The sequence below is a fragment of the Lissotriton helveticus genome, chromosome 1_2 (genome assembly GCF_964261635.1).
Source record: "Lissotriton helveticus chromosome 1_2, aLisHel1.1, whole genome shotgun sequence".
Taxonomy (NCBI): domain Eukaryota; kingdom Metazoa; phylum Chordata; class Amphibia; order Caudata; family Salamandridae; genus Lissotriton; species Lissotriton helveticus.
The window spans coordinates 4,727,011-4,871,189 of NC_136058.1; the positions used below are offsets into that span (position 1 = coordinate 4,727,011).

Sequence of the window (144,179 nt, forward strand, 5' to 3'; positions counted from 1 at the left end):
CATAAGTGATGGCAGCAACAATGTAAATAGGGAGAGAGAGGAAACTTTTGATCCGAAAATCCCAAAAGAGATTGTTCCAAATATGTTGAGGGTGAATACGTTACCAAGTGGTTTACAGCCTTTGGGAAGGCTTGTAAAATTAGAAGGTTACACAAGAGACACTTGGTGCTCTCTATTGTGGGAGTTATTCTCAGGCAAGTACAGAGATAGACTCCTGACATTTACGAGGAAGATGCTGACTCCTATGACCTCATGAAGTATACCCTGATTGAGAGCATTGGACTCACCACTGAGGAGTACAGGATTAAGTTCAGGGATACTCACAAAACCTAGTGTCAGTCCTGGGTAGAATTTGTAGACTTTTCAGTCAAAACACTAGGCAGCTGGGTAAAAGGAAGCAAAGCACAAGGCTATGATGGGCTCTAAATTTTTTTAATGAAAGAGCATCAGTTAAATAACTGTACTTTTGGAAACAATGCATCAGTACTTAGTGGACATAGGGTAAGTCTCTCATTAGGAGTTGGGGAAGAGGGCAGACCACTGGGTCAAAACAAGGGTGTCTAGAAAGACCCAAGGAAGGGGTGACCAAAATAAAGGGGTTACTGCCCCCCCCATGCAAAGATTTGAGGCAAACGGGAAAACCCAAAAGGGCTTCTAGAGGCCCCAAAAACCTGTTCAGGAGGGTGAGCCCACAGAGACTTCCCGATCAAAAGGTGGGTACCAGGGTAAAAACGCGATCCCAATAAGGCTTGGTGTCATCGCTGTAAACAGAATGGTCACCGAACTGGGGGTTCTTCATGCCCCTAAAAGGCATTCACTAGTGCAGCACCCTCAAGGATTGAGAGTCTCCAGATGGGGTTCTTGGTGTGCCCTGACCAGGTCAGAGAGCACCCTGAACCTACCTTAGTCCCAGAGGGCTATAGATACCATGGCTGTCTGGCCCAGTAACCTGGAGAAATACAGACAAAAGCTACATATAAATGAGGTTGAAGTAGAAGCACTGAGGGATACAGGTGCAAGTGTCACAATGGTGACTGAAAAACTGATATCCCCAGAAAAGTACTTACTCATCTGGACACACATATCCAGTTATCAATGCTGAAAACATTCTTAAGGTTCATCCAATGGCTATGGTGAACTTAGGGTGGGGAGGAGTTACTGGCCAAAAGAAGGTGGTCATGTCCTTTGTAATACAAGTAGAATTTGTAACTGTGATATGTAATATAACTCTCTGTCTTTGATGTGTAAAAAATATGAAACACATTTATAGTTAGAAGTGTCAAATATGCAATGTATGTATAATAAGATGTCACACCCTATCTGCACCACGGAATATTGCTGTACTGTACCAATTAATGTCAATTACAAAAATGCTAATAAAAATGTTATAAAAAAAGTAGAATTTCTGCTAGGTAATTGTTAGATTTGGGGGTCTCTAGTTGGCACAGGTAGGTACTTGTGACAAATAGGGACCCTTGCCTCTAGTCAGGATAAGGGGATTACACTCCTAAAAACACCCCTGCTTACCCCCTTGGTAGCTTGGCATGAGCAGACAGGCTAACACTACAGATGGACACCACACAAGGTTGTATATAAAAAAATAAGTATTCTTTACATAGATTTACCACAAGACCATAAACGACAAAAATACACAATACTGTTAATTTAAGATGGTCGATTTAGCTTAGTTCAGTTCTTAAGATGCAACACTTTACGTCAATGTACCTTAGGGTGTGTTGCGCTTCCACGACAAGCAATGTCGCAGCGAGGGAAATGCGGCAAAGTTCAGGTGCAAAGAAATAAAGACGTGAAGATCTTCCAGATGTGGCACGCTTCTCCGGGGATGCGAGAAGTTCTCGGTTCGATGCGTGGACTGCAGCGGCGACACCCGTGTTCCGCGATGCGACGGCAGCAGCTCCACTTGCGACACTTCTCCCACGATGCGGGAAGCTTCCGCACGATGCGACAACTATAGCGGCGACATCCACGATGCGACGGCAGCAGCTCCGACGGCGGCGCACTTCTCGGGGATGCAAGGCGCTTCTCTTCGATGTGGTGCAGTGCGACCATTCCAGCGGCATTGTGATGTATTCCTATAGGTTCTGTATAGATCCCCCTATTCCTGACCCTATTCTGGTTAACAAATTAACTAGCAGCCATCCCATGATGCAGAAACCGTTATCTGATTAAGCCAGACCACGGCACAGGAGCGCGTTATCTGATTAGGTCATAACGCTTGCCATCTAATTAGGCAAGCAATATTCCTCCAGCCCCTGATAAGGCATACGGAGTTCTCAAAACAAATCAAACCTATGACAACCTGGGAAAATCCCTGCGGCCATTGTTTTGATTTCTCAAAGAACTTCAGTAAAAGAATGTGCTAACGACCAGCTCGTATGACATCCTTATTGACGTATCTATGTCCATCCTTACGTCAATCTCGGCACCTTACAGGTATAAATATTACCGACATTGCCTTAAGCAAACACACGCGGTGGTGACGAGATCGGAGCAGCGAGACTTGCCGAAGCCCAGCAGAGAGCGAAGCCCACTGGCGCTGCCCCGCCTTCCTGACACGCTGAGAACGAGACGCTGCCTTTCTCCTGCCGAGAAATCCAGCTCCGGCGCTTCCGAGCAGCCCTTGCAGGCAGCTTGGAATATCGAGACCACAGACGAGAGATACCATCCCTCAACCATCCTAGATCTCAGGTACAGAACTGAATAACCCCTTGCAGAGAATTCTTGAGTCAGTCACTTGGCAAAACAAACTTAACTCAAACTGCTACTTTCTACTCCAGCCCACGTATTAGGCTTAGGTCAGGTACACCGGGGTAGGCGTGGTTAGACGCACCAGTTGAGTACGATTAGTTAAATGTATATGTGTATGTATATATTCTATCCATTTTAAATAGCATATGGCTTAGAAACCATATCAATGCTTTTACAGTATTATTTCATAATTCTGCTTTTATTGTATGCACTTTACTTAACCATAAGTATTGCAATAATATCGATTCATTTCTCTTGTACGAGAAAAGAGACTGATCAATAAATAACATCTTTTATTGAACACGCCCGTCTCTTCCTTTTCTCTACAATCTGGTGAAACTAAGAATGCACGTTCTGACTGAGTAAAATAAGTTGTCTTTTGTTTTCACACGACTCTAGAGATACACTCTTGATTAGGGGAGAGCAAAGTTGTCATGTTCTATGGTTGTCAGAAACTAAATCCCTTCTTGTCTATCCAGGGAGGTTCAACTCCTCCTTGCCTATTCGAGAAAGTTTCTAGTGAACTCTGAGCTAGCTGGCAAACCCAAAACTTTAAGTCTAATATCGACAGTAGAAGACCTAGTTAACGTCTGGTCTAGGTCTATACTATTGGAGGTATTATTCCAATGCGCAGAGCCTATTGGGATAATAGGAACTACACTACATGGCGCCCAACGTTTGGAAAGGCGATAAAACTAACGCAAGACTTTAGAGTAACTCAGTCGTGCTCTTTCACTCAGACCCTTTTTTCCCATAATACTCCAAAGACGTCTGGAGTGGGTGAGAGGTAAAATCCGCCAAACCTCGCAGGAGGGAACTCCTATGTATGGTTCTTGGTTCAATCAACGTTGAAGGATACACTGTTCCAAAATATTGTGCATCTAATCTTTGTTTCCATAAGGAACCTGATCTGCAAACAAACAGAATAACCTTCCTGACAGTAAAATGTCAGAAAGTGATGATGAAAGAGAGAGAGTTAGATTAGCAGCTGAACTAATAGAAGCTGATAATACTATGCAAGAAGCAGACCCGGATATAAAACTCATCCCGGTCAACATAAGAAGATCTATAACGTTAAAACGTATAGAAAATGGACTGACACCAAGAGGTGGTACAGTCATATTCGTAATTGAGGCACACGAATATCGGCAGACAGAGGTATTCTATTCATGGATAAACTTTCCAGCAGCAAATGCTGTAACAAAGGACTTCCACTATTATAAAATAGAGGAACCTCCTAATGAGTACACTCCTTTCGAGGAAGTGGAAGTACCACTCAAATTCCAAGAGCACCTGCTCTTGTTTAATGGCGCCCTAAAACATAATAATCACATCACCAGGCTCGGTCCACTAGGTAGACCAGGAGCAACGTGGCCGGTCCTAGCCGGATACACACCACATCCAGACATCGAAAGAATGTCTGCAGCAGATCTTTTAGTACAACTAAAACAATTAATAAAAATATATAGACAATTAGTCCAATATGTAATGCGGACTTCAACTGTCCAACCAGTAATTAAAATTCCACAGCTGACCCCTCATCAGGGGAACACAAATAAAATTACACCACAGAACATACAGTCCTGCCTAGGTAAAGTACCAGCTAAACGGGAACAAATACCATTCTGGTTAGCACAAAAAATCACCCAAATAGAGGCGGTATTTCCAGATACCACCCCGGTAGAAAAACACAGTATTCTGACTATCTGTCTTCCAATGGGAATCGCACCACACGTGGAGGACTGTGACACTTGGGGTACAGTCTTTGCTTCCATTTACACAAAAACACATGGAGTTCCATCCATGTCAGTAATACCAGATGTGCTAAAACAAATTCAAGACGAATACGGTCCAGAACCCGCTTTAACTCTCGGTATGAAATTACTAAAAGACTTCAAGCAGGTCTCGGCAATATTACTAGCCAACATAAAAGGAGAAGCAGCGAATGTGGCGATCCGCCAGAGGTTGAAAGAGACGGATATAGCAGACCAACCAGCTGAAATTGCCAGAATTATAGAAAAATCCTATGAAGAACTAGGTAGAGATAGTTTGGGTGGAATACCAGTGAAGCCCCAACTAATTGAAAGTCCTGAAAAAATATTTATTAAAAATAATCTAAACAGTCAAAAGAAGAACTGGGATGGAAACAAACAATCCAATCCAAAGGAAAAGAGATTCCAGTCCAGAGGAAGGTCTCCTCGGCGGAGAGAAAAACTCCGGACCAAGGACCCAAGTCTCCCCAAAGGGAGCCCTCTGTGAAAAGATACAACCTTAGAAATAGGGATAACATAAAGAAACCTGATAGATATCAAGATTTTGATACACGTCCCTCTCAATCTTTTCAGACTTCCTCGCAGAAATCGGAAAGAAGAGGACGATCGGAACCCAGGGAAGGGCACGTCAAGTCCAAAGACAAGGAACCTGCTCATCCAAATAAAAAATTACAGTTTCCAAAGAAGAAGGTAGCCAGTATTAAAGTATTCAACAATGCCGAGAATACTGAGGACACAGCTGAAAAACGGAGAGTGGGCTCAGACAATGCTAGACAGCGCAGCAGAAGTGAGCATAGCACGCAAAGTCCTTATGAATCATCTGGAGACAGTGGACACGAATGAATACATTCAAGTGGAAACTGCAGACACCAGAGTTAGCAAACCTCACAAAATATATGAAATAACTTTACGTATAGAAGGGGATAAGACTAGAAGAATAAGGGGCCTTTTTTGGGATAATCTCTCCAAGGGCTATGACATCCTTCTAGCTGAAAAAGATTGGCCACCAGAGTTTGTCAGGGAGTGCCCACATGGCGAAGAAATAATTATGCCTGCCTTCTCAAATCATATTCCAATTCATAAAAAATATACACTTGCAAGAAAGTGGGCAGTAGCTCAAGCTCCTGCTTTATATAAAAATCATGTGGGATGGGATGAGGAATCTCCTCCACACAAAATCCAGTTAAAATCACAACCTACTGCACAAAGGCAGTATCCAATCAAGCAAGAAGCTAAAAAGCAGGTAAAAGAAATTCTAGATCAACTAGAATACCAGGGGGTGATTGAAACTTGCACCTCACAAATGAACAACCCTTTGTTTCCTGTCTCCAAACCAGACAATTCATATCGTCTAGTTTTGGATTACAGACACCTTAACTCATGTTGCAAAACTTTTGCAGTACAAAACTCGCATAGTGCTGCACTAATGAATAACATAGTGCGCAAAAAATATAAAACAACATTAGACATCTCTAATGGATTCTTTTGTCAAAATATAGCACCAGAGAGCAGATACTTGTCAGCGTTCTCAATAAATGGCGCTCAAAAAGAATTCTGTCGGTTACCCCAGGGGTACAAGAACAGCCCAGGATTATTCTCAGCGAGAGTAACAGAGTTACTACAAACATATGATGACGAAGCATTATCTTATGTCGATGACATATACCTAACAGATGATGACTTGGATACTCACTTGAAGAGAGTGAACACCATAATACTTGGGTTCGCAGCAGAGGGTTACAAATTCAACTTTAAAAAATCTAGAATTGCCCATCTAACAGTCCTGTTCTTAGGATATGAATTATCAAGTGAAGGCAAAAGCCTGGCTGACAATTTCCTAGAGAAATGTGCCGTACTCCAAGCACCTAGAACACTAAAAAACCTACAGTCAATTCTAGGTTTCCTAAATTTCGGAAGAACATACATTGCAAATTACGCAGAAAGGGTCAAACCCCTTTATGATCTAATAAAACCAGTTTTTTTAAAAACCAATTGGACTCAAATACACACAGAAATTCTGAGATCCTTACAAACAGATATGTTAATTAAAACAAAATTAGAAACACGTGATAACACACGCAACCTTGTGATTCGAGTCATCCCAGGAAGATGCGGATTCACATACCTGACCTCTAACGAGGGAGAAAAGGTACCAATTGCATTCAAATCACACTTGTACACTAAAAAGCTGAAATGAAATTTAGCCCAACGGAAAAAATTCTTACTGCAGCACAGACAGCTATAGCAAAAGAACGAGCCCTTTCACAAGGTAAACGAATAATAATCGTTACACCGATACCAGCCCTAGAGGCTGTAACAAAAGCAAGCATACCGAATGCTAAAGCGCTCCATCCGAGATGGATACAATGGGCTAATTCTCTTGCTGCAACAGACGTGGCATACGAATTTGATCCTAACTTAAAAACACAAGAGTTTCTCCAATACGAATTCGAATGTCCGCCGCCGACCGAAATTCTGCCTCTAGAACATTACGGCTGTATAATATATACAGATGGATCAGCACAACCCGCAGTAGGAGGTAAACAAGCTTACAGTGCTGCGTGTGCGATTGTAAAAGGTCGCTGGCACGATGGGAAATTCAAACCAGCGGTCACTAAAACACAATCTCTAGGAGATTGTACAGCTCAGCGAGCAGAACTACTGGCATTCAAGATGGCGCTTGAAAATACCGATCGGGAATTCCCTACACTCATAGTATGTGATTCGTATTATTGCGTTCAGTCTTACAATGAATACTTACAGATCTGGCTTCAGAATGGTTTTAAGGATGCAAAAGGAGGCACAATCAAGCATAAAATGCTTTGGGAACAAGTAGTTCTTTTACAAAAGGAACTACCAAAGACTCACGTGATACATACACTGAGTCATCAACGTGATGGCGTTCACGTTGCAGGGAATTCATTGGCTGATGAGGCCGCAAAGGCAGCTGTGCAAACGGCTTCCGTAGCTGCCATCACCCGGTCAAAAACAAAAATAGACAGCGATATATTACAAGTTGTCAGCGCTACAGTAAAAGATGCGATAGAAACACTCCCGAAAGGCTTTCCAGTAAAGTACTCATACATAACTGATGCGAATAATGTTCCATTTGCTCGAATCCCTGGAGTGGGGGATAGAGTAATTCCAAACATGGAACATAGGTTAGGACTCATCATAGCGGCACACGAAGGACTTGCTTCTGTACATGCTGGCGTCTCAGCCACAGTATCGTTATTAAAACAGAGATACTGGTGGCCACAAATGAGAAGACAAACCAGAAACTATGTTCTAGAATGTGAAATATGTCAAAAAATGAAAGTATCAACAGTGAGACGACCAGCACAGACGCCCCTTCTAATCTCGGATAAACCTTTAGCCTGTGTTTACCTGGACCACTGTGGTCCCTTACAAAGGGATGGTAACTATAAATATATCTTGGTTGCAGTGGATTCATGCACGAGATTCATATGGATGTGGTCCCAGCGATCGGCTGACGCCAGAACTGTTATAAAAGATTTGCGAGTCTTTATCGGCACATACGCAATTGGCATGCTGCATTCTGACCAGGGTCCTGCTTTTAGCTCTAGAGCTTATAAGGAGGCCATGACCAGCATGGGCATTGCATTGCGGTATTCTTGTCCATTTCATCCCGAGGGAAACGGAATTGTTGAAAGAAAAAACCGTGACATAAAGCAATCTATAACAGCAAAGGTATTAGGTTCGGGAGCTGGGTGGGTCAAACATCTAATAAGTGTCCAACGTAGTCTAAACAACCTGCCAAGAAATTCTCTGAAGGGATTCAGTCCGTACGAATTATTGTTTGGGACTAGGATGTTAGTCTTAGATCTTGACAGTCAGACTTCAGTGGTGAAAGAAAGAAGCTTTGATATCAAAGATCGTTTGGCTATTTTGCAGGACTTAAACGAAACAAGAAAAGACCTGAGCAACATAAAGTTGAAACAACAGCCAACAACCACTGAAGAAACACCGCCTGTCCCAGCAAGACCTGTCTGGATTCCAAAAATCGGGGATCTAGTCAGAGAAAAGATCGCGGTAAAGAAGAAATTTGGGCCTTCTTACAGAAAAGCAGTTCCTGTCTTGTCCATCAACGGGACAAGATCAGTTGTACTACCACCGCTTGCTGGTAAAAAGGAGAACCGAGTTGTATCCATGGACCTGGTAAAACCACAATCATGTGGCCGATAACAAACAGTAGGCCAAGTGGACTCCCGATAAGTAGTGGAACACCGAGGTTTGCTACAAGTACAGAGGTGCAAACTAAAAGGCTAATCACATTCGAAACGCCTACAGAACAACAACAAGGACTATGCAACAATGCAATGGAACTCACACCTCTGAAAACCCAAATAAAAACATTTAGTAGAGACACACCAACCTACAATGAAGTAACAAATGAATATGCAAGAAACAGTAATCCTGAAACAATTGGAACAATTGATAGAACAGCATCCGGCTACTTCATAAACTTCAATGATTCCTCTGAAGACCTCAGTGAATCAAAGACACAGCCATCAACAAAAACCCTTAAAGACAAAGCTAAGGAGCTTTTGAAACAACTGAAAGAAACCTATCTGATTTCTCCATGGATTGAATTTTGGGTGTCCTTTGGTGTATTTATCCTCATACTTTGGCTCATCATGGTACTATGCTTGGGACGCTTCATTGAGGGAAAATATGCAAAAATGGACACAGCAAGCCAGAAAATCAACTTTATCCTCAAGCCACACACGTCTTCACACGTCGAGAAAAGAGAACTTTCTTCAGTCAACTTCACAGCCAATCCTATACCGGGTGGGGTAGCATGGGACAATACTGACTATGAAATTTATGGTCCGGTTGAAATCCTCAAATATCCACACCAAATCAAGATCTCGTTGAGTGACTTTGTAAAACCAAACTCATTTGCTGATGATTGGGACTTTGAAAGTATTAATGACATGATGTCTGACCTAGTGATGTCTGCTAAATTTACCAAACATGATTATTTGCAGGGTTCGTCTAATTATGATAGTATGTACTGCTACAACCACTATGGTAACCATTTTCTACATAAATCTGCACAACCTAGAAATGTTTTAAATTATAATCAATGGGAACATTGTGCAACCCCTCCAAAAGGAAGCTCAAGAACCGTTTATGACAAATATTCATATTTTTCAGGGTTCAATACAAGTAAAGCTGAAACATTTTATTTTAAATTGTCAAATAAGACAGGAACAAAAACCATGCTTACAAACACAAAATTGATATATTCGGACTCATTTTTTGAACAAATGAATACATTTGGTTTTGATTATTGGGACAAAAATGTGGAAGTTAAAAGTGTTTGGGGTACAAGAGAATGGCAAGTTCAGGGTATAGAATCATTGTTTAGAGCCTGCATGATCCCAGAACAAATTATATTCTTGAATGACACTATTCAACAAACTACCTGTCTTGGATTAGCCAAAATCAAAGACTTAAATAAACTGTCTATTCCAAAACCAACAATGAACAGCAATAACTCTGCAGATGAAGAGATAGACGTAAACTATGTATTAAACCAAAACAGAACAAATCCTGATTGGAAACAATGGTTAATCTGGCCCACAGATACTAATAACTGTCAAGACAGATTCCTGAACAAAACACAGGGGTTCACATTGACCAGGCCAGACCCTAGATATTCCCAAAGACAACACCCAGGGATAATCACCACCTACAGTGTGGGCAAACTCTGCCTTCAATGGCTACAAACTTCCACACTGACAGAAATTAAGCAACACCTAACTTTACTTACTGATGGTGCTGACTTGCGTGATTTCATTATGGGACCGCGCAAACAGCGTCAAAAACGCTTCATAGCAGCCTCTATATATGCAGCTTACAACGAGGCCTGGAAGATAACTCAAATTGAGACAGCAGAAAGTATACGGGAAATTGACCGTATTAATTTGGAAAAATCGCTTTCTGTAGTGGACAATGGGTTAATGACTCTGTCCTCCAGAATTTTTTCATTGGACAGTATTGTGTCTTCAGCAATCGACATAATATCGCAAGACTTACTGTTGTTACAACACGGTCAGTCGCAATTGCGTTCTATTATACAGCTTGGATGGACGTTACAAAATCTGCGTTCAGGCTATGTGCCTTGGCGTTTAATCAACACAACGTCACTATTCAATATCTTTAACCTTACTGATAAACAAATCAGTATGGCACAAAAGGGTGCTGATTATACAATCCTGAGCATTGAGAAACTCGAGAGATTACCATTGACAATGTCAGAACGACCTGTCATTGAATGGATAATACATGGGATAATTAATATTCCGATATCTACTTTCAGGTTTCAATACTGCCAAAAATATATACAGGCTGGCATGTACGAAAAATTGGGAAAAGGGTACATTAAGTCAACATGGAACTTGCCCTATTCACATGCATGTGTCAGTAATAAAGGACAGAAAGTGTTCCTTAGTGGCAATAATTGTGCAATGTCACTAAGCGGTACACTTCTGTGTAATGGAATTAGTTTGCATGGAGCCTGTGAAGGGAACTCAAATAACCTTTCATGTCACCAGCTAGGCACACCTGCAACACAGATAGAACCATTCTTTAAAAGACTCTATAACGGGAGTTACATCCTAATTGTGGATCGCAGATGTTGTAGTCTACTGCCCGGGGTTCCTTATCTCATAAGTACGACTGCGAAGGTCATGTGCTGTGGACGCTTATTGTTCCCCAGCTCCTTTCCAGACAGGGAGGCAAGGACATGGCCTAACTTGAAAATTACTTCTATTCGAATTGATACTTTAAGCAGAATGAAAACAGTGCTTCTTCAGACGCCGACCAGGCTCACGTCATCAAAAGAAACGTATGATCTCCTAGTCGCAAGGACGACTGCAGAGATTCACTCATTGTTATCAACTAATTCCCCCATACATTTCGCAGAAATCCTGAATGAAATCTTAAATATTTCTGATACCAGTGGAGTCTCAAATGTATTTAAGACATTGTTTTCAGGAGCATTAACACCATTCAAAGCCATACTGGGTATTTTTCCAGACCTCGTCCATTCGATTTTTGGAGGAGTTCCCCTCATTTTGGGACTAATTGCAGGAATCCTATTCTTGGTCCTTATATTTCGTTATGGCAAACCATGTCACAGACAAAACACCTGCGACAAGGGAAGAAACAATCCGAGCCATTGGATACCGGGACCGGATATCAAAAATCCTGGGATTAACCCGGCTTAGAGACCTGAACATGACTTGGTTTCTTTCATTTCGGCCGATATGGCAAAGATGTGTTTTACCTGTATTAAGGTGCATGCTGTGCGGAGAAGAATGCGTGTTGGACACCTGTCTGACGCTACAATCGGATGCGCCAATGGATGCAGAAACATTGTTGGGTCCGGTAACGGCTCATGCATTGTGCTGCCCTCAACGGCTGCCAATCCTGATGACGGCATTCGTGGAAACTTCACCACTACGATTGAGGGGTAGTGAAGATCAAGATGAAAGCAGCATCAATCAGGTACGACCGTCTGTCAGCAATACTACTCAAAACGTCAATGGAGACAATCATGCACATGAATGCATGGTTACATCTTATTCCGAGTTAGTGGAACTCTCACAGGAAGCTGTTGACAGCTTTTTCAGCAGTCTCAATGATATGATGTTCTCACCAGAGCAGAAATAACGACTCTTGAGCAAGCTAGCACACGGCGTTCCCGACACCTTGAATTTGGCCTTCAACTTTAATAATAAAGTAGCAAGAACAATTTTTCCTCCAGTTCACGGACAGCAATTTTTTAGCAGCCCCAAAATAATGTTATAATTTTTTCGGGACACTTATCTTCTGCTTAAAGTAAGAACTATTCTTAGAGAACTAATTTCTGTTTTTAGAAACTTCATAGACATTAGCTGCCCGCTGGTATGTTCATAAATATTTTTGAACTGTGATGAAGTGGTCTCGAACTTTTCTTCTGTATTAAGAGCCATTTCATGTGTAATTCTCATATTCGATTACTAATAATGTATACATATGCGTGATTAATTTAGCATTATTCTACTGCTTGAGTGCATATAGTACATGTGACTATTTTTTTTCCCGTATATTACATAATTTCGAAATGCATTATGTGTATTTTGGGGTGGTAAGGTATACACGATACTCTACAGTATGTTTTACTATGCCTAGATTCGTAAATATGGCCATAGTTAGCGTGGAGTGGGTGTGATGTATTCCTATAGGTTCTGTATGGATCCCCCTATTCCTGACCCTATTCTGGTTAACAAATTAACTAGCAGCCATCCCATGATGCAGAAACCGTTATCTGATTAAGCCAGACCACGGCACAGGAGCGCGTTATCTGATTAGGTCATAACGCTTGCCATCTAATTAGGCAAGCAATATTCCTCCAGCCCCTGATAAGGCATATGGAGTTCTCAAAACAAATCAAACCTATGACAACCTGGGAAAATCCCTGCGGCCATTGTTTTGATTTCTCAAAGAACTTCAGTAAAAGAATGTGCTAACGACCAGCTCGTATGACATCCTTATTGACGTATCTATGTCCATCCTTACGTCAATCTCGGCACCTTACAGGTATAAATATTACCGACATTGCCTTAAGCAAACACACGCGGTGGTGACGAGATCGGAGCAGCGAGACTTGCCGAAGCCCAGCAGAGAGCGAAGCCCACTGGCGCTGCCCCGCCTTCCTGACGCGCTGAGAACGAGACGCTGCCTTTCTCCTGCCGAGAAATCCAGCTCCGGCGCTTCCGAGCAGCCCTTGCAGGCAGCTTGGAATATCGAGACCACAGACGAGAGATACCATCCCTCAACCATCCTAGATCTCAGGTACAGAACTGAATAACCCCTTGCAGAGAATTCTTGAGTCAGTCACTTGGCAAAACAAACTTAACTCAAACTGCTACTTTCTACTCCAGCCCACGTATTAGGCTTAGTTCAGGTACACCGGGGTAGGCGTGGTTAGAAGCACCAGTTGAGTACGATTAGTTAAATGTATATGTGTATGTATATATTCTATCCATTTTAAATAGCATATGGCTTAGAAACCATATCAATGCTTTTACAGTATTATTTCATAATTCTGCTTTTATTGTATGCACTTTACTTAACCATAAGTATTGCAATAATATCGATTCATTTCTCTTGTACGAGAAAAGAGACTGATCAATAAATAACATCTTTTATTGAACACGCCCGTCTCTTCCTTTTCTCTACAATCTGGTGAAACTAAGAATGCACGTACTGACTGAGTAAAATAAGTTGTCTTTTGTTTTCACACGACTCTAGAGATACACTCTTGATTAGGGGAGAGCAAAGTTGTCATGTTCTATGGTTGTCAGAAACTAAATCCCTTCTTGTCTATCCAGGGAGGTTCAACTCCTCCCTGCCTATTCGAGAAAGTTTCTAGTGAACTCTGAGCTAGCTGGCAAACCCAAAACTTTAAGTCTAATATCGACAGTAGAAGACCTAGTTAACGTCTGGTCTAGGTCTATACTATTGGAGGTATTATTCCAATGCGCAGAGCCTATTGGGATAATAGGAACTACACTACAGCATCACCCTCCTTCGGAGTTGCAATGGCAGGCACAGCGACCGTGACACGCTCCGACCTCATTGCGAGACTCTTCTCTCGATTCGGTGCAATGCGACAGCTACAGCGGCGACACCCTCCTTCGGAGTTGCGACGGTACATGCTTCCTCTTCGTTGCGGCACGCTTCTCTCGATGCGGTGCAGTGCGACAGCTCGAGCGGCGACACCCTCCTTCAGAGTTGCGACGGCAGGCACATCGACGACGAAACGCTTCTTCTTCAATAAGTCACACTTCCAGCTCTTTGCAACACGCAGTTCCTCAGAAGGCCCAAAACAGCAGCAGGCACTTCCACAAGAACTCTGGGGAGCTGGGGTTGAAGTCTGTTGTCCCTGAGACTTCAGCAGGAGGCAAGCTCTTTTCCAAGCCCTTGAAGATCCTTCACAAGTTGAAAGCAAAGTACACAAAGTTCCTTTCTCCTTCCTTTGGCAGTAAGGCAACCACTGCAGGCCAACCCCCAAACAGCACTTCAGCTTGGGAATAGTCTCTCCTCAGTTTCGTCAGGTTCCTCTCCTCAGTAAAGGTTCTTCTTGTAGTCCAAAGTGATCTAATTTCATGGGATCAGGGTCCCGATATTTATCCCCCAAAATCCTTTGTTCTCTGAGGGGAGAGGGGCCTTTGCCCAGTCCAAACCAGTTCTGAAGCACTCTGTTTACTTTCACAGTGCAGGGCAGAAACATCAGACGCCCCACAGGAGGTGGAGCCAGCATTGTGGAAGGTAAGTACAGTCCTGGAGCACTTTGTTGACAGGACTCCTTCTCTTCTTTCAGTGTGCAGGGCAGAGACATCAGCCGCTCCCCAGGAGGTGGAGCCAGCATTGTGGAAGACAGGCACAGCCCTATTCAAGGTTCAGGTGCAACTCCTCCCTCCCATCTAGATGCAGATCTCTCTATTCACCACTGGGCTGGCTCATCCTGTCTCTTGGAATCCCCCAGCCCTGTCCCTCACAAAACCAGACAACGGTATACACAACCTAGCAGAGGCAGGCTTGAAAGGTTAGACAAGCAAATACCTACTTTTTAAAAGTGGTATTTGCAAACACAGAATGTTAAAACTAACTTCACTAAAATATGCATTTTATCATTCTGAGTCCAGGCATACTAGACTTGAATTTCTACCATGTTCTCTGAGTCAGTTAGGATTATAAACGTAATAATTCTAACAGCCCATTGTGGCCTATGGAGAACAGGTAGCCTTGCAATAGTGAAAAACGAAAATGGCTGTAATTCACTATTAGGACATGCCACACACATCAGGGCTTGTCCTGCCTTATACTTACAATGCACCCTGCCCTTGGGCCTACCATAGGGGTGACTGATATGAAGAAAAGGGAAGGTTTAGGGACTGGCAAGTGGGTGCACTTGCCCAATCAGCATGACAGTACCAGACTGCATGCAGGCTCTGCAATGGCAGGCCTTAGACACATTTTACAAGGCTACTTCTGTGGGTGTCACAACCGGTGCTGCAAGCCCACCAGCAGCATTTGGATTTACAAGACCTGGGCACACTCAGTGCACTATACTAGGGTCTGACAAGTAAACCAAATCAGCCAATCATGGAGTCACTAATCCATACATCAATTTACAATAGGGAGAGCATATGCACTTTAGCACTGATCAGCAGTGGTAAAGTGCCTAGAGTCATAAAACCAACACAAAGAGGTCATGCAAAATACAGGAGGAAGGCAAAAAGTTCAGGGATGGCCCTGCAAAAAGGGCCAAGTCCAACAGTAATTATCTGGAGTTCTCAGCACAGGCTGAGGTAGAGATGAGAACCTGTGCAGCCATGTTGGAAATATCTTAATGGGTGTGTGTAAATCCAAGAGCACAAAGCAAAGCCCTGGGCAAAAAAGAGGGATTGGAGCCTGAAATTATGTCCCAATCCCCCAAGAAAAAAATCCAAGAAGGCTAGGAAGCCAACTTCTAGTCAGACACAAGCTCAGGTCCCATCTCCTCAGGGAGAAGACCTGTTAGTCCTTGAGGGAACTGATCCCCAGAATCTTGGGCCTTGTATGACAGTGCTCCTAGGACCAGGGGACCTCCCGGTAAGGTCTTTGCCTAGGACAATGGACCTGTCACACTCCCTAGAGCCTGAGACAGCAAGCTGCTGACCAGGTAAAAGGCGATGTCAGAGGCTCCCACCAAACCTATTCGGAGTACACATGTACACTGAGGCAAGAGACTCCAAACCTGGTGCCACTGGAAGAGTGGTTGTGCCTCAGCAGTACAAAGAGTTCTTACTCACCTTAGCACATGACATCCCCCTAGCTGAGCATCTTGAATAGACTAAAACTTGGAGTAGGTTAGTCACCCAAGTCTACTGGGAATGTTTGTACCAGAAAGTGAAGGCGTTTTGCAATTCCTGTGTTTCCTGTCAAGCCAGTGGCAAGACAGGTGGCAAATCAAATGCCCCCTTAATTCCACTACCAGTAGTTGGGGTTCCTTTTGAAATGGTAGGGATTTACAGTGTTGGTCTCCTTGTCCCTCAAACTTCATCAGGAAACAGATTTATACTGGTGGTAGTGGATCCTGTACCAGCTATCCTGAAGCAACTCCCCTCAGAACTGTTACTGCTACTGCAGTTGCCAGAGCCCTCTTGAGTATTTTTACTAAAGGGGGTTTCCCTAAGCAGGTGGTTTCAGACGGAGGTAGTATCGTCATGTCTGCTTATCTAAAACCAATGTGGAATAAATGTGGTGTACTTATAAGTTCACTGACCCACATCACCCACAAATCAATGGTCTGTTTGAGATATTCAACCATACCATGAAAGGTGTAATCATGGGACTCCCTTAAAAACTCAGAAGAAGATGGAAGGTTATTTTGTCATGCCTGCTTTGGCCTACGGAGATGTGCCACAAAAGGGAGCGGGATTCACAATCCCTTTGAACTTCTGTTTGCCCATTCTGTTAGAGGCCCACTAAGTCTGGTGAATGAATGCTGGGTAGAAGCCTCTCAAAGAACCCAAATTTGATATTGTAGATTATGTGCTTGGCCTTCGTTCCAAGTTGGCTGCATACATGGAGAAAGCAATTAAAAACCTTGAGGCAAGGCAAGAGCACCAGAAGCAATGATGTGACCAAAAGGATGCACTGGGTGGGTTTCAGCCAGGGAAGACAGTATGGGTTTTGGAACCTGTGGCACTAGGGCCCTTCAGGACAAATGGAATGGTGCCTACCCTATCCTGGAACGAAAAGGGGAGGTCACCTTCTTGGTGGACGTAGGCACTTGCGGAGCCCCACAGGGTTATCCATGTAAACCTCCTGAAACCTTTTCATGACAGGGCTGATGTGACCATACTGATGGTCACTGATGAGGATCAAGAAGAAGAGAATGAACCTCTCCTTGACCTCGTCTTAAGCAACCCTAAGAATGGATCAGTTGAGGGGGTTGTCTTTTTAGACAAGTTCACTGACAAAATATTGATGGTAAAAATATAGAATGCAAAAATATTGATGCAAAAACATAAAATGCAAAAATATAGAACCCCTGTACTTAAACAGGTAGGTACAAAAATCTAGAAAAAAAATTGATGTAAAAAATATAGTTGTACAAAATATCGAATTGTATATATATATATATATACTAGCAGCCCGCCCCAGCGTTGCCTGGGGCAGAAAGGGGCTGGGGGCAGATTTGAGGCTTGCGTGCACTCCCTCCCCGGCCCCCTCCCGCGCCCGGCCCCCTCCCGGCCCGGCCCCCTCCCGCCCGTGTCCCGGAGAGCCTGATCGTTACCTTAGCCGCCGGTCCCGCTCGAGGCGCCCCGCCCGCACAGGCCGCCACTCTCCAGGTGCCCCGCCCGCACAGGCCGCCACTCTCCAGGCGCCCCGCCCGCACAGGCCGCCACTTCGCCCAGCAGCAAGCAGGGCCGCGCCAGTCCTCCCAGCAGGTCGCGATCTTCGGCGCCATTTCCGGAAGTGTTGCCAGGGAGCGCAAACGCAAATGATGTCATCACGCAGACGTCGCGGCCGGCGCTACTTGCAGGGGACTACTTTATTTTTATTTCAAAAAATTTTAAACAACGTATATTTTTTATTTTTAATAGCCTATGTCCTTCTGCTTGCCCTGAGGTTTTCAAAGATGTCTTGGGTGTTTTGATTGGTGGTGTACTTTTCGAGTTTACCTGGCTCAAAGGTTTGTGTTCTCTCTTTATAATAGTAGTATAGATATATATATATATATAATAAAATAATACATATGAAATATGTTAAATGATAAAATTAATATACAAAATAAAGTAGATTTAATATACATTAAAAAAAATATGATAAATATATTTAATTTATAAAGTTAAACACGCATACATACTAATTCACGGAGTGCCGCCTTTGCAACTACAAAGTGATTCTTTGGCCCATATTTTACTCTGCTGCCCGTCTAGTCCGCAGAATCTACCTCAGACCAATCCTCCTCCAACTGGGCACTCGCACGGCAAAGGAGGCAGTCCTTCGCCTGTACACTTTGGACACAGTGAAGCACATGGCCAATTTTGGCAAATTTGTCCACTTCACTCGCATTAAATTGATGGGCACCTCCCCCTAGGCTGCCAGGTAGGCACTGCTGGGGCTGCCGTTCGGCCCCTTTTTCAAAACAGACTGATTTAATATAAAAAACTGATCATTACTTGATTGTTTTTACCTAACAAAGCAAAAGAGAATTTTAAAATTGTGTTGTACATACACTTGCTCTTTTAAATTTTTAGATTTTATACTGTCATTATATAAACTGTATTTTTGGAATGGTTTTAAGTAACCACACAATAAAAGAATTCATTCATACATCATAATTCATATATATTTACTTTAAAACAATTATTTATTAATATTAATTTGTATTTATTTTATCATTTTAAAATTATATAAACATTTACAAATATATATATATATATATATATATATATATCTGTATGTGTGTACCAATAACATACAATCTAATTAAAAAAACATTCTATTATAAATTAAAACATTAAACTATTTAAAATCTTCATACTTCAATTTCTCACTTCAGAGACTGCCACAGTAGGGAAAGTTTTGGATAGCAGAGGGATAAAATTTCTATTCCGAATCTCTAGTGAGTGCAATAGTAGGGAAAGTGTTGGATAACGGAGGGGTATAAATTACTATTCCCACTCCAGTGAGTGTAACAGTAGGGAAAGTGTTAGAGAGCGGAGGGGTAAAAATTACTATTTACACTCCAGTGAGTGCAACAGTAGGGATAGTGTTGGATAACGGAGGGGTAACAATTACTATTCCCACTCCAGTGAGTACAACAGTAGGGAAAGTGTTGGATAGTGGAGAGGTAAACCTTACTATTCCCACTCCAATGAGCGCAAAAGTAGGGAAAGCGTTGAATAGTGGAGGGGTAAAAATTACTATTCCCACTTCAGTGAGTGCAATAGTAGGGAAAGTGTTGGATAGCAGAGGGGTAAACATTAATATTCCCACTCCAGTGAGTGCAACATTAGGGAAATGTTGGATAGCGGAGGCGTACAAATTACTATTCCCACTCCAGTGGGTACATCAGTAGGGAAAGTGTTGGATAGCGCAGGGGTAAAAATTACTATTCCCACTCCAGTGAGTGCAACAGTAGGGAAAGTGTTGGAGAGCAGAGGGGTAAAACGTAATATTCCCACTCCAGTGAGTGCAGCAGTAGGGAAAGTGTTGGATAGTAGAGGGGTAAAACTTAATATTCCCACTCCAGTGGGTGCAACATTAGGGAAATGTTGGATAGCGAAGGGGTAAAAATTACTATTCCCACTCCAGTTGGTGCAACAGTAGAGAAAGCGTTGGATAGTGGAGAGGTAAAAATTACTATTCCCACTCGAGCGGGTGCAACAGTAGGGAAAGTGTTGGATAGCGGAGAGGTAAAAATTACTATTCCCACTCCAGTGAGTGCAACAGTAGGAAAAGTGTTGGATTGCAGAGGAGTAGCAATTAATATTCTCACTCCAGTCAGTTCAAAATTAAAAACAAACAACATTTTAACAACAATAAAATATTTAAAAAACAAAATTTATTAAAAAAATATATAAATATGTTACAAATTCAAATGCAAATATATTTAATATTTAATCTTCCAAAAAAACGTTATAATGTTAAATACATATAACACCTAGAAATATTATATTAAGTAAAATAAAAAATAATTTCCAAACACATAAATATTTTGAATTACAAATTATTTAGACACAAAAACGGTCATTATTACACAAATTTACTTTTTATATTTCCTCATCTATAATACCACACAATTCACAATCCAAATCTAAATAAAAATTAAAATGTACTTTCTCAACTAACATAATTAATTACCAATTAAAGAAATATTATTAATTAAACAAGAAATTAAAACCCATCAAAATAATTAACTTCCCACACTTTAACCCTATAATCCCCACAACCCACAACTAAAATTTAACTGTAAAAAATGTATTACACAATTAAAACTTATTTTCAATTTAAAAACTAATGGCATTTAACAACTAATTATAAAGCAAGTAAAATTAATTTACTCCCCATACTGAACCCCTATAACAATAAAACACACACACACACAAATATACACAAATACCCTAATTAAATATTCATTTATTAATATTAATTAACAACACATTATTAATTAAACATAAAATTACTTCCTACCCTTTACCCCTATAAACCCCACAACCCGCACCTCAAATAAAATACACCATTTCCATAACTAATTTTCTATCAATGTATTAATATAAATTAACAACTAATTATTAATTAAATAAAAATAAACTGCTTTTCACTATTTACCCCATAAACCCCACAGCCCACACCTAGAAACAAATCACAAAATTAATTATCGATTAATTAATTAATACAAATTAACAACTTATTATTAATTAATTAAACATCAATTACTTCCCACTCTTTACCCCTATAAACCCCACAACCCGTACCTAAAATGTATAAAACAAATTGCATAATTAATTGCCTATCAATTAATTAATATAAATTAACAACTATATACATAAATTACTTCCCACACTTTACTCTATACACCCGACAACCTGCACTCAAAAACATTACATAATTATCATAATTATTTACCAATTAATTAATTAATATTAATTAACAATGCATAAAAGAATTAATTACAAATAAATTACTTTCCACAATTCAAGCTATAAAATCCAAATTAAATAAATAAAAGGCACCAACCGGGAGGAGAAACGAGGCCCCGACTGCAGCGGCAATCAACCGTTTGCAGTTCCTGAATTCATGGAATGTGAAGAGGTTACAAATACGCGACTTCGACAAATTTTGCTTGTCGGGCCAGAATCGTCGATCTTTGAAAGATTCAATCGACTTCTTAAGAAGAGTTGGTTACCTTTTTGGTGCTGGCACAATTAAGGAGCATACTATGAAATAAGGAATATAGAATTTAGCAATGTGTTATGATAGCATGAATTCATTTCTGCTTCAACAAAAATTTGGTTACCTTTTTCGTGCTCTTTGCTCCTTATTTCCTACTTTGTCTATAAATTGCATATTGATTCACTTATTTGGAACAAAAATTCACGACATAATTGAATGTTTGTTTTTGTAAACTTTTTTGTATTTTGGATGTAGAAATGTCAAGTATGTTGTAGTCAATATGTTGAATGTAAATGTGATTTTGTAAATATCAGTACATGTCTTTATAATTTATTTCTATAGAATGTATTGGTGTTTCCTTTTGCATACACAAATGGTATAAAGAGATAAATAAGTAAGATTCAAAGTAAATGGTATAAATAAAAATACTGGTACAAACGTAAAGCTTTTTTGTTTGTCGAGTGAATCGTCAGTTTAAATAATACATGGTATAGGCAAATGCTGTTGTTTAATGAGCTCTTTTCTTTGACACCTGGTGTTAGACCTGGCATCTTTTGGCGTGTTTCCCTTGTCTTTTTACTTCTGGCCTCCGGGTTTTTGTGGTACTGTAGATCTTGAATATGCTGGTTTAGTGTTTCTGCGCATTTTAATACTGCTGATCAGTACTAAAGTACAGGTGCTCCTACTGTAAATTGTGTTGATCGATTGGTGTTTCCATGATTGGCTTATTTGATTTACTCCTAAGTTCCTAGTACAGTGCACTGTGTGTGCCCAGGGCACTAAAACCAAATGATGTTAGTGGGCCTGCAGCACTGAGTGTGCCACCCACACCACCAGCTTTTCAAAGGATTCTCAAACATGCCACTGCAGTGTCTGCGCCAGGAGCGACCCATGCAGGTAAGAGCAGTGGGACCGGGTTGGGGGGGGGGGGAGTCGATAGACGATGGCGAGGGAAAATCAATTATTTATTTATTTTTCCATCATCTGTCGACTCCCCCCACCAGGTGCCATCACTCTTACCTGCACAGACTGCTCCTGGTCTGTGCACAGTTTCTCCTACTGTGTTGACCTGGCAAGTGCAGCCACTTGCCAGGCCTTAGCATTTTCTTTTCTTACCCGTAAGACACCCCTCAGGTAGGTCCTAGGTACGTCCCCTGGGGAGGGTGCAGTGTATGTAAAAGGTAGGACATTTATTGGTGTGTTGTGACATGTCCTGATAGTGAAATACTGCCAATTTTGTTTTCACTATTGAAAGACTATCTGTCCCTTAGGCTAACATGGGAGTTGCTTTGTAACATCTTACAAGCATAACTTTCTATTGGGACAAGAAGAGAAATGGACTTTAGGCTTCTTGAACACAGAATACAAAAATACATATTTTAGTGTAGATTATTTTTATGTTGTGTGTTTAAAAATGCCACTTTTAGAAACTGGGCCTTTTCTTGCTTAACCATCATGTGTGGGTCTGCCATTTGTGTAGTCACCATCTGGGTTGAGAGTTACAGGAGCATGGATGTTCATTCAAACTAGACAGACACAAAGGGGGGTTGAGGTGTGCCCTGCCTTTCCTGGGTGACTCATAGCCAGGCTGAATAGACCTGGCTTCATTTAGAGTAGTGGGAGGAGTTGTCACTTGCACCTGAATTGACTGTGGCTGCCTTCCACAAAGCTGTCTCGCCCTCCTGGAGTGAACCTGGCCTGACCCAGGCGGAACTGGTTTATGTATGCGAGTGGAACTTTGTTTGTGCCAACTTTAAAAGCAAATGGGATGTAAATATTGGGGCCCAGTCCCCAGAACTTTAACAGAAGAAGAGCTGGAGAAGCTGTGAGGAGAGACTACCACTTTGCTGTGTGCATTGATGTGTTGGCCTGCAGTGGCTGCTTCGGTCTTGGGCATGTATGTGCGTCACATGGCACTTTGAAAAATGTAAAAATGTGCATTTTTCAAGGAATTCGCAACTTACCATCAACTAGAAGTTGGTGGTAATTTGCGATTCCTTAAGGGCATTTTGCTAATTTTTTTTTGCTACATACATTGCATTTAAGGTATCGCAAAATTTGCAATTCCTTAAATGCAATTGCAAAATAAGGAATCGCAAATTTAGCGATTCCTTATTTTGCACCAGTTTTGCTTCATACATTCCATTTAGCAAATTCGCATTCGCAAAGGCCGAAATTCTGCGAATTTCGGCCTTTGCGATTGCAAATCTGCATGATACATGTAGCCCTAAATGGCAAGATTTTACGCAATATTTTTAAAAGAAAGTAGCAGGATTATGTCACCTGTTAATCTGCCCTGAGAAGTTTAGCTGGACATCACAAAGAAAACCTAAATTCCTCATTTTGTCTATGGGGACCAAACAGGCTCCTGCCATTGCCGGCCACCATGCTTGATTCTAGATAGGAGGTCCATTTCCAAAATTCCAAAACCTCCGTCTTATCCGTATTTAGTTTAAGAAATTTCTTGTGCATCCATTTCATAATGTGCCCAAGACAGCTGTGAACTCTACCCACCACCGTATCGGCACCTGAAGAGATGGAAATGATAATGTTGAACGCAGCTGATAGGTCAAGTAGGATAAGGACGGCTCTGCCACCACCATCAATTCGCCAACGGATTTCCTCAGTGGCCATGATTAGTGCTGACTCAGTGGCGCGATCGAAATCCATATTGGGTGGAATCTAGATGGTTGTTGGTATCCAGATAGACTGTTAGATCTGAGCTGATGGCTTTTTCCAATATTTTGTCCACTAAGGGTAGACAGAAAATCGTCCGGTAGTTTTTTACTTCCAATGCGTCGAGGGAAGGTTTCATGAATGATGTCTGGGGGACAGGGGTCTGACGGGGACCCCGACTTAGTGGCCAGCAGCAGGTCATTGACTGTGTCCACTGTTATAGGTGAGAAGCTAGTCAAGTGGCTAGTAGTTGGTAGACAGAAAATCGACCGGTAGTTTTTTACTTCGAATGGGTCGCGGGAAGGTTTCTTAAGGATGGGTCTGATACAGGCTTTCTTCCAGGACACTGGGAAATCACCTGACTTGATAACATTATTCAGGAGGGGAGCCAGGAAAATACCAGCTTTACCCGAGAACCCTTGAATGATGTCTGGGGGACAGGGGTCTGACGGGGACCCCGACTTAGTGGCCAGCAGCAGGTCATTGACTGTGTCCACTGTTAGAGGTGAGAAGCTAGTCAAGTGGCTAGTAGTACACAAAACGTCTTCTGTTGATTGAGCATGCAAGATGGCAAGGCTGGAGCTCTGACCCTCTAGTTCCTCATATATTGTGTGGACCTTTGACTAAAAGAAACTAGCCATTTTATTGCAAAGAACTTGATCAGGGGAAAAAAAGGTTCCCCTGTTGTAGCTTAGATAAGGCTGTTACGGTGTTGAAGAGCTCTCTGGAGGAGTTTTTTGCCGCCTCTATTTTACTAGTATAGTAGATCTTTTTGGAACTCATAATTTCTTCTTTATATTTGGTTAATGCACAGTTATAGTTATTTTTACCCACCATGCTATATTCCGCCCTCCATGCACGTTGTAAGGGTCTACATCTGGTTTTTGAGGTTTTCAGCTCAGAGTTGTACCAAGTTGCTTTGGGTTGATTCCTAGGTTGTTTAACTATTCTTTCAGGAGCCAGTTGATTCATGGCAGACCTTATCCAGTTGTCATAACTATTGGCTGCCAAGTTGGCGTCAGGTGCTAAGGTCTGCAAGTGATTGTCAAGCGACTCTGTTAAACGGCGATCCATGAGAAAGGCCTATGTCATGGTACAAACACATGATCCATGTTTGCCTATGGCAACAATAATCAGCAATAGGGATCCAGACAACAGAACAGTTGGGCACTCATGGCATGGTACATGTCCATTGGCATGCAGAGGACTTGTCCGTCCCAACTGGTTCTTTGGAAAATTTTATGTCAGATGCCATGAATCTTATATGTGAATTATGAAAAGCAATGACAAAGGGAGTAAGCCTGACCAATTCTTTTGTGAAAAATGTTTTTTAAAAACCAATAGGCCTTCAAACATAGATTTTCATTACATTTTGTCAAAGGCTGTAGACAACCATTTTCTTACACGGAATCCCACAGGTTACTTCAGTAGGCAAAGGTTTTACTGTTAGGTGCTCCCGCTGACAAACAGTTGCAGTTAAAGATTTGCAATGTGATAATCCTTATTAGGTGCTTTTATGGGAAATTGTATATTATTTTGACAAATGTAATTTCACATATATGTGTACATGTATAGCTTTGCACCTGATGGTTTCCAGTTTATGCATTTGATACAATCGATATATTTGCGGTGCAGTGTTCAATGCACTAGGCCATACATCACTCCATTGGGTCCTCAGGTCTAGAACGGGAATAGGTGGAACTCTTCTGACCTCTTTTGAATCTTTTCTCGCTTCAATATCTCAATGTTGGACTTGGCCCTTCTGGCAGATTCACCCCTAAACTTTTTGCTTTTAATGGTGACCTGGTGATGGTGATTTTTGGTTTCTGCGCACTTTCACTGTGTCCCAGTGGAAAGTGCGTGCGCACTCTGAGTGCATGTGGTGAGATAGGCATGCCCTCCCATAGGAATGCATGGGGAATGTATGTGTCCCTGGAAGTTCCTGATGCGTGGGGTGTGCAGGCTCGTGTCTGGTATGTGCGGACTCGTGTGATTGAATGCTGCACAATGATGTATGTGGCGTGGATGTGTCTAGTATGGAAGTGCCACTTCTAGACATGGGTGTGCGTATGCAGTGAGTGTGCTGGCGTGTGATTGGCTGGAGCTGGCTGGTGAGCCTGGCTCCAGGAGTCTGGATGGGTCTGCCCCGGTGGTGAGTGGAGAGATTAGCATGTGTGATGTGAGGGAGTGGTACACCTGGGACCTGAATAGGGCTGGGCTTTCCCCACACAATGCTGGCTCCGCCCCTGTGGTGCGACTGATGACCCTAGCCTGCCTGGTGAAAGGAAAGGGTGGCTGGGGAAAACAAAGTACTCCAAAACCAGCTGTGACTGGTTTCTCCCCCACCCTGCACCCTGAGACAAAGGGATTTAATGTATAAAAAGGGGCTGTGTCCCCTTACAATTTGTCTCTTCCTGGATCCTTTTCCTGAGGGGGGCTGCTGCTGGGCGCCAGGAGGACCGCCACTGGGGATTGCCTCCCTGCCTAGGAGGACCCTGTGAGCTGGCTCTGGGCCCAGCCTTGCCCCCCCACCTCCTAAAGGAATCTTGCTGGACTTTGGGGGCCTGAACTTTCCCCTAGCGCTTGGGAGCGCTTTATATTGGCCGCTAGCGCTTGAGAGCGCTTTATTTTACCTTAGCGCCTGGGAGCGCTTGACTTTGCCCCTAAGCGCTTGGTAGCACTTTTATGACACTTTCGCGGCTGCCCAAGCCGCATATTTGCCCACGATTGCTGATTCTAACGGGTGCGGGGTTGTGCCCCACAAGCGAGTGCCCACCTCGCTTTTATTTGTGAATTCACAGGAGCCTACCCCGTATTGCTGCAAAAAGAATTTCCACTCTGTTCCTATGCCTATACCCCTAAATGTATGGTGATACTTAGGTGGTTGTTTTTTCTCCTAGTACAGGTGTTGCTAGTGAGGTCCTGGTTCCCTGCGTGACATTTTCCTAAGGTGGTTAGGGTTGCGTAGGTGGTACTTACCTGTGACCAGTGGTTACTGGTTGTGTGCTTTATGTTCTATTTTGTGCTACAGTGATTATTATTATATGCGCTATGCGCTAATTACTATTCCTACAAGTGCTAATTCTACCAAGTACTAAGTCTAAAAGTGCATATTCCTGACAGTGGTCCAGGTGGCCCTGTCTTGTACATACCCCCTGTAAATTCTGCCCGTGCCTGTTGGCACATTGTAAAGTATGTGTTTTTATCTAATGTGTTTTGATGTAATACAAAGGCTATTTTTATACATAACCTTGTGTGGAGTTTCCTTTGTGGTGGGCCTTGGGTGTTGTTGCTGGGGTGCGAGCGCAAACACTTAACTCACATTGCCTCCGAGTTTAGCCTTACTGCTCGTGTCACGTTACCAAGGGGGTGAGCCTGGGTTATCTTGGCGTGTAACTCCCTTGCCCTGACGTAGAGTGGTGGTTTCTGCCTGGCTTTGGTGCAAGCCTCAGCCAGCCGGAAATCCCATTTCTAACACTCAATTTGTGCAACTCAATGTTTTTGAATCACATTCATTTCTGGTGAATTATAGTGTGCCGCAATGATCTATCCTAATAACCTCATCATAAACGACCACATCAATAAACTAACAAAATCGTCATCCTATAAAATCTACCTACTCAGAAAACTGAAACTGTCCATCCCACTTTCTGACTTTAGAGCCGCAGGACAAGCCCTTGTACTCACTCATCTAGATGGTGGAAAAGCCATACTTTCAACCTTCGCAAATCTACTACACATCCCTTCAAGTTTTTCTGCCAGCGGCTGACCAATTAGTTGCTCTTGTGAAGAAATCTGACCACATCTCCCCCAACCTATGACACCTTCACAGGCCACTTCATGAAGTAAGAGATGACCTCGAGATTGCATGTATCACACATTGTGCATGTCACCAGAACCCTAAGATGGCAAAATAGGAATATGGTATGAAAGTTACTTGTTACACATTTTTATATTGCAGATTTATTTTTGTGCAGTTAGCATGAAAAGAGCAAACTTTCTAAACAGGAATTTTTTTTTAGATAGCAGTAAGTGGAATACTGTCCTATACTTTTAAAAAGAAGAAAAAGCATTTCATTAAAAGTATATGGTTTTAGAAAATCAGGTTGTATTTTGTTAAGAGCAAATTCTGACTGTATAAGTCAGATGTCTGAAGCTGTTGCAAGCAAGGTACAGTTAGAATGAGGGCCTGATTTCACTTACAGGGTTGAGGATTTGCTAAGCTTCTACGAAAGATGTTCGATTAAACAATGGCGAAAGGTGAAATTCTGTAGAGCGATTTGGGACTGTCAATATCCAAATGAACGGAATAATATCAGACTGAATAAAGGCCTCCGATTGAATGAAATCCCTATTTCACATTAATTATGACATAGGCTTAAAAAAACTTGTTTTTCTGTGAAAAACTGTTTTTGAACCACTGCTTCATGTGGCTTAAAAACATCTTGATCCCACTATCAGTGGTGCTGGAACAATTTTCAGAATGGGGTGCTGCATTAATGTTATATCACTGAAGTCATGGGGATTGTGAAAAATCTAAGCCTCATAAAAGAGGAAGTATAGCAAATGAGCCAAGAAGCCCATTCAGTCAGGAGAGAGGAAAGGGCAGTTGGTGCAGGTGCGGCCGACACCGATCGGAGCTGCGGGGTAGAGGGGAGGACGACGCGTGAAGTAGGGGGGAGGATCCGAGAGAGAGGAAAAAGAAACGGGGGAAGCAGCTAAGCAAAAAAATTAAATTAAAAACGTACCTTTTCGCTGCTTCCTCGCCCGGCCCTCCTCTGTAGTCATCCATCGCTCGGAGTCGGCCATAGGAAGTACACCCAGGCTCCCAGTCAGCCAATCACAACATTTCTGTGATTGGTCTGAGCACCGTTTTTTGGCACTCAGACGCTGACTGTTCTCCACATAGGCTGCGCTGCAGCCTACATGGAGAACATGCGAAGTGCACATGACTGTTATGGGCGGCCTGAGAGGGCCGCCCAAGCAGTCATAGCGCACTTTAGGAGGGTACAAACACTTCTCTATTCCCTTGCCCCCTCATGCAAAGCTGTGGGTGGAAGAAGGAGAAAACAAAATGATAACACAAGTTATTATCATGTTATTTTCTCTGTCTTCCATTCCAAAAAAGCAGTGGGGCGACGCTCTTCCGCCTTAGCGGAGGAGCCATCACTGAGGAGTTGGTGCATTTTGCAGCACTGGAGAGGCATGGCACTGTCATTTACTGCTAGTACATTTTCAGTTGAAATGGCACTAAATTTGAATAGACTAATTAGCGTATAAAGTATAATGTGTGGAAATCGGGTTTCAGCAAATATTTAGCATTTGTGCATTACCAAGTAAAGTGTCTTGATTTGTTTCGATCCTACTAAAATCTTTGTTTCTATCACACTTCAGAATTACAAAAAAAGTGCTTCATTTGTGCTTTACTAAATGCTTATACCATTTGAAATATGTGTATAGCTCATTGACTGATATTTAAATGTCGTGCATTTTTACGTTATGATTTTGTATCAAGACAGATGGACATTGATAACACTAACAGAACTAGTTTAATTGCTAACAAATTGTAAAGTAATATACGATAACGCCTAATGACTTAGATCAAGGCAACGCCCTCTCATAATTGACCCCGGATATAAATATCAGGGATCACTACCAGGTACCTAATAGAGGAAACCTGGGACTTTGGATGCATGCAGGGAGGCCGTATTTTTACTGAAAGGTAAGCTAAGTGGGCTGGTATTTTTGAGTATAAGATACAGGGTATTGCCACCAAACCCAAAGCGCCCTTCGATTTGGCTAAAAGACGAGAGTAAAACTGTGAGCATGAAATAATCATTCTGTTTGGCTCACGTAACGAGAACATTTATGTACTATGCAATCGCTAAGGGAGACTACAAGCCGCATATTTAAATTGAGCGCGACATGTAAATTTCTACCGAGCATGGCATGCTATCAAAAGATTACCAAAAAAATAATCGGGGATAAAAGGTGGGCAATTGGAACAATAGGTATAAAGCCTTGAACATAGCTATTACAGATATGGACATTAACCTAAATTAATCTCTCCACACATTGACAGGCCCACTCGAGATGACCTAAAAAAGAATGAAAAAGAAGATTTACATCTCTATATCGACTGGGGGATACGAATAAAAGATTAACAGGTATATCAATACAAATGATGATAGGTTATATGAAGACCGAGAACAAAGAGTATAGATTTAACAGAGTTAATACGATTTTATCCACTTGTTGATCAGGGTAATATCCATAAAGCCCGTTGAGGTGTCCCGATGATTGGAGGCATCTAATCGTGACTGTCGAGCAGACCACATCAGGCTACCTGAAATTACAGCGCATTTTTTGAGGCAAGTTGTATCTTAATTTGATGAAATAGGATCAATCAACTATCCACTTTGAGTTACAAAGTGAGATGATACCAACACCCCTAATTCTCGCCTTCGGTTGGTCCTTTCAGATTGTATCCAAAACAATTGTTTTTATTGATCACGGTGGCTACATTCAAAGTCCCCATCTAGAGAAAAGATTTTAATCGGTATGTATAAACGGACTATTCTAGGGGGCATATACCGATATACACATAAAAAATATATATTTAAGTACCCTTTGTATTACCTATAGATACCTAGTTGCGAGTGATTCCGTCATCAAAAAGGAGTTACGCACAGAAACGCTGTATTATCTCCATGAATATAGTGAGGTATGATATGATCGATTTATCATTACATGAGGACTGAGATTCATACGTAACAGCTCATAAAACAACCGGGGACCCTTTAACTATACCATGTAGTGTCCCTTTTGGCCATAATGCCCTTCGCAATAAAGTAATTGTGTAAAGGCCAATAAATTAATATTGTGAGATTCACATGGTGATATTGAATATGGTTGTTTTTGGCCAAAAGCTAATAAAAGGATGTTGTGATGTATAATAAAGTAGATGTGAGAGATGAGAGATGCAATATGAAAATTAGGTGTCAGCTACACGTTTATTGAGTAATAACACATGTATTCTTTACTGTCTAGAAAACTGTCCTGAAGAAGGTGAACTATCAATCGAATATCACCGAAACGCTGCGTCGACTTCTGTTTTCTGTAACCAATTGTATTTTAACTGCTTGTGATTTTTATGCTTTTTAACAATATATTGGTTTTTTATATGTGTATGTACAAATAAATGTCATGTAAAAAAAAAATTGATACACCAAATTTTGTTGAATACGTGGTTATTATTTCAGTGTTGGCTGACACAATGAAAGTAGAGTTCTTCTAAGCTGTTATTCTGTGGCTGTTTATACATGTCTGTTGTCTAACCATAGTAACATAACTATATGTAAAATCTTGGGACACTTTTTGTTGTTCAGTGCATTAGAAACCAAACAGCATCCCACGGCATTTCCATTCGCTTCCAGTACCCCAGCAGGACTGGCACCTGGATAATTTTTTTTACTAAATCCTCTCACTTTGCAGTCAGATAAATAAAAGTACACGAATAAGCAGCTGTTTTTCAGAAGACAAAGTCTGACATTTGATGTTTGTAATGCGCAGCAAATGTTACAAGATCAACAAAAAATTGTAAAACATCTTTATTACGCATTCACCCTCTAAACTCCAGCTGCTGCACCCCCAGGGTCCCTACTTTCTGCGTCTATGCCTTATACCCGAGGAGGTTGAAAGCCTTTCATACCAAAACTTACTGAAATGGCAAACGAGACCTAACCTAAATTAACACTTTTTCCTTTTAGTTTGGCCCCTTTCTGCACTCTTTGTCCTGAGTGAAAAGGGCAACACGCTCCTTCCTTCCTCTGCATCGCTCCCTTTTTGTAGGCCGCCCCCTCGGCTGTAGGGTGTGGCCAGCAGCAGGTATTTATTTTCACTATCAGACGGGAAGGGATGTGTTTTAGCAGCGCGGCAGTGTAGTAAGGGGATCCCAGCTTCAGAAATAATCCATTAGAGATACCAGCTTGTCTGCTGAGGGCACATGTTACTCGACGAATAATAGCAGCGCAGGTCAAGATGGAGATAGGAAGCGTCCGGTTATTCGTTCTGGTGGGGGTTTTCTTCACATGTGCTGAGAAGGTAAGTCCAAGCATGTTTTTAAATCAACCTCCCGGAGTTAGACTTTATATTTCCACAGCCCCACCCTCTGTTAAGATTGTTCATGCCTCCTGTCATCTCTTCGATTGTTCGACGCGGTTCTAGTCAGAAGGCAGCGCAGGGCTCTTTCTGCGTGACGGGTCTTCAGTGCCACAGAAACAAGGCACAGAGGTCATGACCTTCAGAGCCTGTCAGCAGCGGCGCGCGGCCCATGGTGTGTCAGCAGCCAGGCTCAGCGCGCGCCGGCCGAGAAACATGACCTGCATTCCGCCCTGCATCTCCCTGTACGGTCGCGAGCGCAGGTCAAGGGCAGGTCTGGGAAGGGCCAGTCCATGAGCGAGGCAGAGGCAATTCACAGAGGAATTTAGTCTTTTTTTTCAATTTAAATTGCCCGTTTATCTGCTTCTCTGGCATGGAAAGTTGTTACTCTTTGTGATCTTAATAATGTAAATTTTACTTTTTTCCAGGCTGCTTCCCAGAGCGCAGGTAAAATATTTTTTTATTTGTTTCATATGCAGTTGACACTCACATGACCACACGTTTTTCATTGATTAAAATGAACAAGTAGATATTTGGATCAATGTATTGTGCTTTCCAATACCGTTGTCATTGATTCCTCCGCACAAATATCTATAAATTAAATGATGAGATGAGGGTGGGATTATATATAAAAGTATGCCTGTATATTATCTATCTATCTATCTATCTATCTATCTATCTATCTATCTATCTATCTATCTATCTTTCTATCTATCTATCTATCTATCTATCTATCTATCTATCTATCTATCTATCTATCTATCTATCTATCTATCTATCTGTTTCTAAGATTGCAGTATTGAACTTGGAAAATAAATATTTTATAAATACTAGAATCTCGTTGCTGCTTGAAGAATCTAATGTACACACGTCTACCCTGGGTTACTTCTGCAGGAGGGGTACCTCGAGTCTTAAAAGTATGTAATTAATATTAACTTGCAGCCTTATGAAATGAGCTCTTCAGAGAAGATTGCGCTGAGCTCACAAGACAGGTTAAGACATCTCCATCTCGAGGCTTGCAGGGCGTTTTACCCTGAAGTCTAAACATGGGGACATCGCTTTTGAAAAATAGGTAGGCTCCAGTACCTTTCATTAATGTATTTATTTGTGGTATTTATAAAGTACGAGGTTACCAACAGGCTCTCTAACTTACCTCTCTTTTTGATTTTTTTTTAAGAGCTTGATGAGGAGTTACTAATGAATGCACATTTTCACTGCATTTCGCTTGATGATCTCAGTGCATGAAATGTATTTTTCGACATAGTTTGCTTTGAAATGCTGCGGCCGGATGCCACACTTTGCTGATAAATTCTGCCTTTTTTGTTTGTTGTAAACCTCAGCTATCGACGTGTCCATTTTTCAACTGACGGAGAGAAGCTTCTACGTCCAATGGACCAAGATTGCAGGCACTACTTCCTACAAGGTGACGGCCACCCCTGTGGGCTCTGTGATCACCCCGCCAGCCTTTGCCGTGTTCAACAGTGCTGTCAGCATTGGGACCCTCAACACCCTGGTGCCAGACACGTTATATGACGTCACAGTGGAAGCCTTTGACAGCCATGGAGTCACACTGGCTGAGGGAACCATAGTAGGGCACACAGGTACGAGCTGTCTAATTCATGCCTAACACATCAGCCATCTCACCCTTGAAAGGTGGCATATACCAATGATATGAATTGATGGATATAGTGGGCAGTGGGTTCAAGCTGGGACTACATCTTAGCGGTTGGCACTGTACCATTGCTGTGGGTGAGGATGGAGTGGGCCAGCCTGCCTGCGCTGAGGTCGAAAGCGATGATTACGTGAACATTATGGAAAAGTTTACGCTGTATTAGTAATGCCTGATTCATTAAGGTGTGAGTTCAGAAGTGAGAATAAGTGTGAGGAGTGTTTGTGAATGCACACAAAGATATCCCCTATATTTGCTCTTCTCTTTTGCATTACGTTTCCTTTACCTGACATTCCCCTACTTCCACCTACTAAACATTTTTTGGGGATCACCTTTGAGTGTGAAAAATCCTTCATATCATTCTAACTTTCCACACTCGTGACACCTCTGTATGTATTGTACATGGAGTCAGAAGCTTTTCCACGCATAAATCACATTTACCTGTGGAAAAATCTTTTGGAATTGTAGCCTTCATTGTGCCAAATGGCTGCAGTCTGACTTGGACGGCTGCTCCTCAAACGTTGTGTGGGAGGGCAGCACTGATGTGTCATTAACTGTTTGGACTTTGCACTTCCGGTCCAGGGAGCCTTAACCGAAGCTCCTGATCATATCAGCACCATTAATAACGGGACGGATGCTTCTCTCTAGTTGCCTCATAATGGTAAAGCATTTTGACCATAAATACCCACTAAGGCAGGCGAGTAACTTTTTGCAAATGCAATGCCTTAGCTAACCAGGGGCAGCAAGAGGTAGCAGGTGGTCCTGCTTGCATTTCATACAGACTGCTTTGCAACACCTGTGATTGTACCAATCCTCACTATTGCATGTTAGAGAGTGTGTATCTCTGCTGTTGCTGTACTAGTGCATGCACCTATTACAGTCACTGTGTGTTGAGCACGCTTGAGACTGGGTATTCAATAAATATTATCTGGTAAACAGTAGCTTGACGTGTCATGGGGGTCAAATATCATGTGACGTCACCTTTCTGTGACATCAGTGAGTCGTGAGTATTATCACGTGTCGCTCTCTCCACCCCTGTGAATTTAGTGAAACGATGCCATTGCGTTACAGTCTTCTTTTGAATTGGTTGGAGTGACTTTCTAAAGATGTCTCTCATGTTGCTAGGGTCCAATCAGATCATGCTGCATGTCACCCATTAGAGATTTACACATCACTGGCATCTACATCCACCCAGGCTTCATGTGAGGGGGGGGGGGCCTGGGGCCATGCCTGCCCAGCTCATCCTTTGAGAGTCAGTGTTTTAATTGTAGAGCTGCCTGAAGGGGCTCAGAGTAAGGGCTTCATTAGTGCAAGCATGGAACTTTGAGCACCCTTGAACCACCAGAAGTATATAACATGTAAACACTGTCAGTCTCTATACCATGCTGATGAAGTTCAAATGCCATGCATGACATCAAAGCTACATGAGGGTCTTAGCATTCATAATGAGATCTGATGACATGTGCCAATAGGGATAGAGCAGCCTTAGGGGAGTAATCAATACCATTCATCATTCCATATTACTGGTTCAATAAAACTACTCCGTGTACGTGATAAATGGAAGTTTCTACAGTAAAACTGTCTTACAATATGTGTTGTGTGATCCCATGTATGAACACAGGATAACTCGAGGAAGGAGGGTTCATTATGTTCTCTACGTCTTTCTTTCCACAGCTCCTGAGATACCTGTTATTGACCAGGCCTACTCTAAGCTGAGCCAAAGTATCACCGTGGAGTGGGCGGCCGTCCCTGGCGCCAGTAGCTACCTCGTCACAGCCCGTAATGGACCCTTGTTCTATGAGACCACCGTCCCTAACTCACCAGGGACCGTGACCGGGCTCGATCCCGCCGTCCTCTACAAAATGACCATTCGGTCTATAAACTCTGCAGGGATGAGCCAGCCATCCCGTCCTAAGTACACACAGACAGGTAACGTATTCTCTTCAGTCAACTGCAGTTATTTTACACTCTGTCTAATTAATCTAATAGTTTGAATTTGACTGACAACTCTTTCCCCAAAAAAGTTATTTTGTGAGAAATGCCTTTCTCACTGAGGCTCAGGGTCACCAAACACACCCACCTCATTGAATATTTGCTCACGCATTCACTCTGTAATGTACTCTTTGGTTCATTCATTAATTTCGTGACTCACTTACTTACACATTTACTGACTCACTCGCTTATTCAAGGGCACACTCACTCTTTCACCCATTAACTCACTCCTTTACTCACTCTTTGACTCATTACTCCCTCTCTTTCTGCACTCACCCACTCGCTTACTCACAAACTCACTTGATCAGTTATATACTGCTGGCTCATTCATTCAGTCCAGGACTCACTTCCTGACCCTCTCACACCTTTTTTCACCCATTGACTCACTCCTTGACTCACTCCACATTCATTTGCTGTTTCATTCATAGATCACCCCTTATCTCACTCAATCATCCTTTAACTCATGTATTCTTCCACCCAGTAACTTGCTCAGTAACTCATATGTTCACCCACTCACTTTTTGACTCGCTCCCATACTCACTATCTCTTTCACCCATTGACTCACTCCTTAACTCGCTACAGACCCACCCAACCACTTTGTCTTTCGCTCCTTGACTCGCTCATCGATTTACTACCAGACTCACTTACTCATCCACTCACAGACAGTTTCACTTATTGGCTCACTCCTTCATTCTCTTCCTGGCTCACACAATTACTCACTGATTCACAGTCTCGCGTATTCATTGGTATGTTGTGTAGATTTCTAAAGCGCCCACTCATCCGGGAGGGTATCCTGGCACTGAACAGGTGAATGCACACACGCCTAGGGCCTAAAGTGATTACTCTAAGAGCCAGGTCTTCAGCTTCTTGCGGAGGATGAGGCTTGAATGTGAAGCTGCAGGTAATTCACTCACTTTTTCATCCATAGACTCACTTATTGATTCACTTACTCACCCACAACACTTACTTTCTCGCTCACTTTCTCACTCAGGGTCATTCTAGGTCATACAGTCATATTGGATTATACCATGAGAAAAGAAGCTTTTCATTACCTCTGTAGGGCCCTAGCTTATGTTTTATATGAGTAGACCATTTGCCACTAAAACTCACACACCAATAGTGGCTTGAAATAGGTTATATTTCCATTGTAACTACAAAGACAGATTTCTGCTTCCTTCAAGGGCCCATCTGGTGAATGATGTCTTAAAAGGTCTCAAAACCCAAGCAGGTATCATCAAACTAAGAAACATCCCAGAATGTCTATTGATGTTTATTCTTTGTCATGCAGGACTGGGTAAAGAGAACTGTTTTCTCTACACTGGCTGGCCCCTTGACGAAGTGTAGGTTCTCAACAAGGCTGCATATGTGAATAGTCTTCGGCTGCAGTCATAATGGATGTATGTCTTGTATTACATGGATTTATGACCTGTTAGACATACCATGGATGATAAGCTTTTAGTAATCTGCAAACCGGAATTGACTGACACATGGGGTCTGCACGTAGCGTTACATTTAGAAATTAATCAAAAAGCGATAAAACTTAATATCTTCATTCATCCTTTTACTGTACAGAAGATAACCACATATTAATATCCGTAACACTCAGGCTAACTCTGAAATAGGTCAGGTAGAGGCCTCCGGCTCTGCAGCTACAGTGAGCACAGTTATTCATTCGAACAAATGGGCCCTCAAACGTCATTTCTTTACGCCTGGGGCAATCTTTGATGCAAAGCCATTCTAGAAGGGACAGTAATATAACACCTCTTGCAAAGAACACAGACTCGAAATCAAAACCAGGTAATGCTTTGCAAACCCTTTCAGAGCTGAAGGTTATTATTACTGTCTGGTAATTGATTCCTGCAGCTAACAGGCATGTTTCGATGCCACCTCTAACAACGAATTACTTAAAAAATCTCATTTTCAACTAGATACCTATTCTCAGCACTTCATTCTAGTTGCCAAAGCATCCCACGACAGCCTTAAGGCTCAATGACATCCTTGTTGTAAGAAGACCATTCCAAGGAATTGATGTCTAACCGTTTACGACTGAGGCTGTGAGATTCTATAAGGCACAAACAAGGGGTGGGGGAAATTCAGAAGTTGGGACATTGATCACAAATCCCCGCTCCCGTTTTTAGGATAAGCAAAATCTAGACCTAAAATTGGGTGAGCTAAATTTAGTATGTGGGTGAACATTTGGAAACATGGCAAGCTGAATGATCAACTCTGAGGGCATGAGAACAGACATGCATCAGGATTTTAGATTAATGCAAGCTGCGGTGCATAACCAGCATAAGGCATTGAGCTCAGAAGAAAAGGCACAAGTCATTTCTATGGTCAAGTTTTGTCTAAACCCAAGAACTGACCACAACTGTGTGATTAGAGGAAGAAAATAGCACGATATTTTTTTTTAGGTTAGAATATTTGCACAGTGTTTCTACAGTGCCCACATGTCACGGAGTAATTGTGACAACCGCAACACCCCCAGAAGATTACTTTTGCAAAGAACGACAGGGATAAAGGGCCTGATTCAGAGTGAAGAAATAATTTATATCCTTGAAGCATGCATGGTTCAAGGCTGAGTTTAATAAGATTTTGTTGACAGTCCAACAAAAGTCCTGGTTCTGTGATGGGTAGGACATTCACCTGAGCTTATTCTTCGAGGTATTGAATCAAGAAATTTGGTAGAGATATGTGGAAAGGCAGAGATATGTACGCGTGTGCATGTACAAACACATGCACACTCACAGACACCAGCCTTATGCATGTACCTAGATTCTGTTTATACAGCGTGTGATACATGGTAGAAAGGGGGTGAGTGGGTCCCACAGGATTATTAGGAAGATCTCTTTGATATTTGAGAGGAATACCCAGTCCTCACTTTCTGATTCATGATCCTAATAAAATTGTTTGCTAAATTTAGCATGCAATCTGATTGCTTAAAAAAAGATCTAGTTTAAAATAATCAGCTAAAATAATGCCACCACATGTGTTCACTTTTAGAATCTGTTCTCAGTCTCATTTAACATAAAAATGTTTGGTCAGACCTTAACTGATCCTGTGCATCGTATGCACTGTCCATAACAATGCCGGAATTGATGTAGCTTAAAAAGCAAAAATGTTTACAAACTAGACAAGCTCTCATTGTTTTAACAACAATTCTCTATCAGCACAAAAGTGCAAAGGGGTCGAATCAGATTTGAGCCCGTGTTAGTCTGTAATAAAATGATTGAAGAGGTAACATGGGTTTACATAATCACCCAGCTGTCCGAAAGCCCAAAACCCGAGTTTGCGTGGTGTGGGTGGGGAATATTGAAGCCATAATGTCGATAGGTTACAATATCGTGACCGGAATATAAAGGGACAAAATATTGAAAGGTAAGTTTGTATAGATTTTCTATAAGCAACTCAACATAAACATCCCTTGGTAATATAAATATCTCCAAGGTATGTACGTGTGGAGTTAAGGATAGTAAATTAATATCTCTCTCTGTGCACTTTTCTCTTTGATATGTTTTTCCCTTCATATTCTGGTCACAAGATTGTGACCCATTGATTTTCTGGCTTAGATATTCCCTACCACACTCAGTTTGAGCCTATAACTTACCCACCACAATTTACAATGCCATGTAGAGGTGTATGGAGTGCCCAAGTCGCTTTTATGCAAATTTATAAAATTGCCTGTTCTGACCAGATGGCAACCATGTCTTAAATCTATCTATCTGGAATAGGTCCTCGTGATAGGATCCCTGCTGTTTCATGGGATCTAGAAATAGAAAGCCTATTCCGTCTACCAAGTGTAGAAAGACAATGCTATTTCCCCCTTAGATGATGAATCAAAAGAAACAAAGTGCAAGAATCAGTCAGTCTCGCTAAATCAGTCGGACTCGCTAAATAATTTGACAGTATTGCACCCAGTCCAAAGAGTAGAATGCAAACTCCCTAAGGGAGGTTTTTATTCTGGAAAAAAATAATGACAAGATTGTATTTAACTCTGGGTGGAATACTTCATGGTCTTAGAGGGGAAAAAGGCTGAGCAACAGAGGAGTGGTTCTTTACACAAGAGTGCCTCTAAGCACCTTTGAAAAGAAAGCTAAAACTAGGCATTCCCAAAAAGTTCAAATGAAAGACCTGCAGGTCTCCTAAAACAAAGGAAGGTCCCTAATGTAATAAGACAGACTGGGTGACAGTGTTAAAAAGATCCTATGAGCCAAAGTGTACAAATATGACACCTTCGCCCAAGCTACTCTGCTGGCTCTTCTATCATCCTGTTGCTCTATTAACTAGGAAACTGATAATCCCAACATAAATCCGTACAACTTTTAGGAAGTTCAGAACATGAAAGTGGTCATGACCACTGGGATGCATGCCCACTAGTATGCACCAGACTGCAAAAGCTAGTGGTTGCCGGTAGGGCCCACAGGCACTGACTTTGAAGACCGGCACTTACATTTCCTCATCAGACATTTACAGAGAGCAACAAAGAGCAAAACACACCCCAAGTGGAAAGATGAAGGAAGAGAAAGACAAAAAATGTCACAAAGGGAGAAAGCAGGAACAGACAAGAGTAAGATAAAGGGTCAGGGATTACCTGGTAGTGGATTGAAGACGCATGCTGTAGATAGAGGACTAACCAGACTAGGTGTTTGGAGCTGCAACATTTAACAGAATCAGCCTTAAACTTCTGAGCAGAGCATTGGGCACCGAAATTCATTCTGTTACAAATTAAGCACTGTAAACTTCAATGGTAGTTGAAGAAGACTGCAGAATTTCACCCCAACCTCTCTAGAGTGATCCTACTTATAGAATGGTACCTTCTCAACCTCCTGTCCCCTAGCAAAGGCAACAAATAAAAACACATAGGGCAGTCAGAAGAAGAGATTAAAGAATCCAAAAAACATCCTGCCAAAGTCTACTAAAATAATAATTCTCATAATAGGCTATTTCAGCCTCCACATCACACTTCCGCGTTGAGCAATATTTCTAGACCAAGCATGCATCTGTAATCCTATCCTCTCAACTTCCAGATACCAGGCAAAGGCAGCAAAGAAAAAAAACACCTGCATGCAGTGAGGGGAAAAGATTAAAGAGGCCAGGATACATCCTTCCAAAGACTACTGTAATGGCAACTCTCATAGCACTGCATGTTGATCGGGGCATCACTGATCCTAACCGTGCAACGTCTCTAGAGCAACTCTCCATCTGTTATTTTACCCTCTCAAATTTCAGACACCAGGCAAAGGTAGCAAAGAAAAACAGCCTGGTGCAGTTTGAGAGAAGCATAAGAGAGGCCAAGATACATCCTCCCTCAATACGATTGAAACGCAAACTCTAATAGTAGCCTATAAAGGCCTGCACATGATGGATCCTCATCACACAACTTCTCTAGAGTAACCCTCCATCTACCCTCTCAACTTCCAAACACCAGACAAAAACAGCAAAGGAAAAAATACCTGGGTGCAGTGAGAGGAAAAGATTAGAGAGACCAAGATGCGTCCTATGCAATACTACTGAATTGCCAACTCTCATAGACACGTATATTGGCCTGTTAGTCATGGTACCTCGTCACACATTATATAACTTCTCTAGAGCGACCCTACCACTGTAAACCTACCTTCTCAACCTCATGCCAAGGCAGCAAAGAAAAAACACTTGGGCACAGTGAGAGAAAAAGATGAGCGAAGCTGAGATACATCCTTCCAAACACTACTGAAAATACCAAATGTCATATGAGCCTCTATTATCCTGCTTGCCACTGTCGACAAGTGGCCAAGAAAGGGGAGAGAAAATATTCTTTGCGTTTTGAGGTCATGATAAACAAACGCTACTGGCATATCAAGTGTAGTAATTGAGCGACCTAACGGTATATGTGTTCCATCCAAGATTGCTATATAAAACTATGGCTAAGATCCTCATCCATTCAATGTGGCATGTTTCTTCATTGGGAGGGAGCTCTTCTTATTTAAACTTTTGGTTATTACCCTATCCAGAGAAATATGGTGATAAAATAGATGTTTCTAACCCCTCGTCACGTTATTAGTGGTGTTATCCTTTGTTTGTGCTGGTGCCTCTAAACTGCACACATTTTCTAAACAGACACATATGCAAATTGACACATCTGTAGGATCATTACCAGGACAAAACAAAAGGTGACAAGGCGAATTATACTGAGGCCTCCAATCTACAAGATTAGATTCATGAGGATGTAGTTATGAGGCCTTCATCTGGATCACAGTAGGAGTTAAAAATGATATTCTCCCAAACGAAGCCTGTTGGCCACAAGATTACTTTCTAGAGAAATTCTGAATTGAGGTAGAAGATATGGTCTCCTTTTGCATCCCTGTGCCCCAGTTCACACATCTGCTGAAGTTTGAAGAGTGTGACAATAGACTGCATGCTCATAACAAGCAACCATAAATCCTTGAAGAACACAGAGATGAGTTTGTTGAGGAGAAATACTAGAACTGCCTCCCTACATCAAAGCATATTTCAGAGGCCCCTGTGTCTACTAAGTGATTGCCAGTAAAGAGGGGCGGCTCTGACTGTGGACTGTCCAACATTGACACAGGTTTGGACCCAGCCATGGCAGAATTTCAGGATGTTCTCAGAAGATACACTGCATACAATTAATCTAAATGGGAATCATTTACAAAGTTGCTATCTATCCTGCTGAACTTAGCACTTGTTTTCCAAAGTTGGATACTCCTGTTCCATATCATGGCGTGATAAGGATCACCGGAACAAGGGTGGTGCATGCCTGCAGTCTATTTCCTAGAGAGGCTTTTGCAACAAAAGTCTGGTGTGGGGAAGATATAGGAAGGAGCAGTAAAATTAAATGCAAGGATAAGCTCTAGACCTAGGGCCAAATCTGTGAAGTCGCCATGTTGCTCTTTGACTGACAAACTGCGTTTTCAAGTACTCCATTTAAAAGTTCCGCTCTGAGCAGAGAGGAGATGTGCAAGACGTCACAGCAATATTTCTGAACCTGACTTTGATTATATGACTAGCTGTGAGGTGTCTGCATTTTAAGGGATGGGATCTGCATAGGGTTTCAACCTGTCTCTTGAAACTGCGGCACAAACTACCTAGCAGCAATTTCTGGCATGGCTTGTTCAAGGTAGTAGCCCCAGCTGTTTGCTCTCTTCACCCTTGTGCTATGAACAGGCTGCCTGTGGAAAAAGATTAAATGGTTTGTCAAGGATATCTTCTTAGTTGCACAGAAGGAAATGGGCCCTGCAATCTGTGCAACTGCTGAAATGTTCATAACCACCCCAAAATGCCAGTTATCAAGGGTGCACTGAAATTCTGCTTAATGCGCGCTGTATGTTGCATGAACCTGTTTGCCATTTTTTGCTGACAGATAAAACCCTTAATGTGCTTGGTGCATTTCAAATAGGCTCCTAGCCTTTTGAAAACAGTAGGGTCCGCAGTCATTCAGCAGTCACAGGAAGTGGAAACTGATGGTTCAAATAGGCCAAAGTACCCCTATTTGCCACACTTCGAGGGAGACCCCACTCTCTTCATCATTACAGACACAGACTTCAGTCTTGAACTTTTGTCCTACAAAACTTTGTTTCTTTTCAGATAGGTTAATCGAATTAGTCCAATACAAACAAAACCACTTTACCCAGAATGCATTAGTTTGTGACATTATGAGTCCAGAACTGGAAACAGTGTCCATAATGATCTGGAGGGAGATGTTCAACCAACTTCTCACAGACCTGTGCAGCCTCTACTCATGGAACCCCATTGTTGGTCAACCAGACCCCGCAGTGGCTATTTTGTGCAGTGTGCATGCAGATGGGTAAAGATGTAGGCCTCCCATTGCTCCAAGAGGTAAAGGAAGCATGTCCTACTCCAGAACACTTAATATATCAAAACCCTTATCATTTAGAGCCTCCCTTACACCTACAGATGAAGGAGAAGACCTCTCTTAATGACACTAACCCGTTTGTACTCACCTTTTCTCGCCAATTTAAAATAACAGTGCTAGATGCTTTGGTGGAGCTTCAGTTGCATAGGGCACGTAATAAAAAATAAACAAATTATATAGAAACATTTGCTCATCTATGCATCATTCATAGAAATTATGATGTTGACGCAAAAACTGTTCTCCTAGACGTTTTAGTGATTATCATTATCGCCTTTAAGAGTTCCAGCTATTGGCTTTTCCAATGTTTTTATGCCAACCGTGGGAATGACCTACAATCTTGTGCTGGTTTTCCTATTGAAGAAAACCCATTTCATGACGGCCTCTGATACATGCATGGGTCTTGGTGGATGATGGCTATTTTTAATCTACCATTCTAACATGGCAGACTGCCATGCTAAAATGGTCAATTAAAATGTTACAAAAAGAAGTGAAAAACAAGTGGCCATGAAGCTCAAAAACGGAAGTGAGTGACACAGCAGCATTTTGCAGTTGACTGGTCCTTGTAAAATAAATAAATAAGTAAACAAAAAACCAATTAACACTGGGTTCAGTGCCTCGAGGAGAGAAAAGGGAGCATGTTGGGGGATGTGGGAGTTTTGAGTGCATAGAAAGATACAGTCGGAAAGATCAAGGAGACACATGCACTCCCAATGGAGTGCCGCATCCTGAATAAAAGAGCCCCCTGAGGTATGCCATTGAAGAATACAGCTCATCCCATTAGAACACAGTAAGACCAAAATGCTCCTGGCTGGTACAACTCAAGAATAGGGAGAAAAACCATCAAATCAAGAGAAGAGAATTGGGATAGGATGCAAAGCCATCCAATCATGGGCAGAGGGCTTACCCAAAAGCCCACTTTAATTATATGTTAGGTACTGGAAATAATAGGTGTGCCTAGATATAGCTAAGGCCAGAGTTGGACTAGCCCACAGAAACATCAGGCAGTGCCCGATGGGCTGATCTGATCTGTGTGTAGGGCGTTTTTTAGCAGTTTGTGGGACAGTTCTATAGCCAGATTGTACAGTTTTGACTGCTAATTGCCCTGATATTACCACAAACATTGCCTACAGCAGACACAAATGCATTCAGTCTCTAGTACCTTAAAAAATACTCATACTGCATGACTTTACAAGTTCAAAACTGACCTGATGTGCAAGTGGGGACCCTTTTTAGGTTTTGCCTGGCGAAAAGATGCGCTCTGCGCATCTTTTTCGCGCAGGCGAAATCCTGATGAGTTCTGTAGTGTGGCTTTGGGTCGGCCCTCGTCATTCATTGGCTGGCTCCATAAATGGAGCCTAGCCATTGGACGAGGGGCCTGTCCGTCAATGCCGGACCAGATTCGGGGGCGTTCCCGCGTTTCTTTGGCTTTTGCCGACGTCACGCGACGCCGGGAACGCCCCCGATTCTGTTCCGGCATTGCCGGCACCTCCCTTGCTCCCCCTCCCGCTTGTTTCCTGGTGCCCGTCTTCTGCTCCGGCCGGCCGTCGTCAGCTCTCTCCTCCCCCTTTCCCGCCCCCTCCCGCTTCTCTCTGATGCCCGCCTTCCGGTGAGACACTGTGATGAATGCCACTGAAAGCCCTGGATGGACTGGGCTGGGTCCGGGTCAGTCTGCTCGGTAGTGGGCTGACTAAAGCGTGAACGCTTGAAAACAGCTTGAAACATTGAAAGAACATATTTGAACCAGCCTTTGACAATAAATTATGACGTAATGCAGCTAACACAAATGTAACGTGTGAAACTGCAGACTATGTTCAGCCAGAGTGGAGCTTCAGAGTGGAGCTTCAGAGTGCAGAGTGGAGCTTCAGAGTGGAGCTTCAGAGTGCAGAGTGGAGCTTCAGAGTGCAGAGTGGAGCTTCAGAGTGGAGCTTCAGAGTGGAGCTTCAGAGTGGAGCTTCAGAGTGGAGCTTCAGAGTGCAGAGTGGAGCTTCAGAGTGGAGCTTCAGAGTGCAGAGTGGAGCTTCAGAGTGCAGAGTGGAGCTTCAGAGTGCAGAGTGGAGCTTCAGAGTGCAGAGTGGAGCTTCAGAGTGGAGCTTCAGAGTGCAGAGTGGAGCTTCAGAGTGGAGCTTCAGAGTGCAGAGTGGAGCTTCAGAGTGGAGCTTCAGAGTGCAGAGTGGAGCTTCAGAGTGCAGAGTGGAGCTTCAGAGTGCAGAGTGGAGCTTCAGAGTGCAGAGTGGAGCTTCAGAGTGCAGCTTCAGAGTGCAGAGTGGAGCTTCAGAGTGGAGCTTCAGAGTGCAGAGTGGAGCTTCAGAGTGGAGCTTCAGAGTGCAGAGTGGAGCTTCAGAGTGGAGCTTCAGAGTGCAGAGTGGAGCTTCAGAGTGGAGCTTCAGAGTGCAGAGTGGAGCTTCAGAGTGGAGCTTCAGAGTGCAGAGTGGAGCTTCAGAGTGCAGAGTGGAGCTTCAGAGTGCAGAGTGGAGCTTCAGAGTGGAGCTTCAGAGTGCAGAGTGGAGCTTCAGAGTGCAGAGTGGAGCTTCAGAGTGCAGAGTGGAGCTTCAGAGTGCAGAGTGGAGCTTCAGAGTGCAGAGTGGAGCTTCAGAGTGGAGCTTCAGAGTGGAGCTTCAGAGTGGAGCTTCAGAGTGGAGCTTCAGAGTGGAGCTTCAGAGTGCAGAGTGGAGCTGCAGATTCAGAGTGGAGCTGCAGATTCAGAGTGGAGCTGCAGATTCAGAGTGGAGCTGCAGAGTGGAGCTTCAGAGTGGAGCTGCAGAGTGGAGCTGCAGAGTGGAGCTTCAGAGTGGCGCTTCAGAGTGGAGCTTCAGAGTGGAGCTTCAGAGTGGAGCTTCAGAGTGCAGAGTGGAGCTTCAGAGTGCAGAGTGGAGCTTCAGAGTGGAGCTTCAGAGTGCAGAGTGGAGCTTCAGAGTGGAGCTTCAGAGTGCAGAGTGGAGCTTCAGAGTGGAGCTTCAGAGTGCAGAGTGGAGCTTCAGAGTGGAGCTTCAGAGTGCAGAGTGGAGCTTCAGAGTGCAGAGTGGAGCTTCAGAGTGCAGAGTGGAGCTTCAGAGTGCAGAGTGGAGCTTCAGAGTGCAGCTTCAGAGTGCAGAGTGGAGCTTCAGAGTGGAGCTTCAGAGTGGAGCTTCAGAGTGGAGCTTCAGAGTGGAGCTTCAGAGTGGAGCTTCAGAGTGGAGCTTCAGAGTGCAGAGTGGAGCTGCAGATTCAGAGTGGAGCTGCAGATTCAGAGTGGAGCTGCAGATTCAGAGTGGAGCTGCAGATTCAGAGTGGAGCTGCAGAGTGGAGCTGCAGAGTGGAGCTTCAGAGTGGAGCTTCAGAGTGGCGCTTCAGAGTGGCGCTTCAGAGTGGAGCTTCAGAGTGGAGCTTCAGAGTGGAGCTTCAGAGTGGAGCTTCAGAGTGGAGCTTCAGAGTGGAGCTTCAGAGTGCAGAGTGGAGCTTCAGAGTGGAGCTTCAGAGTGGAGCTTCAGAGTGGAGCTTCAGAGTGCAGAGTGGAGCTTCAGAGTGGAGCTTCAGAGTGCAGAGTGGAGCTTCAGAGTGGAGCTTCAGAGTGCAGAGTGGAGCTTCAGAGTGGAGCTTCAGAGTGCAGAGTGGAGCTTCAGAGTGGAGCTTCAGAGTGCAGAGTGGAGCTTCAGAGTGCAGAGTGGAGCTTCAGAGTGCAGAGTGGAGCTTCAGAGTGCAGCTTCAGAGTGCAGAGTGGAGCTTCAGAGTGCAGCTTCAGAGTGCAGAGTGGAGCTTCAGAGTGCAGCTTCAGAGTGCAGAGTGGAGCTTCAGAGTGGAGCTTCAGAGTGCAGAGTGGAGCTTCAGAGTGGAGCTTCAGAGTGCAGAGTGGAGCTTCAGAGTGGAGCTTCAGAGTGCAGAGTGGAGCTTCAGAGTGGAGCTTCAGAGTGGAGCTTCAGAGTGGAGCTTCAGAGTGGAGCTTCAGAGTGGAGCTTCAGAGTGCAGAGTGGAGCTGCAGATTCAGAGTGGAGCTGCAGATTCAGAGTGGAGCTGCAGATTCAGAGTGGAGCTGTAGAGTGGAGCTGCAGAGTGGAGCTGCAGAGTGGAGCTGCAGAGTGGAGCTGCAGAGTGGCGCTTCAGAGTGGCGCTTCAGAGTGGAGCTTCAGAGTGGAGCTTCAGAGTGGAGCTTCAGAGTGGAGCTTCAGAGTGCAGAGTGGAGCTTCAGAGTGGAGCTTCAGAGTGCAGAGTGGAGCTTCAGAGTGGAGCTTCAGAGTGCAGAGTGGAGCTTCAGAGTGGAGCTTCAGAGTGCAGAGTGGAGCTTCAGAGTGGAGCTTCAGAGTGCAGAGTGGAGCTTCAGAGTGGAGCTTCAGAGTGCAGAGTGGAGCTTCAGAGTGGAGCTTCAGAGTGCAGAGTGGAGCTTCAGAGTGCAGAGTGGAGCTTCAGAGTGCAGAGTGGAGCTTCAGAGTGGAGCTTCAGAGTGGAGCTTCAGAGTGGAGCTTCAGAGTGGAGCTTCAGAGTGGAGCTTCAGAGTGGAGCTTCAGAGTGCAGAGTGGAGCTTCAGAGTGCAGAGTGGAGCTTCAGAGTGCAGAGTGGAGCTGCAGATTCAGAGTGGAGCTGCAGATTCAGAGTGGAGCTGCAGATTCAGAGTGGAGCTGCAGAGTGGAGCTGCAGAGTGGAGCTGCAGAGTGGAGCTTCAGAGTGGCGCTTCAGAGTGGCGCTTCAGAGTGGCGCTTCAGAGTGGAGCTTCAGAGTGGAGCTTCAGAGTGGAGCTTCAGAGTGGAGCTTCAGAGTGCAGAGTGGAGCTTCAGAGTGGAGCTTCAGAGTGCAGAGTGGAGCTTCAGAGTGGAGCTTCAGAGTGCAGAGTGGAGCTTCAGAGTGGAGCTTCAGAGTGCAGAGTGGAGCTTCAGAGTGGAGCTTCAGAGTGCAGAGTGGAGCTTCAGAGTGGAGCTTCAGAGTGCAGAGTGGAGCTTCAGAGTGCAGAGTGGAGCTTCAGAGTGCAGAGTGGAGCTTCAGAGTGCAGAGTGGAGCTTCAGAGTGCAGAGTGGAGCTTCAGAGTGCAGAGTGGAGCTTCAGAGTGCAGATTCAGAGTGCAGAGTGGAGCTTCAGAGTGCAGAGTGGAGCTTCAGAGTGGAGCTTCAGAGTGGAGCTTCAGAGTGGAGCTTCAGAGTGGAGCTTCAGAGTGGAGCTTCAGAGTGGAGCTTCAGAGTGCAGAGTGGAGCTTCAGAGTGCAGCTTCAGAGTGCAGAGTGGAGCTTCAGAGTGGAGCTTCAGAGTGGAGCTTCAGAGTGGAGCTTCAGAGTGGAGCTTCAGAGTGTCAAGAGCAATGCCAATAGCTCTAACTTTAACAAAGGCAAAACCATTGCATTGTAAATGCTTGTTTAGCTATCTGGTTCGCTAACACGGGTCACTTATTTTGGTGTCCCAGTGTGACCGTGGTTAAGGCTGTCTGTAGCCAAGACCCTTAACCCCTTCACTGTGGGGCTGATTCCCCTGCTGTGCTGGGGGGAGGGAGGGTGCGCACAGCGCCCCCATGCTCATGACGAGCTCGGCGCGTCATGAGCCACGGTGCTCGTGTGCTCATGGCGAGCTGAGCTCGTCATGGCCACACCCGTTTGTGTAGAACGCTCACACAGCAGGGGAATTAGCCCCGCGTGGGAGCGTTCTGACGGTCATGATGAGCTCAGCTCTTCATATTCAATATGTATGTTGAATATGGTCCATATGGTCTCCTTTTATCCTGACAAGAGACATGACACATACATAAGAGATGATCTGTGATGTCATATCAGTGTACACCCAAAGCAACTGGACACCATTGTGATGTCACAGCAGTGCGCAACCAAAGCAGTTCTACACCGCCATAATGTCATATCAGTGTGCACCCAAGGAAGTGGACACCACTGTGCCGTTACAGCAGTATGTGGCCAACATCATTGTATACCACAATGATATCACAGGGCTGACTAGGACTACCATTATATAGTGCTCTAATCAGCAACAGATAGCCACACAGGTACACTTCTCATTCACTCACTCTTCTTGATCTTGTTCATAATGCGACACCCACAGTCGGCAGTGGCCTTGTCCCATCTCCACAGCTCACCACAGTCTTGAAGTACCAGAAGAAATGCCCTGCTCTGCCAGCATCGTCTCTGCCTATATTCAACACCCTCTATCGATTCTCTTGATCCAAGGGACATAGAGTGGCGGAAGTGATCATCCCACCTTCTTTTCCCCATTCCAGTCCTACACCTCTGTTTATAGTCAGTTCCATGTATTGTAATAACATTATGATATTGGTGTGCTGATTGGATAATGGTTGTATTGATGTTCTTTCATAGTTTTGGCAGCTGCAAACGTCAGTGCAAGCTCTGAAAGTTCTGACAGCGTGCAAGTGGTGTGGAGTCCTGTTTATGCAGCTGTGTCCTACTCGGTGTCGATTGTGCGCTCAGATGGGTTGGGAAGCCGAATAACCGAGAATACAACCGACACCAATCTGACATTTACTGGTCTTGATCCTGGAACCGTCTACACCATCATCGTAAACGCCTGGGATGAAAATGGGAATCCTGGAGATAGTTTCACTCTCACTCAAATAACACGTAAGTGTTAAAAAAAGTTATGCTGTGACCATTACACCAACAAATTGTTCCAACTGCTTACACAACCCATTCACTTTGCATGGCATTTATAGTCTTTTGTTTGATTGCAAAGGCTATGCACATTGTGCTCCTTACCCACCTGCAAAGTCCATAGTTATCTTTGTATAATTTAATGACACTACAGCTTGAAGAGAAACGCTGTATCTGTTAAAACAATGGCCAATGACCTTGAAAGCTACTTGATGCTGTGACTAGATCAATATTTGATTGATAGAGTGATATTCGAGACAACAGTTATTTCCATAGGCATTTCAGACCAGTGATAACATCTCTAAAAAGTCCTTCCTACCCAGTTAAAACCACTACTAGTAGCTATTCCACTCACATAAAACAGATTCTAGTATTCAGTCAGCAATGCCAGAAGAAGAGCAGGAAAGTGCGAGTTGAAAAATCCTTGTGTGATAATTTGGTGCTTGTGTCAGGGCCCTGCTATTACAACAGTATTCCCCTGTGTAGAAAACACCCACTGTCCCCAAGAAAGCATGCCTGATATCCACTGACACCGGGCTTGTCTACATTAGGCAGAATTTATCTGGTACAGAATATCAAACCATATTATATGATATCAACTTTATAAAACTGATGTTTATATAACTGTATGGTATTATACCTCAGAACTGGGAAATATAAGCACTCCAGGTGGAGGAAAGTGGAGGCTCAGGGCAGTATTAGGATGGCGGGCGGACCGACGTAGAAAGGGACCTCGCGATATAAGTGCGGCGGGCCCGTGGGGGTGATTAGGATGCGACCGCCCACTGGTGGGCACATCCTGCATTCTTGACATTGCGGCGGGCAGTGCTTTCAGCACCGCCCGCTGCAATGCCAAAAAGGCATTTGGTGCATTTTCATACACAATGTGGCAGGCACCGCGCGTGTCCTGCCATGTTGTTCATGAAACTGCAGGCGGGTACCATAGGTACCTCCATGTGCACCACCCACCCCACAACTTCCTGGGGAACCTCTACGGGCCTGCTATAGCAAACACTTCATGCCTTTCCGTGGCGGCAAATCCCCGAATGCATCGTGATATGGATGGCGGTGTCTAACAGACACCGCCACCATATTAAAACCATATTAAAACCTTTTCCACCCGGTCAACTCATCGACCGGGCGGAAAACCGGCGAATGGTCTTTCCGTCCACCGGGGTTCCCCCCCCCCCCGCCATAGTAATATGACGGGGGAAATGACATGCGGGCAGGAAAGAATGTCAGGCGGATTGCCACCGCCAAGCGGGCTGTGGCGATCCGCCCGACACTCTAATGGGTCCCTAAGTGTTGACTCAGACAACAGCATCCTTCATTTGCGATGAATGTGCGGTTCGTATACCATCACATATGTGGCTTCCATTCAGTATAGACCATACTATATCAAGAGTAGTGTGTTGGTGGGCAGCTCTTAGTTAGTGTGATGGTGAGTAGATCTTAAGCTTAGAGAAAGGGTGGTTATTTTAGATACAAGCGTGCAAAGGAGATTCTGATTATCAGAGGGAGACTATGAGGGCTCTGCTACTTAAATCTATGCCTGAGTGTCTAGAAACTCATAATGAGTTTAGTTGAAAGTATCCAACTTAGTAGAACTTATATGATTTAGACTATAGATTGTTCATCTTTATGAATGTCAAGTTGAGTATACATTGAAAGACAGAGAGACGAAAGTTAGATAAGTTGTTTACATAATTAACCTTAATCGTAATTAATCAACTATTTTGAGGTCAGCATCCACAGTGACATCAAGACCACGGGATGGAGTATTATGGATTCTGTAATTATAATCAAGCGTGCAGGTATATAGGTTGTTCTGGGGTCTGTTAGTGGCTGTTGATGATGAGAGAGCTAGTGGTCCTTTAGTCTGTTACTCTCTCGGATCGAACAGATGTGGTAGATATTTGAAATAATAATGGAGAGGCATTTTCATGCTAGTCAACACAGAGGCAAAGTTCAGGATCACTCAAATATGGCCCTGATATTGTCAGAATGCCATGATAGAAAGAAGTGATTTAATATAATGTGGAATTTGAAACATCTGCAGCACATTTATAACTATATTTGATTTAAACAGGTCCCGAGGCTCCAGCTACTATTACTGCTGCTCTTGACGTTGCAAACCTGGACGCCACTTTCAACTGGCCATCAGCACAGGGAGCTTCAGAATACACACTGACCCTCTCCAGTGATGCCGGAGACCCCATCCTGAACTGCACATCGTCATCCACATCCTGCACCATCTTCTCACTTGAGTGTGGAAAACTGTACTCGGTGTCCCTCATTGCGAGCAATGATGGAGGACCCAGTCTACCTTCGATTGCAGAGCCTTTACTAACTGGTAAGTGATCTATGCTACGGTATTCCTGTCTGATTTTGCTTTGATCTTCCCGGTGATGTTCCTCCACTGTTTAGTTATCTAGAGTCCACCTCATCTCCAAACCTACTTTAGCAAAGATAACTGATTACCCTCATGTGTTTTAAGTATGTGCCTCAATCCCAGGACCAACATCAATTCCTATGCTCATAAAAGCTTTGGGTTCAGCCTTGTACACGATGGACTTGTAAACCTGTTTTGTGGTTGTCTTTATTTTCCACACCAACCAAATCTTACTTCCACACAACACCACCACACCAACGCTCCCATTATTTTTAGGGTTGCTTGTGTGAGCATGTCCATCTATTGAGGAAATGAATGATACATATGATTTTTTTCCAAGTTCTCTAATGTTCGGTGGTTTGATCCCTAGCCTTCTCATCTTCCTCTGTGCCCAGAACCCATAGAGTCATCCTCCAAACCACTGCTAGCATTCATGTCCAGTCCAGACTTCTTCTCCAGTAGTCCTTTTGTATCCCAGGAGTGGACATTATCTTGAATGTATTTCAGGCAAAATCGTATTACGATCTCACGGAGCAACACACAGGTAATTAATAATATCCTATGTAAATAAAAACATTTACCCACTTAGATTCAGTGGATACAAATAGATTTTTTCCACATTAACCACCCACATTTGCTTTCTTGGGCATGCCTGTTTACAGGGCAACAGGTAACAGGACAGCATGTGCAGGTATCAAACTTTTTAGGACATCCTTCACAATTCTAAAAACATTTTAGCAACGGTTACAAACATTCAGGAAGCCTGAGTTCCGCCTTCTCTTTAATGGTATCCGTCTTTTGTATGTGTCGGATCTGCGTGGATCGAGGCCACCGCTGTCAGTGAAAGCACATAGACTGCTATACCAGAGGGAATTCTGGGGGGTAATGTTGATGGGTGCTCTGTAGAGCTGTTCCAATCAACCTCTAAATCGAACCAATACATCTCACTCATTCATGCATTTTTTCCAACAGAGATGGATAATATTCAGAACTAAGTCAAAAGTTTTCAAGCAGTGCTCCGTCCAGCAGTATAGTTTTATTGAACCTGCTTTCCATACCGATAGGGGAAAGTAGAGCTGCACAGTAAAATCATTTAAAAAACAGCGTGCTCATGTTTGGATGAGTTATGAGAAATCTTTAGGGGTGTGAACTGACCTTGTTAATTGATTTTCATGGTCTCTAATGTCCTCCAAAATGTCCAATTTCTGAGTCTATCTATGTAGTTAGCTCTGCAGAAATGCGTTTTACAAAATATTACAAGTTTTAGCAAATGATTATTTGGAGATGATTATGCAGAAGCCTATTTGTGCCAATTACTAACAGACTTGCTTGTGCTTTACTTAGTTCCATGTGCTCCAGAAGGTATCGCAATTTCAGAGGCGAACCCCGGCACCCTCTCCGTGTCCTGGTCTGACGTGCAGCTCGAAGACTATTATGTTGTATTTGTGAAAAGTGATGACGGACTGGAGGTGAACTGCAACACATCATCGACGCAGTGCCCTTTCCCAGCGGAATGTGGCTTCACCTATTTCATCAGTGTCTTTGCGTACAACAGAGCCGGGCAGAGTCCATTAGGGGATGTGCATAATTACACCACTGGTAAGTAAGTGAAAGGGATGCATTCTGTAATTTACCAATATCTGCAAAGATACATCGCCAACCTGCATAGTATAAAGAGGGCACGGCTGTTTACCTCAACTTTAGGCAAATGAGGGGATTGACTGTTCATGCTTGTGTTGTGGCTGCCTTATATAAAGCTAGTTGTGACGTCTGTGCAGCCTGTTTCTGCAGGATCAGATCACTCTTTATTCCGGGGCATGCCATGTATGGAATTTTATTGTGGAATCCTTGGACTCATGGAGTAGTGATTGTCAGTAGGATTGTATGTCTGAGTGTGTACCACGCCAAAGAGTTATGTGCATATTGGAGCAATGTGTTCTACAAGCCTGTAAGCCAAAAAGCATGCATAAAAATTGTTGATTGCCTATGCTGAAAAGCAGTACGAAAAGAAATGGTCACAGAGGAACTATATTCCACACAGGATCCAAAATCATCTTAGTGAATCAATGTATCCAATGTATTCATATTATAAAATAATAATGTTCATATTCAATAACAACACAGATATTTACATAGTTGTAAAAAGGTGCTCCAAAGTAGAAGAAAGAGGTGCTCAAAGATGTGCGCTAGTCAAGGTTTGACGGAAAAGGAAAGGCAACGTGCAGTGTATACATCAATGACTGATAGTCACCTACCCAGCCAATTTAAATGCTGAATATGCACGAGGAACATAATATTCTGAGGACACAGTAATTCAATTACTGTTGTCTGTACATGAAAGAAATAAAAGAATGTCGACGTTTCAACCCGATATATGTGCAGGAAAATTCAATCCTTAGAGTGGGGTCTTCTTCAGGACTTATGGAGACTTATGGAGACACCTAGGGATGGTTTAAAATAAACCACTGTGACCCTTTCTTTTCGTACTGTACTTCACTCAGATCCAGTGGACGTTCGGGTTCCCCCATTGTTTCATAACTATGCTGAAAAGCATCAGCAGAAAATAAAGAAAAAAGCAAGGCCCAGCATGATGAGGAATATGTGGCTCAGTGTCAATGCATGTACACATATATGTCATCATGCTACCGCAGCCACAGTGTGATGATATATATGTGTGCATGTGTCACCATGCATGCGCACATATGCATTATGATGCAACTGCTATTTTTTTATATTTACAATTCCAAGAGTGTGGAGGCACATCTTGGGGTGGTAAATTTAAATTTAGAAAGTGCACCTAAGGCAGGAGCAGCACAGCAGCAGATTGAAGATACTGGGCTCTCCCAAAAAGAAAAAAAGAAAAGAAATATGACTGGGAGAGGTGGAGGACCAATGGTGGAGCGAGTGGGGACGAGGGGTAAAAAACGTAAACGCCTCTGATTGGCGGACAGCATCAGGGAGTGGGTAGGCGCAACAGAGAAGCTAGGGAATAAAAAAAGGTGAACGATTTGGGAGGAGCATTGAATCAACAGTATGGCAATTAAAAACGAAACATCGCAAAGCATAACCAGCAACTGGGAGCATGGGTAAGCAATGTAGGTAAGTTTGGTTAAATATTTCAATACCAGCTGAAAGGGAGGGACAGGAGAAGCAAGGGAAGAGCTTTGTAGTTGGAATATGTAGAGTGGGGTGGCCAGATGTGTGGGGAAAGCAACATATGGGGGACAGAGTAAGAAAACACATGCACTCCCATGGAGTGCTCAAGGAAAAGAAAAAAGTTGTTTCCTGAACGTGAGCAGTGGAAAGGTAAAGTCATCCAATCAGTGCGATGGTGAAAAAGCTATGCTCCAGAGGAGAAACATAAGAAGAGGAAGGAAAGCCATAAAATAAGATGTAAGCAAATAGTAAGCAATGAGTTGACCTATATATCAGGGTGTTTGGACAAAATATCAAGGAGAAAATATTGTGTCAAGAATATCAAGGACAAAAGAATTGTGAAGGTAAGTTTCTACGAGAAAGGACATTTTTACCACACTTAACTCCACATCTAGGTACCTTGAAGATATATATATCTTCAAGGTACCTAGATGTGGAGTTAAGAATGGTAAATCTATACTTGCTTATCTGCACTTACCTTCACAATATTTTTGGTCCTCAATAGTTTTCACGCAATATTCTGTCCACACGATAATTTTTTAATCAGCATTCTATCAGACATCCAATCTCACTGTAAGCATTGGTAGTGTAAAAAATAGGTCTTCGACAACATGCAACTAAAAACTGCCTGTAGGCAGGACCTGATGTCCTCTGCATGGGCATTTAAAGGCTGCATGCCTCCTGTCCCAAAACAGGCCTCCTTCAATGCTCAAAATGATGTCCATTGAACATGTAGGAGCCAGGCATGTGACCTGCTCCGTCAACATATACTGATGTCTTCCGCATACTTCAGCTATATGCTTTCAGCATGTATTTATATTTATTCAAAATGTGATCCCCTTGTAAATGCTGCTATGCAAACGCTGTGAAGCGCTCTGAAACCTTTGAGTCAAGTTTGTGCTATACAAAACTTGATAAATAAATAAATATTTATAAAGCCAGTGACTGTGCAAATGACATGCAGCTTTCCATCAAAATAACACATCCTATTTGCAAATCAACAACGTGTGCTTTATCTTGATTGTGCGCAAATATGTAAAGCCATATTAGTGCTATTCTTATTTATACATCTATTATGAATCGACTCTATACTTCAGTACTCCAAAACAATTGATCTTTTTAAAGATCTTATGGGACAGAGGGCTCTCTGTTTTTTAAATATAAGAAATATGCCCTATAACAGTGTGCCCATACAGGCGTCAGAATGTGTCAGTGAGGTACCGCTCGCTATATTTTGTAATCTATATATAGATTTGTTTGAAAACATTTTAGCGATTGGATCTAACTTGGACTTTGTGTGTTTAACTTTTCAGCACCTTGTTGCCCTGGAGACGTGAGTCCAGCGTATGTATCCGGTGACACTCTCGAGATTGTCTGGTCTCCTGTCCGAGGCGCTGAAATGTACGAAACCAAAGCAGTGCATGGAACCAACATCATCCTCTGTAATGACACGTCAACAGTGTGCGCACTCTCAGCATTAGAGTGCGACACCACGTACAACGTCACAGTGTACTCTTTTAGTGACATCCGGGGCAGTAACACCTCGTGTCCATCGAGATACGCAACAACAGGTACAATCGTTATACAGTGTTTCTTCATAAGTTTGTTCCCTGATACTGTATGGTATCCATGTAGTTTAAACTTTAAAAAAAACACACAGAGAATCTCTCAGTGATTCCAAGTCAACAGGTCTACAAAGGCCCTTTCTCTAAGACACAAGCATTTACTGGTATGTAAAAATTGGTCCTGTTAGTATTCTGTGTTACTGTGCACCTTGCACTTTAATACCTGGCTCAAATGTGCATGCATGCATCAATAGTGCACATGCACTGCAGTAACAAGTATAGTCCAAGAAATTTCCAGTGATCCCCAGTGGTGTTCTGAAGTGTATGACCATCGCAGGCATATCATCATGCCAGACGGCCTGCAGAAACTTTACTTCAGGAGAGGGGGTTCTTTTATACTTTGGAATATATATTTGCACAAATAAAATGGGTTGAAATTAAAGAAAATATTGTGTGCCCACCCACATAAGGGTCTTTTTATATGTGCCTAAATTATTTCAGTTAGAAGTTGAACTTTTTTTTACCTAACTCAAACACCATCAACAGGGCATTGGGTGATTTTCAGATGCCCGAGTGAATATGCAGTTATGGAGCACTTGGGTTCTGTAAAGGCTTCTTAAGGTATGGTGATCAATGGGTTGGAGGACCAGGTATCACACCTGAAGGAGTTCAATAAATAATCAATGGAAAAATAAGTATTACCTTACTTTGATGATTTTCTCTGACACATCTTATTCAGTCAGGAGATGAAAAGAAATAAGTGGGGAGCTGATGTAAAATTATTCCTGCAGTATACAGCTACCTGCTCCCCCTGAAACATGTTTTTTGTTAAAGGACAGATGAGCCAGATGATCATCTTAAATTATAATGGAAACCGGGTGATACTTGGTGATATCTAATTTAAGATGGTGTTCTAGCAAAAGTGGCTTATCCATATGTTTTGGACATATTCAAAATGACTTCATTTTATCAATGAGGTGATCGAAAGACAAAGCTGGTGGTAGGACAACTCTTGCTGCACTAGTAATTCAATTGGATTCAGAGAAAAGCTAGTCTTGTGGATTTTAGATGTGTTAACTTTTGCTAAAAGTCTTTAAGTGTTGAATGTCAAATAGGAAACCCTCTACTGAAACATGGATTAAGGATTTTGTTTCATTGGCTGGCTTGGAGAAGGTATCTTACAAAAACGGGAAAGTCATGCTAAAATGTTTGCTGATGTTTAAATCTATGGTTACTCGTAATATGGCATTTTGATTGCAGGGGGTTTATTTTTTAAATCTTGCATACGCTTTGCCTCTCCTCTCTTTGCTTTGTTTCTCATAACCCTCCTAAGCTTTTACTTAATTCCATCAGTAAATGCTTATTTAAAAAGAACAAATATCCTTATGGGTCAAACTGTTGTGAAACTAGTGATGGTGACTGTTATGATTGTAGAATTGTGTCAAAACTTTATTATTTCATTGTAATAGTTTGTTCTTAATGTAAATACATACTGTAACTAACAAAAATGTTCTTTCTTAAAAAGGTTTTAAAAACAGAATTTCAATGCACAGTTTCACATCTCTTTTCATGCAATAGCACAGCTTGATTTTATTGGATCATATTATTCACAAAAATGTGTTTTAAGTAATGAAATTTGTTATCTCTTATAGCCCCTTGCAGTCCTGAAATATTAAACATTACAACAACTGATACGTCCTCCTTTGACGTCTACTGGGAGTCCAGCAATGATGCTGCCACGTATCTTGTGACTGCAAGAGGGGATGAAGGAACGTGGAACTGCACCAGCTCTGGGATCTCCTGCACACTGGCCGGTCTCCCATGTGGATGCATGTTTGTGGTCCATGTTGTGGCGAGTTCCCCATCAGGACTGAGTTTACCCAGCTATGCTGTTCCTTTAGAAACAGGTGTGTGGGCATTGTCAATCCATGAAGCAAACAGTTGCAACACAATATAGACAAATGCAATCTTGCAAAGTGTATTCCAGGAAGACGGAATAGAATTCCATAGGACAATACATTTTGGGTCAACAATATCATTCCTGAATCAAGAGCTTAGGAAGTGATTCTCAGAGATTTGTATCAGATGGTTAAACAAAATGCTCAAGCAAAGGCTATTAAGTTTTAGCTGCATGTCAGTAGTATGCTGAGACAATAAACGTTTTACAAGATATATTTTGACAGTAGACAGGAGTTTAGAAATAAATGATGTGCCATAGTCAAGAGACCTTGATTGAGTCTCTGATCAGACATAGTTTTCAGTTTATTTCCTTCAGATTTGGTGGGGTAAATGTGTCTATCTCATACACCTAAATTCACTACTGCAAAAAATGTACCATACTGGTGGATATTCTGTTGTTCGAATCTCCTTCTGCAGACATAAACATCTTCAGTTCTTCTGAATGAGGAGGCGTGAAACAAGTTCTATGGATTTTTTAGTGCATCTAAGTGGGACTTTGGGGCGTAAAAAAACGGATGAATCTGTCCCAGTAAATTGGTGATTGCTGCAGTCTATTTGTTAGTATTCACCAATCTCAAAATTCCACTGTGTAATTCTGAGGTTTTCACTCCACTGCGCAGTAATGTGTACAGTACTTTGTAATTTGAACTGCCTTAAACAATGCAGTTGACAATAATAAGCCCTAGTGTTCATTTCCATAAAGCTTCACACTTCCCCTCAGCCATGAAAATACACATGTCCCTTTTGATGATCCATGATTTTTCTTTCTCTGACCTCCAAGAGAGTCAATGCATATCACCTGGTCATTACCCCTAGTGAGGCTTGGACAGCCTTGAAAGTTTTCTAACACTTTGTTCCTCGTCAGAAGTCCACTTACATATTGGACACCTCTCAAACTCTTGTAGACAACCCCTGCTCTAACCTTCACTACCACAAAATCCCATGACTACTCAGCCTTTGATCTATTTTCAACACAATCAATGTGTACATTATTGGCAGCAGACATACCTTGAAAGGTAGAACAAATATGCAGGGTGAACTCCTAAGGCTCCTTAAAACAGGTGAAAGATTACAGAAATTGGGTCTGTTTTCTATTAAGCATTTTGGTATTACAACTATATGTATAGACCTGGTCAGCAGATAATATTGCTCGATGGATGACAGCAAGTCATATCATCTGCTAAAACTAATGACGAATGAATGAATAAATTCTCTGAAAGTGGCCTTGTACTAGTGATTCGATCATTTCTCTGTTGATCGAGATTTACTGTTTCTCTGGCAAATGCTACCGAATCTCAGCAACGATTCATTCATATATTGTAGCCTCTTGGACCTGCCACTAACCATATAATAATTGTAACTCTTCTTCTTTTAACCCTTTCTCCTCTAAGAAGCCATCAGACACTATACTATCAATTACAAGGCTATCTATTTATGAGATGCTCTGGACAAAGAACATTTTGTGTGGCATTGAGCTATGCTATGTAGACATTCTATTGTGTGACTATGATCTTGTGAAGCACTAAGTACCATCTTAATTCAAATGTCAATAATCTTTGTGTGTCGGTTCAATATTCTCATTGTAAAAACATGTGTATTCAGCTGTCTACTCGAGAGCAACCACAGGCCCAGATGCTTTGCTGGGTGGATAATGCTAACAGTGATTTAATTTCTTTTTCTCCCCTAAAGCTCCATGCTGCCCTACTAATCTGCAAGCAGTTCAAGTTACTCAGGCCATGACCAATGTCAGCTGGTCAACTGCATTGGGTGCACAGACCTACACGACAATGCTGGAATCGTCAAAAGGACAGGCTAAGTGCACCACCCTCCAGAACCACTGCCTTCTGGGCTGTATCACGTGTAGCAGCAACTACTCCGTGTCGTTGGAAGCCATCAGCGAAACAGGACTCAAGTCCGTGTGCACGTACCAAGGCTACTCCTCCAGTAAGAAAAGGAAAGCAATGTCCACATGTTCTGTACTATCTTCTGTTCCTTTAAGAAAGGCTTCATGTTAAAAAATGTTCTTTTGAATTTTTCATTTAAAGTGATAATACGTTTATTTGTCTTTATCTGCCACATATTGTGTAGTCAATTATTTGCACAACGTTAGACAATTAAGCATTTGAGAAATATGTTACAATTTCTAGACAACAGCGAATCATGTGCTAAACAGTGTTGCACAGCCGTACTCTTTGTGTACACTTGTACTCTACTACAAGGCCATTGCATGGAAGCAGGCTGTCAAGATGTTCTGTTGTTGTAAAATGATGGTACGTCAGTGGTAAGTCACACAGATTTTCTAGGCAGTTCTGCCATTTTACACTAACTGACTTATTTGCTCACTTTGAATATGGTGGGAGAATATATAGATGCAGACATGCACTTTGATATTTCTGTGACTTCTGTAAAAATAATAATTCATCCAAAAAGATTTGGGAAACTACTGAATTGTCTCATACAAAAAAACTAATATGACTTTTTCTGTGTCACAACGCCACAAAGTAAAATATGTTCCCTTTAGTGAGAATATTCCATTCTCATTATTTGTGTTTATAAAGTGCAATCACTAAAACATTCAAGAATGAAATTAAAATGGTGTAGATTAAAATATAAACAAAATAATCATGAACGAGATTGTAGATTTGGGAAGAAGGTTAAGAGGTACACCTTTAGAGGGAGACCAAAGGAATGAAAGCAGTGGAGGGTTAGCAGGATGAGGTCATTTTAAGGCTCATGGGCTAGCAGGCAAAAAAATAATCACAATGAGATTGAAAGCCTGTAGGGCCACTGAGTGAAGTCTAATTTGGGACGTAAAACGTAAATTACATCCACTTTTGTTAAGCGAAGAAAGTTAAAGGGCTGTGGGGATGAGTCCAATGTTACACTTAAACATGATACACAGAAAGGAAACGAGAAGCGGAATGCTAGATTGGGAGCAATCAGAGAGAAGAAATTGAAGGAGAGGTATGGGTGAGGAGAACTACGTGAACAAGAAGTTGGTTAAAGGAGTTAAGCAGTGGGACTAAGGGAGAGCAAGAAGAATGGGAAATCAGTACCCCAAAAGAGAGGAAATAAGAACGATAACACTATTTCACAGCATGGAAAGTCAAGAAGTGGAAAATTTTAAAAATTATATGATGCGAAAATTGGAAAGTGTTTGCGAGACAGAACATGTGGATTGAGAAGAAAAAAGGAGTAACACTTTAACACTAATTGCGTGTGACAGTAGAAAGTGAGAAGCAAATAGCCATAGGAAGAACACAGTCATGAGGAAAGGAAACAAACAACATTTCAGACAGAAATGGTGTCATTAACTTTCATCAGAAGAAAAATAAGTGGAGATCTGGAAAGCTTTCAGCATAGAGGAAACAGGAACAATTCATCAAGAGATTAATGAAGCAAGGGGCTGTTGGAGGCACAAAGGGAAGCAAGGCAAATTACATAATTTAGCGAAATCTAATATAGGAGAGGAAAATATTTAGAGGACACTACATGTGAGGAGAAACCAGAAATAGGGTAAAACTGGTACCAGCATTTCATCAGAAACAGTACAGGGTTTCCATCAAATATTACATTTTGATCGATAGCTGCAATAATTTATGGGGGATTTTATTACTTCTTTCCCATCTATGACTAAATATAATCTTTTCACCTAGAGGTTCAGTAGAGCATATTAAGACTATTAGGGGATTATATATGAGGTTGAGTTATAATTCTGGGACAGGGAACAGAAATCTTCAGGGCCAGCTTGCCTTTGGTACATTCTGAATGCTCCATAACCTATACACGGTTCCCATTTCTTCACCTGATTGTCTTGTTATTCTTCTATTTTCAAGGTGCCTGCTGCCCGTTGGGTGTGAGGCTCTACAGACTGTCCAGTAATGGAATACGAGTGAACTGGCGGGCCTCAGCCGAGCAAGGCCAGTATAGTGCAGACCTTTATGGATCGAAAGGCAATTTCACATGCTCCCCCAGCCTCGATTCCAGTTACTGTGATGTTACAAATATACCCTGCGGCGATGTGTACACCGTGGTAGTCGCACCAATAGATGATGATGGTTTGAAGCTTACGTTCTGTCCCAAAAAGATATATTCAGGTAACAAAACATTTATGGAATAATATGCCTGAAAGAACGTGTGATGCACTGACTTCCACAACCACCATTTTGTTATATTACTTTTATTTTATATTATGATATCCTGTGTAATCATCTTAGTAACGTATGATTATTACTTAATAATTTATCAACATGTTCATTTTTCTTCCTTTGTATATTACTTGCGCTGTGCCACCTCGCTCCACTCACTACTCAGAGTTTTATCTAGTTGTCCTGAACATAGGCAGTCCTCATTATCGGTCTCATGATTGTTTTCATTATTACCCCTGAGCAAACAAAAACTATTTCCTCATGAACTATGACCATCTTCTTCCTCCTTTTATCTTTTTCAAAATGCTTGAGATGCTTTTATTTAACATGTTGTCCACTTTGCTACTACTAATTTCTTAAACCTCTCGAGACAGGTGGTTCCCAAGTCCTGAACTTTCTCACCACACCTAGACCTGTGTCTACTGAACCCTCTTGACTGATGTGTAACCTTTCATATGGTTGTTCAAAAATCTCAAAACGAAACCATGTATAGTCTTGGTTTCACATCATGTTACTTTCCTGTTTCACTTCCTACAGAGAGACCTACTCCTATTGAAATGTAATACAACCTCCCTGGCTCTGGACCAATCACTCCGCCAGTTGACTTCACTCATGGTTCTGTTTTGAACCCTTATCGTTTGTCCCTGCAGTGCTCCCTTACACCTAATCCTACTTTGCCTGTTTCTCCAACCTATTTCCTGAAGGCACTCATATTGTCTTCTGTTGTCAATCCTTCATTCAGCAGCATAATGTAGGGTCCAGCAGCTCCTGCGGCACATGGGGGGCCCTCTACCCTTCAGGGTGCCCCAAAGTTTCAGGGGCCCCCATTCAGCCAAAGGCCAATGAATATCTGTCAGATATGGGAGACTCAGGTGCCCCTCTTCACATTCTCCCAGGGAGATGCCCTATCATTTTGTGTTACATCACTGCCCTACTTACATATCTCCAGCAACAAACGACCAAATGTTTCACTGCTAATTGTCACTAAATGCAACTGCATACCTTATACTGAACTCTGTCAAATCGGAAACCATATAACTTTATTCACTGATTGCTCATAAAACAACACAGTTCCCATACCAACTCGCCTCCACAAACACAATCTCCTCAGGCAAAGACATGAGGTTCTACTTTGGCAGTGAGATCCACCTTCATCGACACAACAGGCATAGCCGCTAATTTCCATCTACTCAACACCCCAGAAGTCCGTCCTCATCTCACACTTCACTATCCTTAAACCCCAGTCAACACCAGGAGGCAAAACCTTAGTAATTGCTTATATGTCTGCCTTCAAGACTGCTACTTATTAATGGAAGAGAAGATCCTCCACTATTCCATGAGGACCATATTTTAATCTCTTCCGCTTTAGCCTCACTGCCCCATCCTGAGACTAGTCTGGCTGGGACTCAGTTCACAGCAAAGCGATGTAACATTCTTCACCCGTGTTTCAAAGTCAGCCGATTTCCTATTCTTTTCATCGTTCTCAAACCATGTCCCTGCTTTACAGTTGTTACTCAGAATATTGCTAGTAAAAATATTACCTGACAGAAATGTGGTGTCCTAACATTGTTTTCAAGAATGTGTCCCTATTGGGTGCAGAAGTTATATTTTTGCAAATAATATTTAGGACACAATACTTCTGTCAGACAATATGTTGCTTACAATTTGCTGGTACCCTCCAAGCCAGCCAGACCTCACTAACAGAGAACCCAGTCGACTACTGTACAAATGTACTCCTTTATCCTTATAATAAGTGTCTCAACACAGTACCTGTTCACTTCCGACTGTGTAGGCTTCTGCTTGCCTCACATGTAGTCCACAAGAAACACATCTTTCTATGTTACTCAAGTAGCCACACTCACCAGCACTGACAATGACCATTATGCCTCATGCCTATAGCTTGTCATAGATTAACATAAGTTGGATATTTTGTTCCATATGCCTCTCCTATTGCACACACCTCCCACACCAGAGTTCCAGAGTTGCACATGTTATGCATTTTTCATGCTAATTGACAGACCCACTGATATGCACAATGTTTTATTGACAAATACAGGTTTACTACTAATTTTTTAACAGTGCAAAATATTCATAATTTTTCTTTCTATTCTTGCCTTTTAGTCACATGCTCTGGCAGTTCTGTTGGCATGGGTAAGATAAATATAATGTTCATTTTACATATAAAAGCAATAGAGGAACTTTGGTCTAGTTTTCTGTTTTTTCTTGTTATTGATTCCAAACCATAGGGCTGTACTTTTATAGAATATGATACCTTCGCATGTACTGAGTAGTAACCCTTCGAGTGCATAGAAGACGCAGAGTGTGGTAAAAGTCCTAAAATTCTTTAAAATGTGGGTGCGTTTGGATACAGGAGTTGCTGCTGGGCCATATTACAAAGGAGAACGTTTAAGATGAGAATCACAAGCCACAAACCCTCACACAGCTGGTACTATGAACAAGAAGTCCAGGGTGATATCCCATGTATGTCGAGATCACACTGTCTGTGAGACAAAAGTCAAACTAAAAAAGGCAGGAAGAAAAAAATAAAACAAAAATTGACCTTCTCGACGCTTCCTCGCCTCCGTAGTCCTCCCTCACTCCGCCTTACTGGAAGCATACCCATGCGACCAGTCAGCCAATCACAACGCTGCCTTAGCAGCATTGTGATTGGTCGGATCGCCGTGTTTTGGCGCTCAGACTCTGACTGGGGGCCTAGGCATGTTCTCCATGGAGGCTGTAATGAAGCAAGCATGGACAACATGCAAAGTGCGCAAGACTGATTTGGGCACTTTAGTAGGGTGCTACCACTCCTCCACTGCCCCCGCCCCCAGCGCAAAGCGGCCAGAATTAGGAGAAAATAAAATGATAACGCGAGTCATTATCATTTTATTTTCCCTTTGTGTCACTGTAGAAAAGCAGTGGGGCGACGGTCCTCCGCCTTAGAGGATGAGCCCCCCCTGTTCGCAGCCATTAAGCACTGTTAACATACTTATTTGTTCGCAAATACCCTTAACATTCCTATCATTTGTTGATCTGACATCTGGTATCAAATGATACAATGAGATGTTTATACGATTCACATTTATTTTCAATGATGAAAGGTGCTGGTCTCTTTAATGGCCGTTAGTTGTGTAGTAGCTGCAAAAAACACTGATAGGAGCTCACAGGACTAACAAACGCGAATGAACCCCCAAAATGTTGACGGACAACCTATATCACCCATTGACAAAAAAACAATATAGAACCTGATTACGAAATGTACTTTTTTCTAGATTTTTTTGTCCTGATCAGAAAGCTAAAATGAATGTACATTTTAACTATTTGTGTAAGGGATGCAAAATAAACACAAACGTTGTCCTCGTACATATTGATCAGCACTATTTAAAATGTAGTGGAATCTATTAAAGGGTGACCAGCTTGTGTCTGTCCACCTTAAGATGACACAGTAAATTATATTGTGCCCCTCGGTTTCCCACCAATCAATCAACACAGCATAACAATAAACTATCCGAAAAATGATTGCAACAAACAAAACCTGATAACACGGTTATGGTCAGCATACTTATTCCGAAAAATTGAACACTGGGCTTGAGTCTACTGGGCTTGAGTCCTGGCCTGGACTTCCTCATAGATCTTTTCCTGGGTCTAACACAGGGCTGCTAAAATCATTGCTTCCTGGATCTAATACAGGACTGCTAAAAGTCATTGCAGGGACACAAGACTGCTAAAAGTCATTGTTTACGGGGACACACTGCTAAAAATCATTGTTTCCTGGATCTGATACAGGACGGCTAAATGTCACTGTTTTCCGGATCTGGCAAAGGCTGCTTGATATAAGCCATTGTTTACTGACACAAGACTGCTAAAAGTAATTGTTTCCTGATTATGAAACAGGAGTGCTAAAAGTCATTGTTTCCTGATTATGACACAGGACCGCGAAAAGTCATTGTTTAGGGACACAGGACGGCTTAACGTCATTGTTTCCAGACACAGGACTTCTAAAAGACATTGTTTAGGGACACAGGACAGCGAAAAGTCATTGTTTACTCACACAGAGCTGCTGAAAATAATTGTTTCCTGGATCTGACACAGGACCGCTAAATGTCATTGTTTCCCGGATGTGATATAGGAGTGCTTGCTATAAGCCATTGTTTTGACACAAGACAGCTAAAAGTCATGGTTTCCCGCATATGACACAGGACTGCTTAATGTCACTGCATTCCGGATCTGTCAGTACTGCTATAAGCCATTGTTTACTGACACTGAGCTGCTAAAAGTCATTGTTTCCTGGATCTAACACAGGGCTGTTAAAAGTCATTGTTTAATGGATCTAACAGAGGATTGCTAAAAGTAATTTTCCCCAGATCTGACCCAGGACTGCTAAAAGTCATTTTTGCCCAGATCTGACACTGCTAAAAGTAATTATTGGAAGTACTTTGTGAACGTTCAGATCTCCACAGTTCTTAATTCTTCTTCTCTAAAACATCTTATAAGTTTTGGACTAAATACCCGTCAATGCTAAATAAATGTTTTGTTTTAGTGATTTACAGGGGGAAGAGAAGTGCAGACTAACGTCCAAACTTTCATGCAAAAATCAGTCCAGGTAAACCGGTAAGTTAACTTATATTACTTATACATAATAATTCTGTGAACAATACACATATGCTTGTATTAAAGTTTCTTAGTATACCGTAATACACTATTGCTTTGTGAGTGATTTCTGCATCACAGAATTATTTCTCATTCATCTCTTGCCATATTTTGTCAGGACCTTGTTTAGTGTGTGTGTGTGTGTGTGTGTGCACGCTTGACTTGAGTGCGTGTCCTTGTATGACAAATTTAGATATTTGATTAAGAGTGTTTTTGGAAGTGTAACTTCCACTGACGAGGGTGCAGACCTATTTAGACATTAGGAACCATTGAAGGTGACTGAAAACAGGGGACATGTCCGGCAGACTCCAAGCAGCCATCTTCTGTATATATTAATGCAGACTTATTTGTTTTTTCGATGGGCCCAATTAAAGGGGATTACTAAAGTAGAGATGCGGCTGCACAACTTCTTAGGAAAGTTACAAAAATAAAATGTTCTGCAAAACTTGTAGATGTTACAAACAGGCTTTATTGGTGGATGCCAGCTGATGTGTGATAGAAAGAGCAGAGTCGATGACTATGCCTAGAATTCTAGCTCAGCCAACTGGAGGGGGCAGGTTTCATTTACAAATCCGTCCACCGCTTGGACGGATTTGTAATTGACAACATTTAGTTTTTTCGGCTTCACTTTCAAAAAGTTCCAAAACATTCATTGCTGCAATAGCTCAAGAGGTGCCGGAATGGTTGTACTACTGAATATTGACACCAACAACATTCGTGGTAGGAGAATATGGAGGGACGAATCTACGTACCTTGAATATATATGTACCACGTACGTGTATATCTATATGGAGGTAGGTAAAGAAAATCTAGACTGACTTACCTGTAAATCTAGACTTACTTACCTATCGATATTTAAAAAAATATATTTTTTCATTGATATTCTGTCCCACTGATTGTGAGTTCAATATACAGGGTGCACACCTGCCAGAACTACTTAAAGGTCCATACCGACTGCAGTAAATCAAGGTGGCTGTGTCCACAAATGGGGGCAATAAGGTCTTTTGACCAGGCTGGGCTCTATTTTCCTCAGATGGCAGGCAGTGCAAGGACAACTCAGTTAAATGCTGTCCAGGTTGTGCTGATCTAAGTACATATATGTGTCCATGTGTTATGTCTGTGTGCGTGGTGGCAATCAGGGGGTAATTTATGCGATCCCTGTGTCACTTTTGCACCAAGTAATGTGGTACATGAGTGACGCAGGGCTCTCATAAAGATTTACGAAGCCACGCAAGGCCACCTTGCATGCTTTGAGTGGCCTCATTCATCATAAGTAAGGCAACGCAGCACAAATCCTTGTGTCACCTTACTCTGCACCAGGAAACCGCTCTATGGGCATTGTGATGGGTTTTCCCACACAACACCCATGGGATTTGACGCTGCCTCAAAATTACTTAATCACGTAAACCTGAGGCTCCAGTAGCTGAAGTTCAGTTTGGGAGAATTTATCAGGCATATTGTTTTTGTAGAAACACATCCCACATGCCAGCGCACTACAGTGTCAATTAACCAACATGCCATGCCATTGTCATTAAGGGGTCGATTAGGATCGCGGACGGACTTGAGTCCGTCCGCGACCCCTGAGGAGGAGGGAACGTCCGCATGGGCTGCGGCGTTCCCTCCGATCTGATTAGGATGTGACCGCCAGGGTGGCGGTCACATCCTCTATCTCTAACATTGCGGCGGGTGCAGCTTCAAGCTGCACCCGCCGCAATGTAAAAAATGCATGCACAGCATTTGCGTGCACAAAGCGGCAGGCACCGCACGGTGCCTGCTGCATTGTGCATGCAAATGCAGGGGGGTACCATAGGTACCCCCCATGTGCACCCCCCACCACCCCTTCACCCAGGGGGCCCGCAACGGGCCCCCGAAGTGAAGGTCCGTATGCTTTTCCATGGCGGCAATGCCGCCGTGGAAAAGCATATTTACACACACATCATAATATGGCGGACGGTGTCTCATAGACACCGCCTGCCATGTTATAGCTTTTCCGCCGCGGTCGGAAGCCGACCGCGGCGGAAAAGCGGCGGACGGAATTCCAGACCCACCAGCCATCCTAATTTGGCGGTGGGTCTTTGGAGTCTGACGTATCTGTAACTCCTTGCGACATGATGCGTCATACAGTAAATATGACGCATCCATCATGACGCAAGGCGGGCGCACTGAGAAGTGATGCATCGCTGCTTTCACGCAGCGCTACTTCACTTCTCATAAATGAGGCCCACAATATTTAACTTTAGGTGACATTAGGCTGTAAGGGACCTCACTCACATAAAAAAAGTTCCTGAGCCCACAGCATGTATGGTGTTCTTTTCAGGGCCAGTAAAGAACTGCCCAACATTGGCTAGTTCAAGAGCCTATGTTTAGAAAAGATAAAATCGAAATGTAGGGGGTTGTTCTAATGATCCACCTCTGTACTACCAAGCTGTCCTAGGGCCCCCACTTTCTTACCCACAATTTGGAGAAATTGAAATTCAATATGAAAGTGAGCAGGTGCCTAAAGCTATGAAATCTTTGTGACTTCCCTGATAATCCGTCAACCAATATGTGAAAAGAGATTGCAAAAGATTAACTGTAATGAATATAATTGAACATCACAAATAATTTCAACAAAATTCCAGTGACAAACGATCCAGCCTGAAGAAATGAAAACTGTGCAACAATTTAAATGAGAAATCCTCTCATGTAACTACCCGCAGGTTAAATAAAGGGGATCCGAAATGATGTCATGTCTTTGCCTGAAAGTCAATAATATATTTTTGGTCTTTTATGAAATGGTCACAGCTCCCTGATCTCACTATATCTTTGTTTGAGCATGGGTTAGAGAACAGAACAGAATCATCAGTTTGGGGGGACAGCAACATCAATTAACTTATGGATGGATACTGGGAAATCATTTGGGTAGAAAGCCTATATGAAACCTGAGGAGACCTATCCAATCACAGTCAATTAGTAGCAGCTGAACACATATGTCGGGTCATCAGCATGTATTGGTTTACTCCCATTGAAATACCAATGAAGGGCTGGCATTGTCCGTAGACACGGAAACACTTATAAAATGTAGACTTTGATTCAAGCAGAAGTACATTTTTCTAACCACTGAAACCTAAGAAGGTTTACTGGCAGAGACCCAAGGAGCACCAGGAAGCAAATACATTGAAAAACTGAAGTTCTGAAACCTTCCTTGATGTGGGTAACATTCATGATGAGTTGAAGACTATTTTGTTATTTCATATCCAGTGTCTCACACCTTTCTTTTATTAGATTACCACAGTTCAACAGTATATGTCATAGAACTGCAACATCTTCAAAGTACACATCCTCCAAATATATCTAATGCATATCAAGTGCCTGGATACTCTCTCTGTGATTAGTGTGCTGTACAAATCAATATGACATAACATAACAGCGGGAAAGGATGGCTCCAGGGATAGTGCATCTACTGCAAGGATCTGTGTTTGTCCCCTTAGTTACAGATTTGAATACTGGTGGGTCCGCCCTGCCTTTCATTCCTCCAGAGGAAGACATTAGGTTCAGTAAAGTTTGTTATTCAGCACTAAGAAACTCCTGGGTGAACATGTGATTTACCAGCAGACGTTATGTTATACAAGGAAACAGAATGTGATGGTAGCTGAGAACTATGTAATATTGGGCATCTACCTACTGGTAAAACGTAAACAGGCATAGTGTACCATCAGAGATGCACTTCATTTCACAGCTATGAGGTGTGCAGACATTCAGCATGAACGTTCTGTCCTTTCTTTCCTCCGGTGTCGAAGTACAGGGATGCATGGTGATGCACCACATAGGTGCCAACTGGCATACTACATCTCTTTTCAGCTTAAATCTCAAGAGCTAACTGGAAATTAATTGGTAGGAGCATCTCTGTCCTAGTGTGCAGTGTTTTTCCGAGAGCTTCAAGATACGCTTGAAACTCAGCACCTTGGAAGCGTTGTCTTTTATTGGTCTTCAGGCTTGCGGGGAGTCAGTACGCTGCTATGTTTTCACTTGTGTGTTTGAAGTAATGCCCAAAGTGGTCAAGGGTCTGCCCAAACGTGGGTCCCTTGCTCACTGAATGATGAGAACCAAGCTACCCTGACTGGAGAGCCTCTCCTTTCAGGTAAAAAAACGGTCTTGGGTTGCTTGTGTTCTGGTTCAGAGAGGACCTGGCTTAGCAGTTTGGGCTGGACCTCTTCTATTGAAGCAGGATCAAGACTGATTTGCATATAGCTGGGTGTAATCTGAGGTGGCATGGTGGGTAAAAGAAGGATGGGTCGATATGCTACCCAGAGCAATTGCTAGTGGTTAGACTTATTGCAAGCATCCTCCCACCAACTTTTGTGGGCTTGATATAATGTCCCAAGTGGCCAAGGGTATTCCCAGATGTGGTTCCCTTGCTGACTGTGCCACTGGAACCATGCTGCACACGACTGAAGAGTCACAGTTAAAGTGAAACTGGCCTTGGGTTGCTTGTGCTCTGATTCAGAGAGGACCTGGCTTGGCACTTTGGGCTGGACTGTTCCTATTGTAGCAGGGTCAAGATTGATTTCCATATAGCTGGGTCTAATTTGAGATAGCAGGGTGGCTAAAAGAAGGATTGCTACTCTGAGTGATTGCCAGTGGTTAGACAAATTGCAAGCATCCTCAAATCACCTTTTGTGTTTGATGTTACGCCCTAAATGGCCAAGGGTATACCCAGATGTGGATCCGTTGTTCACTGTGCCACTGGAACCAAGGTATACCCAACTGAAGCACCCCACTCAGGACGAAATTGGTCTTGGGTTGCTTGTTTTCTGGTTCAGAGAGGACCGGGATTGGCAGTTCGGGCTGGACTGATGTGCATATAGTTAGGTGTAATCTGAGGTGGTATGGCAGGTAAAAGAACAATGGGCTGAAATGCATCCCTGAGTGGTTGCCAATGGTTAGACCTATTGCAAGCATCTTCCCATAAACTTATGTGTGTTTGCTCTTTTCTCTGGTTTTGAATGGATGTATCATTCTCTTCCAATTGAAAGATTTCAGCAAGTGGGAGCTTTGTACAGGCCAGACTAGAAGACCAGGAGTATCTCCTATCAGGAAGTATCTCCCATTGACAACGTTATGAGTTCTGCCAATGGTGTAGTGCAAGCTTCTTCACTCAAGCATTTGTTGCCCCAGTGGCTTGGCACGATCTGCCCTCATTAAAAAACGGTTCCACCATCACATCCATGTTGGCAAACCATGCTATTGGGCTTTCATTTTTGCTATCCCTTGGTGGCCCTGATGCACCAATAATGTCAAAATACACCAAAGGGACTGTAGAATCACAATTTTGCACCACTTTAGAACTAGTCCCTCAGTGTTAATACAAAGTTAATGCCGCACTCTTACAGTGCTGATATTGTGCCTCGACTAGACCTATCTCTGTCTTGCTGTTCTGACATTACTGTTTTGCATATGTTGATATTTCCTGCCTCTACTGCCATTCACAGGCATTTGTCTTCAGTGATAAGGTTTTGGGGCAGGCGGCTTCAGCTACGAAATGCACATGCTTTTCTATCTCTTCCTTTTGTGATTGGGGAGGAAGTGCTTTGGAAGTGGATTTCTTAATGGGAAGTTAGCTGGGTTATCATACATCAGCTCCCAGATTGACCCCTTGTTACAAATTGTGTTTCTGGTTGGCACTCTGTCCAAGCAGGAACCATAATCCCAATCAGGGTAAGTCAGGTACACACCATGAAATAACCTGTGTTTACCCTCTGGTAGCTTTCGCACAGAGCAGGCTAAGTTCTAACTTAGGAGACATTGTGTAAAGTATTTATGCAACACTTAAAACAGTAAAACAGTGAAACCATCATTCAAAAATAATCCACACCATGTTAGACAAATGGAGCTTATTTTGATGAACAAAACAAATCCAAAACAACCAAAATCTAATAAGTAGAACCGTAGTTATGAAATTGTAAAGAATATCTTGAAATGTAGTGCTTAAAAACGTAAAACGCCAACTGAGGCTATCTGGTCGTGCTTGACTAGTTATCCCCATTATAACTACACTCTGTAACAGCATTCTGGCATCAGGAACCTACCCAGATGCGCTGAAGAACACACTAATCAAACCTCTGCTGAAAAAACCGGGGTTAGACAAAAGCGAATTAAAAAATTACCGCCCGATTGCTAGCCTCCCTTTCCTAGCGAAGGTTATAGAAAAGGCCATGAACCAGCAGCTGTCAGCCTATATAGAGAACAATCCCCTGCTGGACGATACACAGTTCGGTTTCCGCAAACATCATGGCACGGAAACCGCACTCATTAAAGCAGCCGACGATATAAGAGTCATCCGTGACCAAGGAGGTACTGCGGTATTAGTCCTCCTGGATTTGTCTGCTGCTTTCGACACGGTCGACCACAAGATCTTGGTCGACCGTGTCGAGAGGATGGGCATTCAGCTTGCTGCCAGAGATCTTCTGGCCTCTTTTCTGGCCAATAGAACCCAGGCAGTTACCCTGGGCCCCTTTCAATCTGCCGACCTGTCGTTGCCGTGTGGGGTCCCACAAGGCTCATCCCTGAGTCCGACACTATTTAATATATATGTGTCGGACCTTGCTAGTGTCATCAAAGCCTACGGGATGGGCCTGACCTCATACGCTGACGATACACAGTTGGTTTTGGCCATAAGAGACGATGGACAGAAGATGGCGGAGAGCTTCCAAGATGGGATGACTGCAATTAGTGAGTGGATGGCAAGAAATTGCCTGAAGCTCAAATCTGATAAAACAGAGGTGGTTATCTTCGGTAAGCTCTCCCCTCCCTGGTCGGCAACCTGGTGGCCAGCAGCCATGGGTACACCTCCTTCCCCTTCGGTCAAAGTGAGAAACTTAGGTGTCACCTTTGACAACCAGCTCAATTTTATGGCCCATGCGAATAAAGTGGCTGCTAACGCTCACTTTAAGTTACGTATTGTCAGGAAAATCATACCATACTTACCTGAATCAGCAGCAAAAACACTAGTTTCTTCGCTAGTGCTGTCTTCACTAGACTATTGTAACGGTCTGTTGCTTAACGCCCAGAAAAGAGTCATCAAAAAACTACAGACCGTTCAAAATGCTGCTGCCCGTGTACTCGCAAAAAAACCCAGATTTGCCCCCATTTCGGACACGCTTAAAAAATACCACTGGCTGTCCATTCACAATAGGGTCAAATTCAAATCTCTGTGCACGGTTTTTAAATCACTTCAGGATTTAGGACCTCGATTCTTTAAAAAACAACTGACTCCGTACAATCCTGTGAGAAAGCTTCGATCCACATCTTCTAACCAGCTAGTGGTCCAACGTAGCCGCGCAGTTTCCTGGGGTGATCGCCGTTTTTTAATCTCGGCCCCCAGACTCTGGAATACCCTACCCATTGATATTAGGACCAGCTCTACCCTTCTTCAGTTTAGAAAAAAACTGAAGACATGGCTTTTTAATCAATAATTCACTTCCTGCTTTTTTTCTGTCTAGGGTGAGACTTTAATGCAATTTCAGCGCCGAGACGCCTAAGGGTAATTGCACGCGCTTTATAAATGGCATTAAATAAATAAATAAAATAAATAAATAAATATTCAAAACTTCAGGCCGACCGTGATGGGGCGCGGATCCGAAACAGGGACCAGCCTTGGCTGGCTGAAATAGTACCCTGGTTGGACAATTCGTTGACGTCAAAGGAGTGATGCAAGGAGCACGGAGAAGATTTGTCTTCGTCGAGCCGCATTGGATGTAGGTGTTGTGTCGTCATCAAGTTGCACAGTCTTTGTCCAACCAGCACAACAACAGTAGTTTATGGATTTTTGTAGCTGTAGCACCTTAAACCCACTTCCAAGGATCCAGGACTGGATGGGCACCACTTGGCAGGGTAGGACTACAGAGTTGCTGGAAGTCTTCGATGTCCCTGAAACTTAAGACAAGCCCTTGAGAGTCACCCTAGGTTCAAGTGGTGTAGGGCCAGTCCTTCTCACCCAAGTAGAGAGGGCAGCAAGCAGGTCAGCACAGCAGAAAAGCAGCTCTTCTAGAGCAGCAGTCCAACAAAGTGGCAGTCCTTGAGCAGCACAGCAGTCCTTCTTCCTGGCAGAGTATCCACATGTCCAGAAGTGTATTGAAGTGATATGGTCAGAAGTTCAGTTGTTATACCCAGTGGTGCCTTTGAAATGAGGGAGACTTCAAAGAGGGACTTTGAAGCGCACAGATGTCTTTTCTTCGTGCCCTGGATCCAGACTCACTACAGAAGGTTAAGCAATCCTTTGTGTGCGAACAGGTCACAGCCTATTCAGGTGTGAGTGAGACAGTGCTCAGCTCTTCCCAATTAACCTAGTTAATGGCCCATTAAGGCCCATCAAGTCACACCTAAACTCCCATTGTGTGTGGCTGTCAAGAGGGAATGCACAAGTCCCAGCTGTCATCACCCCAGACCTGTATTGGAGACAGGCAGCAGGCACACAGAGCTTCAGAGCAGAAAAATGCCAAGTTTCTAAAAGCAGCCTTTTTAAAGTTGTAACATTAAGGTCCATAGGTATCAAACATGATAGTTCTACTCCTTCTCAATCAGAAATTATATTTATAAAATGTAATAAGGAATTCCAAATGTTAACCTATGAGAGAAAGTAGAAAAAAACGAATTTGGAAGTTTTTCACTACCAGGACATGTCAAACTAAAAACAATATGTTCTGCCTCTTACTTCCATAGCACCCAGCCCTATGGGCTATATCTAGGGCCTACGTGAAGGGTGGCTTATGTTTAATAAAAAGAGAGTTTAAAGCTTGGCAAGGGCTTTTAAATGCCAAGTCGAGATGTTTGTATTAATTTTATTTATATAGCGCACTTCTACCCGGAGGCCTCGTAGCGCTGTATTCATACCGCTGCGGAACCCATCCTGGCTTTCCTGTGAAATGTCCACTCCTGGGCACCCCCAAGGTGAAGCCAGGCTACATGGCAGTGTAAACTGCACACAAAGGCCCTGCAGTGGCAGGCCTGAGGCATGTTTAAAGGGTACTTAATAGGGTGGGGCAATCAGTCCTGCAGGCCCACTTGTAGCATTTAATTTACAGGGCCTGGGCACATGTAGTGCACATTAATGGGGACTTATAAGTACATTAAATAGGCCAATTGTTGTTAAGCCAATGTTATCATGTTTAGGAAGAGAGCATATGCACTTTAGTGTTGGTTAGCAGTGGTAAAGTGCCCTCAGTCCTAAAGCCAACAAAAACAAATCCACCAAAAGGGTGGAGGAAGGCAAACAAATTGGGGGTGACCCTGCAGAAGTGGGAATTTCCAACACCCTGTCACTTAAACACTACATGCTCCCATGTGTCACATTCAACCACTTGCCCTGATTCCAAATTGTGTTTTATACCTAGACATTCTCAAGGTTTTGACAATGGCTGAGATATTCTGCAGGAAAGTTTGACAATTCCATGCACGAGTAGCTTATCCAGTCCATCCACTTTGAATTCTGGGATTTGTCGTTCTTTTTTTGGGGCCCAGTATGAAATTAGGACTTTAAATCCAAGAATGCAAAAACAACCAAAAAAACCTTGAAAGACCTTTGACAGGACACGCATAGACCCGGTGAAAACCTGTAAAAAGAAATAAAAGCAAATCCGTATTTTTAAAGCGCGAACTACTCACCCTTACAGGTCTCAAGGCGCTAGGGGCCGTCGTGGAAATTAAGTGAGCTATTGCCCAGAGTCACATGGTGCTGAGCTGAGCTGCCACTGGAGCCGGGGATCAAACCGTGAACCTGGTGCTCCAAAAGTCAGCTGCCCTGGCCACTGCACCACACCTCTCCACAATCTGAGAGCCCTGCCTTTCTTGTTTGTATTTTTGTGGCTCTATGTAATTATATGGCTTTTGATGTTTTCTGAGAATATGATGTTCATGCTATTGCCTTGTAAAATATCTTATCTATCTTATAATATGTTTTTTACAGAGAACAAGAGAGGAACTCATCTGCTTCCAGGGACCATTCAGCTGGAGAAATATACATCAGTTTTTGGGGAGGCAGGGCACATTTCCAGACAGCTTTAGGGGGTGGGAGTGCCTTGCATGGTCATACTATTGAGTATTAATACTTAAAGAGCAATCAGGTCTGAAGTGGTTGTCGCCAACACTGCAGGTTTTAAGAGACCCTGAGCGCTGTGAGGTCATTTTATTGTAGTCTATGATTTGATGTTAAACTTGGCTGTATTTGTCCCCTTTTTACGATTTATGAGCACAATAATGCAGTATATGGGCTACATGTAGGCATGCTGTTAGAAGAGTGAGAGACTTTAACATTTTATGGAGTTGAATTATAGTATATGTAGGTCTCCAGCCAGTGCCAAAATACGATAGACCAGGGACTTAAAAATCTGCCTGAGTTCCATCTGTCTTTCCTCCACCCAACGGGTTCTTAAAGGCTGCAGGGAAGCTTAAGCTATCCCCAGAGAGTGCATGCAGTGGGGTTAGAATACATTCCCAGGCTCCAAAACTCCTCATGGGATGTAAACACATTCTTAGCAGAAAGCATATTCTGCCCCTTCGCCCCCTTTGTGACAGGACTTAAGTTGCGTGCCAGACCCTCCCTACTCCTTCCCTGGCCCAGTGAGGCTTACAAACATTTCCACAAAAAAGCATCTTCCTTCGTCAGTAGGGGATGTAAAGCAGGCCTTGTGTGTGGGAGAAAAAGGCGGGTCCAGCGCATAGCACCACTTCTCTGAGGCATCTAACCCCTTCCTTGCCATTTCGCGCCCCCACCACCAGTTTGTCAACTCCCCTTATTTGCCCACACTCATTTCCAAATCCATTTTACTGATACACCTTGACCAATCCTCTTTCTCCTCCCATTCACTTGTCGAGTCACATTTCCTGGCTGCATCTCAAACCTTCTGCCTGTGGTCTCTGTGTTCCACTCGCACTTCTGCCCCCTAATCTCTTCTCCCTCCTCCTGCCCTCTTGCCATCTCTGGGTCCTTTCTCTTTTGCCCAGCCTCATGCCCCTTCTCCCTCCTGCTTCCCAACTCTCTGTCCTTTTTCCTGCCACCCATTGCCTCTTGCTCCCTCTTGTCTCTGCTTCTCATTTCTGTGTATATTCTCAATCCGTTTCCCAGTTCATCTCCCAATCCCTTCTCCCATTTCCTCTTCCCAGGGGTGCAGTTTCAAGGGGAGTGTTTGGGGTGTTACACCCCCCTACTAAATGTATCTTCTGGTAAATTGTTGGGTAGAAGTGCTTTTAGTCGGGTATCATGATGTTGCTGTTGGATTTCACCAGGAATTTTGGCACACACAGACTAAAATGCACACACACACTCTCCCCCCTCTCTTCTTTGAAAATCTTAAAAATGCTGATTAGTTTACAACATAGTGTTTTCCCTCGCTTAGTGCTCCTACCAATCTGCATTCATCTTCCTTTCCACTGCCCCTTAAGCCGCTCTCGTGCTCCCTGTTTGCTGTGTAATGTATTATAATATTATATGCCTGTGCGATTATTGGAAATTCTGAAGTTCATTTCCCTCAATCTTACTGAGAAAGGTACGCCACTGCTCTTTCCCTATCCCAAAACATTTGTTCCAACTGACTCCTAGTCTAAATATGTAGCAGATAAGTCATAAAAGAGCCCTCGCATCTCCGGAAAAAAAAGGGTATGCTGTAGTTCTAAGATGGACCATTCCTGCTCCTTGCCACTTTTGAGGAAATAAGATACTTCATCTGGTACCTTTTCTTACTCCCTTCTTAATGCTTCAACTACCTCTGAATTGGCAATTTGAAAAAAAGGGAAGATAATATTTGTGCGCTCTACTTTCTTAGATTGAATTAGTTTCTTCAGTTCACAAGACGCATGAGTGTCTCGAACCCCTGGAAAGATCTACCCTACTCATTCAGCTGCTCCATCGCATTTGACCCACCCTCGTCCCCTCCTGTTCTTGATCTCTTCACAATGGGACTGAGGCAGCCATTGGAACCTTTGACTTTTCCGGACAATTCTAAGATTCCGACTGCAGTTTCAGTCCTTCAAAGTTGGGCTCATAAGTAGGGCATTAGCAACTATGAAATGCCTTCTCCCACTTTGAGTCATTGTAATGGTGGTTAGTGACCTGCGCCCGCACTAGTACATTTAATTCAATGCAGATTCTGATCCTCCGTTCCAGTATTACCCAACACACAAGAACAGCATGACAAATTATAGACATCAGAATATCTAACCAATGGTAATGTTGCATATTGAGATGACTTTGGTGGTACCAATCTCATCAAGTCATCAGCAACTGAAGACTTGATGATATTGGTACCACCAAAGTCATCTCAATATCAGCTGCCCACTCTGAAACAGTGCTACCCTCTTGAGTGCCAGGTAAAGTCTGAAAACTACCAGAAGCAGAGCAGAACCAAAAGCCTCTCCTTCCTGTGAGCCGGCAGTCCACGTGGTGCCTTCTTGTTTCACTTTTAATAAAGTCCAATGCCACACCCTTGTGGTTGAAGGTCAGACAAAGCATATGAAGGTCAAAGTTGCAAGGGATCGCAAATAAGGGGGGCGTGTGATAAATTGTTATTGGAGGCTATGCTATTTTTCAGTTGTTTTGCCATCTACACAACTTGGAGAAATCCTCAAGATTAATAAAATAGTATCTATATTTAACATGCATTTGCTTTTGCCACAATGGAATAAAACCAAAAATACATGTGGGCCATATGGTGGAAACAAATTACTGTATTTTGAACTGAGCAGACATCTTTTTTAAGAATCATATTCATTGACATGTTTCCATGCAAAGTTGGTAGCAAATGTTATTTACTTCAGCCTGGTCTGTTTATCTGTTTCAACAAGGCGGAAATGTTTTTTGGACAGCAAGAAAAGTGCCGTTTACTGACAAATCTCAAATGTAATTCCTGATTTTTGCATGAAAGGAAAACAATATGTAACAATAAACATGATGTACTTGCAACAATACGTATTAATATTGTCTCTTCAATGTTTAATTATTTAGATGTGATGTGTAATACATAGGATGATTTCATTGGGCTGTATGGGAGTACAGAAGACCTAGCAAATGTGATGTGAACCGGAATTTACAAATGCACCCTTTTACAATCCATTGTTCGTTTGTGAAGTCTTCTGCTTCACAACAGTGTTGCTCTTGGAATATAATTCACAATTCTGCAGTATCTGGAGGAGTCACAAATGCACCCTTTCAAATATCCGCCATTGCTTTGTGAAGTGTTCCGCTTCACAATAGATTGTTGACTTTAGAACATAATTCACAATTATGCATTATCTGGAGAAGTCACAAACGCACCCTTTAACAGATCTGCCATTGCTTTGTGAAGTGTCTGCTTCACAATAGATTGTTGCCTTTAGAACATAATTCACAATTATGCATTATCTGGAGGAGTCACAAAGGTACCCTTTCACAGATCAGCCATTGCTTTGTGAATTGTTCTGCTTCACAACAGATTGTTGCCCTGAGAACATAATTCACCATTCTGCAATATATGGAGGACTAAGTTAATGCTACCACATCCAGATTGCAATCCTAATACCCATAATCTCTTCCGCTACAGAGACCTCTGTTTTCTAGAGGCTCATATTGAGCACATATAAGGTAGAAGGAGAACGCCTGGGCCAGATGTACTATTCCCTTTCGAAAACCATGGGTGTTCAATTGGCTCACCAAGTGGGGATGAGTCCTATGCACTAATAGGTGGCTTCAGAAGTTGTCCATTGGCAAAATAAACTGCCTACGAATATTTATTAGGCAGATAGCTATTTGACAAACTGATTGGCTGCAAAAGTCGGGAGGCCTTTGTTCCTGTATTCCAGAAAAGAAAGCCTTTTTAGGTCTAGCCTGGGCAGCGCATGCGCTGTCTGCGAGGCTTGCTGTATTAGAGTATGGACTTGAAACCCGCCCACTCTCCGCCATATTTTTCATTGGCTTGTGTCATTGTTCTTTGTAAATGCTGACTTCTGATTCGTTAATGGGCTTGTTAGTCCCTCCTTAGTACCCCCTTGTCTTTATTTGTAACCTCCCATGAGGACACCCCTTTTACATGTGTTGTTGCACGGTATCCTTTAATTTCAGCCTCAGAGCACTATTTCATATAATGGTTTTATCTGCCTGCAGCAGGCAGGAAGCTCTCTCGCAACGCTCTTTTTTTTTTTTAACAAAGCAAGACACGCCACACTGATAGTGGCAACCGTGCCTTTGCTTTGCTTGCCGCAACAAACGCGGCCGCATGTTTTTTTTTTTTTACTATTTAATTCTTTTTTTTAATTGCCCCATGTCGCACTTACACTTTAATGTCGGCCGCGCATCTTTCCTTAGACGAGCCTTATCTAAAGAAAGGGGCGTGGCCCTCATTAAAGTAAAAGCGCGGTAAGGGGCGCTTTTACAAAAAGAAGCATTTGTTTGTCAACTAGGCAAACAAATGCTTTTTTTTGTAAAAGCGTCCCATACCACGCTTTCACTTTAATGGCGGCCACGCCCCTTTCTTTACACATGTCTTTTCTAAAGAAATGGGCGTGGTTGGCATTAAAGTTAAAGTGCTGTATCAGCGTTATTACAGACGAGCATTTGTAATGCAATAGTTGTTGCATTTACAAAACTCTCGTAAATGCGAGACCTATCTATTGAAAATGCTTGTTTCAAGTAGCCTGTATTCATAAAGGGACAGGGGTTGTTTTAAAAAAAAAAAGTATTCCATCTTGGGAAGACATCGGTGGGGAGAAGACAGTGGTCATCTGGAACAACAGCAACCCCCCAGGGCTGATGACACAATTCCTAAAGGGAAGCTGTGGATCAATTACCACACCAGCTCGAAGGAGTTGAAACTGATTAATGGTTTGTGACTGCAGTCACAAACCACTGATACACCTCTCTCCAAATCACATATAGTAGAGGGATTTCGAAAGGTTTGCAGAAGCTTTTTTGTCAGTTTGAAAGACTTCTCTGGCTTAGAAAATGGGTCATGGGGGCGTGGCCAAGATGGCGGGGTAGCAGGACGTGTCTGCTAGAGCTCCCGACCCCATCGGAAGCCCCGAGCCCTGAATGTACCTGCATTTTCCCCCCGGAGCCACGCAGACCGGCTCCGCGGATCAAGGAGCTAGCGACGGCCTGACAGTCGCTTTCAGCGCGCGACTGCGTGCCGAATTCGCCGAGATCCCGGTGCCGTGCTTGGAGCCGGCGCAACCCACGGCGGAAGCAGTGCCCCGGCCCAGACAAGACAGCGAGTCGCCGGGAGGCTGGAAGGCACGGTGTGGACACGCCGCCGCTGTAGGTGGAGCTCTCTGACCCCGGCGGGCGGCGCGGCTATGCGCAGCGAACTGGAGCGGTGAAGTGCCTGGAGCGAGTCCCTGCCTTCCGACAAGCCAAGATGGCGGCAGATTGAGTGGTGGGTCCCCCGCTCGGACCGGCTGGAGGTCCACAAACTGTACGGAGGGCCTGCTGTCCAAGGCGGATTACCCCAGCTACCCGGAGGACGTCACCATCTGTGCGGTAAGCGCTGCATCTGGGGCTGACGCTTCACCGGCGGGATCCGGACGGTCTCCACGTCCGAGGTGCAGGCTGGACGGGGAGGGACCTACGCGAGCGCCCGGCTCAGAGGCCTACCCGGGCAGCGAGGGAGACGACACACAGCGCTTGGTAGCGCGGCCCCCTGGTGGACACGAACTGCTACTGCAGGAACACTATCACCCCCGGGCGAGGGGCACCCCAGGACCGCCGGAGGCGCTCTGCGCACGGGCTGTGGTACCCGCGTGGCCCGTGGTACCAGGAGTGCGTACCCTAAAGAACGCTGTGGACGGTGGAGCTGCCTGGAAGGGCTGTGGGCCGCGTGGGGCGCCTGGAGCGATAGACTCGCCGGCTGGGCCCCGGGGCCCGCAGCACACCGACCTATTGGCTGGATAAAGAGTAGAGCGACGCGAACGCCAGAGCGGCGGCCCGGCGGGGCCACGTGGAGGTCCTACCATAGCGCCTGACTGAGTGATCCCCTAACTGAAGCGGCCTACCGCCGGCAAAACACAGTGACCCACCAGTGGGGTGGCACCCCCGCTGCCTTGGCACCACTTCATGCACGCAACGGAGCGCCCGTGCAGCCCTGAATGCTCCAACTGCACCCCCTGAGACGCGCTGGTTGAGGTGGGACTCCCCCAGGGGGGCCGCGAGCCGCGCGGACGCCTGGTTTGGCCGGAGGGGGGATCTGACCGGGCGCCCGGTGCCCGCGGCATCAGCTAGACATCGCGACGGAGGTCACAACGGTCTCACCCGAGCCAGAGAAGCGGCGGCAGGCTCTCCATGGGGGCATCAACGGCAAAACCCCCCCCCCCTCTGGCTGAAGGGGGCCTTCTGACTCGGACCAGTGGGGCTCCTCTGGACGGTGGCGACTTCTCATCCGCCCTGCGCTGGGTACGGGTTCCTTGAGGCCCGGTTTCCACGTACAGGAAGAAACAGACTGGTGGGGAGACCTGGACTATGGCGGGCCAAAGGGGAGGGAAACGCAACGATCGCACCGACCGCACGCTCCCGGAGATGCTTAACAGACAGCAGGCCAAGGGGGACAGAGCCTCTTCTTCGCCTGGAGCTGCAGGAGGCTCACAATCTGGCGCAGCAGCGGAACCCCCGGTAACCAGATCCTTTTTGGAATCTCTCTTTGGCACGCTGAGGGAGGACTTCCAAACCCTCAAACGGGAAGTTGCGGGGGAGGTGCGTGAGGTCCGCAGGGAGGTGGAGGGCCTAGGAGAGAGAGTGGACACTGTGGAGACCTCTGCGCACAGGCAAGCTGAAGAGACCACCCTTCTCCAGCAGGAAGTTCTGACCCTTCGAGAACAACACCTGGACCTCCAATTACACAACGAGGACTTAGAAAACAGGTCACGAAGGAATAACATTAGGGTCCGGGGTGTGCCATCCTCGGAAGAGAACCCGGACATTGTTCAGTACCTGCAAGAACTCTTCCGCATGGTCCTGGGGGAAGGGGACGACTTCCCCATTAGAATCGACAGAGCGCACATGGTAGGTCCCACTAGAAGATCTAATGGTCCCCCTCCGGACATCCTGGCGTTCCTCCCGGACTTCCCGCTGAAAGAAAAAATCATGGCGGGGGCCCGCAAGGTGCATTCTCTCACTTTCCGGGATCACCCCGTGGCCTTATACCAAGACCTGTCTACAATCACGCTTCAGAGGCGCAAGTCGTTCAAGATTGTGACAGACTTCCTCAGACAGCATGAGACGCCCTACTCGTGGGGGCACCCCTTTCGTATTATCTTCAAGTGGCAGGGAGAGACGCACCATGTCCGGAATCTCCAGGACGCCTGCGAAATCCTGAGCATCACCGCAGAGGAGGAGGACGCCCATACGCCTAGACGGAGGCGCACAACCGACGACGGCTGGCATCGCGCTGCGAGCAGGAGGAGGAGGACGGTGGACACGGCGCGGAGACCAGGGTCTCCAACGATTAGGGCGGAACAAGAAGCCGCCGTCCGGACTGCATCTACGGTGCTTGAGGGTCCGGAGGAGGTGGCACTGACCGCTTGACTATGCTCCGGGGGGAACTCACAGTAGCAATATTTCCATGGCGGGCTTGGGTGCTCGATGGGGGGGGGTGAAGGTGTGACCACGTGTGGCTGGACGTCCATTAAGGTAACATTCCACGGACTGGTCCGCTTGGGCTTGTCCGGGACTATTTCAAAAGTTTTGGATACGCGGGTGTGGGGGGGAAGCATGACCCGGGGGTTGATGCTGAGGGCGATGACCGAGGGTTGGGAGGCGTTGTGGTGGGTTTTGAGTGATGGGGGTCGGGGGGTTTGTTCAGAGTTGGGGATGGGGGTTGTTGGGGGGGGAGAGTTGGAAGTTACCTGGCCCAGTGCTTCTACCGTATTTGAGAATGCTAGCGCAGGCGCTCGTATTTGCCTGGCAGTCGTCCTGTTCTCAGAAACTCTGGTTAGCGCACACAGGCTGAACAGTCCGATCCATCCATGGCAGAATTGAAGATACTGACCCTGAATGTTAAGGGGTTAAACAACCCTACGAAAAGGAGAGCCATCCTATCCTTATTAGAAAACTCTCGGGCGGACATATGTCTGCTCCAAGAGACCCACTTGTTAACTGCTGATTGCCACAGAATGAGGTCCCATCATTTCCCTACACAGTTCTTTTCCTCTAATACCACTAAAACTGCAGGGGTGGCTATCCTCCTATCCAAATCGTTTACAGGTGAGGTGTTGCACAAATTGGTCGAACAAAAAGGTAGACTTCTTGCCTACAGACTTAAAGTGGGTACTCTCACGTTCACTGTCGGCACCGTTTACGCCCCGAATGAACAGCAAGATAGATTTCTACGCGGGGCTCTAGAGGAGGTTACGGCTTCACCGGACACGCACATCATGCTAGGGGGGGACATTAATTTGGTCTTTGACTCAGCGAAAGATAGATCGGCGCAGCGATCTCCGCAGGCTGGGTGAACTCTCGCAGGCGATCAAGGCGCAGATAGTTTAATCCGATCGGCACGATCTCTTGCGCGAACTTCACCCTACTGACATAGATTTCTCCTACTATTCGCATGCACATAAAACTTATGCCAGACTTGATTATCTACTGGTCTCTGGCCCTGTTCGTAGCCTTGCCACGGCCTCGGAAATGGGTGTTTTATCTCTGTCGGATCATGCACCGGTCTTGGGGACCCTACAACTCCAGCCGAGCTCAGCCCGGAGGGGGGTTTGGAGGCTTCGGGACACCCTCCTGCACAGGAAGGAAGTGGTGCAGAGCATTAATGATTCGATCAAGGACTATCAGCTGCATAACTCCAACGCTGATACTTCCATGTCGACTCAGTGGGGGGCTCTCAAGGCGGTGCTGCGGGGAGAATTTATTGCGATCTCGGCGGCGGATAACCGTGAGAGGAAACGGAAACGGGACGAACTTACCCGGAAAGTCAGGGAATTGGAGACCGTACACCGCCGCACTGGGGCTCCGAGGGTCTGGAAACAGCTGAAAGCTGCGAGGAAACTCCTGTCCTCATTGGACCTTGATAGGGCGGAATATGCAGCATTGCGCCTCAAACACGCATACTATACTGGGGGGGACCGGTGTGGCCGCCTGCTGGCAACCAAGCTGAGAGTGGCCCATCAGAGTCGCCAGGTGAAGGAACTGACGGGATTTGCAGGTCAGGGGGTCACGGGTGACGCCGAAATTGCCGAGACCTTTCGCCGCTTCTATGCTGATCTGTACAGAGTGGACGACACCAATATGGAGGACGCGGAGGAGTACCTAGATTCGGTGGCCCTCCCGTCACTGACCCAAGAGCAGGCAGCCTATCTGGAGAGAGAGATTACGATCGAGGAGGTGATTACGGCGATTTCTAGACTCAAATTAGGGAAAGCCCCTGGCCCGGATGGCTATACAGCCCTCTTTTATAGGACGTTCTGCGGGACGTTAAGCCCTATCTTGACCACACTATTTAACTCCTTCTCTGACCCTGGCACTATCTCTCCGGATCTGCTACGGGCGACAGTGTCTGTCATTCCCAAGCCAGGGAAGGACAGGAAGCAGTGCGGCTCGTATAGGCCAATCTCCTTGCTAAATTTAGACCTGAAACTCTATACTGGAATTCTAGCGGCGAGGTTGGCGCAGCACCTCCCTGGCCTCATTGAACCGGATCAAGCCGGTTTCGTACCTGGACGGCAGACGGTGGACAACACTAAACGTATAGTTCACGCCTTGGAAAAAGCCTCCCGTATCCCAGGGGAGCGAATGCTCCTCTCAGTCGATGCGGAAAAGGCATTCGACCGGGTGCACTGGCCTTACCTCGAACGGGTCATGGCGAAGCTGGGGATGGGGGAAAAGTTCCGAACCATGGTCTTTAATTGCTACAAATACCCCTCGGCCGCAGTCCGCGTGAATGGTTGCGGCTCACGGCGGTTTGACATCGAACGCGGCACGAGACAGGGTTGTCCCCTCTCCCCCCTCCTCTTCGCGCTCTACATGGAGCCCTTTGCCCACCGAGTGCGGCAAAACGTGGCCGTTACCGGAGTACGAATGGGGGGTTTCACCCATGAAATCAGCCTTTACGCAGACGACGTTATCTTCGCGTTGGAAAACCCGAGGCAGGCCCTACCCGCCTGTATGGCGGAGCTCCAAGCTTTTGAGAAGGTAGCAGGCTTTCGGATGAATGTGGAGAAATCCACAGCTCTAGACATCTCCTTGACTCTGTCCACGAGGAACGACCTACAAAGGCTCTTCCCACTGCGGTGGTCGAAAGATCAGGTGCAATATCTAGGGATTACGTTAGCTCCCACGTTGCAGGTCATGGTCTCCCTTAATTATGAGGCGGTTGGCAGAAAGGTGAGAGATGAATTAAGACGATGGAACAAAGGCACGCTTTCCTGGCTGGGTAGAGTGGCAGCGATCAAAATGACTGTCTTGCCCCAAATTCTGTATCTGTTCCGGGCACTGCCCTTGCAACCACCTAAGGGCTGGATTCCACAAATGCAAACTGACGTGTCCCGATTTGTGTGGCAGGGCCGTAAACCCCGAATGCGCCGCACTCTCACGACGTTGACACCGGAATCTGGAGGACTGGGAGTCCCCGACCTCCGCAAATATTTCCAGGCGGCCCAGTTAAGATACCTGGTGGAATGGAGCAGGTGGGAGTCCGATAAACACTGGCTCTTCCAGGATCAGGCAGTGGCCGGACGCCCCTTGCAGGAAATACCCTTCCTCCGCCGCCCACACCGCCCCCCGAACCTCTATGCTTCTTACGTAACGCGGGTCCCGATGCAAGTATGGGACGCCACGAATCGCACGTTTGACCTCACCACGTTCCCCTCACCTCTCACACCTATTGTAGACAATCCCGACTTCACACCGGGGATGGAACACGGGGCCTTTTCACATTGGAGAGATAAGGGCTGTAGGGCACTCGTCCATATGTACGCGACGGATGGAATTATTCCCTTTCACAGCCTTAAAGATACTTATCAGTTAACCGAATCTGACCGCATGAGATACTGGCAGGTCCGACACTGGGCCTTGCAGCCGAGTGTGAGGGACTCTGCAGACCGGAGGCTCCTCCCATATGAGCGATGGCTAATCACCCGCACCTCAGACTCTAAACTTATCACTGACCTATACAAATTGCTTCAGCTCCCGTCTTCACACTTCTATATTCCCGGCAGAGAGCGATGGAATAGAGAACTGGGGAGAACGCTTAGTCTTAAAGAATGGGAACGTATTTCATACAGAGCACGTCACTCGGCCTACCATGTAGGCCTCACAGAAACCTTCACGAAGATATCCACCTACTGGTATCACACCCCAGAAAGACTACACGAAATGAACAGGCTTCTTAGCGATAGATGCTGGCGGGAGTGCGGGCAGGTGGGCACACTGACACACATCCTCTGGGACTGCCCAGCACTACAAGCCTACTGGTCGATGGTGATAGACGAAGTTGATAAAAGCTTCGAGATCGAACTGCCCCGTTTCCCAGCGTATACCCTACTGGGTCTACCAAACGACTTAATGTACCCGCTAAAATCTAAGAGGGGGAGGCAGATAGCCGTTATGCTGGGCTCGGCGGTACAAAACATTCTGATTCACTGGCGCACGACCACCACTCCCTCTCGCACGGGCTGGCTGCACAGGTTGTGGCATGTTCTGGGAATGGAAAAAATGTCTCTCACGCTGGCAGGAGACGTGACTGGTTTTGAGGAACTGTGGCAACCCTTTCATTCATTACTGGCTTCAGAATTCACCGAAATCACATGCCCGAGATACCTCAGGTTATTGCGGCTTACACCCCCTTTGTGAGGCATGGTTTCCTTTGGGTGGAGGCCTCCAGGGACTCACGGATATGTGCGGGGTGGGTGAGACGAAGGATGATTGATTGCTTTCATGCTACACAGCACTGGGCGGGGAGGGAGGGGAGGGGAATGTTTGTTGGGGCATGTTGTTCTGTTCATAGAGGTACAGGCCCGTAGGGCGACGCTTTTTTCTTGTTTTTCTCTTCCCCTTTTTTTTTTTATCTTTTCTTGTATATGCCTTTGTGCGGAGAGCAGGACATTGAAACAGCCCTGGGGCTGGGACATTAGCATTTCTGGTCTTGAGCTGCCTCTTGCAGTACCCAGTGCATGTATGTAATCTGCATTCTATGTGAACTGTACCTTTCTAATAAAATGCTTTAAACAGAAAATGGGTCATAATAGCTCAGCATATCCTTTTAAGAACATTTTAAATATACACCCACAACACACACAAACAAAATCATGGAAAACGAATTGAAAGCCAGTAACATAGATCAAAGGGTTAAACACCTTCTAGGGTGATATGTCAAGAGATTTGCAACCAAGAAGAATGTATTCATCCTTTTGCCCTAAGTTGATAAATATGCATTATTTAGTTATGTTATAGACCTACTATAACACCTATAATGGGGGAGTGTTCTCAAAATGCCAATAACCGCCCACCTGAATTTGGAATGGGCAGGATTCACTTTGCAACTTGTCATGAAAAATTACAAATGCTGGTATATAGGCTTGCAGGGGACAGCTGACTTCCATCCTGGCATATGCAACCGGGCAGCATTGAGACTCCAGGGTTGCAAGGCCAGAACAGTGTGAAGGTGAACACTGGAATGGAAATCAGCTGTCTCTTGCAGATTCCCACCCCAGCATTTGCAACTTTTCACAATCAAACACAAGCTGAATCCACCCCACAAATATTAATGAATTATTCAGGCTGCGGAATTTTGCAAACAGCCCCTTTGTGTTGTGAGGGATTTTAAAATTCCTTGCAATGGAAAGTGGGAAACTGGAACTACCAAAACACAAAATATTGAGCTGTTTTTAGGTCTCGCGACCTATCGATGCGCGCATGCGCATCGAGCGGAGCGAGAATTCAAGTGGCGAAAACATCATGAAACCACCAGCTTTTTGCTGGCGTTTTCATGCAGTTCATGTGAACCACGTGTTCAAACATGAACGCGAATCAGCCTCCCTCCATTTGCCGCACAGCACATCAAAGGGCTTCGCCCAGCGTGCGCTCTGTGGCTTCTCCTCCCCTAATTGAATCATGGCCGGCCGCAGGCCGGCCGTACTTTCAGTTTCCCGCTCTGCATTTGGCTTCTCCTCCCCTAATTGAATCATGGCCGGCCGCAGGCCGGCCGTACTTTCAGTTTCCCTTTTCTCGTTTGTATGAAGCACTCCATCAAAGTGTGTGTGTGTTTGAGACATCCACCTAGAGTACAACTCTGCCAGTTCACCTCGTGTTGCTCTCTTTCACATGCATCTTCCGTGTTGCTTTCCCTCAACCGGTGTTGCCTTTGCTCCCCGCCCCCTGCCCCCACACCCGTTGTTTTCCTATCCCCTCCAACCCTAACCTCTTGCTTTTGCATCCCCTTCCTTTGTTCCTTTGGTATTCCCCCATCCCACCATTCCCCTGGAAAATTTACCATTCACGCTCCACCCTGTGTTGCTTCTGCTTCCCCCACCTGCTTTCAAAGAACACAAAACACTTTTACTCAATGCGACAATGCTTGTTGTATCATTGTTCCTTTCCTTTACCGAGGCGAGGTTCGTGTCCCTTTTCCAGCTCTGTAATTGAATTTCCGATGCCAAGCATTAATAATAAGGTCATGCTTGCCCTTTGGTGGGCTGGGCTGAGAACGGCATTCAAAAGACACTTAAACACGCTCTCTCGCAGTGCTCCTTTCGACATCCCGGACACAGAACGGGTTACTCTCTCTCACTAAGGCGCAAGGCTGCCCACTGCATTTTAGACGCAGAGACGACCCCCTTCTCCGTTCCATCTTAGGCGCACGACATCCCGATGTGCTGCAAAAGAAATTTGCATCCAAGACGGAATCCCAGCTGTGGTGCAAATTGTTGATTGTAACGAGTATTCAACCAGTTTTCAGTAATAACTAAATAATTATAAGGTCCAACAAGCATTGGCATTGCCAATAGGTCTCGCTTGTGGGACCTTATAAGTATTTCGTTTTGCAGCACAATATCCTTGTTGCATAATCGGATATTGTGCTGCAAAACTAAATACTTATAAGGTCCCACAAGCGAGACCTATTGGCAATGCCAATGCTTGTTACTGGCTGTTTTTGTGCATGTAAAGCTTGTGAAAGAGTCTCCTTTTTGCAACTAGATGAGCCTGATGCAAAGTGTGCTCTTAACACTTTTTACTAACTTTGCATTTTTTATGCGTTCCAACAACAATTTACAATGTGGTTTTTTAGTTGCAATACACCAGTGGTTCTTAACCTTTTGACTTCTGTGGACTCCCACTTAATAATTACAGAAATCCGAGGACCCCTGCTAAATCTTTATTAAAATCCGGGAACCCCAATTAAGGGCCAGAAAGCCTCTGACCGACAGTCCGATTCTCCTAGACCGTGTCGGAACGCATCCGCCCCACTTGGTCAGAAAAATGTCCAAACTACCTATTACAATGCTCGCAGTCCAAAGGAGAACCGTTCGGTCATTCGGAATTGGTTCCAACCGGCATTCGGAGAAGCCAAGTCGGTCGGAGCCGATTCATACAGCTCAATGGACAGCGTTTCCGACCGACTGATTACGATATCTGATTCCGACAGCGTTTCCGACTCGGTCTGTCTGACACAAAAAGGCTGTCGTACTCTAACTTTGGGGACCCCTAGCAGGCCCCCTTTCATCCTGGGTGTTCCTGTTTGGGGTCGAGGTGGTACCCCAGGGACCCCCCCTTTAATACCATGCACAGTGTGGCAGTAACCATGGAGTGCCCACGACAGGGTGCACCGTTTTCCACAGACACCCGTATTCCCGGTAGGAGCCTGTTTTGTCGGTCGGAACACAGGCTCCCATTGAAGTCAACAGCATCATAATTGGCCGGGAGGAACTGCCGACCACGAGTAGGTCAGAACCAATTCCAACAAGGAGTCGGGTGGTTTAGTTTCCGACCGATATCGTAATCAGGTCCTCAGTCATTCCTGGTAGCCAGCCTGAATAATTTTGCTTATTTGAACCTCAAAACAATACACACAAAAAACAAACCTATGCATTCATCAAACCGATACACAAATGATGAAAATGATGAAATATTTTATTTAATTCACAAATTAAAAGCATTGTGATTTTAATGGGAAGGTTGTAGCTTTTCTGAATTCAACTGAGTCCACCTATCGTTCATATTAAATTCTGTTTGATTCACATTCACTGCTCTCAAGTATCAATCTGAGTATATCAACTTAATTTTTAGTCTCTAGTTTCAAATTCCTTTACATTAACATAACATTTTAAAATGTCAATTTTACATTTGCTTCTTTATTTATCTATATTATATGAATCTGTTTATGTAATTTTCTAAACAGTCATGGATCCCCTAAATAGGTATCCTGGCCAACCCAGGCTCCCCGGACCACAGGTTATGTAACTACTTACGGAAACAATCTGTTTAAGAATCATTCAAGGTCATCAAGGCAAAACTCTCAGCAGAACAGAGCTGGCTCTATCAGGGGTCCCACTGAAAGGCTGGGGCTCTGGGCCAGAGCCCACTTTGCCCATGCCTTAAAATGTCTCTGAGTCCCTTGGCCAGTAGGATAAAAACAAGGCTAAGTAAACGTAGGGGTCATCTTGAGGAAATTACCCACCCTGTACAACCCTGACTTATAGAGATGTATAAACCTTTTCCAAACCTAGGAGGGGAACAGGTTATATCTCCCTCTTGACATGGGTCTTAGACTTGTGTCAGATTGGCTGCAGCTGTTCATACTGATTCAGAAACTATATGAAGAGACTCTGTGTCTACATCCCTGAGTTATTATGGTTAAAATGATTGCCTGGACCCTCACATCAAACCTCAGAACCGTTTGACCTATATCTCTACATGTACCTGGTTAAGAAACCTTAAATTCCCAGGACTTACTGGGAACTAGTGAAGTCAGTGGGACCCTATAGCTATATCAGTGATTGCATCTCAGATATTTCAACTATGACCAGCCATTCATGCAATACGGACTTCCAAGGTTTATTACCATGGGTGATACACCAGGCATGCTAAGTTCAATTCCAGCACTATAGTTTCCCCTGTGTGAACATTTACTTAAGAGGCGAGTAGGACCTGTAGCTGGTTTTCATTTGAGCTGTGTCTAGCAACCTCTGTCTAGGGACCCCTGACTAGTGACCACCAGATCACAGATGATTGTTTCGCGGCACGTTGCCAGTTTCACTTTGCGGCCAGTCTCTTTTTGCCATCAAGTAAGCCTTTCCTCCGCTTGGTTGGAAATCCAAGTTCAGTTTTGGGTGGTGATGGTTTTGGTGATCTAAACACATTCACACATGTATCATTTTTTAAAGATGTTCAGCCACTTGCTCTCAAACCCACTGACTTACCCCTATGTACACTTAGGTAAACCACGAACTAGGATAGAGGACCTTTGTTTCATAGCTGACCTGAACCAATGCCAGCATTATATCTGGCATTTTTAGAAAACAAGGGAAACCCAGCGGGTAGCCAAGAACCATGGGTATTTAACTGTGTTATAGAAACAAAGGTTCCTAGCTTATTCAGATAATTCACAATACAATATAGCACACAATGGACTACTATACGGTAATTTTCTTTGCCCAGCCGGGCAAGAAATTTATTTTCCAATCAAAATAGTTTCAACGATATTTTTCAAACAGATAGTATGGCACAAGCCTGTGCCGTACTTAGAAGAGGAGAAGATAGAGAAGAAAGTGAAAGGGGTGTCTTCAGGCAAGGAAAAAGAGCAAAACAGGGCACTGAAGTTAGGAAAGGAATAGTTACAGTGTCGCCTGGAGTGAAACAAACAATATCAAATTATACAATGTTACATGTATGTACACTCATGGGTTCCTACAGAATAAAAATGAACACAAGCTTCCATTCTTTTTGTTTTTAAGACTTTAGTGATTAAGAGCTACAAGACTGTTTAGGGTCATGTTGCAGCTGCATAGGAAGATAGAACGCTCAAGTTTCTTGCTCATCACTTTGACTTACATCATTGACTTACTTGTACATACATACCCATTCTTTTTAAAATCAAGACCTCTGATTTCACACTGAGGTTATTGTATGTGTTTACTGTATCTGAGTCCCGAACCTACCACCGCCTATGGGAGTAAGCCTTGATTGCTCGACATTGCTACGTCTAGAAAGTCAACAGTACAAATGAATATTCTTAGTTATTTAAAAGAAGTGCAATAGTGCCTGGTACCCTGGGACTCTAGAGACATATGACAGTGCCCTCCACTGATATATCCGATATCGAATGGCTGAAACCAGACCATGACAAAAAGCCCCACTGAGGCCTAAAAATGTGGGCAATAACTTTTCTGGCTTCAAATGGAGTTTTGCATCTGCACTGGAGACATACCTTCTCCCATCAATCTTCTTAGACCTGGGTATTTTACAATGAGGTGCACAGGAAAAGGAAATGAGAATAGAGTCATGATTAATAAAATAAGCAGCAACACTGTTCCTCGTTTCCCGAAGAGGGGAGAGCATTCTACAGAGGATTCGGCAGGGGGGCTACATTTCCCGTCACCCCCTGCACTCAGAGAGCACTCTTCAGCGTGACGCCGGCCCGCAGGACGTGCTTAGAACGCGCTCGGACCAGGGAGGGCGTGTCCACGCCCGGAGGAGACTAGGCTGGACCCCCCTAACATCTCTATTAGAATAAATGACGAAGGATGGGCAAGAAGAAGATAACCCACCCGCCGATAAAGGAGGAAACTAACTTTTTTAGATTCGTTCCTCGCTCAGGCACCTACAGCTATAGCTAAAGTCATTGCTTTCACCGAAAGAAGAATTTCGATGGGTCCAGTGGGTGGTGATAAGGGGCCATTCCTACCTGCGAGTCCCGAGGTGCAGTCTTTGCCATCTCAAGACGTAATTTCCAACGCTCACGTTCCTGACTTCTTTCTTTGTACCCCCTAATCCAACCTGAGTCATATAATGCCCCCTGTCCCAGTATCGGACCTTGCATGTGAAAGGAAAAGTGCCACTGCCAAAGTCTCTCTCTCCAACAATGGCAAAAAACCTAAAAAGGCCAAGACAACAACGTTAACCTCAGACACCCAACCCCTGATAAACGATACACCACCAAAGACCTCGAACTGGGCCGAGCTTTGTGACAAAATCTCATCATTACTACTCCCAATTTTCCAACATCTAGAGGCCATTAAGAACGCCATTAAAGAGTTAGCCATTGAAAAATCTCTGCAATCCCTGAGAGAAGGGGATGTGGATATTATTCCCCAAGGTGCAACCAAAATCTCATATACAGCTGTCTCTGATGTGGTAGATAATCTGTTGGGCAATGAAGGTTCTAGTTATCGCCCCCCTGCAAGCCAAGGAGCCCAACCGCCCCAACACTAATTTCTCTGTCTGCTCGTACTCGCTCGCACTCTGCTCTGGCCACTACGCCTCCTGTAGTGGCTTATTCATTGAGACACGGATTTTTATGGGACCTGATGCTCCCTAACTAAACCCCAAGTTGGAGGGTATTTGTAACAACAAGTGGAGAGATTATGAAGGGTCAAGATTGGACCAGCCGCCAGAAGCCTGTCCTTACGTGATCATTTTGGCTAACAACCCTGGGTTAAAAAGTACCCAAAAAGAAACCCCAGATCAATTAATTCTCAAAGCATGCCACTGGATAACCAAGCACGCAGATGAGCGAGTGGAAGGTCTCATCAAAATGTTAATGTTAATGGCGAGAAGGGTGGGCTGGGTGGCTAAACTCTTATAAAATAATCAGGGGGGACTGTGTTGTTTTATCTTTCAAGACGCCCTTTATGGCCCAAAACCTCTTAAATGTATTGACCAAGGACCCAACACCGGCATCCTAGATGTTTGTCTTGCTCTTAGGTTTTTTACAAACCAGTACCTCAACTGCCCAGGCCAAGGGGGCTCAGGGACTTTGCCAGCGTTCCCCTCTAAATGACAACATGAGGCATGGAGTCAACCCCCTACCAATCAGTAACCAATTTACTGTACTGGCAGATTTGGAAGCCTGCGATTTACAAATAACTAAGGAGGTCACTCCCAAAATAGTAACCAGCAGTGCCCATGAGGGGCTGGAGTCTCCACTTCCACTTACTAAGACTTAAGGCTGGATCTGGGCTATTACAAAAATAGCTATTAGTCAAAAAATGTCAGATCAAGAGAGGAACAAGTGTAGAACTGCCTTTGATCACATTAGTCAACAAGAGACTTGGAAAATGGGCCCCATTTATATAGACGGTCCCCGAACGCTCCTGCCATTGCGTCAAATTGAGGCAGCGCAAGGACTGGCATCATGACACTACTAAAAGACAGCTTGAGACTCGAAGTCCTACCCTCCCACAAAGATTCCCCATACTATAATACATTAAATCTCAAAGGCCCTGATGGTAACACTGGCCTGTTAATAAATTATCATAATAATAATTTTGGGGAAGAGATGTCCAAGGTCGCAAATTCACTTGAAGGGAAAATGAATGTTCTACTTAATAATTGTAAGACGATGCCTAGTGTTTTATGGATGGGTGATTTTAATGTGCATATTTGTTGCTTTTCTCTGAACTCGATTTGTGGGCTAACAGACGAGGACTGAGTCAGTATTCCCCATTTTATGCATAATTCGTATGGTGATACACTTAATAGACTCATTATCACAAAAGACTTAGAGATAATGAACCCTTTTTCTGAGACCATAGGCCAGTTTAAAAAAACTTTTGGTTCTAGCACCAATGACTCCGCCATCGATTTTTAAAAGGTATATCACTGACATCAAAATTAACTTTTCTAGTTTCAGAAATCATGCGGATATATCCTGTCAACTTTTCTGGGAAGGAATTTGTGCTTTTCAGTACATACATATAAAACCCCTTTTAACAAGGAAAAATGGGACTGTACTAAAGTGGGGGGAAATGAATAAAGAAGAAATTGTCCCCCGGGTTGTAGTGATAGAGCGCGCAGGTCACCCGACTATTATTTTACCATATACGTATTGGGCCCATAAAAATTCAATTCACCATAATCATAAATCAGATAACCTTACGCTCTACTACCTTCCTATTTTATTTCCAGTGCACCCGACTTACCACTCTACTGCTACGTGTACCTAATGACCACAATGGATCAGGGAGCTAGCTGTAAAGAAAGGCAGACACCATAATACCTATTTTATATTCTATTTGTACTTTTATAATAACCACAAACTCAGGAAGTTTTGAAAACCTTTATCTAAATTTCATCAGTTTCATTGAACATTAGGTTTACAACTAATAAACTGTCAATAACTAAGATTAAAAAGAGCACGTATCCATATAGGAAATAACTCAGGTCAACCATTTAGAATTCTAAAGGAAGGTAAAATAGGGAATATACTATTAAACAGTTTCAGAGTTCAGACTTAATCGTGAGTGACTAAAGGACGGGGAAAAATAAGGAACATGCTAGGATAACAATCATAAAGTATGACCTTTTCAATTTAGTATTGCAGAAAGCATGGAAAATAAAATATGCAAGAATATGACTTTATTAAAGCAAAAGAAAGGAAATATAGAAGATGCAGAGTAGACTTTCAGCACTATATTGACCTAGTATGGTGTGAAGACTAACCCTGGCCACAGGTCAGTTTAGGACAGGAGAAACCCCAAGGAAGGACAGTCACCAGTAGGCCAGCAGATGCAGATTGGACACCCCAGGACAGGACAGGAAAACCAGATTAGGATCAGGACAGGACCACCAAGGAAAGACCAGCACCGCAGTTCAGTAGCAACGCCTGCGCTACACCCTCTCTGCAGCTATCAGTCAGCACCCCGAATGGGTTATCGAATTCTCCAGCAAAGTGCTCCGCCAGCACTTAAGGTTCTCAAACCCCCCGCTTGGGTCTGTGGGAATTACGGACAGAGTGCTCCGCAGCTCTCTGTATCAGTCACCTATTGAGTGCGTTGGGTCAGTGACAGGTCAGCTATTCGGACAAGTCGGACAATTTCTCCAGCTAAACCTAGGCTAGTTATACTGTTTTCGGGTCAGTGTACCACCCCCCAAATGTTGCAAGTGTAAGAATCCCCAATTTCGATTGGTCCACAAGTAGGATAGGTCAACACACCAACCACATTTCACTTTTACAAGTCTTAATTAGCATACTCTGGGACCGCCTATTGAATCTGGGGTTCCCATGACATAAATCTTAACATTACAATAGCGCATCTATGAATTATGATACATTTAGAACAGTTCAGCTTCTTCTGCTAGGCGAAGGTGCATCTTCCCAGGCACATCTTGGCTGGGACTTCGGGTTGGCAGGGTTTCAATGCCACCGGCAGAAGACTGTCATGCGCAGAAGGGCTGTTCAATATGGAATCACAAGTGTTCCTCAGGCCCCAAAGAATGCAATACATGAAAAGTAAGCGAAAACAATTTAGAAATACAGGAAAAAATGAATACACTGTATACCATGAATAGCTACTCTATACCCCTTACTTTATAATAACTATAGCGTTAGGGTGAGTGCATAACAAGTACCTTTGCGATAGCAGCTTTGCAAGCACGGAGCATATGAGGAGACAAAGCGGCCATATTAGCAGTATTGCGCATGAGCAAACATTTCCCACCAGAACTGCAAGTGCGTCACATCATATGATTATGACCGACGCATGCGCAGACTAAATTCCCGCGAAGCAGCGGCCATATTAATAGCAAGCGTTATTACTGTTTAGTACACATAGGCAAGCGTCACTGGGACACCCCATATAGTGTAAAAAGTGAAATATTAGTAAGACAAACATTTTGATTAGACTATTAACATTATTCGAAGTTCATGAGTACAAGCAAGTCGCGTAACGTGCAAATCCTTGCTCCATCAATCCCCTCTTTGATGATATTTACTATCATCACTATTAATGGAACCAGATGCCAACTTCTCACAGCTTTCCCAGTTCTATTTCTTCAATCATTCGATTCAATTTTTCTTTCACTTCTTTGTTAGGGTGAGAATTCTTCACCCTTTTGTAAATTTGATTATTCAGTTCCTCCAATTCTAGTTCATCCACATTCCGTTTCACATCTCTTTTATTCATAACATATTTCTTTTTGTGTTTTCGACATTTGCAGCAGACTACGACAATTAGCACAAATAAACCTATACCTGCTATTGGCATCAGTATTTTACTCACAAGACTTTTACCTGTGTTAGAAAACCAATGACCTACAGAGGAGAGACCATCAGTTAGTCTCTTCCAGGCACTGTCAACCTCCAGTGGTTTGAGCTCTTTTTCCAAATTTGTAATGTTCCTTACATACTTTTTGATTTCGACACTTTTGTCAGGTATGTAAGTGCAACAATGTTGCGCTTTCAATATTCTACAGACTCCGCCCTCTTTTGCTAATAAGGTGTCAAGAGCAAGTCTGTTCTGCAAAACCATAGATCTCATCGCAACCATTTCAGTATTGACCATCAGGAAACCTGCAGCAGTGTCAGTAGATAACCGATCCACTACTGTTGACAATTTGCAAATTTTGTGTGTGTTCAGAGCCACTCCCACCGCTGGTATCAATGCACCAAAGATATCACCTAGTATTTCTCCTACGCTTTCTCTTTTACTACGCACTAATTCATTAGTGTTTTCATTGCTTCCAGCAATTTCATTCACATGGTTTATTTTTGGGAAGACAATTCCAAAATAGCAGCTTCCATACCAGTGATCCGGCAATTTGAAATAAGCCTTGTTTCCACATATGTAATAAATTCCGGGAAACACAGGTTCTGACCCATTTTTGAAACCCCAACTTCCAATTACCTTATAATTGTGTTCACATTGACTGGAACCAATGAAAATATTATTATAATAACTAGTCTTTTCTCTGTGAAGACAGATTTTCCCCTTTCTTTCGAAATCCAGCAACAAAGCAGGATTAGCTCCACCATTTGAGGTGCTTCCCATGTTTTCAGCCCACTTAGGAGTTTTCTGTCTTTTATCATTCGCCTTTCTTTGGAAACTTTCTCTTCTTTTCTCTGCCATGTTTAGAAACATTTTCTCTTCTTCATGTAATGAACAGGTCAAGTTATCTCTATGTGGTTCACCTAAATCTATAGTACCTATAGTCAGAAAATATTCTCCCATATAACGTGTTAAATCACTTTTGGTATGTACAGGGTTCAGATTTCCATGTATAGGAAGTTCAGAAAATATCACATCTGAATTAGAGTAAAAGTACTGTAACGGTCCTCTTTTATAGAATAAGCTAGCTAAAATACTACAGGAAATTCCATATGTTAGTGGCAAGTGATGGTAGGTCACTCCCTCAGCTACAGAAGTAGGTAGCTTCATTTTTTTTTTTTAAGTATATTTTTTATTGATTTCTCAGGAAAAAAGAAAACATAAATGTTACATCATGCATATATTCACAGCTCAAGGACGTCTATCGCGTTCACGGGACGTATCACGGTACAGAGTAATACATTGCTTCATGCAATTGAACAAAGGTATGGCATAATGTCCCAGCCGTGTCGGCTCAGTGAAGAAGGTGACACCAGAAAATAAACAACAAGGAGAAAAAACGAAAAAGAGGAGACGTGAAATGGGGGGTATAGTCATCTAACTTGGAGGCGTGGTGTGTGGTTCGGGTCGAGGGTGTACCGATGCTTTGGGGGCTCGTGGATGCCGTTGGGTAATAACTGCGAATTTCCGTCAGGTGCGGGGGAGAGCCATGGGTAGGTAGCGGGGGGGTGTGCGGCGTGTGCGGGACGCTGGGTGTGGCACCACCATTGCGGTCAGGGTGCGGCGTCGCTGGTAGGTGCGTCATCGGCGTCTCGTGGGTAGTCGTGTGGTTCCCTGTCGGGGGCGTCAGGGTTATGAGCTACATCTTCCGCGGCGTTCTGCGCCTCTCGGCAGTCACTATGTAAGGAGCTCAGCAACCCGTCCCATAATGTCGCGATGGGGAACTTTCTGAGTCCCGCCGTTTCCTCATTGTGTAGGGTGATGCTCTCTGCCTTCGCCCAGTTGTCCAGGGAGGTGCGCCAGTGTTCCGCCAGGGGTGGGGTGGTTCGTTTCCAATGTTTTGTAATCAGCCGTTTGGCCGTGAGGAGGTCTAGATCCCAGAAGCGGGAGGGGACTTTGTTGTGCTTGGTCCGTTTGTATAAGCCCAGTATACATGCTTCCCACGTGTGTGGTATCTGCGTGGCCGTGCAGCGCTCTAGTATCGATAGCACTGTCCGCCAGTATGTTTCAAGTTGTGGGCAGTGCCATAGCATGTGTAGTAAGTCTGCGCCCCCCAGTGCGCATCTCGGGCAGCAGGATGCGGTGCCCGGGAAATATTGATTAATTTTATCCGGTGTGAGGTACGCTCGATGCAGTATATAAAACTGGATCAACTTAAAGCGCGCATTTCGGGGGATGTTCCTGGGGCCCATCAGTATTATCGTCCACTCTCCATCCGTCCATTCCCTCCCCCTGTCAACTGCCCACTTATCACGTAGTGGTTGCAAGGTGCACTGCGTATGTGTCAACAGTGCCTGTGTTAGCCAGTGCACCACATGTGTGCCGTCTCCCATGACATGTAGGCTCTGTATCAGTTGATGTGTGGGCAGTTCCTCAGTGATGTTCCCCCACCGCTGTGTGTACGCCATAACTATGGAAGCGTGCTGCAAGAACTACCCCGCTGGAAGACCCGTGTCACCGGCTAGTGTCACGAAATGTATCAGGGTGCCATCGGCGTATAGGTCAGCCATGGTGTCCACTCCCACGTGTGTCCAGCGTTCCAGTGCCGCCTCCGTGACAACGGATGTGGCCTTGGGTGTGCCCAGGAGCGGGAGTGCCGGGGGGTATGGTGTAACGTGTTTTGTTAGTTTCAAGCTCCTGGTGTAGCATTTTACAGCCACGTCCATGTGTAGTTGCGATGTTCTCCTTGTGCACGCTAGGGGGTGGAACAGGGAATGTATCTGAGTGTGTGACAGTGTTTCCGTTGCCGTGGCTGTATCCTCCAGATTTTTCCCTGCAAGCCAGGCAGCCACCCATTGTAGTTGAGCAGCTAGATAATAGAGTTCAAGGTTTGGTACTGCGAGGCCACCATCATTAACCGTCGTATACAGTTTTCGCAGAGCCACTCTGGGTCTCCCGGTGTTCCATATCAGGTCTCTGACCATGGTTTCTAGCTCTTTGAAAGTGTGGACCTGGACGAATGTTGGGATGTTAGCGAAGTAATATAGGAGCCTGGGCAGGACAATCATTTTCACCAATGTCACCCTGCTTGGCACATTTAGTGGGAGGGTTTTCCAAAAGGCAATCTGGGATCTTATGGATGTTATAGCGCGTGTCAGGTTGCCGTCCAGGATGTCCGGAGGCGTTCTATAGATATATATTCCCAGATACTTAAACGTGGAGTGGTGCCACGGCAGCCGCTCGCCATTGATTGTTACTGCAGGGTCCGGCGTGTCAGGGGCGAACGCATACGCCCCCGATTTGGCCCAGTTAACCTTAAGACCTGACACGTTCTCGAAGGAACGGAAGATATCCGACAGCCCTGTCGGTAATCGGGTGAGGTCTCTGACATACAAGAGCAGGTCGTCCGCATATAGCGAGACGACGTGCACTCCGTCTGCCATTGGGATACCCCAGTGCGTGCCCTTGGCTCGCAATATCTCAGCGAGGGGTTCTATTGCTAGTGAGAAGAGCAGCGGGGACAGCGGGCAGCCCTGCCTGGTGCCGCGCCGGACCCTGATGGCGTTGGAGAGCAGCTTGCCCGTGCGGACTCGCACCTCAGGGTGCCTGTACAATAATCCGACTAGTTCAATGTAGTCGTCCCCCAGCTCGAATTGGCGTAGCACTGACAGCAAATAGGGCCATTCGACCGAATCGAAGGCCTTCTCAAGGTCTAGTACTAGGCAACCTGATCGTGGCCATTCCTGCACCGCATATGTCTGTACACGGAATAACCTCCGTATGTTGTGGGAGGTGCATCTAGTGGGCACAAAGCCGTTCTGATCTTTGTGTATCAGGGCGGACACCAGGGCTGCCAGACGGCGTGCTAGGGTCGACGCCAGGATCTTATAATCCGTGTTCAGCAGCGCTAGTGGTCTGTACGATCCTAGGAGCATGCCATCTCGGCCCGGTTTCAGAAGAGACACTAGTGTCGCCTCATTCAGAGACCGGGGCAAGGCTGAATCTTCCAGCGCCGCCGAGTACATCCTGAGGAGTTCTGGGATCAGGATGTCGGAGCAGGCTTTATAATACTCCGCCGGTATCCATCTGGGCCGGGGGCTTTACCATTCGAGAGGGCGAAGATGGCTTCACGTAGCTCCTCTGCCACCAACGGCGCTCCTAGGTCGTCCCGCTGGTCTCCCGTTAGGACTGGTAATGTAATTTCGGCCAGGTACTCAACGATGGTCTGTTGAGTGGTTAGGAGCCGGGACTCATATAGCGCACTATAATGTGCCACAAAGGCCTCGTGGATTTTCGCCTGGGTGTATACCACCGGGCCAGTAGCCGGGCGGATCGCTGTCACGGGGGACGAGCGTTCCTCACGTTGTATTAGCCAAACCAACAACTTGCCAGGTTTGTCACCAGTGTGATGTGTGCGGGCTGAGTGGGCCGTGTAGTTGACATGTTTCAGCCTAGCGATCAGCCTATCGTGTTCCGCCCGAGCTTCTAATAAACCAGTGTTGGCGCCAGTGGCCGCCGCCTGTTCCGCTTGCATCAAATCCGATTCTAAGCGTCTGAGGTCAGCTTCTAAGTGCCGTCGGGAGTGGGCTTGGGTGCCCAGACAGTGTCCCCTGATGACCACCTTAAACGCGTCCCATTCGATTTGTGGTGTCGATGCCGTGCCATTGTTTTCCTCAAAGTAGTGCGCCGTTTGCGTGCTTATGGAGCCTCGAAAAGGGCCATCTAATAGTAGATCAGGCTGTAGCCACCATGTGGGTATCGGGGGCCGTGGTTGTTCCCATGTCAGGTCCAGGAGTTGTGGGTTGTGATCAGAGTGCGTGCGGCCCATGTAGCAGGTGTCCGTGACAAGTGGTAGGATCTCACTGGTTACCATGTACCTATCAAGGCGTACATGTAGTGCATGAGCCCCCGAGTAGTACGAGTAGTGTCTGGTGTGTGGGTTACGGCTACGCCACGCGTCATGTAAATCCCATTGTGTGAACCACGTCTGAAGCGCTTTTGCTGCATTATGTGCCTGTGAGTTGGGTGGGGGAGGGTGAGAGCGGTCGAGTGCAGGATCAAGTGTGCTGTTTTAGTCTCCCCCGAGCACCCAGGGGACACCATGCCAGGGGGCTAGCGTATGCGACATCTGAGCAAGAAAATCCGCCAGTCCTGTGTTGGGTGCGTAAACTGAGACCAGCACCAGTGGGTTCCCGTCCAGCCTACCATGGATCGCGACATACATCCCCTCGGGTCTGTGTGTACATTCAATGTTGTCCATGGAACGCCCGGCCTGACCCACACCAGCGTCCCTTTAGCATAGGACGAGAAGCCTGTGGCATGCAACTGTCCACGCCATCTGCGGCGTAGTGTGGGGATTTCCGTGATGTTAAGGTGCGTCTCTTGCAGGAGGGCGATTTGGATGTGGTGGCGTTTGAGGTATGAGTAAATCTGGTAACGGCGTGTCGGTGTGTGTATGCCTCTCACATTCCACGTACATATCTTAATGGTAGACATTACTATGTTTTAACAGTACTCTCCACCCAGATCACCCATCTCCTCCCCGTGCACCCCATGGTTTCTATCGAGCAAGCGGTCCCAGCAATCGTGCAGATACATATGATTACACACCATTTCACCATTGTGATCAAAGGAGGGGGAAATAACATGGCTAACGGAACATTGAGTCATTGAACATTATGTACAGTCAAAATACCAAAAGGTCGGATGCGAAACGTGCTCCCGTCCATACCCTCTAGGAGAGCAACAAAATCTAAATCTAAGGGGGTGGTCATGCTATGTGCACAGTGACAGTAGATACGAGTCTAGAAAGTCATTATGTGAGGGCCCGTCACCTTCCCGGGAAGAACTTGCCAGTCTAAGCCACCCTTGCATGCAGGGAACATCATTAGTACATGTAGGAAATACCATACTTTACGTGTCCCAATCGGTCCTTCACCAGGCGAGGCCTCTCAACAGCCGCATGTCGGCCGGGCACAGGTGTCCATTGTCACTCATGATCCCCTGCCCTCCGGGGGGGCCCTTTAGCGTGTATTGACCACACGCCAGATTTCCATGAGCATGGGTGTTGTGCGTTGTGGCGCGAGTCTTTCGCTGCCGCAGTGGTGCAACCCCGTCGACGCAGTCCATCAGGTCCGGCGTAGTAGCCTCTGGCAATGACTCTGAGGAGCATTGATCCCTCTGTGTGGTTAGCTGATGTAGTCCGCCGTTTGCGGAGTGACGTCCGGTCGGGTTCCCGATGTTTGAGAGTCCGGAATGCCATAAGCAGCTTCGTCGTCACTGGGGAGATCTTGCGCGTTGCCGCTCGTTGCGTCACTCTGCGCGGGGGATCCGCTGAGTTCCATCACCAGGCGGAGGGCGTCCTGCTTCTCCTGTCTCGCGGTATCTGCTGGAGGGGGAGTCCTCGTCGCCCCCGGTGCTCCAGTCTGTGACCGCCGGCCTGCGTCTTCTTCTGTGGCCCCCGAATTGTCGCTGGGGCGTGTAACTCGCGGCCGTCTTGGGGACTGTGTCCACTCCACTGTCCAGCCAGGATTCCACCTCCACCGGGTCGGTGAAGAAGTGAGTTTCGCAGGAAACAGCAGAGAGTATTGCAGCCCCATCTGTCTCAGGCGTCTTTTCACCTCTAGGAAGGAGTGTCTCTGCCGCTGCACTTGTACAGTGTAGTCCGGAAAGAACATTACAGACGTATTTTCAATCCGGATCTCGTGGAGCTTGCGCGTTTCACGTAGGATGGAGTCCCTGTCGCGGTAGTTCAGTATGCGGAGCTGCATGGGCCGTGGGTTGGAGCCCGTCGCTAGAGGTTTGGTGGGGACCCTGTGGGCACGTTCTATCACGAAATGTGGGGAGAGCGACCCCTCCGGTAGTATATCCTTCAGCCACCGTTCCATGTGCTCCTCTGGGGCCCTCCCCTCCCATTTCTCCGGGACCCCGACCAATCGCACGTTGTTTCTTCGTGCCCTACCTTCCGCATCCTCGGCCCTGTCCTCCAGGAACTCCACCCTGTTCAGTAAGTCCTGGATTTGCTTATGCGATTGGTCGGCCTGAGGCCTAAGCACCTGCATTTCGCCCTCCAGATTCGTGGTGCGTTCCGCCAGTTTTTTGTGGTCCGCTCTCAAGTGCGTCAAGTCTATGACCACGCCATCGATTTTCGTGGCCAGGGAGGTGCGAGTGAGCTGTATCGATTCTTCTAATCTCTCCATCGCAGCCAGCATGGTATCTAGCTTCGCCGTTGTTTGGTCTGGGTCGGTGCTCTTCCCGGGTTTGTCCATCCTACCCTTTGGGTTCGTGCCGCCTGTCCCAGTGCGGGTTCTAGGCCGTTAGACATCTGACTCTCCGTGCCGCTTCCGCCCCAGCGGCGCGGTCTGTCCCGGCTACTGCAGTGTAGGGGTGGGCGGGTGCGCGTGACTGCGCCTCCGCGTCGGTAGGTAGCGGCGTCCCACGTCAGCTGGGCCGTGGAGTCCTCGATGGCATATGAGGCTGCGCCGGCGGGAGTCCCCCAGTGAAGCTGCTGGTATGGCTGCGTGTCTTGCGGGCCTCCGCACTGCCCACGTGGCGCAGTTAGCGTTGTGGTTGTCGCGCTCCCTAGACTACTGGTTTCCGTGCCCTCTTACCGCTCTTAGGCGACAGGTGAGTGTCCCGGCTCCCGGTGGATATTTCCAAGCAGCTCAGCAATCACGTCGCCAAGTCCGATCGGCCCTGCCGTCCAAACCGCCTCCACTCATTCCACTCGGCCCAGCAGTGCCCGTAGCATTGGTCACCTGGTGCTGGGGGCGAGTGCCTGGGCCCTCTTGACTGGTAGCAGCAAGTCCCCGTGCCTGGCGGGTCAGTTCTGCCTTTCCCGCCTCCAGTTCGCGGCAGTCAGGGCGGTGTCGCTCAGCCTCACGGCGTCTCCCCTATGGCCAAGTTTCAGTGGGGTGGTGTGCAGTGATCGGGACCCCCAGCCGGGTCAGGCCAGGTCTCGGGCGCCTTCGTTGTGTCTCCGTGCAGTGTGCCTGAATTACGAGGAGGCCGCAGCCCTGGGCCTACCGCGCCTGCCGGAGCCCCGGCCTGTCCTGGGCGCCCACCGAGGTCAGAAGCGACGTGCGCGGCCGGGGCGGGACGGAATCCTTGGTGCGGCGCGGATGCACCGATCCTCGTCAAAGTCGGTGTGGTGCCCGAGGGTGATGTCCCACAGCTGCGCCGGCGGTTTTCGGCCGGCTAGAGTTGGCTGGTCACCGGATAAGTGCGCCGGGAAGGGGAGCTCGGAGCGGAGCTCTACCCCAAGGCGACCATTCACGTTGCGTGCATAGCCACGCCCCCCAGAAGTAGGTAGCTTCATGCAAACATAACAGTCTTCTATTTCCATAGCTTCTACATAATGTACTAAAAGGTTTGCGAATACGTTTAAATGAGTCCTGTTCTTGATTCCGTGATAATGTAGTCCTTCCTCATCTGGTGCTTCTAAGTCCATTTTAGTTTGTCTAATGCTAAGTGCTCTCTCATGTCCTTCTACACTATGTGGTGTATTTTTCGTTTGCAGCTCTTCTGTGTCCTTTGTCACAGTCTTTGTAGAGTCAAAATTAGTATCTTTACTCGTCATATAAGGAATAGTAATTGTTAGTCCTATCCATAATATTAATACTAAAGCTATACTACATATACATACTTTGCAGCATGTTTTACAACAATTACGTCTAGGTCTTCCATTCACATTGGAATCAGACATTTTCGCTCAAAAGAAACTTTCCAACCCCTCTTTGTAACTTTTCACAGGTTGCTTACACAGGGCAACTTCAGGTTGGTTCTTCTTCGCTAGACTGGTCAGCATTCACTTCTTCATCACTTTCGTCACTTATATCAAGATCCTCAAATTCCTCCAACACCAGGTAAGTCCATTCAGGATTCTGATACTTTTCGTTCAGTCTTTTAATTCGGGCACTTCTTCGCTTAGAGTTTTCTTCAGTTTGCTCTGTTTTACTGGAAGCTTGTTTCCTTTGCTCAAGCTTCTCTTCTACTGTTTTCAGTCTTAGTCTCAGTCTTTTGATGTATCTTGGTTCCCTATTCTTCTTCTTGAGTCTTTTAACTGGCACTGTTGTTTGGCTTTCTTCTAATGCTCTTTTATTTTCGTTCTGTTGTGGCACTTCTGCTTCAACGTCTTCTTCTTCCCTCTCTGTCTGACTAATCCCAGGTCTTGTTTCAGTTTCTTCTGCCTGGATGCTAAGCTGGCCTTGTTCAGGTGTATGCTGGATTTGACTTTTGGACGTTTCAATTTCTGTGTCCTGAACACATTTGTCTATTTCTATCTGATCCTGTTCAAGCACTTTGCACTTTTGATTTTCTTCCGCTTGAACTTTTGCCCTACTTTCTATCTGTCCCTTTTCAGCCTCAGGAGTTCTTGGAGGTGTGTCGATAACCTGTCCTGTCCCTATATGACCTTCCTCCTCATCAGATTTGACATGGATTTCGATTATCTGATTATCTCCTTCTATTCCTGTCTCCTCCTCACTATCCCACTCTCTATCTGAGTATGTCTGGCTTCTGGTTCTTATTGGATCAAATGTCAGGTCGATTACTGGGATCCATTCATCTTGACTGGTGCTCGGTTGTTCGTCATCAGCTACTTCAGGACCAACATCTGGAGACCCCTCAGCTGGACAACCTTCAGCGTCAGTTTCTTCGTCTTCGGTTACCTTTTTCGTATGGCTGGCAGGGATACACTTTGGTACACCTGCACACTTCATCGCTGTCATGGTTACCAGAATTACTTGTCTTGGCTTTCCCCACTTCGGTGCAAGGCAACTCGACTGGGTGTGCTTCTTAAGTACCACCCAGTCACCTGGATTCAGATTATGGACTGGAGTTGCTGGCCTGGCGACGGCGTCTTCCCCAATCTGGTGAGAGATAGAACTCACTTGGTCACCCAGTTGCTTGCAGTACTCTAGTACCAAATCATCAGAAATGCTTATCAGTTTGTGTCCTGGTACCCATGCTTGTCGCATTACTCTTCCCATCAGGATCTCATGGGGACTCAGGCCTGTCTGTCGGTCTGGAATACTTCTGATTCCCATTAGGACAAGTGGTAAAGCATCTATCCAGTTCATGCCAGTAGATTCACACATCTTTCCTAGTCTCGACTTGATAGTGCCATTCAGTTGTTCCACCACTCCAGAAGCCTCTGGGTGATAGGCACAGTGCAGTTTTTGAGTAATTTTGAATGCTTCACAGATTTGACTCTTTATTTCATTCTGAAAATGCCCACCTCTGTCTGATTCAAGTGTGACTGGAAAACCGTACCTAGGTATTAGTTCTCGCAATAACAATTTGGCTACAGTGATGGCATAATTTTTCTTTGCAGGATAAGCCTCTACCCATTTTGAAAACAGGCAAACAATGACAAGGACGTATTTCATTCCTTTACAAGGGGGTAACTGGATAAAGTCAATCTGTAACCTTATAAAAGGACCTTCTGCTTTCCCAATTTTTCCTAGTGAAACTACTGTTTTCTTCCCAGCATTGTATTGCTGACATGTCAAGCACCTCTGGCAGAGTGCCTCTGCTACTTTCCTGAACTTTGAATTGAACCTTGTCTGTTTGAAGACACGGACCATGGCGTCTCTACCAATGTGCGCATCTCCATGTATTAGCCGGGCCATAGGAGCAAGCAAGCTATCAGGCAATACAGGCATACCATCAGGGCATACAATGACATCATCCTCGCTCCTCTGTTGACAACCAAACTTTCTCCATCTTCTCCTTTCCTTGGGTCCTGCTGCATCCTGTAACTCTCTCAGTTCTTCCCATGTATGTACACTTTCAAACACCATAAGTTGGCAGCTGTTTCCGCTCCCCCCCGATTTGATATTGACTGACATTTTATGTCTTGCACAATGTTGGGCCAGTTGGTCAGCATATCGATTACCTGCTGTCACATTGTCATCGCCAGATTTGTGAGCAGCACACTTGACCACTGCCAATTCTTTTGGTAACTGGATTGCTTCCAGTAATTCCTGTACCACTTTTCCATTTCTGATAGGAGTGCCTGAAGAAGTCAGGAACTCTCTTTGCAGCCACAATTGGCCGAAGTCATGCACAACTCCGTAACCATACTGGCTATCAGTATATATGGTTACTCTTTTATTTTTCCCAAATTTACAGGCCTTTGCCAATGCAATCAATTTGGCTACTTGTGCAGACTTTACTCCAAATAGATAGGATGCTTCTACAGCACGTGATATTGTAACTACAGCATAGGCAGCACTTAGGCCTCCATCCTCATGTCTCAGACATGAGCCATCTACAAACAGCTCGAAATCTTCTACAGGCAGGGGCATTTCCTTGATATCTGGGCGTGGTTTGGTACTAAACTCAGTCAGGTCAATGCAGTCATGCTCGACCTCTACCTTTGCTTCTGCAATTAGTGAATCTGGTAATAGAGTAGCTGGATTCAGTATGTTATACCGAGTAATGATTACATTTGCCGCACCCACAAGGATTCTCTCTACTTAGTCAGCCGACTAGGTGTGAGATACTGGGTTCTAGTTCTGGTCAGTAGGATTACAACTGCATGTGGAACATACACAGTTACAGGATGTCCCATAATGATGGATTCACTCTGTTCAAGACTCATGCAAGTTGCAGCTACTGCTTTCAGACATCCAGGCAATCCAGCAGCCACTGGATCCAAAGTAGCAGAGAAATATGCTACTGGACGTCTAGTCAAGCCATGCTCTTGAGTTAGGACTGACAGTGCACAATTGTCTCGTGTATCACAAAACAGTGCAAATTCTTTCGAGTAATCAGGCATTCCTAATGCTGGAGCTGTACACAGACATTCTCGTCATTTTGTAAAAGCTGTCATGCTTTCCTCATTCCATTCCACTGGGTCTTTTGCTCCTTTCTTTGTCATTTTTATCAAAGGTTTTGCTAGGACTGCAAATCCCACAATCCACTGTCGGCAGTATCCTACAACTCCAAGGAACATTCTGATCTCTTTCTGAGTATTGGGTAAATGCATGTTTCGAATTATCCTAATTCTTTCTGAAGTAACTTTCCTGATACCCTTCTCTATCTGGTGCCCCAAATATTTTACAGAAGAGGTACAGAACTGTAGTTTGTAAGGGGATACTTTATGTCCTCCGTCACCTAAGTGGTTCAGTAAGGCAATGGTGTCAACAACACAGTCTTTCTGACTTTTAGACGCCACCAAGAGGTTGTCTATATATTGCACCAAAACTGATTCTCCAGGTAAAACCAAGGATTCAAGGCATTTTTTTAGAATCTGATTGAAAATTGAGGGGCTTTCTGTACACCCCTGAGGGACGCAATTCCAGATGTACACGTGACTGTCAAATTCAAATGAGAAAAGAAATTTGCTGTCTGGATGCAATGGGATTGAAAAGAATGCGTGACATAGGTCAATAACGGTGAACCATTCAGCATTCCATGGAATTTTATATAAAATCACTGCTGGGTTCGGAACAATAGGACAGCAAGGAATAACGATTTTGTTTACCTTTCGCAGGTCCTGCACTACCCTGTACTTACCACTAGGTTTCTTGATGCCAATTATCGGGGAGTTACAAGGACTACTCAACACTTCTTGTATGATGTTTGCTTCTAGCAATCTTTTTATTTCAATGGCAACTCCTGCTTTCACTTCTGCATTCATTTTGTATGGTTTAGTATTTGGATAAACTGCATCTTCCTTTATGGCTATTTTAATTGGGTGAACATTTGCCATTAATCCTACATCTTTTCCAGTAAAATCCCATACTTCTGGTTTCACTGTCTGTTGGAGTTCTTCAGGTAAGTCTTGTATTGTCAGTCTTTTAATTTCTGAGTCAGGTCTTATTAGCATTAATTTGTATATTCCATCTTCGTCTGGGGTTTGAATTTTGACGCCTTTTGGTGTGAAAAAGATGGTACAGTTCATTTTACACAGCAAATCACGTCCTAATAGGTTTACAGGACTGGAATCACAGACAACAAAGCTATGCATTTCTTTGAAATTCCCTATTGTAATCTCCATGGGCTCGGTAACTGGGGTACTAATCAATTGATTAGACACACCCACTACTTGGATCGCTTCTCCCGAGAGGGGTAGGTTTGGAACGTCTGCTGTTCTCACAGTAGAACGGGTAGCCCCAGTGTCCAATAGAAAGGTGACATCATTTCCTTCAACCTTTCCTTCAATGTATGGCCTTGACTGGTCCACCGGCAAGGAGGCGCCAAGCACGCACTCCTTGTCCTCCCCCCTCAGGCACCGTCAGTATGGTTCATCACAGAGGAAGGTGTCATTCAACAAAAATTGCGAAGTTGCTGCATTTCTATCCTCCTTCCCTTCCCAAATCTCGATGTCTTCATCCTGCTGTGCTTTGCCCTTAAAATTTGGTCTAGGTGCATGGGGCAACTGACACTGTTTTACCTGTTGATGAGTCTTTCTTGGTTTCTCATTCTGCGTCTGTGGATTTAAATCATTAATTTGGATGTTACCATTTTGTGCATGTGGACACTCGTCTCTCCAGTGCCCTACCTGTCCGCACCCGTGACAGGGGAACTTCTTTTTGGCCTCCTCTCGGCTCATTTTTACTCTGGGCTTCCCTCCACCCCCAGAACCTTGGTTTTGGGTATTACTATTTATTTTACTAAACTGCTTTTCTTGTTCTGCTAATTTTACTTGTGCCCACATGACCTTTTCCTTTAAGGCCTTTCGTTTGTCAGCCATCTCATCTTCACAGTACTTGGCATACCTTAAAACTTCATCAATTTTCTTAGACTGCCAACAGATTTTATTATCTTTGATCCATTGGCAAATTTCAGGTCTTAAACCTGATACAAACCTGTAAATGAAATGGGTCATGTCCTTCATCTCAATGTTATCTATGCCGCTGTACGTTTTGAACACCTGTAACAGTCGTTCATAATAGAAATGCACAGTTTCATCTCTTTCCTGGGTAGTTCTATCTATTCGGGTCCAATCAGTTTCCTTTGCAGGCACTTTCCCCTTCAGATGTAACATTACTTGATGGTATTTTTTCATTACCTCATCGGAAGGAGCTCCTGTAATAGGGTCCCTCGTGAATTCCTCACTAGGCCAACCAATGGCGATTTTACATTCTGTCCACAAATCTACGGGAACTACGATATCGAAAAACCCATCCAGATCTTTCCACAGGCATTTTTGTACCTTCACAAACCTTTCTACCTGTCTGTACCAATCTACAGGTTTTTCTCGTAATTTTGGGAAATCATTGGTAAAGGACACAATATCCTGTCGGGACCATGGAACATGCACATACTTCCCACCTGGCACTTCTCGCATAGGATATAAATTTTCTGTCTTGTATGCTTCCTTTAAGACGTACTCGGAAGCCATCTGTTTTGATCTAATTTCCTCCTTTTCTTTGCCCACCTGGCTTTCCATTTTTCTAATTCTCCCCATTTTTGCAACAGGTTCACTAATTCTTTGATCTGTACCTTCTTCCCTGACACATTCATATTTTCTAAATCTTTGTCCGAGAACTCTGCTCTGTAAGGTTTTTGCAACGATTTAGATTTCCCAATATCTATTCCCATACTAGCCGCAGTATCCATTAATTTCTCATGGAACACTCGGGTATTACGGGTGATGCTCTTACAGCAGTTCTTCCTCAGAAAAGGTATTTAGTCTGTCTAACCCCACATTTCCAGCCATCAGTTCTTCCAATTCTATTCTTAATTTGTAAATATCTAATGGTTTCGACTGGGGATTTGGTTTCTCTAATTCTCGACTCCATCTCTCGATTTCTTCAGGAGTCACTACGGTGGCACTTCTAGTACCAGAAGCTGACTCAATCTGCACTTCTCCTGCACTAAAAGGAGTGTTTTTCCTCCTTGAACCCCTTTCTGGTTCCCTTATCGGTAAGTCCATTAAGGAAATCACAGACTCACATTCACTTGCCTGGTCATCCACAATTAGGGGTTCTTTTCTCGGCTGCACTACAGCTGGGGTAATAATTGGAGTCTTTGGACACCCCTGTTTATCCCCATACAAAGGAACAACTGGTCCAATAGTTACTGGAATTGTCAAAGCTTCAGGACTGGTATTTAATAGGGAAATTTTCTGAATTAATTATGTTCTCTGTTTAGCTATAGCTTCTCGCTCTCGTTCCTGCAGTACTCTTTCCAGGGTTGTTTCATGTACTATTTGCGGAGTCAGGGTCGGGGCAGTTGGATGCGTCATACTTGGACCCTCAACATAATTAGGTTTTAAGAATGGATTTCCTGTGCTTAAAGGTCTCGTCACCTCCTGATAAGGAGGTATTTGACAGCTATCTCTTACACTTACAGGTCTAGACCCCTCCTGGTAAGGAGGTCTCAGGCAAGCATCCCCTACACTTGAGGATCGGGGTCCTTCATTATATGGAGGTGGATTCTTCATGAACAAGTCCTCCAAATAATCGTCATCTGAATCCCCACTGGTCACCCAATGTTTGGTCTTTTCTGTATTTTTCCCTCCCACAGGTTCTTCTAGTGCCATCATACGGTACAGTCCTTCTACTATCATATTCAGTCTCCATTGTTTCATTCTTTTCTCTCTGGTTTCAGGTTTCACTTTAGGATACCATTTGGTTAACCCTTTATCCATTCGGGGCTTGTCTCTCTCAAAAGCCTCTATCTCCCATTCCTCTAAGGCTTCGTACTGTGTCAGTCTGGGTCTGGGATGCAAATCATTCATTCGGGTTCTCAAATTGAATAGAATTCTGCTATTAAATGTACCATCTAACGGAAATGCCAAAATTCCGTCATTCTTCGTGTATTCCACCCAATTTTCCAACCATACACAAGAGTGGTACCCTTTATCAAACATCATGAAAGATGCGGGAGTATTAGGTGGTGGGATGACAACTCCTTCTCTAGTTTTAATAGGCTTGTCCCTTTTGAAATAATTCTTTACTTTGCTTACTAAGGTCATCTTCCTCTTTTCTCCGTACATGACGCTTTTACGACCTTTCCACTTATCTTTTCCAAACCCTAAATACCTTGGATCTGGTCTAGTTTCCGGAGTATACGAATGCCACATATACTTTTCCGCAAGCGATTCTGTTTACAAAATCACTTCCAATCCAAATGCGTCTTTTATTTTTCAACAACCAATCAACACTGTGGTTGCAAACTTTTCTGACCAATGGGTGCGCGGCCTTTTCGTGAGACAAGTTTCTCACACTTCTGCGCTCACCCCTCCTTTACAATACTAGTTCCGCTACACACCCGCTGTCTCTACCAATCCCAGCGCGGCACAGTGTGACGTCAGAGCAGCTCCGCAACTGACTCCCTCCTTCACAAGGTAACGGAAACTTGATTTCTTTCTTAAAGTGCAAGTGCTTTATTTAATTTACAACGTAAAACATTCGCCACTGTACTCGAGTGTCTAGAAAGGAAAGATTTGTTTTACTGCAAGTAAACCTCTTCTGTCTACTTTTCATACACTACGGATAGATCTCTTCTGCCTACCCTTCACTCAAGCATTAGAGAACCTGCTACTTCTTCGACTCATCCACTCTTTCCGGGATATATATACTAAGTCTAAAGTTTCACTAGCGAACTCTTTTGCTATCACTCAAGCTCCGATGAACCTACTACTCCTTTCTCGTGTGACCCTTACTAGGTTATATCACAACTGAAGTTTCATTAGCGAACTCGTTGCTATCATTTATTCAACTATTCATACAGAAACCCTAATTAGCGCTTCCAGTTCTGCCTAACCATGCACTAATTTTCCTCGAGCCACTGACCTCAGAGCGAAATGGATTCTCCTCACCACTCGCTATTCAATTCCCTGGGGATTCCAGACAAACATATAACAATCACTAACGAGCTTTGTTAAAACATATATCAATATAGAAGCAAGAAAACCAACTTAAAACATTTCATAATTTTCAAAGCAATAAAACATTTGTAAATTCGTTCGAACGTTTTGACAGTAATATTTTCACAGTTAGCAGCAAATAACCTACCTACCTATCTTAACTAGTCCCTAACCATCCTCTGGATAACAGAAAAATACTGATAGAGCACGCAGGTCACCCGACTATTATTTTACCATATACGTATTGGGCCCATAAAAATTCAATTCACCATAATCATAAATCAGGTAACCTTACCCTCCACTACCAGTATCCCTGTTCCTTCCTATTTTATTTCCAGTGCACCCGACGTACCACTCCACTGCTACGGGTACCTAATGACCACAATGGCTCAGGGAGCTAGCTGTAAAGAAAGGCAGACACCATAATACCTATTTTATATTCTATTTGTACTTTTATAATAACACAATCTCAGGAAGTTTTGAAAACCTTTATCTAAATTTCATCAGTTTCATTGAACATTAGGTTTACAAATAATAAACTGTCAATAACTAAGATTAAAAAGAGCACGTATCCATATAGGAAATAAATCAGGCCAACCATATAGAATTCTAAAGGAAGGTAAAATAGGGAATATACTATTAAACAGTTTCAGAGTTCAGACTTAATCGTGAGTGACTAAAGGACGGGGAAAAATAAGGAACATGCTAGGATAACAATCATAAAGTATGACCTTTTCAATTTAGTATTGCAGAAAGCATGGAAAATAAAATATGCAAGAATATGACTTTATTAAAGCAAAAGAAAGGAAATATAGAAGATGCAGAGTAGACTTTCAGCACTATATTTACCTAGTATGGTGTGAAGACTAACCCTGGCCACAGGTCAGTTTAGAACAGGAGAAACCCCAAGGAAGGACAGTCACCAGTAGGCCAGCAGATGCAGATTGGACACCCCAGGACAGGACAGGAAAACCAGATTAGGATCAGGACAGGACCACCAAGGAAAGAACAGCACCGCAGTTCGGTAGCAACGCCTGCGCTACACCCTCTCTGCAGCTATCAGTCAGCACCCCGAATGGGTTATCGAATTCTCCAGCAAAGTGCTCCGCCAGCACTTAAGGTTCTCAAACACCCCCGCTTGGGTCTGTGGGAATTACGGACAGAGTGCTCCGCAGCTCTCTGTATCAGTCACCTATTGAGTGCGTTGGGTCAGTGACAGGTCAGCTATTCGGACAAGTCGGACAATTTCTCCAGCTAAACCTAGGCTAGTTATACTGTTTTCGGGTCAGTGTACCACCCCCCAAATGTTGCAAGTGTAAGAATCCCCAATTTCGATTGGTCCACAAGTAGGATAGGTCAACACACCAACCACATTTCACTTTTACAAGTCTTAATTAGCATACTCTGGGACCGCCTATTGAATTTGGGGTTCCCATGACATAAATCTTATTACAATAGCGCATCTATGAATTATGATACATTTAGAACAGTTCAGCTTCTTCTGCTAGGCGAAGGTGCATCTTCCCAGGCACATCTTGGCTGGGACTTCGGGTTGGCAGGGTTTCAATGCCACCGGCAGAAGACTGTCATGCGCAGAAGGGCTGTTCAATATGGAATCACGAGTGTTCCTCAGGCCCCAAAGAATGCGATACATGAAAAGTAAGCGAAAACAATTTAGAAATACAGGAAAAAATGAGTACACTGTATACCATGAATAGCTACTCTATACCCCTTACTTTATAATAACTATAGCGTTAGGGTGAGTGCATAACAAGTACCTTTGCGATAGCAGCTTTGCAAGCACGGAGCATATGAGGAGACAAAGCGGCCATATTAGCAGTATTGCGCATGACATTTCCCACCAGAACTGCAAGTGCGTCACATCACATGATTATGACCGACGCATGCGCAGATTAAATTCCCGCGAAGCAGCGGCCATTTTAATAGCAAGCGTTATTACTGTTTAGTACACATAGGCAAGCGTCACTGGGACACCCCGTATAGTGTAAAAAGTGCAATATTAGTAAGACAAACATTTTGATTAGACTATTAACATTATTCGAGGTTCATGAGTACAAGCAAGTTGTGTAACGTGCGAATCCTTGCTCCATCAATAGCAAACAGGTATAAAGAAATTATGACCTGTCTTTAGACAAATTGTGAACCCTCTAGAGCTATGACTGTCTTTGAGCTAATTTTAATTGATGTAAAAAATAGCTTAACAAAAACGGGCTCAGTTCCAAAATAAACGGGCCAGAGGTTTGATCAACACTGTACAAAATCATTATCAAACCTACACCAAGCCCTCAAGAGGGATCCGAAAGATGTGGCTCAGGTTAAGTTTGCCTGTCAGCAGTGTAAAACAGCAAGGAAGGCTGGATTAAATACATTGAAGCAGGAGGCTTGGGAACAACTTTACCAAGCCTCCGTCACAAATAACCAGGGACCTTTGGTCAGTAATTAACGCCCCGTCTTCAAACCATCCTCAGACTTTAACTTAGACAGTCATGGGGACAAGGAATCATTGGTGACTCATTTTGTAAAAATATTTAGAGGTAATAGATATCATGCTAAGTGCTAACCCCGTCCTCACATTTAATCATTTTGAGATTAGGAAAGCCCTTTCCCAGGGCATTAGCAATAAGAACCTGGGCCCAGATGGAACTCCGATAGACTTTTTATCTGAACATCCTGACCTTTGGGGCTCAGTTCTCACCAATGTTTTTAATGTGATAGCCAGCGTGGGTCGCCAGAGTCATGGCAAAAATCCATTTTGATACCTATCTTTAAAAAGGGCGACAAATCAGACCCAAAAATCTACAGGCCCATTTCTCTTCTGGACAGCACTGCGAAACTCATGGGCAGAGTCCTATTGAACAGATTAGAGGAATAGGCCACCATTAATAAAGCTATGATCCAGTCCCAATATGGTTTCAAGAAGGGCAAAGGCACTCAGGACCAAATACAAACAAGCCAAACAAGCCAAGCTCTACCTGGCTTTCATGGACCTATCTGCAGCCTTTGATTGTGTGGCTCATCATCACTTATGGGGGATCATGAAGGAGATGGACATAAAAGCAATTATCTCTTTTATCAGACAGCTATGTATGAGGGCTCCGGGCTGCGTCCGTTATGGAAAGCAGGGAGAGTGCACTAGGTGATTCTCCATCACTAGGGGGGTTCACCAGGGGTGTGTCCTCGCCCCTTTTTTATTTTCACTATACACCAATGGAGTAGAGGCCCCCCTGTTAGAACCAACTTTGGATGTCCCATCAATGAATAAGGACCGCACTCCCATATTACTCTACGCTGATGATGCGGTTCTGATTGCACGTACAGGAAGGGCACTCCAGAAACTGCTAGAAACATATGTGAATTTTATGAAAAAATTGGACTTACAAACGAATGAAGCAAAGTCTTTTATCCAAGTGACAGGCCATAAGGCCAAGAAAGCTCCAACCCTTTACATTGCAGGGCGGAAAGTGGCACAGACGGACATGTTTTCTTATCTGGCGTGACATTTGCCAGAATGACAACCTGGTCCCATATGATGTCTAACAGAGGGCTAATACTGGAAAAACTAACTCAAAAAAATATGCAATGGTGCACAGAACTACATAAAGACCTGTGTTGGTATTACCCAGATGGAAAACCAATGTATTTATTACACAAGCAATCAAAAAAATGAACAAAATATAAAGAAAGTGCCGTTCGTAAAAAATGAGGTTGGAAATCAATAGATTTTCAGACCTCAGGCATTTACATACACAGTGACTTCAACAGAAAGGTACATATTTACAACAGTTGCAATGTAAAGAGCATCTTGTGCTCCACATAAATTCTAATGAGCCAATTGGAGTCAAGATATAGTTGTCGATGACGTTTTGATCCCGACTATGGTGGAGGGATCATCATCAGGGCAAAAGGATACATGTCTGAGAATACTGCTGGGAATAGTATCTGTATGGTAAAAGACTCACAAGGTAATCTGAGTAAGGCGGTCGCCGTGACACTTCCCGGAAGACCGACGGACATGGATGCAAAAAAAGGGGGTGGTCCACGTACAAATCCGCGACCCCTTGACAACAAGGTCTGGAAGAGGATGTAGTGATGGGATCCTTGGGAAAGTAATAGTTGTGCAATACGGAGGTCAAGGGTACAGCGTAAAGCCTATCAGTTGTTCTAACTTTAATTGCCATCTTGAGCTGAATATTCCCCACATATCACACCAGATAAACCTGGCACCAATTCTCCTATTGAGATCAAGGAACAAGAGGACCCGTCTTACAAAGCACCAGGGTAGTCAAATTATTATCAGAAACAATGGTTCTTGTGGAATAATACAACAATCTCTACTGATATGAATATGCTCAATGGGAAGGGTTAGGGTAATGGCAAAAGGAGAAGAGACCACATACACCTTTGTTTTACTTTAGCACAGTTGTTTTTATGGTTCTCAAATATATACAGAAAAAATTATAAGAATAATAGTGTGAGGTGTCGTCCCCAGCGAAACTGGAACCTAAAACATAGGTGACATATTTGCGACATTTGTGCTTGGCTTCCAAAGTATTATAAAGTCTACCATTTTAAATTGTACACAGAGTGGACCGCGACTATATGCAATGATACGCGCTGGTTAATGGTTCACTTTAGTGCTTTGTCGACGACATTTCAACCCTTGGTGTAATGTAGGGTTCTTCAGGACCTAGGAATGTAGGGACAAATAAAAGAAGAAGGATACTATCAGTGTCTTAACAGTGTGTGGCCAATATAATGGCAGCAAAGCTTAAATTGGAGAATAAAAGACTAAGGGTTATATCGGTACCGCCACGTGATGTATGTATGCCACAAGTAGGTGAAAAGGAAAAGTGGGGAAGGATAATCACATGGGACCCAGCCGGGTAATGCATATGTGAGAAGGAGAATAGAACAAGTTATAGCATATTAGAGTAGAACAAAATAATTATTAAGTTAGAGCAATATGCTTGCCACATGGTCTAAGCTTCCACTTATGAACTTACCCCTAATGAGGGTGAGGGAGGGCTAGCAATCTTCAGAATAGCACAGCGCTATCAGTCAAGTCATAACATGGAGGAGATTCAGCTGCGCACAGCAATATGTGCGATCTAGTGGGAACTCTGTGGAGAGTGAGGTGTATGTCAGAAATAATATGGAATTATCGGTCTGACATAAGAGGGTGAAGGAAGTATTCTTACCAACAGGATGATGCAACATACACGAGGTGCGGTCTCTCCGACCAGTGTCCCTTACTAAATGCCAGCAGCTGAATCAGGAATGCTTGTGGATAAAGATTTCCTGTGAAATAACAGGAAATTGAAGAGTATTGTTAAGGAATTGGAAGATAATGGCATATGCGGCTTGAGCTCATCACAGTCAAAGCGAATACTCTTACCTATTGATTATTTGAGTTCTGTGGCGCGTGCCGATCCAGCTTGCATCAGCAGAACATCTTTGTCTGTCTGCTGGGGCCAAAAGTAAAGACTTTCTGTGAATTAACAGGAAATTGGAGATTATTTCTTAAGAAATGGAGGATAATGGCGTATACGGCTTAAGCACATTAAAGTCATTGCGGTGAATCTTACCTATTGTTTGGAGTTAAGTGGCGTGTGCCAATCCAATGTGAATTAGCAGGACAGCGTTGATCTGTCTGCTGGGGTAAAATGACACTGTGTGGCCGGTGATCTTGCCTGTAAATACCCAGAGGTCCTGTCAAAACCAGATAGAACCGCAGGCATCACTAGCGATTGCCACTTGTCGGTGTCATCCGGTTTTCGGTGTCCATGAGAAAAATAGAAAAAAGACCGATAGCAAAGGACAGAGTGAATGAAAGAGTAGAAGAGAAAACATTATTAAAAAAAATAAAGTTGTGGCCGGAGTTGTGGCTGGTCAAATGCCGAAAATAGTTGTGGAATTCTAAAATGATATCTAGTGGAAACGCGTTCAATATCAAAGTGGAAGGCGCGTTAAGGTGTGGAGAAATAAACTAGTACCAGTCCTGTCAAGAATCACGCATCAGACTTGATTCTAACGCATTTCAGTGTGGTGATCCGCATCACCGCACTGAAATGCATTAGTCACGCATTATAGCGCTGCTCAGCCGTCAATGCAGAGCGCTGCTATAATGCACTATAGTGTCATAACTATGTAAGCAGCAGTAGCTCCGTGCGCACTGTTCCCGGCAGCATAAGGGACTGGCAGCTCGCAGCTCTGCGAGAGGAGTTCTCTCTCACTACAACATTTCCAGACTTGACACCCTCGTCGGCCCTAATACCCAGCATAACTGAAGTCAAAATCAGTGCCCGACCAGTCACGGCTTGTCAGTGTTAATTAGCCTAAGGTCAGTGGGGGGGTGAGAGTCGAAAGCTGCGCGGGGGCGGGGAAAAGAGATTGGGTGAGAGCCAAGTGCTCCTCGTCGCCCCCACAGCCCGTGGTTGGAGCAACGTGAATCTTCTCACCCTGGCCATGCAATTGACCCCAGCCTGGATGGCGCCTCATCAGTAAGTGCTGTGAGTGAGTAATTGTTTTAAATAGATAAAACCTGCCGTGCTGTAATTTCATTGTTGTAAAGTTTGACTGGCAGTTTGGCGCGTTGTTAGTAGTTAACAAGAGCAGCAGGGGGTGCTTGTGTCATTCTCCCTTCCTTTGCAGCATGATCTGAATCCCACTGTGCTGCTGCCCCCTGGCCTTTTCCTTTCCTGTGGTGACCTCCTGCTCTTCAGATGGAGTCACTTGAAATTAAAGTTAGCAGTGTCTTTGGAGGATCCGTTTTTTAGGTCTTGCCTGTCAATGTGCTTGCGTATTGAGCTTGCGAGAATATAGGGGCTTAACCAGAGCTTAACCATCGGGCGATTCCATGCAGTGCGCGTGAAAAGGAAGCTCAATGCGCAAGCGCATAACCCTAAAATGCGCGTGCACATGAAAGCCAGCCATCTGCCGCCAGCAGCTTCACTTGAAAGGCATCTGCTCCGCCCCCTACTGCGTCAAAGGCTTTCGGGCGTGTCGCATTTCTCCTCCCCCCTCTCCACAGCAATGCCAAGAGCTTTCACTTTCACAGCCGCCAGGCCGTGTCTCTCGTTTCTCCTCCCCCCTTCTCCCCTCCCCACTCGCTCATCAAAGGCTGCTCACTCTCCTTCTCCCCCGCCCCCCACCCCATCCGACTTGTCTTCATTTTGCGGCGATTTTTTTGCGGGCCCTGTCTCTCGTTTCTCCTCCCCCTTCCCCCTTCCCCCCTCCCCACTCGCTCATCAAAGGCTGCTCACTCTCCTTCTCCCCCGCCCCACCCCATCCGACTTGTCTTCATTTTGCGTCGATTTTTTTTTCCCGCCGTCAATGCTTGTTATTTACGGGGATTTGTCTTTGTTTCCGTTAGTCAGTTACCTTCATACCATGCACCCACCCATAACCACGTCCTCTATTTTACTTCCCTGGGCGCCCCCGTGAGCGCACGTGAACGGCGTTTCCTTGATTACACTAAAGTGTGCTGTTTGGAGGTGGACGCAGGCGATCATGAGGATAGCGCTTCATTCCATTTCAAGGCCCCAAATTGAGGAGAGCAGTGCCCTAAATACAGAGTGTTTCATTAAGGTAAGAATGTCATAAATACAGCTTCGTGTACAATGATTCCAAAGACTATAGCACATCTAATAACGTTGCAAAGGCATCGGCACAGCAGCAGGACAAGCGCATACACTTAAAACTCTCTTCCGGGACCCATACATGCCAGCTCTCACAACATCCACACACCGCATATAGCTTATCTTTCTCATAGGCCCATAAATCTCAGGCTGCTTGTTCCCTTCGCTCTCACATCCTAGCCCAAACATTGCAGACCAATCTGAAAAAATGTGTCACGATTTTCTCTCCCCAGCAGCCAGCAGCCAGTCTGTGCCACCCCCTCCGTCCCAACACCACCTGCCTGTCACTGCTTGTTTACCATCTTATTGTCAGTTGTCCATTTTGCTTGTCTCGCCTGTTGTCTGTGCGTTACCAATGCTTGTTTTAACTGTAAAAGTGCTGTAAGCTGTGAGTGGGAGAGAGGCTCAAGGTTACTTTTTCTGAGTTACTTTTAATTTTAAAATTGTTAGAAATCACATCCCAAACTCACCTTACTTCATGATATTACTAGAAGAAATTTACGGTTTTGTAATATCTTAGCTGGTGTTGAAGTACCTAAATTTCACTAACCCCCAAAGGACTATACTTACAATTACAAAATATTGCTTATCAATAATCAGTCGATTGGCAGTGTAGAAAGTTCAATCGTTTATTAGCAAAAAATACTCTGCCAGAGGAGCTCCCAGCGACCCCACACCCCGAGGACCGCCGAGAAGACTGCTGGCACATAATCAGAACAGCACATATATACTATCACATTTTGCAACCGTTACCTAAGATGGAAAAGTACAAGTTGGTACAGGAGGTGGCAAAGGATATGACCATATATGGAACACAAAGCTTCTATCTAAGCCCAGTATAGCACGGTCACGCTGGTCGACTCCCTTCTGGTAGTTTCGGTGAGAGTCCGCACAGCGCCTGCAAGAATGTGCTTATCTGGCCGGCCCCCTCCTATAACCTTGACAGGCCCAAAAGCAGAAGCAGCTGCTTGCTACATATGTTAGGCTATTTCTCATGAGAACAGGGAAACGTGCAACCACAGAGCCCTGGAAGATTTCGAACAGCATTACAGGGCGACTAGGCCACAAAGATGGCGCCGGTCCTGCTAAGTAGCGCTAACCTATTTACAAGCAGGAGTTAGAGTACGATTTACATAAGGGATGACAAAGTATAAAGAAAAAGGGTAACTTATGCCATAGGGGCGTAAGTAGCATGCTAATTAGATGCATCACGCTGAACACTAACTAAGAGAATGCAATCTATGTCCCCGTGAGAGGCCGAATTGAATTTCTATTCCTCAAACCCTACTTTTAGCGTGATGAAGCTAATAATAGAGGACACTAATCGTCGAAAAGATCTTCGTCGATTGCCATAAGTTCGCGCACCTCTTGCTGAAGCATCTGAGTTTTTGAGGGGGTCGAAGAAGGAATGGCGGCCGCTGTTAATCTAGAGGCACAATAAGAACAGCACGCAGGACCGCACTGTAGACAGAGACAGCAGGCGGAAAGGACACCTGCCGCTCCAACCAGAATCAGTAATATCTTCCATCCCCAAGTACCCAGAAGACCCCAGAACCACCCAGACAGGGACCAGGACCCATTTTCTACATGCATTTCTGCTGCTATTCGATGGAGCTTCTGAATGGCCAAATGAACCGTAGGGGCGGAGTCTGGGATGTAAACGCAGCAAGAGCTGCCGATGACCCGGCATGCACCACCGTGATCGGCTAAGATAACGTCTAAAACCATTCGATTCTGAAGAGAAACGAGTCTAGTAGCCTGAAGCTCCTCTGTGATATTGGCCATTATATCAGTAGTGATGTTAATGACGTTTTCTACCGCCCTTGACAATCTCCTGATCTCACGGCTATTGAATATCGGACCCCAGAATGGAACCAACCCCTTAGTGAAATCGGTGAACTGTTGCAGGGATGTGTCTGTCTGATCAACTTCAGTCATTGTAAGCTGTCTTCGCTGCCTGTGGGGGGCCAATTCGGAGGAGTACAACTGATGCGTCTTATGATAGTCGGGTGGTGCAATGTAGACTGGAGGATACAGAAAGGACAAATAACACTGGCCCGCCCAAACCCCGAGGTAACCAGGTGTAAGCTTTTTCTCCACAGACGAAATACACATTTGGGGGAGTCAGCAGAAGGGCTACTGAATATTTTCAGATTATACGTGTAATTACAAAGGCTAATACCAACTTGCACATGACCAGCACCTCTGATGCAGAAGGGGGAAGAGGTGTTCAGAATGGGAATAGGCATAATACGTTCACTAGTAACATTTCTAGAAATAAACTGTTGAAAATATTGCGAATCATTAAAGCCGGCAAAATCAAATAACTCATCTATTAGCCAAGTATCATTTATATTATCTGTATAGACATTCATACAGGCACTAGGATCTAAGGATCCTTCCCCGTTATTGCCCTCGGGATCAAAACCTTGATGTGTCTCAAAGTAGGCCAAAACCATTTCATAGTCCCTCTCGAAGTACTGTTTGGGGTGAGCCACATAATGGTTATACATGGCAGATAACATCTGAAACCAGGCTCACAACTTCCTAAGATCGACAGAGGCAGAGAAAGGAACAAAACATGTCTGTGCATAACGGAGGGCAACAACCCACAGACCCAACATTTTGTCATATTTGTAGTACTGTGTGTCTGATGAAGCATTTCTATAAACACATTCTTAGCATATGTCTGACAGTGTCTTTCTTTGTGTGGTGCTAGAGTGAACATAAAGTGTTCAGGAGGAGCAGCAGTCGGCATTATCATTGATTGCATTGGGTGCTTATATTCTAAGTATATAAAAACCCCCATAAAGATTGCTAAAATGACTGTTATTGTAACTACGAAAGCTAATTTCACACGCATGGTCAAAGTAGAAAACATTGGTTCGTAAAAAGGCAAATATCTAGAAGCAAAAGGGCGTTCTTCTTCAGGTACAACACGACCAAAAGGGTACATTCCTAGCTAAAAGTCCAAAATACTAAGCTGGGCCAAAAGCAACCTTCCTGCCAGAGGGTTCTTCTTCCTGTGTCCGTCAAAGCCTCACAGGCAGGCTTTTATCATTCATCAAAAATCAACAAACACATCCAATGACGTCCCACGATGCAGCTCTTCCGAAAGAAATTTAATCAGACAACCTGGCCAGTGACAAGAACAGAGTCTTTCTTTCTGAACAGAGCACAATATCAATGTTCCAGCTCTCAACGGGTTCAGTCCAGGGTCTCGCTCAGTACCTCAGATTAGAATCTAGCAAACCCTACTTTTATCCGAGTCTTTCCTTATCTCCTAACAGTGTCATCTGAGGTACCGTGACGTTTTCTTGGCCGCAGGTTGTAATGGACATGACCGGTCACTTCCTGATCAGGGAATAACAAAGGGGAAGGTGCAACACCTTCATCAGAACCACCGCCAACCAGATCAACATGGACAGGGCCAGGAGTGTTTCAGATTCTCCAGAGACTGCTTCGTCGGGCGACGTTTTTCCTTCAGTTCCGATTTCGCAAGCGTCAGAGAACGGTACCAATGCAACGGCTCTCTCACCCTCTTGTGTCAGGATTCCATCAGGGTGTCGCCGGTCATGAGGAAGTGGAAGAGGGATTTTCTTTAGATGCGACACATGGATCCAGTGTCGTTTCCCATCCACTTTCACTGCCGTCCGTGTGGCCAAGAGGACCTGATGGGGCTCAGACCACCTCGGAGCCAAGCTGGTGTCTCGATCGTACTTCTTAACCAGCACCCACTGGCCGGGTTCCAGGCGATGTCCGGGGCCCTCTGGCAGGGGTTGCAGCACAGACGCTACATGCTGATGAATAGAACGTAGGTCTTTAGTCAAGGTATACAGGTAATCGATCAACATAGGATATTCAACATCAGTAAATGATCTTGGTCTAGGCACGCCCCATATATTAGCGGGTCGCCCAAAAACTATCTCATAAGGAGACAAGCCAGAGTGTGAATGAGGGGTGACCCGTAGGGACATAAGAGCTAATGGGAGGGTGTCAGGCCATTTCAAACCAGTGCTCTCTTGGATTTTTGCCATTTTTAGTTTCAATATTCCATTATATTTCTCAACTAGTCCTGCTGACTGGGGGTGTCTAGCTGCATGAAACTTTTGTTTTATCTGGAGTCCATTGCATATACATTGCACAAGGGCCCCATGGAAATGCCCACCGTTATCAGACCAGATCAAGCGGGGCAATCCGAAGCGCGGGATAAACTCCTTTATAAGGGCTTTTGCTGTGGCTAGGGCAGTATTTTCTTTCGTAGGGAACGCCTCAACCCACTTGCTGAAGGCACATACCACCACCAATACGTATTTCAAGTTATTGACGCGCTCCATATGGATGTAATCCATCTGGAGCACCTCAAATGGCAATGTCGGGGTGCAAAATTCCTACTCAAAACAGGTTCTCCTTCCCCGGGTTATGTTGCAGACAGACCATGCAATATTGAACAAGGCGTACAGCTGTTCTCTGTATATTGGGGTTATTCCACACTGGATCCAGCAAGGCACAGATGCCTTTAGCTCCAATGTGGGTTGGTCCATGGGCCATAGTAACGACAGCCTGCATCATAGCATTGGGCAGCAGCCATCGCTGTTTGTCTGTCAAGTCCACCCAACAGTTATTCTCATCTAATCTTCCTACTTCCTGTTCCCATCGAGCCAACTCCACTGACGTTGCTTCTTTCTGGATTTCTCACACACTTTCAATAGTATTAGCAAACAAGTCAGACTCCCCCACCCACCTAGCGGAGGAGTTCACATACATGGAAGACACCATGGACTGGGCTGTTTGTTTAGCTACCTGATCCGCAAAGGCATTACCCTCCCCTACTTCATCCACCACCGTCTTATGTGCACTACATTTTATGATTGCTACTTTCTTGGGGAGAGTCAAAGCTGCAAGTAATCGTAACACCAAGGGGCCATTCTATATCTTCTGTCCATGTGAGGTGAGAAACCCTCGTTCCCTCCACAACCTCCCAAAACTATGGGCCACGCCAAAGGCATACTGGCTGTCCGTGAAAATGTTGACCTCTAATCCCTCACTTAACTCACAGGCTCGTAGTAAAGCCATCAACTCAGCAGCTTGGGCTGATCGATGGGGTATTCAGAATGTTTCAACTACTGTTTTTAGAGTGGTAATTGCATATGCAGCTGTCGTTGTGCCATCTGCTAATTTGAAACAAGAACCATGCACATACAATTCCCCTTGGGGTCAGATAAGGGAATGTCTGTGAGATCGATTTTTCCCCTTCGTCTCTTCCTCTGTCCTAAAAGTACAATCATGGACATCATTTGCCTGTTCCCCCGAAGGGAGGGGCAACAGTGTAGCCAGATTCAACGTGGCACAATGCTTAATGGTCACATGCGGAGCAAACAAGGTCAATTCATAACCCGTGAAGCGCCCGCTTGTCAGATGCTGCGTCTTGGTTTTATTTAACAATGCATCCACAGCATGCGGCACCATCACGGTCAAATTGGAATTTAAAACAAGTCCTTCTGATTGTCTGATGGCCACCGCCACAGCACCAGTGGCCCTCAGGCAACTGGGAAGTGCTCTGGCCACATTATCCAATGTGGCCGAAAAATAAGCACAAGGTCTTTGCTTACCACCAAAGCCCTGTGTCAACACTGAAAGCGAACAACCGTCGACCTCGTGCACATATAGTACAAAAGGTTTACCGTAGTCAGGAGTACCTAAGACAGGGGCAGAACACAGAGCAGATTTCAGAGAAGCAAAAGCAGACTGACATTCATCAGTCCAAGGGAGAGGTTCATGCACATCTTTAGTGGTTAAGTGCAGCAAAGGTTTAGCAAGAAGAGAAAAATTAGGAATCCATTGACGACAATAGGAGGTAATGCCGAGAAAAGCACGGACTTCACGTTGAGTACAGGGCACAGGCATGTTAGAGATGGTAGTAATTCGTTCAGGCGACAGACGCCTACCCTCCTTCAACAGCAAGTGGCCTAGGTAGGTCACTTCCTGTCGACAATATTGGAACTTGGACAAGGAAACTTTATTACCCCTGATGGTGCAACAATCGAACTGTGGCCTCTTTACAAGCCTCTTCAGTGTTAGATGCTATCAATAAATCATCAACGTATTGCAAAAGCACGCTACAATCTGGCAGGGACAGGTCGTCCAGGACCGCCTTAAGGGCTTGGCTATAGATGCTAGGACTCTCGGTATAGCCTTGAGGAGCGCAACATAATCTGAAGCTTCAACCAGGTAATGAGAAGCCGAAGATCTGTCTGCTATCAGGATGAATAGGGATACTAAAGAAAGCATTCTTCAGATCGATAACAGAGAAATATTTAGCAGTGGGAGGTATCATAGTAAGAATGGTAGTGATGTCAGACACCACTGGGAATTGGGGTACCACTATCTTATTAACTTCCCATAAATCAATTACAAAACGATAGACATCAACATTGTGGGATGTCCCTGACTCAGGAGCTTTTTTCAAAATAGGCAGGATAGGGCTATTACAAATATTCAATACCGTTTCCTCCACCACCCCTTTATCAAGTAGATCATGTATAGTAGAAAGCAAGGCTCTCTCTCCCGCTGGGGAGATCTTGTATTGAGGTATGCGAGGTAGCCTAGCACCGGGCTTCAATGTAATATGGACAGGAGGGATATCCAGTTTACCGACATCCGCATCTCCTGTTGCCCACAAACTGGAAGATATGCCCGCAAATTCAGGTGGCAATGGGTCATTTTTAGCAAAACATTGCTTTGTGCCTACATCGGGATTTTGGATTGTTAAATAAACACCATCTGGAGAGCAATGTATTTTAGCGTTCAGTCTTTTTAGCATATCCAAACCCAAAAGATTCTCCCCACAACTGGAAGTTAATAGGAAGGGAGAGTCAATGGTAAACGGACCAATCGTGAAGGGGAGGGGCTGAGAGATGGGGCTTATTACGGGAACTCCTGAAAATCCCACTGAGACTTTATTCTGCCCAGACAGAGCGGCCCCTGGGACCAACGAGCGAGCAACCGAACTATTCATTGCTCCTGTGTCAATTAAGAATTTATCGGTGGTCCCCATCAATTCCCCTGTCACATAGGCTCCTTGTTGATTGACCGGTATCGACACTTGGCCCCCACTCTGTCCTTGGCTGTCCTATACATCTCCGAATCTATCCTGATCTTTGTAACAGTAATCTTCATTGTAGTATTGCTTACCTTGTTGTTTATCGAAATGATTTCGATCGTGGCCTCCCTGCACTTCTTCTTCTCTGCGCATATCACTACGGTACGGGCCGCCTCGTCCCAGACCCCTTCCTCGGACTGCTCCGTTCTGTGCTAACAACAGAGGACACTGATCTCTGCAATGGCCCTCCTGCCTACAATACGCACACTGATTGGGTCCACATCGAGAGGTCTGACCCCCTCCTCCTCCTCCTCTGGAGACCGGCCCGCTGGCCACGGGCCCTCCGACGCCTCTTCCTGCACCTCGACCCCTCATGACTTGCTGTAACAGCACTCGACTTTTAAGGTCCTTAGCTTTCTTTTCAACCTTATCCTTACTCTCATTTTCCCTGTGTTCATAGTACTGAGCCATGCTTAATATGATAGAAGGGGTGGACGTAGTCCACCTACTTTCAGCAGCTAGCAGTCGTGCCGAAATCTCAGGAGTCAAATTTGTCACAAATCTATTTACAAATAATCGTATTCCTCCCTCGCTAGCGAGGTCCTGACCACTGAAATCAATGAAAGTTCCCTCGAATCTAGTAAAGAAATCTGAGACACTTTCGTCTTTCTTTTGCTTACAAGCAGTCAGTTTATCCCAATCAACCTTTCGCGGAGGAATCAAAGTATGCATATAAGCTACAATCTTCGCTGGAAGGGCGACTATTTCAGCCTTCGGCTTATCCCCCGGCTTACGGTCTTGATCCCATGCCTTAAGCTCATCCCAGGTACCCCCCAACTCGGACGCATGGGGAGTATCATGGACTTGCCGCCATATATCTACAGGAACCAACAATCCAAAAAACAGCTCGATATCTGCTAAAGTCATGACAGCAGAAGACGCTGCCTCTGTTAATTCCTTGTAGTAGGCAGTAGGATTCTTGCGGGGGTCAGGGAGTTGTGCTTTCAAAGCCAACACTTCACTTCGTTTCCATGGTGTGTACACCCATTGTTCTTGGAACCTGGCTTCTACTCTTTTCCGGGTTACTATTTTTTGATCATTGCGCAGCTCGGGTATCTCGGGATGATAAATGGGGTGCACCTCCCTCATAGGGTGCTGAGAGCCCAACTCAGGGAACCTTGATAATATTCTGCCTCGATAACTCACCAGAGTGTCCACATTCTTGTACACTTCTTCTGGGCTTAGCTCCAATCTCTGGACACGGTCCTTAATGTCAAACAGAATCTTCGGGGCCAATCCTGTCTCCCCAAAACACTGTTCCCAGATTTCAATAAGAAATCGGGACATGTGTCGCAGGGCAGTCTGTTGCATCACTGGTTCAAAATCCTTCATAGTACTCCATATATCGGGCAATGTATATATATCCCTGTACATCCATCTAACTGCTTGGTCTGCTATTGCTTCCTTCTCTCCATAGCCCTCCGACCCTCTCGTAAATAATCGTCTGAAGTGCGAGCCCTCTGGATCCCCCATCGGGGCTCGATTCCTGTTTTCGGGGGTCGTGCTAGCTGACTGGGAGGTCCCTATGGGGCTAAGGGCTGTTAATACCATCGGGGAGACACCCGCTGCCCCAAGGGGCTGCCGTGTGTCCGGGATCAGAGTGGCTAAGTTCCTAACAGAGGAAGCGGCGGTGCCTGGCACATCAACGGGAGCCCGGGGCGGGGTTTCCCCCTGAGTCGGTGCTGCAGGGGCTGTAGGCGCCAAGAGGGGCACCGCCGGATATATGCGCTGTGGAACATATGGCGGTGGGGGGGGGGGGCGAACATCCAATAAGTCTTCTATCTCGTCTTCGGCTTCCGGACGGGCAACATAACTCTTGTCTACCTGTAACCGAAATTGTCTATCTAGATACTCAATGTTCTGCTCAGTCTCGTTTTTGTCATGCGCAATCGCCTTCTGGGTAATTGTCTGTCCTTGCTTCATCTTTACTATTTTTTCGGCCCTCATTCTCCTGCGAGTGGCCTCTTTCTGCCATGTCCTCAGGGTATCGAACATGGACTGGCTGCTGCGTTTCGCAAACAGACGTTCCTGCAAATAATTGATCTTTTTCTCATTAAAAAAACCCTGTTAAAGGCCACTGCAATTCTACATTATCCTTGGTGTACTTATGCCATATACTATTAAACACCAAAGGTCCAATCCCGTGCTTGCAGTACATGTCATGACTGGGAATACCTTCCGGAGGGGCTGGCTGACTTTCATCTAGTCTAGTGCTATTTTGGCTGGTACAGGCCAAAACATAGTTTACTGAAGCACGGCATTGCTTTGCTATATTCTAATTGTAGCTGTGGAAGGAAAAGGGCAAGTTATTATTTACAATACTTTCACTTACATGGCCATGTCCAATATTCACTCAAACACTCATTTATTCATACACTAAGAGACAGATGACAATTCTGAACACATGCAAACACAGACAGAACTCAGACAAAATGCAGACAGAACGAACCAATACGAACCAATGCTAGCCCAAATCAAAAAGACGGAGCCCGTCGACTCTCATCTGTGGAGAACCGGTATATTCAAAGCAAAGAACCAAAGATCAAAAACAGCCTCACCATAAGGGCTGCCTAGAGATAGCCACACAGGTTTTTCAAAACCACAACTGACCTACCGACCATCCGATAGCCTTCTTGGTTCACCTCCCGGACTATGCTGGCTTAGCCCGCTTTTTCAAGCACCGCTCCAGATCTGTCCGAGTGCTACCCAAGCATGACCGTCGGCATTTCCGAGGGCAGTCTGGCCAGGTGTGAACTCTTCACAAGTCACACTTAGGCATCTGAGTCATATCTCTATCAAATACCAAAAGAGGGGTGTCCGCCCGTGCAGTCTCACTACTGCCCCGTCAGACCCCCTTCTAAAATACCGAGATCTCCGTGGTCTATGACCACCAAATTCCAAACCAAATTGCAAGGGGATATCCGACATGAAACAAGACAAAACACTCACCTGGTGCACTCAGGTCTGATTGCAAATTTCTCCACTGCCAAATCGATCTGCTCTTCCGGGTTTCACCCGTAGGACTCCCGCGTGGGGCCACTAGCAGCCAAGGCTTCTCCCGATCGGAAAAGCGGACCAACCCTTTTTCTTTGGTCAGTCCACCCCCCCGACCGAGAATACCCCTTCGGATGTCCCGTTACTTTCCAGATACGGAGGGACGACCCCAACGCGGAGTCCCCAGGCGGAGGTGCCAACTGAAGTACCTAAATTTCACTAACCCCCAAAGGACTATACTTACAATTACAAAATATTGCTCATCAATAATCAGTCGATTGGCAGTGTAGAAAGTTCAATCGTTTATTAGCAAAAAATACTCTGCCAGAGCAGCTCCCAGCGACCTCACACCCCGAGGACCGCCGAGAAGACTGCTGGCACATAACCAGAACAGCACATATATACTATCACATTTTGCAACCGTTACCTAAGATGGAAAAGTACAAGTTGGTACAGGAGGTGGCAAAGGATATGACCATATATGGAACATAAAGCTTCTATCTAAGCCCAGTATAGCAAGGTCACGCTGGTCGACTCCCTTCTGGTAGTTTCGGTGAGAGTCCGCACAGCGCCTGCAAGAATGTGCTTATCTGGCCGGCCCCCTGCTATAACCTTGACAGGCCCAAAAGCAGAAGCAGCTGCTTGCTACATATGTTAGGCTATTTCTCATGAGAACACGGAAACGTGCAACCACAGAGCCCTGGAAGATTTCGAACAGCATTACAGGGCGACTAGGCAACAAAGATGGCGCCGGTCCTGCTAAGTAGCGCTAACCTATTTACAAGAAGGAGTTAGAGTACGATTTACATAAGGGATGACAAAGTATAAAGAAAAAGGGTATCTTATGCCATAGGGGCGTAAGTAGCATGCTAATTATATGCATCACGCTGAACACTAACTAAGAGAATGCAATCTATGTCCCTGTGAGAGGCCTAATTGAATTTCTATTCCTCAGTGTTGTTGCTCTAATTTTTGTGTGCTGAAACCAGGAGTTGGGCGGAATAGTTTGCTTCTCGTTATCTGATCTCAGTACGGCAAGGAAAGTGTGTTTTTTTAACAAGCCTGTTGTGTGCCTTGCTTCTTTTAGGGGACGGATGTAAATTTAGAGATCTGCCTTAGGAATGGCCACACCCACCCTCTAACTAAAACAGCTGTTCCCTATGTGCTGCAGTATCCAGCTCCTTATAAAACACCCAGGGTAAACAACATCAAGAGGTTAAAGCCTCCAGTGCATATTTGCTGCTCTTTAGTACTGCTCATAGCACCACCCGAAACGCTGCTGCCACATCCAGGACCTGGCATAATTTTGAGGGATTATTCAGTAGCTGGGTTAAATTTGTATTGCCTTTTTGTACCAGTGTCTGTAATATGCGAGGCAAAGGAAGGGCACACAAACACAAAGATAATAATTCATTCCATATGGTTTGGCACCTTTACTTTCCGCACCCCACCCCTTGTTGCTTTTTACAAAGCTGCATTTACTTGAATTCTGCCTTTTCTGACTTCCCAGTCCGCATTATAAATTACAACAACTATTAGGTAAGTATTATTTACTTTTAACATTTATAAGCCATTGTGATTATAAAATACAAAAAAAAAAGAAACTACTTTCAAAACATCGACATAAGTAAAAAAATAATTACATCTACAAAAAAATTAGCTCCTACTTTTCTAATGCGAGACTTATTGCATTTCCAATGCTTGTTTTCTATTCTTCTGCATGGTGGGTCCTGGGTGTGTAGAGGTGCATGCAAATCACTACAAATAGCGGGCGGCTGCACACCAGACCACGGGGGCAGTGTGAGTGCGCATCTATTGATTTAATTACACTGGTTAATGAGCCCTGTCGGAAAAGCGTGAAGCTACCACAGAGGCAAGAGTTCGAAGAAATACTTTCTATTAGCAGATGTTTGATGTATATTTGGGAACCTGGTGTTAGCTTTTAGAGTATAACGGCGGACAACGATAGAGCAGCTGACATACTGACTACCGAGATATCTCCATTGCTAATGCGTAAGCAGGGCCGGCGCTAGGCATGGGCAGTATGGGCAGCCGCCCAGGGCCTCGCGCTCAGGTGAGAGGCAGGGGGCCCCCGCAGGGGGCCTCCCCCTTCACTGTGAAATAAATTACTTTAACAGATTGCCCCCCTGCTCCACCAGGGCCCCCTCCCCACACAATTAGAATATACATCAGAGATGTCTGGTGTCAACCACGTGGTGGCATTCCTGGGGGTGCAGGGGTGGGGGGGGGAGGGACAAACAGAGTGGGGAAGTCAAAGCGGCAGGGCCAGCAATTAGGGCTCAGAGTGTCAGGGGCGAGGCAACACCTCTCTTAAGTACCGCCATTCCCTGTCTGCATTTTGTTGCTAGGTGACAGAAGGCCCCTTTGTTTCCAGGACCAGCCGGACACAGGTAAGGAGCAGTGGGTGAGGGGAGGAGGGAGCAGCCAGATCAACTGGTGCTGGGGCAGTGTTTTAAGAAAGGCATTGTTACTGCTTCGAAGGCCCAGGTGAGGGGGACCCTTTCCCTGGGCCTCGAAGCACTAGAGCAAGCAGCAAGGTCCAGGTGTGGGGCCCCCTTTCCCTGGGCCTCTAAGCACTGTAGAAATCTGCAAGGTCAAGGTGTGGGGGCCCCCTTCCCAGTAGCCACTACTCCCTCTTTCTTTTCCTTTCCTTTGTTTGTTCCCCTGTGAAATGAATACAAAAAAGAAAAACTTTTTTGCTGGAAAGGTCATCTTTTTTGTGACATTTTTCACTTCCAAAGTGCAGCCTTGGGAAAGAGAGAAATAGAAAATTCAAAATGTAAAAAAATAACTAAAGCAAGACAGAGTGGGTCGAAAAGGGGCCAGGTTGATTTTATTCACAGCCAAAACACATTAGTGCCTCTACACAGAGTTTACCAGTGAAGCGCTACTTTTGTTTTCTTGTCTTTCTCTAAACAGCTTTGTTTTCCCCGGGTGGGGAAGTGCACCATTTCTGGATGTACTGCAATACCTGCTTGATGGGCGGACTGGAAAATAAAGTGCATACCACTGCTCTGTATTCACAAATGTGGTCTTTTTAAACCATATTGCTTTTGTTTTGTAAGGATATATTAAATGGGCATTGAAGCAGGTCCGTTCCGGCCCTGTAGTCATGGCCTTAACTTTTCATGCAAAAGCACTCATTCATTTCTGAATAAGTGCAAAAGCATTAAGGTAACCATGTTGTTCCTGCTTACATTTCACATGCTTTAATTAATCTTACATTCCTTATGAGTGTGTGCTATTTCCAGCATGTTGTCACTTTTTTTTAGGCAGCATATTGCTCTTGTCTAGTGCCTAATTTGAATTGAGTCCCCCCCAGGAGTTTAGCGGGGCGCAACTGGGTTGTAGTTGAAGGAAGTGCGAGTTTCTCTCAGTGGGGGAGTATGGTGTTCAGTGGGGAGAGGATGTGGCACTATGGTCAGAGCTGCCGAATTTGGAACTGGGGAGCCAGGTTCAGCCTTCATGACCAGTCCACCAGACCATTCTCCCTGAAGGAGCATATTTCCATGCTAGACCTTGGAAGGACCCGCAAGACCTTAGAAGCCCTGGTGTCTTAGCATCGGAAGGTGAACCCTAGCAGTGGCAAGTGTGGGTTAACCTTGAAGGCCTGCCTACCACAATCCCTATTGAAGCCCACCGCAAGTCTTTTGGGCAGGCCTACGAAGCAGCACACCCTAGAGCAACAGTGACTCTGTCATTGAGGTCACATGACCCTTGAGGAGGGAGACTCTAGGGCGGTGCAAACGGTGAGATCGCATTGAGCGCTGACTTTGGGTCATGTTTGTGAGTATATTATGTTTCTAAAAGCACTTGCTGCCTCCTTCCTGGCCTCCAGGAATTTTCGGCAACAATAAAAATGGCATGAAACTCCGGTGATCAATGTTCTTCCTAGAGAGAGATGGAGGTTTGTCAAGTGGAAGTTTTGACTCATGGAAAGGTAGCGCAGAGGGTTAATGTGCTCGCTGCAAAGAACATGCCCCATGCAGATCACCAAGTCCACATAATGTAAATAGGCCAGTGGATTACTGCTTTTGTCAGAGAGATCCTATTGGTACTTGCAGTTTATAAGTCAAAATCCTAACATAGAACAATGAGCTATTAACTGTGATCTAAGAGATGCATGCCAACTGCAAGGTATAATTTACATCGTTATGGTTTTTTCCCCAGTCTTTGATTAACATAATGTTGCGAAAAGGGTTCACTTGAACAGAAATCAATTCTGGTTATTAAAGAGAACTTCCAACCATGGTATTACGTCCTAAATTCAGAGTTTGTGTTTCTCCAGATCAATCATTATTAAACTATACTGCCTACTAGTACGATTGTCATGTGACTCCTAGTCCTTTGTCTTATGTAAAATTACCTATTGGGATTTCCACACGTATTATTGATTATCTCTGTGTATTGTGTGATATAAAGTTCTCTGACACTCTAAATTGGTATCAGTGGTGCTGTTTATCAAATTAAATGCACCTGAGAGAGAGTGTAGTTATGGAGACTTGAGGGGCACTGTTAAAGGGTGGTAGTGAGGGAATCGGTGGCAGAGCAAGTCATTGGGGGCACCAACATTGTCGCACAGAGCTCCACCAGTGCTAAATCTGGCCACATCTACTTCCTACAGTTCTAACACCAAATCAAAAGCGTTGATTTGACAACCCCTTGAATCTGTAGCATACCTTCAAGTCAATGTATGATTTAGCAGTGGTCTCGGTTGTTCTAAGACTGTTTTTGCTTATGTAAAATCTTTATTTGTTTGCAATGGTGTCTTGTAATTTTGTACTATATGTGTTGTGTTTTTGCACTTAACATAATTCTGGTGAGTAAAGAGCACACACACAAAAAAGATTGTCCTACGTCTCTTAGCATGGGAGTGTGGGATTCTGCTGAGAGGACTTACTTTAAAACAAATTACGTAATGGCATCCTAAGGTAGCACAATAATGGCACAGAAAGATAAGGGAACGTTTTGAAATGTGCAATTATATCCATGGTCTTAGAGGTTTTCTCTTGTGTAATTTTATATTTTGAATGATCCCGCCCCTCATTACCTCAACAGTATCTCCCCCCTTTATGAGGCAGAACTGGAAATTGTATCATGCACTCATCTGGAAACAATCTGTTAACGAGGAGTAAATAATATACATCTTAGGGAGACCTGCACCTAGCTTTTCCATCTAATGAGACAAATGTAATCCATTTAACAGTTTTAAAATATATGGACTTATTTCATTTGTATATTTATCTTTTTGTCCATGTTACTGATATCCACGTTAGGTCTCTAAAGGGATGCCAAATAAGATCAATAGTCCTGCGATGTCACTTTCTATGATGTCACTTCTTGTGATATTACCAAGGGCGGCTCCTTCACTAGGGCGGAGGAGCGACGCCCCACTACTTTCTCGCAAAAGCAGAAACACAAAATGCTAAAACGACCATTTTATGTTTCTGCTTCTAACACTGCGAGAAAGCAGAAGTGTTTCGTTGGGGGTGGGCGGGTCTGTTTTAGGGGAGGGGTTGGATTGCCTTGCCAACTGCTAAGGGCGCTGACTGTTCGGCCAAACCAGTCTTGCGCACTCTGGCCATTCTCTATGCAGGCTGCAATGCAGCCTACATGGGGAAAATGGCCTCTCCAGAAGCGCCTGGCTGGTCGGCGTCCTGATCAATTACAACGCTGCCATTGCAGCATTATGATTGGCTTAGGGGAGGGGAGGGAGGCTGCCTGCTTCCTGTTCTCCCCCCCCCTTCCGAACTCCCGCGAGATCCTCCACCCGCGAGTCATGCCGGTTGCGACTGGAAGATACATGCAAATTAGAGGGGCCTCACATCTTCTCTTTCGCCCGGGGCCCCAGGAGTTCTAGGACCGGCCCTGTGCGTAAGCAGTCATTTTCCAGGTTCGAGCTTGTTTATGTGCTGCGCAAACTGGCTCAACTGAGGGAGCAGCTTATATTAGCTTTTGTGTCTGGTGCGAAAATATTAATTGATTTTTCCAGTCACGGTTGCGACTTCATAATTTTGAGTTTAAAGTTGAATTGAAAAGTACAGTTTTTCCATTTAGCTGGTCACATCCTACAGTCAATTAAAGGTAAAAGCTGTCACTTATAACGTTGAGTTCGGAAAACCTTACCAATACCTTTAATTTTACCACAGGCATTACATCTGTGTGTGGGGGGAGCCGTTCGGCATGTCTGTTATTTCTGATATTCATTACTTGATGTCACTCATAGTTGTTGAAATGTCACTCATAATTTCACAGAAATTTTGAAAATGTCACACATGACAATCGGAAACCATGGCAGCTATGTAGTACATGTACGTGGTCGAGCCACCTGCATACAGACGATGCCTATGCACTCACGTGGAGTATTGAGTAGGACGGCGCGCTATTGTTGATGCACACCCTGCAAGTAATGATTTGTACAGCGTATACAGTGGTTGCTAGAACACTCATCCAGGTTATAAATTGCAATGCAACATATGTGTGAAACATGCCAGAATGTGGCACATAGTGACAAACCTTATTCCTTGTTTGTTGGGTTTCTCATCAGGCACTTTTTCCATCCAAGCTGTACCATGTTGCCCATGTGATGGTGTCTCACCCCAACCTGATTTACACATACTTTTCTTTTGTACATTTTATTCCGAACATCGCAAAAGATTCTTATTCCCAATCATGCACAAACACAAATTTAGACAATGTCGCCCGGGAATGTTCTTTTTACGAATGTTGTCTGATCACCAATCAATCAATCAATCAATCAATCAATCAGAGATTTGTGGCGCACACTACTCACCCGAGAGGGTCTCAAGACGCTGGGGGGGGGGGGTTCGGGCAGCTCTGGTTATCCGAAAAGCAAAGTCGTGAGGCTCTTCCTGAATGCTTGCAGTGTGGGACTTTGTCTGTGGCTGAGGGGGAGTCCGTTCCAGGTCTTGGCCGTGATGGAGGAGAAGGATCTGCCTCCCATTCTGGCTCTGTGGGGGTATTTCAGCGAAGGCTAGGTCAATGGAGGGGAGGTTTCTCTTTGGGGCATAGAAGGAGATTCTTTTGTTGAGGTAATGGGGTTCGGTGTTGTGGGTGGCTTTGTAGGCATGTGTGTGAGCAGTTTGAAGGCCACTCCTTTCTCAACGGCGAGCCAGTAGCGGTCTCGTTGGTGCTGGGTGATGTGGTCTTGTCGTGGGTTTCTGAGGACGAGTCGTGCTGCGGCGTTCTGGACGGTCTGGAGTTTGTGGAGTAGAGATTTGTTGATTCCGGCGTAGAGGGCGTTCCCATAGTCCAGCCTGTGCATGGGTGACGGCAGGGCTTTAAGTGAGATGAAAAAACTGGGGGGTCTCTCAAAGGGGCGTGGTCAATCTAATTAAGGGCGTGGCTTAAAAACACATAAGCTTAAAATCTGTGCTTAGCATAGTGTGCCACCTGACTTGTATTTTTCTGTTTCTGTCATTGCATCCAGATATATGATACAACAAGTAACATCATACCTACAATAAGGCAGGACTATTAGCTTTGTCAATGGTTGTTAGTTGCATAAGGTAAATAAGCAGCAACTATGGCTTGTATATAATATTGAAAAAACTTCCACTTAAAGCCCTGCTGACACCACAACGATGTTGCTGCTCCTGAGGTTCAAAAAGGGAAGGGAAATCCAGAGAGAAAATGACTCTCTTTAAAGGATTTCCCTTCACCTACAACGCTCACCTGGCATGACGTCATGCTGTAACTTCTCCACTAGTGAGAAGAGCAGTGTGAGCAGCGCACATCGGTGTTCCTGCTGTCACTGCAGTCTGGAAAAAAATGGACCGCCTGTGCCAGGGCACAAAACAGAGCCCAATAGAGACCCCCTTAAAAAAACTGCCTGTGCTCAGACCCGATGAGACCCGGCCCACTTAAAGCCTTGGGTGACGGTCTTCCTGGATCAGAGAGGATCCATTTGAATGTCTTGCGGAGAATGCGGAGGGTGTTGAAGTGAGGGAGGAGTCGAGTATTATGCTGAGGTTGTGGGCGTGGTCTGTGGGTGTGGGGGAGTTGCCAAGCGCGGGGGCCACCAGGAGGGGGTGGATCTGAGAATGAGGACTTCAGTTTTCTCTGAGTTGAGCTTTAGTCAGCTGCTGCCCATCCAGCTTGCAACATCCTTCATTGCTTCCTGGAAGTTGTGCCTGGTGATGTCGGGCTCCTTGGTGAGGGAGAGGATAAGCTGGGTGTCGTCAGCGTAGGATTCTATGCTGAGTCCGTGTTTTCTGACAATTGTTCCAAGGGGGCCATGTAGATGTAGAGGATCCAGTCTAGGGCAGTTCTCTGTATGCTGGCGTCGTGGAGTCTGATGGCTAGTGTGATGAGGGAGACGGTGTCGAAGGCTGTTGAGAGGTCTAGTAGGATGAGGGCTACAGTGTGGCCTTGGTCGAGGATTGTGCGGATGTCGTCCGTAGTGGCTAGAAGGGCGGTCTCAGTGCTGTGGTTGCTGCAGAAACTGGATTGAGATGTTTAGGTTGTTGTTAGATTCTATGAAGTTTGTTAGCTGGATGTTGACAATCTTCTTGTTGACTTAGGTGGCAAAGGGGAGTGTCATGTCCTTTAGGATAGTCCTGTCATGTATGCCCCATTTTACATACATTGTCCCATCCACACGACAACGATTCAGAATAGGTGACCTTTTACCTAGTAGTTGGCCCCGTGTCTTCGACACCAACTCTTAGCAGTTTATCATAATCCCTGTACCTGACACACATATAAATGTACTCAGGCACTGCATAATTATTCTGTATAAGGGTCACCACTTTTTTCATCCTTGGCCAACAGGCATGCTGTGCATGATCAACTTTGTTTGAGAAAACATTTATGATTGTTTTCAAAACATATCAATTCTAGAAGAAACCCAGGAGTGACCACTCTAGTATGTAAGACCCTTATTGTCCCCTGAAAATGAAAGGAGAATTCTTTCCAAGCTGACACAGGACCTGCATGCTGAATCTTCGACATGCAGCGGTCTGACATCCCTTGCGGGGTGTCATCCTCGGAGCAGTACAGGGTCCTTCGTTCTCTACCATCAGGTGAGGGGGTTGGTTC

General features: G+C 44.7%; 1 protein-coding gene across 2 annotated transcripts; it reads left to right on the forward strand.

Annotated features, from left to right (window-relative positions):
* The first annotated feature begins 30,669 nt into the window (after window positions 1-30,669).
* FNDC7 (fibronectin type III domain containing 7) lies at window positions 30,670-81,257 on the forward strand. Of its 2 annotated transcripts, XM_078668333.1 has the most exons (15): window positions 30,670-30,747; window positions 30,834-30,912; window positions 32,777-32,795; window positions 33,689-33,949; window positions 35,692-35,946; window positions 50,160-50,420; window positions 52,540-52,803; window positions 54,187-54,441; window positions 57,312-57,569; window positions 59,216-59,470; window positions 61,212-61,466; window positions 63,359-63,619; window positions 65,792-65,821; window positions 68,211-68,281; window positions 78,264-81,257. In XM_078668333.1, the coding sequence occupies exons 5-14, from the start codon at window positions 35,880-35,882 to the stop codon at window positions 68,240-68,242; spliced, it is 1,938 nt and encodes a 645-aa protein (XP_078524459.1). In that variant the 5' UTR covers window positions 30,670-30,747; window positions 30,834-30,912; window positions 32,777-32,795; window positions 33,689-33,949; window positions 35,692-35,879; the 3' UTR covers window positions 68,243-68,281; window positions 78,264-81,257. The 2 variants fall into 2 exon arrangements, with proteins under 2 accessions (XP_078524459.1, XP_078524452.1); XM_078668326.1 differs by lacking the exons at window positions 30,670-30,747; window positions 30,834-30,912 and adding an exon at window positions 32,075-32,291.
* Window positions 81,258-144,179: the final 62,922 nt, after the last annotated feature.

Coding starts and splice junctions, on each gene's coding strand:
- FNDC7 (XM_078668326.1), top strand. CDS start 32,229: ATGGAGATAGGAAGCGTCCGGTTATTCGTTCTGGTGGGGGTTTTCTTC. Junction 61,467..63,358: donor GTACCAAGGCTACTCCTCCA/GTAAGAAAAGGA, acceptor TCTATTTTCAAG/GTGCCTGCTGCCCGTTGGGT. Junction 63,620..65,791: donor TCCCAAAAAGATATATTCAG/GTAACAAAACAT, acceptor CTTGCCTTTTAG/TCACATGCTCTGGCAGTTCT.